The following is a 114,443-nucleotide window of genomic DNA, read 5'->3' as shown; positions in this document are numbered from 1 at the left end:
TATAAAACTAAGTAAAAAAGAGTACAAAGATGGACAAAATTAGTGACCGCCCGGGCGGACGTCCGATGACAGAGTGGCACAGTTCTAACTCATCACGTATATTCCCCCTCAGTCCCCCTCCCTCCTCCCCCCAGGAGATAAAGAGGACAGAGTGGAGGTGAAAGAAGAGGGTGAAAAGAGACAGTTTCTTCTTTAGGTCAAAACAACCAGTTCTCTGGTATCTCCTGATTGTCGTGAGTGTTGGAGGTGTGTGCGTGTATGGTGTTTGTGTGTATGCATGGATGTGTATTGGGTGTGTATGTGTGAGTATGTGAGTGTGTGTAGGCATGTGAGTGTGTGACGCCTCTGTGTCTGAGGGATAAGATGTGTTTTGGGAAGCTGACCTCGAGAAGAGAGCAGAAAACATGAGACAGCAGAAATGAAAAGTCTCAACTTAAAGCTTTAAAAAGAATAAGGTCTATGAGTAAATATGTTAATAAACATAACTAACAATTTTGCCCTGACATTCCGTAACCAGCAGTTGAATAGAGCAGGTTTTACACAAACACAATGTAACTTCCTCTTCCTCCCGATATGCAGAGATGACCTGTTTGGCCTGGTTAGTTGATGGTTTTATCTCACGATCGTGACATCATCAATAATCTACTCAGGTCCACACATGTTCTGTTAGTATGTGGTGGTGCTATGAGCTGCTGGATACTTCACAATATCACTTCATAGTGCCATAACCTCCATCGTCCTTGCTTCTTCCTCCTTAGCTAATGGTAGCATCAGTGGCTAATCTGTCATCCAAAGGTGTGCTGCTGACACCTTCAGGGCACCAGTTGGTCACTACATCAACAGAGAAGCCTTATATTCACAGTACAACTTCCTCACAGTGTATCCTAGCAACTTCCATGAAAAAACGCAAGTTACGTAATATTACGTCATGGGCACTGAGCATTCGAATTTGAAAATGAAGTAATAATACATCAATGGCAGTGAGTTAACTGCTTCCACATAGCACGAGTGAGTGCATCTGATATTTTGGACTTATTTGGTCATTTAAAAATGTTTACTTTTTATTTTGCCCCAACATTCATGTTCACCCAGAAGTGAAACCTATTCAGCTTTTGACCTCAGTGTGAGGGGGCGCTAGCGCATCATCTATATCTATTTTACTGCATAGCTCCGCTCCGGTGCGTACAAGTGACGAGCTAGAGTCACATGCGCGGTCAGAGCCAATCGGTGCTGCAGAGCCAAGCAGACACACGAGTGAGAGAGAGGGAGATAGTGTAAGGCTCTTTCACAAGTTTTGAGCTTCTGTGGACTTCTCCTTTGTCTGTTCCTTATTTGGTGACTATGTTTCATAACGTTTTTCATTTTATTTTGAGATCACTGCGGAATCAACGCAGGTTACACCTGATGCAGACCGGAGAGGGGGGAGAGTTGTCTGAGCAGCCGCACTCACACTGATATACTACCAAAGCTCTCAAGTCTCACGCATTTCAACCTGATGTGAGTCACTGAGTCCGCGGCTGAAGCGTGTGCGTGTGTGTGAGCCCACAGAGGAGTACGAGATAGTTCATGGTGAAAAGTAAAGCATAAAAAGTAAAGAGTAAGTAAAAAGTGAGCATAAAAAGCTGTAAATTGACTGATATGTAGATGTGGGGCAGTGAGGAGGAGACTTCATGTAGTAAAGGAAACTTATCAGTTGAAACACTGTGCAACCTAACTGTGAACAGCAGTTCGCCATTCTGATTGGCCGAGGTGTCTGAAGGGCACCCTCATTAGCCAATAGAGGGCAACCCTTTTTAGGCTGCGGCATTTGTGTGGTTTTTTCTTCAATGGAAAATGTAAGTCAGACATGCAGACGTAGGGTACGCGTTTGATTAAGCGTTCGTTGGACTGGTGCGCATTCATTTAGATTGGAACCACCCCCCCCATAGTGTGGTGTGTGTGTGTGTGTGTGTGTGTGTGTGTGTGTGTGTGTGTGTGTGTGTGTGTGTGTGTGTGTGTGTGTGTGTGTGTGTGTGTGTGTGTGTGTGTGTGACCATAAGCACTCCTGCACGAAGAAATGTTAAATGCAGACTAAATAGTTTTATTTGTCCGGATATATGTGTGTTTTATCAGATTCTACTTAAACCACAGCTGCAGCCAAAGTCTCACTCTGAACGGGGTTCAAAATTTGAGAGCCCTGGACTCAGGGGTGTTTCTAGACCCCCTGTGGGCCCTAGGCAAGAAGAATGATGATGAATGAAGTCCAGGACGAATGATCAGTAAAGAAATACTTTATTAAATAATTAACAAATAAAATAAATAACATAGTTATCTAAACTAAATGCAAACTTTACGCACAATATATACAGTAAATGCGAGAAAAAAAAACACAACTGAAATGTGCAAAATTTTAAGTATGATAAAAATACAACCAAGCAAAAAAACAACAAAAAAATAAGGAATTGAAGTGGAAAGTAAGAGTACACTAACCATTTCTCATTGTCATTTTGTAATTTTCTTTGGTGAATCTCCGAGATGAGTTTTCTAAACTTTGGGGAAGTCCATGTCTGTTATTTGGAGTGGTTCTTTTCTCACAATTTGACACCGAGCATTGTCATCAATAGCTTTTGGCCACAGCGCAGGATCATCTGATATTATTTGATTTGGTATTATTTGAGGACCTTCTGTTCTGGTGATGTGGTGTCATGGGGTGGTGAGGAGGTGGTGATGGAATGCTGTGGTGCCACGCTGCTGCTGCATGAAGGTGCCATTATCTCCAATTCTCTAAGTTTGTCATACCACAGAAATTTGTTGTTAACCTCACTGTAAAATTTGAATGAATTATATACACATTTAAACAGTTAACTTTTCTGGTGCTGGGTGGATGACTGGGAGTTTGGGACAAAGTATCTGGGACTAAATGGGACAAACTTTTTTATAATGTAACACACATATCTTACACATTACACACTATCACGCTTTTTCTTTTTATCCTCTTCTTGTTTTATTCTTCTTTTCATGAGCCCTGAGGGATATGTCTGCTTCATTTTATCTGTGTGTGTTTGATAAGGGACCGGTAGTAGTGGGGCCCCATTAGGGAGGTTCCTGACATATCACTGTAATGTGTCCGGGGGGTTTCAAGATATGTCACTGATATCTGCGTCTGTCGGGGCCCCCTACTAGCAACTAGCCAGTGACTACTCAGAAAGGGCCCCGTGCAGGGGTTTTTTGATGCTCTGTCGCTGCAGCGTCTCAAAGCAGTTTCATTATTTTGTCATTGAAATTGACTGTCAGCCATCCGTCGGGGGCCCCTTTCAGCTCGGGGTCCTAGGCAATTGCCTGTGTTGCCTACCCTGTTGCAACGCCTCTTCCTGGACTACTATTACTACTACTACTACTACAACTACTATAATGTACAGGGAAAGAATATAAACGCTGATATTTTCACAATGTGTTTATAACCTAATGCGCACCTTATGTAAATAAGGAAAAGCAAAACAAAAGCATGTGAGGCGGTTACATTGTGAGCTTTATTGGCACCACAGGCAGAATATGAGAAGAATGTGTTGACGGACGCCTTTGGTGTAAAACCCACCAGTTTTCTGTGTCTCTTCTATATGGTAGTATGTTGGATATTCATGACATGTTTGTGTGTAATTAATTTTCCCACTGGGTTTTTTTTTAGTTTTTTCTTGCCAAAGGAGGGACATTTATTATCCATTTGCCTGTGTTTGCTCCTGCAAGGCGGACCATGGAGGAGAGCAGAGGATCAAAGCTGGTGTGAGGAAGTGTAAGTGTGTGTGTGTGTTCATTCAAAGTGTCCTCATGAAGCTCTGAGTGAATGAACATGTCAGTGATACAAAGAGAATGAAGCAACACATGATCAACTGTTGTTTCTTTGTGTCTCATCAGATTTCTGTCACATTCACCTCAACACAAACTCCATCAACAGAAACCTCAGACTGTCTGACAACAACAGGACGATGACACGTGTGTGGGAGGAGGAGCTTTATCCTGATCATCAGGACAGATTTGATCACTGTCAGGTTCTGTGTTGTACTGGTCTGACTGGTCTCTGTTACTGGGAGGTGGAGTGGAATAGAAATGTTTTTATAGCAGTGAGTTACAGAGGAATCAGAAGGAAAGACAGGACTGATTTAATAACTAATTTGATAATCAGTCCTGGAGTCTAGAATGCTCCAGAGGTTTTTACATCTTCAGTCACAATGACATATACACATGTACCTCCTGTCCCTGTGGTTCCTCTGGTAGAGTAGGAGTGTATGTGGACTGTCGTGCTGGACGTCTGTCCTTCTATGAAGTCTCCTCTGACTCTATGAGACTCATCCACACCGTCTGTGTGTGCTGAGCACCTGCCCCTTTTGGCCTAATTCCCTTTTTTGACAAGATAGTTTTTTTTTTTTTTTAAGGTAATTAAAACAATAATAGCCCAAATAATGGCCCTGCGATGGACTGGCACCCTGTCCAGGGTGTACCCCCGCCCAGCGCCCAATGAGAGCCAGAGACTGGCACCGGCAGACCCCCACCACCCTAAACAGGATAAAGTGGGTCTGAAAATGAATGAATGAATAATAATAATAATAATAATAATAATAATAATAATAATAATAATAATAATAATAATAATAATAATAATAATAATAATATATCTTTTTTTGCCCCTCACATAAAATAAATTATTTGACAAAAGAAATATTTAGAAATAAATAGCGTAACTTATTTTCTACTGAGGCGTCACATGACTTGTAGACCTGCGCCCCTCGCCTGCTGAGGACACAGTGGAGAGTCCAGGTTGCATTTGAGCTTCTTTGCCCCTAAAAGACAACTTAAATGTCATTGTGGGGAGTTGAAGAGCCAGTAAGTTTGGTTTAGTTTAGGTTTGGTTTTAGTCAGTCATTGTCATATTGTGTGTTTGTTCCATAGGCTCTACTTAGACATTTTCCCTTTTTTTTTTTTTTTTAATTAATTTTACTTTAAATATAATTATTTAATTTTTTAGTTCAAAGATGCAATGCAAAGAGAGATGCATTCAACAAAAAAAGAAGGAGCTGCGTGAGGCAGCGAAGGGAAGTGGATCACTAACCAGCTGGGGTAAAAAGAGCAAAGGTAAGAACAACAATACATAGTTTTTCAAGGTTGTTTTGAGATAAAGATACACTCAGGATTTAACAATTGTTTACATTATATATGCCAATCAACGAAAGTGAAGTCATAGACATATTTAGAAACATGACCAACAAAAAACTGGTTTTGTGAGAAAGAAGAGAGAAGCAAAGAAGATAATAAAACCACAAAGAAAAGGTAGAAGAGTAGAAGGCACTGGGAAAATTCTTAAAAAAAATGTTAAGAACTAAAAAGTATAATTGTAAATAGTTGTAAATATTTTAAGTAAAGAAAAATAAAAAAGCAGGAGAACAAGAGAAGAGGGAAAGAAGGAACTGTATACAGGTGATGAAACACACAGATCATAAAAAGAGGTGATCAATAGAGTGCTGATTAGGAATGTTAATATATCTTTATCAGGGCAAAACATTTAGTTAATCTCCTCTGTTCTTATTTTATGTCTACAGTTCCATGTTCCAGTTTGCTGCTAGTGTTTAGAATGTACTACTGTGCTGCTCTGTAAGTCTGGAAAAGCATTTGGTATTAATGGTTTATTACAGTATACTAAAATACCAACAGTGTGCTCATGTACTTTGGTTTTTTCTTTTCTTGTCATGACCCTCCCCAGTCACCAATCTTTCCTTCATCTCCTCCTCAGCCCAGCAGTGCCAGTAAGATCTTAAGTCATAGATAATCTGTGAATTGAAGGATCTCTCAGTTCATTTTGAATGAAAACATTTTGCTTAAAATATGCGCTACAAGTTGTTTGTTTTAAATATTCTGTTAAAATAAAATCTCTTTCAATTTCCATGCCAGGTTGATTTGATCAGATCATTGATCATATTATTGCACTGTGAGAATTGGCCGCAATCTGTCCGAGTCAAAGTTAAAAATCATCATCATCATCATCATCATCATCATCATCATCATCATCATCATCATCATCATCATCATCATCATCATCATCAGTAATTAATGCTTCACTTGTTATTTACTCTTGTAGTCTGAGTAAACTGTGGCTTTACGTTGTACACAGTGTTAAAATAGTTTAATCAGCCTGACATCTGTCAGAGTTTGTAATGAGCTGCAGCAGCAGTAATAATAATAATAATAATAATAATAATAATAATAATAATAATAATAATAATAATAATAATAATAATAATAAACTATCCTAAAATACACACAACGATGATAGAAATTAACAAAATAACTCAAAAAATAAACAAATTGTCAATACAAACACACAAAATGACAACAAAAAGGTAAAACAACTCACCAAGTAAGAATAAACATCCACAAAATAGCAAAATCACGTAAAAGGACTGAAAAATACACAAAATGTCATTTAAAATACACAAAAAAACTACAAATACAAAATACAGTACTAAAATACACACAATCACAATAGAAATGAACAAAATAACTCCAAAAATGAACAATTTTACAATAAAAACACAACAAAATGCACCAAATAACAATAGACATCCAAAAAAATAGCAAAAAAAATGCAAAACGACTGAAAAAAAACCACAAAATGACAATGCACAAATATTCCTAAAAAATACACTCAACAATAAAAATGCACAAAAAGCTCCAAAAATACACAAAATAACTCAAAATATTTATATTATTATTATTATAATTGTATTTATACATTTAAAAAGGCGACAATAGCTGTTGACTCAGAGCTATTCTTCAAAACATGAATATGAGACAAAAGTTCCGAATTTCAGCTTTTATTTCACGGTAACAAGGACAGAGCACCTGTTTGAACCCACTCACTTTTCAAGTGCTGCTTGAAAGAGCTGCTGAAACCACTTCTGGTGAGTAGACTCTTCTTTAGGAAGATTGAACAAACTCCCAGAACTTAACCAGCCAAACACGCATTTTCGCTTATCGTGACTCGAAAAAATTTGTGACGACTGCGGCTTCTCGGCGGTAAAAAAGAAGAGTGCTACGTCAACTGCGTAAACCTCTTTGTAGCTATTACGGAGCTATTTACTCCCCCTTAAACATGACGCTCTGGTGGATGAAGTAAATGCAGACTGGAGAAGAATTACAAACGTGTTTAAGGGGGAATGAATGTCCACTGAGAAGCCACAGGGGTTGGAACTGTCACCACTTGTGGTCACAGATTTTTTCGGGTTCTGGATTTTGGCACAACACCAGCACTCGGCTGCCACTCGGCTCGGCTTTGGCTCTTGGTAACATCATCGACTAGTTGACGTCGACTCAACTCGTATGCACATAAAGTTGACCTTTAAAATTATGAAGTTGTTCAACCCCTAGCACACACACACAAACATATGCACGCACACACAAATAAAGCTAACACTAGTGGGTGCATACAAACACACGCAAACACAAACATAGGCATGCACACACAAACATTTGTCTGTGCATGCCCATGTTTGTGTTTGTGTGTGTGTGCGCTAGCATCAGGCTAGCTACCTGAGAGACTAACAATATGTTTCGTCTCTTCCAAACAGAACAAAGGTAGAATGTTGTAATGACTTACCTGCTGTTGAGCTCCTTTACTCACAAACGAGCACGTCTCTGCAATGGCTTCGCGTCACAGTCAGCGACACATAATCGCACGACACAACTAATCCATGATGAATTTTCCTTAAATCATCGATTTGTGTTGCAGCCTTAGAGGTTTGTAACATTCATAGCCATAAATGCAATGGTACTAATGAATAAATAATAATAATTTCTTTCAGTGTTTCAACCTTGGTTTTCTTTTATTTTTATAATTTCATTTGGGTGCCTCTCAGTACAAATATCAACTATGTGGGCAAACAAGTCCAGAAGTGTGAACAACTCAAACTTATGTTATATTAACCTGTGTCTATAGAAATGTAGCAGGAAACTCAACATACACATAAACGTGTTGAGCTGCTGCTGCCGCCGGTTGGCCTAATTTATTTATTTATCCTTATCATTAGTTTATTAAAACATGTTTTTTTTAATTTAAGTATACTTTATTTATTTTGTTATTTAAATGTATTTAGTCTAACTCCTTGTTTTTCTTTCTCTTTCATTCTTTATTTTTGTCTAATCATTATGGTCTGGAATTATGTCATCAGATAAACTAGGTTAATTTAAACTAAGTTGATCAAAACTTAATCAATAAATCTGATAAGATTCAGTAAACCATTGATCACTCAGGGGAAATATGGTAACATTAATGCTACTCTCATACATCTTTATATGACATATTATAAATAATCAAAAATAGGGATGTAACAATTAATCGTAAGGCAGTTAAAAATCGATTCATAGGTATCACGATTGACATCAATACTTTGAAAATTGAATCCCAGTACTTTTTTTAAACAGCAGAGGGCGCTATATATTTATCCCTTCTCTTGTCCAGCAGTGTACCGGCGGGCAGAATCTGCTACTACTTTCTTTCTGGCCGCCTTCTACTCTTACATGTTAATGTTACATGTTAATAAATGATTCCTTGCCCCTTTAGCACCGAAAGAATATCTGTAATATTACGTGAATATCTGTAAAAGTCACGTTTTTCTATTAGCTCTGTCTGCTAGCATAGCATCTCTTCTTCACTGCTAGATTACCTGCATGCCAACCGACCACTGGGTTACCAGCGCCCTCTGCTGGTCCAAACAAATATCTGACGTAAATCAGTGCAATGATGGTTTTTAGTCCAATTGTTAAGGCACAAAATACATTATCAGTTGCACTTTTAAAAAGAAAAAGAACTATTATGGAGTTTTGTATTGTTTACTATAGAACCAGAATTTAAATTAATAAGCTTCTTCTTCATTTGTATTATTCCTTTATTTATATCAAGATTTATTTTTAGTTAAATTGCATTGCTTTGAATAGTTTATCAAGGGATTCTTTTGACAATGAAAAATAAAAGGAAAATAGTACAGTATTTTCTAGTTTTTTTCCCAAAAAAAATAAAGGAATATTTTTCAGTCATCATTTGTCTACAGTCCCATTTTGTAAAATATATCGTGAGAGAATCGTATCGTGAACCCAGTATCGTGAATGGAATTGTATCGGGAGTTGAGTGAATCGTTACATCCCTAATCAAAAAGGTTAGTCAGAATAATCCATGTCAGTACAACATATATCTACCTTTTAATTGCAGCTTACTCATTATTTTAATTTACATTTTTATTTTTGGCATACTTTTTTGTTTAATTATAGTTTTCTTTTTTATTACTATTTGATGTGTTTCCTCATAGGAGTTAAAAACTAATGTTTCCTGAAAAAAAAAATTGAATATTTGTAAAAAACAAAACAAAAAAAAACAAACAGAATTTGCTGAAAACTCAAACCAGTCCCATTTTCTTCTGCTACTTTGATGTTGCTCTATGCAGGGTCACATAAACTTCATAAATATAAATTGTCTGCAGTATTTTAAAAAAAAAAAAAAAAATATATATATATATATATATATATATATATATATATATATATATATATATATTTTTTTTTTTTTTTTTTTTTTTTTTTCAGAATTATTTAAACACATGAAATGTACAAATTTTAGCAATAACTTCTTAATGCATTTCAAAAAATATTATTATGTATCTGTAACTTCATCAAGTTCCCTTGGTTTGAGACATTTTAATATGACACCGATATTATAATCAGGCATTTAAAAAAAGACAATTCCAAACAAAGGAAATAACAATAATACTGAATGGGATGAAGGAAGTTGTAAAATGGCCAAAGAAAAATCTATAAAGGGGTTAAAAATATTCCCCTTTTTAAGGTTTTCTGGGGAAATACTAATTAAAATGAAGACATAAAGAACCACATGTTGAGAATCCGTGACTTAACACACTCAGTGCCATTGATGAGATATTTTGTCATTTCAAATCCAAACGCTCAATGCCACTGACGAGAAAACTCGTCATTTGCGTTTTATCATGGAGATTACTACACTACACCCTACCTGAGGTCCCTCATCAATAAATGTGATTTAGTGACCAAATGTGCCCTAAAGGTGCCAGCAGCGCACCTTTAGATGTGAGATCAGCCACTGATGCTACCATTAGCTAAGGAGGAAGAAGCAGGGACGAGGGAGATTATGGTGCTATGAAGTGATATTGTGAAGTATCCAGCAGCTCACAGCACCACATACTAATGGTACGTTCACACCAAATGCGTTTCGGATGTCAAAATCATGCCTCACACGCATCGTTCGACGCATGTGGTCATTGAATACAGACGCTTGTCACCACTGTCAAAGATGCTCTGGACGCGCATCCAGTCAAGGGGAGGGGCTTCTCTGTTGCTGGTGGTGTTCATACAATGGATGATATTGTGGTGAAGAGTCACGTTCATAATTTAATCAGTGACTGTGAAGTGGTGGGGAAAATTGTGTTGAGAAGGCTGTGTTTTTGGTCAGATGTATTTTGGTGTGACTCAGTGTGTGCACTCTGATGTTAAAGGGCTATAGAGAAGTGTGGGTGAATGGAGAAGTTTGGATCTCCTTGCTGAACAGGCCACCACCGACCCCCGTTTATCAGCTCTACATTACCGAGAGAGTGGCTGGGCTTTATTTGAGCCTCTGCGCGGTTTCTGGATTCACCAGAGCTGCCCTCAGACAAGAGTCACTTTCAGAGCTACTTTCGTCTCTACCGTGCCCAGTTTGACGACCTGCTGACCGGCATCGGCGCTAGCATCTCCTACCAGGACCCCAACTACAGGCGCTCTATTGCAGCAGAAGAGCCTGTCCATCTGCCTCCGCCTCCGGTTAGTGTTTTTTTTTTCTTCTTCTCATTCTTCTGATACGTCACGGTTGGGGAACGCTCCTGATTGGTCGACGTGCCCCAAAAGTTCAACAACACCAACTCCAGCGTCGGCAGTGTTGAAAAGCCTTTGCCAAGCAAAAAGCTTCAAAACGCATCACACAGGAGGCGCGGAAGCACAGTAGGATTTAGAAGCGCGTCCACCATGTATTGTGAATGTTAACATGCCGCTTTCTAAGCTTTCAATGCGTTTGGTGTGAACGCGCCATAACACAGAACTTGTGTGGACCTGAGTGGATTATTGATAATGTTGCAATCAAGAGATAAAACCATCAACTAACCGGGCCAAATGGGTAATCTCTTTGTGTCGGGGGAAATAGGAAGTTACGTCTGTGCGATTGACAGACGGACGGGGGAAGATACAAAATACAATAAGCCTGTGTGCCAGATAGCAAAATAATAGGTGACATGTAGGTGGTAGCATCGTACCTTTGGATGAGAGATCACTGTGACGAGACAGAAAATGGCACTACGAGAGTTGATGCTGAACTTCCCACACAGCAGCGCACACCCGACCAGAGCATGTGTGGAACAAAGTGGATGGTGCGAGAAAACAATCAAAAAACGGGGCAAGCGGTGACACCCGGCATGTCCGGGATGAGGATGAAGTTGCATGTGTGCAGACTGATGGGGGGAGAAACTTACAGTAAGAAATCCATTCAACCCAGATTACAAATATAATAATAATGTTGCCATCAAAAGCCCGGTCTCAGTGTTGTTTTTTGTAGTTTTATAGAACGAAAACAATGTTGAGGTGTCCCTAAGACAAAAAAGAAATTGCTTCAAAGTCACAAATAGATTTTTTCAGAAAAAAAGGTTTTTCTCAGCTTTTTGTCACAAACTGGCGATTTGTGTGAAACTTGCCTCTATTCAACTGCTGATTACGGAAGAACAAAACAAGCTAGAAACGAAATTATGCAAGTAGAGACTTTAATCTTTCAGAATCTGGTGTCAGAATTCAGATTGTCATAGTACAAAATATTCTGTCTTTGAAAATGCTCAAAAACGTCTGGCACTCGGGGGTAGAAATTCTGAAAATGGCTGGCACTCAATGGGTTAATAACAGCTTCATCATGGTTTTAGTAAATTATTTTTTAATAAACTTTATAAATGGCTGCTCCACCCCTGGTCTTCATGATGATGATGATGTAAAAAAATGTTTGTAGAGGTTTGTGCAGGGTCTCCTCAGTCCAGATGTTGATGAGCTCTAGGGGGCGCTGCTGCTCCTGACGTTGAGCTCAGCAGCCAATCCTCTGGCTCTCTGGTAAAAGAAGAGGGAGAGTTGTGGATCCAGCAGAAAGTTGTGGTAGATGGTAGCCAGACGCGTGCACAGCTGCAGCTGGGATCTCTTGTTGCCCAGATCCATGGCTGCAGCCAAAGCCAGGTGGTAGTATCCGGCAGCGTCCAACGGCTCCTGGACAGGTGAGTATGGACTCAGATTAGGCTCACAAACATTGTGTGTGCACAAAAAAACTGTGTGTGTGTGTGTGTGTGTTACGGCTAGGGCTGTCACTTTCATGCCCTTAAAAATAAAATAATGCTGTTAATCGCTTTTTTTTTCACTCCAAACAGCATGGAACCTTTCTCATTTCAAGAGTTCTCGGTATACCAATAATACTGATGCACAGACTGCTTTAACAATATGGGAGAATGCTGAGCTGCTCAGCTTTGTTTGCGTAAATTTTAGTTTAAATAAAAACACCGGATGGAAAACTAAATCCTAGTTGTGTGCAAAATGTGCAAGAAAAGCCTTACCCACCGGAGCTTTGCTGCATTTGCTACCACCTCAATGTAGCAGCTAGCATGGATAGCTAGCGTGGACACAGGGACAGTGCTACTGCAATATGCTGCATGCTTTTTCACAATGTTAAACAAGAAAAACACAAACAAAACAAAACAAATACCCCCTCTCCCCCAACCCCTGCTATACCGGATCAGAAAATGAAGTTACATATCTTTGTTGCACTGATTTGTATACAAAGTACAAAGCTTATGTAAATTAAGAAAGTTTATCAGCAGACACATTTTCAAAATAAGACAAAAATGGCAGCCACTGGTCATAAAATGTATTAATAGATCCTTTCAGTGTATATCTGATTTTTTCCAAATGCATATGAGCCATAACTTCTTTCACCCAATGACCATATGTTGAAGGACGTGGATCTTTCCATTTATACAATATAAGCCTTCGAGCCAACAATGAGCAAAAAGTAATCATACCGATTTGATGCCTACTTAAAGGAGCGTCAACAGGGATCACCCTGAATAAAGCAGTCAAAGGACAGGGACAAACCGCTTTCCCACAGATGCTGGAAAAAGCCTCAAACATAGATTGCCAATATCCAGAAAGTTTCGGACAGGCCCAAAATGTGTGCAGAAGTGTAGCAGGAATTTGCTTGCAGCGGTCACATGAAGGATCCAGGTCCAGATTGAACTTAGACAGCTTGCCCTTGGACCAGTGCAGACGCTGTACCACTTTAAACTGAACCACAGCATGTCTAAGTGAGATCGAAGAGGAATTAATGTTCTGTATGACCTTTTGCCAAACGGAGTCCGTTATGGTTTCATTCAGATCGGTTTCCCATTTCTGCTTAAGTACATCCAGGCTGGTCTCATGGTATGAAGTAAGCAGAGCATAAATCCTACTTAAAACCTTTGTAGTGTTCGACCGACAGGCCAGGATTTCATCCACCAGTGACCAAGAGGGACATACAGGGAAACACTCGGAGTTAGACCTCACAAAGTTTCTCAGTTGTAAATGTCTACAAAAATGTGACTTAGGAATATTGAATTTTTCCACCAACTGTTCAAAGGAACTGAACATAATATCTACATATAAATTGTACAAAGAGTGTATTCCGTTCCCATCCCAGATGTTAAAGCCCTCATCAGTCACCGATGGAGTAAACATATGGTTCTTTGAAATGGGTGCTGTGAGCAATAACTTCAAAGAGCGCCTACACTGATTCCAAATTTTAACTGTGTGAACTACAACTGGATTGGAAGAATATGATGACATGAGCAGTGAGGCAGAAGAGCCAGATATGATTGAGCTTCTCTCCAAAATTACCCAGCTAGGTACTGCAACATCGCTTCTTAACCAGTGGAACACCGCTCCAATGTTTGCTGCCCAGTAATAGTACATAAAAATAGGGAGTGCCATACCACCCAAAATGCAAGGTAGCTGTAGTATTTCCTGGCCCATTCTTGGATGCTTTTTATTCCATATAAAAGAAGAAATCTGTCCATTTAGGTTAGAAAAAAACGATTTTGAAAGAAAAATGGGTAAACTTTGAAACAAGTAAATGAATTTAGGCAAAATATTCATTTTAACCAAATTAATTCTTCCCCCCATGGAGAGAGGCAACAAATCCCAACGTGCTATGTCCTGTTTAATATTTGATAACAGCGGTGGATAATTAGCCTTATATAAATCTTTATAATTCCTTGTTACCCAGATACCAAGGTATTTAAGTCTTTTAGAGTTTCCGAAACATTTCCTTCTAGTGATGTTATGGGCATCATTTCACTTTTCTGGAGATTGACTTTATAGCCAGATATTTTCCGGAATTTACTAAGCAAATCTAGGAAAGCAGGGACGCTAGACAAAGGATTGGAAATAAAAAAAAGAGTATCATCAGCATAAAGCGAAACTTTATGCACTGAACCCATACGTATTATTCCTTTAACACTAGCATGACCAGAGTGGTGTCATTTGACACCTATACCTTTAATGTCCAAGCTGGTGTCAGATGGCGGGTGTGAACAACTCAGCTTGTGACCATTGTTATGTTACTGATGCCACTACTCCCCCCTCAGCTAGGGTGGGGGGGTGGCTAGGTAGGTTCCAGGACACAAAGACCTTTTGTAATCTCCTTTGTGTTTCCCATACAGCAGCTACATAGAGGTTGCAACTTATATTTCAACTTTTGCAACAGAAAGTAGTAAGTAGTAATAGTGAGACGGCAACAGTTTGTTTGCATTCTTGGTGAAATTTATTTAATAGAGATTTTGTGAACATTTCTGGCACTGCCACACCTCCTTTATGCATTTGCCACATGCAAACTTGTCACAATACATACAACGCTTGGTGGCACGGTTTTTCCTGCAGCAACACTTCACCTGGCACAATGCCCTTTTCCCCACATCAGGTGTGGGTGGTTGTTGCTGAAGGTTTTGCTCATTCACCTCCTTGGCTGCCATATGAGACTGGGCAAGCTCATTTGCAAGCTCCAGCAAGAAGTCCACCCTCCTCTCCTTGACCCCAGTGCATGCCTGATAAAGCACATGTGCGTTCAGCGCTGCAATGTCAATCATGTTGTAAAACACAGCGACTGGCCAACGCCGTGTTCCTGAACGCACAGTGTACTTTCGAACCATCTGGTCCATGACGTCCACACCGCATTTCATGCTGTTGTAGTCGGTGACTGTGTTCGGCTTTTTTTTCCGAGTAGCCTCAGTCTCCACCACGCTGTGCACGCTACTGAGGAGGCAGACAGTCTTCTTTCGTTTGGGCACATAAACAGTCAGTGTGGCACCAGAGGTTGAAAACACTTGTGTGCTGAATTCCTCACGGGCCAAATTCTTTTTAGCTGAATCTGGAAGCTCCCGGCGAATCTTATTGACTGTGCCAAGGAGGGTGCTCTTCCGGCTGTGCAGTCGACGTGCTAGTGACAATGAAGTGAAAAAATTGTCGATTGTAACAATTCTTCCTTTGTCCATAAACGGTTCCATAAGCTTCATCACCACATTTTCAGACAATCTCTCCCCAGGTGGACGACTGGGATCTTTGCCAAGATATGGGATGATTTTGCACACATACTTGGATTTAAGGTCACATGCCACCCAGAACTTGATACCAAACTTGTCCGGCTTCGTTGCAATGTATTGCAAGAAACAGCAGTGAGTCTTAGTTGGAAAAAGTTGCTCATCTATGGTGATGTGCCTGCCTGGGTTGTACGAAGTGATGCGGTTGGCAACAAAAGACCCCCAAACGTCAGAGATTGCAGCAAACCGGTCAGTCGCAACTCGTTCACCACGTGTGTCCTTGTCGTCGAAGCGTAGATGCTGAATGATGTCCTTGAAACGGTTTCGAGCCATAATCCTGTTGATCAGGGGCGGTCCCAGTTTTGCTGACCATGCGTCATGCAGCGATGGAAGGCGGACAATCCCCCACAGAAGCAGGATGGCAATGAACGCCATTAGTTCAGGTATGGCCATGAACCAGTTCTCATGTTGTGTCTGGAGTGCATGCTGGACAGTCCACTCCTGAATGGTCCGAAGCATTTCCAGAGTTATGAAGCAGAAGAAACTCTGTAAGCGACTCGTCACCTTTCTTCTGGCCAAAGCAGTTGGCTCTCCATCTGTGACGTGACCTTCAATTGGGCTGTGATGGAGAGGCCTTCCGACCTGTTCTTCACGCCACACTGTGCCGTCTTTTGCCGTCTCTGTCAGCCGCTCGTGTGTCTCCAGGCGACCTCTCTTTTCTGAAGGTGGCGAATCCTCCTCATGTATAGGGTGATCATATTTTTGAGATGTGATTAATGAAACATTAAAAACACAACTGCCATAATCAGCAAACAAAAAAAAGGATGTTTAGAAAATCTTACTGGAAGAAATTTCAGAGTCAGAACTCAGCTGAAGGGATATTTCTTCTCCATCGGAGTCACAGGGGTTGGCGTCATTTAGGATCATCTCCAAAGCCTGCTGAGAGCTGTAAACTTTTGACATCCTTGCTTCTCAGTCGCCAGAGTCAGTGAAATATCTGCCCTGAGTTGGCTATTTTTTCACCTTGAGGTGATAAGCCTTTTCAAACTTTCACTATGGTTCAGTACTTCCGCATTGGGTCAAAGGTCAAGAGGGATAATGTCAGCATAACTGATGGTGTAAACAGAGATTGAGATTGTTTTTACCTGTTGAAGCATTGATTCTTTGTGCATCTTGTGCACTTTCTTCAAATTTGTAAAATAATAGCTTAATAAAATAATTCATGGACCTGGTTAGTGAATGGTGGACCTCGTGAATTTACCTTTTTAAAGTGAGAACTCAAACAGTCCTTTTCACACTCGGAAATCTTTCTTTACCATAAATAGCAACAATACATTTGATTTATAAGCACAAAAACAATAAAGGTAAATAGTGAAAATACAGGAGTAGGAAACAGGAGCTTGGTTGCTTTATTACTGTTTTTATTTTTCTAATTTTATTTATTGTGGTTTATTAATTGATCACAACACACATGGCTCATATTAATTTGGCCATTCTTATCCAATAATTCCATATAATGTTATTTGGATTAACAAACATCTACCTGGGAGAAACTGGTTTCTCAACACTGGCCATCATTTACACCAACCCCCAAAGTTTGTCACTGCCCAGCTGCACATTCCGATCGAATGGCTTTATTTACATAAGAGAGGTGGCCCACTGAGTTGCAAATGAGTGTCATTTGGCGGCCTCTGGGCAGGGCAGCAGGAGTAAGAAAACCTTGGGCATGCTAGTGTTAATGTCTAAACTTTGCCTTATGGCTATAGTCAATGGTTCAATCACAATCACAAATAGAAGTGGTGAGAGAGGGCACCCCTGTCTTGTGCCTCGTTGTAACTGAAAATAGGATGATATATTGTTGTTGGTACGGACAGCCGCCAATGGAGATGCATAAAGCAGCCTCATCCCTGACAGAAATTTAGAACCAAATTTAAACCTTTCCAAGGTTTTGAAAAGGTAGTCCCACTCCACCCGGTCAAAAGCTTTTTCGGCATCTAGGGAAATTATCACGCACCTCTTTATCTTTATGACCAGGTGGAGTGGGAGAATACAAAATATTCAACAGTCGCCTTATGTTAAAAAAGGATGGTCGATTTTTCACAAACCCTGTCTAGTCAGGTAAAACAATAGTGGGAATCACCCTCTCAAGGCGTTTTGCCAGTACCTTTGCTAACACTTTAGCATCTGTGTTTAACAGTGACACTGGTCGGTAAGAGCTGCGATTTAGGGGATTTTTATCCTTTTTAAGTAGAAGAGTAATACCCGCCTGACGCATAGACAATGGAAGTAGTGACATATTCAAAGATTCCGTGAAGACTGACAGCAATATTGGACAAAGCAAATCAGAAAATTTCCTAAAAAAATCAGCCGGAAAGCCATCAGGCCCCGGAGACTTGCCACTCTGCATGTCACTTATTGCCAAGCCTATCTCAGTTGCCGAAATGTCCCTCTCCAAGTCAGTGACCAGATTAGAGTTTACTACAGGGAGATTAAGATCTTTGAAAAAGTTTTCAAATCTGAATCCATTGCCGCAGAATCAGAGGAATACAGTAACTGGTAAAATGTACTAAAACATGTATTAATTTCTCCATTATCTGAATATTTAAGGCCTTGGTCATTATTAATCGCTGAAATGGTTTGAAAAGCAGATCTCTGACGCAGCTGGTGCGCAAGCAGACATGTTCATGGTACCCACATTTTGACTTGGAAATTAAAAATTCAGCTTGTTGAGTACATATAATATTATATTCAGTTTGCAATGAAACGCGTTTCTTAGCTAATTCTGGCAACGGAGTATGACAAAATTTCCTATCGAGTGAAAAAATTGCTTCATTCAGCTTTTGTAATCGTTCAAAGTTTTTTTTCTTTTGATGAGCACAATAAGAAATTATTTGGCCCCTTAGGTATGCTTTTAGAGATTCCCAGATAGTACAGGATGACATACCTGGGGTTTGGTTAGTCTCAAGAAAAAATGTAATTTCTGTATTGATAAATTTAACAAAATTCTCCTCTGAAAGAAGCAATGTGTTAAATCGCCAAGGGCGAAATACCGATTGTGTATCAGCGATTAATAATTTCATGCATAGAGGAGCATGATCTGAAATAACAATGGCTCTATAGTCGCACTCCTTTACAAGATGCAAAATTCTATTGTCCATGAAAAAATAATCAATTCGGGAATATGTCAGGAATAAAACAAATATGCTCTTGCAGCAGGGTTACGACAGCGCCACACATCTGCTACCACGTACGTCCCCACAAATGATTTTATTGATTGGGCAGACTCAGTGAGGGACACTCTGCCAGATGCACTTCGGTCCAAAGATGAAAGCACACAGTTGACATCTCCGCCAATTATAATACTGTGCGTTGAGATATTTGGAATCATTGAGAAAAAATTATTAAAAAAGTCACAATCATCCCAGTTTGGTGCATAGGCCGAGGCTAAAATGACAGGGAGTGTGAATAGTTTCCCCACCACTATTACAAAGCACCCTGCGGAATCTGCACGCACCTCTGATGCAGTAAACTGCACATTTCTACCAATCATAATGGCTACCCCTCTTGATCTTGTTTGGAAATTGGATTGGAAAACCTGACCAGACCACTTTTTTCTCAGACTCTCACTATCCGCAGAACACACGTGTGTCTCCTGCAGAAAGGCAATGTCTGTGTTAAAATGTTTTAGATGTGATAGTATTTTCCAATATTTTAAGGCTGATGATTCAGAGATTCCACATTCCAATTTACACAGAATTGTAACCGGTGCATCCATGAAGCGCACGGGTATGAGCGCGACGAAACACCTCCACACAATCTTGATGATAATGGAGCTTTGCCACTATCACTCTGGGCCTTCCACCCGGATTCTTTAGTCCGGGTGAGCGATGAGCACGATCTACCAGCGGTTCCTTCTCGAACTGTAAAACCTCTTTCAGCATTTTGGCCACTTTTACTTGGTTCAAGTCTGAACGAAGCGCAGCAGTGTTGTTAATTAATGCCGTCTTCACTGACTGTATTTCAACCTCAAGAGTGTTGAAATCCTCCGCAAGGGCCTCTTTCATCTCTTTCTTATCGCAGCCGAAATATCAGCTTTAAGGTCAAGAAGAACTTGTGCCTTCAGGTCCGCCATCGTATCGGCTTTGTTGGGCAAGGGAGGGGCTACGTCACCCGTGGTCTTGGGTGAACTCTGGTCTGAGGCTTCTTAACAATTTTTAGGTGAAATAAAAAAGAGATTAATTAGGTTAATTAACTCACTCAGTTCCATTGACGAGATAACTCATCATTTCAAATCCAAACGCTCAGTGCCATTGACGAAATAACTCGTCATTTGCGTTTTTTTCACGGGTATTACTAGAAAACACCATGGCGGAGGTATCTAATCAATCAACATCAATATCTAAGCTGTGGGGTGTTGTAGTGACCAACTGTGCTCTGAAGATGGCAGCAGTACACCTTTAGATGAGAGATTAGCCAATGATGCTACCGAGCAAAGGAGGAAGAAGTGTTAGTGTTTTGTAACTTTTTGTAGTTTAGAGGGTAGACGCTGGGTGGAGGGTCCTGTATAAGGTCGGCCCAGTGTCCTCCCTACTTTGGTTCAGTTTAGCCAGGGTCTCTAGTCCCTTTGGCTTGATTATGTTGATACTTTTAATGACTTTATATAAATAACTACTTCTGTTGTGGCGTCTTTTATATTGTGGCCCCTCAAGCCTGTGGGTTCCCATCCTGGAGGGGCTGTAACAGTGTGTGAAAAAATAATTTGTGTTTATAAAAGACATTTTGCGTCTGCAAAATTGCTTTATGTGTGTGTGAGAACTTTTCTCGTACAAGAACAAAATCAAATACACAGACAAATGTGACCCTGTTTTGACTGTGTTTGGGGGCCAGCCAATCAGCATTCAGCATATAACACACCATCAGAAGGCTTCCAGATGGAAACGCCCCCTTCATTTTTCATTACGTGATAAAAGATGGCAGAGCTCAGGGTTCTCACCAGGAATGTTTCACAGCGTAGGAGGATCGTGTCCTGCGTGAAAGAGCAACATTTTGAAATGTGTAATTCTTTGAGGGCTAATTTTAGTGAAAGAAAGCATTTATTTTCACTTCACTTTATTAGATTTTTTTTTTCTTAATTGTTATTATTATTATTATTATTATTATTATTATTATTAGTAGTAGTAGTAGTAGTAGTAGTAGTAGTAGTAGTAGTAGTAGTAGTAGTAGTGTATAGCATTATCCGTCTTTTCCTTAATCCGCTTCCCACTTCTTAACATACCCACAGTCAAGCAGCGGACTGCGTGTGTCTATATTCATGTTTATAATAATTCCAGTATCACTGTTGAATCATCTCCATCTTACATGTTACTGTCGGTCAAATAATGTTTAAAAATGATCTCTTCTTTCGTGTGTTGCTGGTGGTGACAGCACAGCCTTTTCTTGTCAAGCTGAGGGGAATCCTCAGTGACGATCTCATTTAACTATGATTTGCACATGTAAATGTGGGCGTGGACATATGTGCGCTCACATTCGCGCTGATTCAGATGTCAGTGTAAGTATAGGGTGCGTGGATCCAGTCCTACGCACAGATTTAAACATCAGAATTTTTACGAGCGTACGCCTGTCTCTAGATTGAGACGTACGCTTTTTTCACACCATTTTTCACGCAAGTCTTTGTACACGAGGCCCCTGGTCCAGGACCTGGGGAAGGAAACCAGGTGTAGTGGACTATTGAACTGAGTGCTGATTGGTCCCAAACGCAGTCAAAACAGAGTCACAATTTGTCTGCGTATTTGGTTTAGTACTTGGAAGAGAAAAGTTCTCACACACACAAAATGTCTTTTATAAATACAAATACTTTTTCACACACAATTTTTGTGAGGCAAATTGTAATTGTAGTTTTTATTATTTTTCTTCAGCAACTCCTTTGTCCAAGAACTCCTCCTATACTTTTAATGCAGCACTAATGACACATATGTCATCTCATAGGGGCAATGTCAAAGATGATTTGTTGACCTTTTTGGAGCCAAAATGTCAAGGTCAAGGTCACGTCAAGTGTCAAAAACCAAAATCTCTATGAATATTTAATATTTAACTAGTTTGATGCTTACATTGATGAAAAGCGGAGTGGAGTATTTTATTTAATTACACCAAAGTTGTGACCTACCAGTAAAAAGATTGGTAGGGGTCAAAGTTCATGACGTCACAAATAAAAATAAAAAAAAATCCTATAACCTGGCCAGAAATTGAGATACAGTGCTCAGACTGGTACCATTGAACAGCATTTCCTTTCAATATGTGACCTTGACTTTTGCTCAAGGTCATATATAAGGTCAAGACCAGTCTTCTGTTTTTCCTGCATTATATAACTTTTGCCAATTTTCAATTGCCAAATATTGCCTTGCGAATACAGGTCTTGCCTAGTTTGATCCCTTAGTCGTGTTGATGTTGAAGGCTTTAAACATGGTGAGGAAAGCCAACCTTGACGTGATAGAACATGATGTCTCCCAGCGTGTGGTACACCCTGACGTAGTACACAGTCTCTTCATCAAAGTGCAGCGGTGTGGGACACAGACTGAGGGTGTACAGGTAATAGTGCTCAGCCAGCTCGTACTGCTCCATGCTGTGGAAGATGGAGGCCAGGCGATGGGAGGCCACTCGCTGGTTCAGACGCTCACCTGCACGTCCAGGAGAGGTCTTCATTACCAAAAGCTCAATTACAATTCATCACAATTACTCAGTAGGGTGGTTCACAAAATTAATTTTCACCAATTTTTGCCAGATTATTTTTTTCCTTGTTCACATTCACATTGTAAACATCTGCGGCCTCATTTATAAATGCTGCATATGTACAAAACAAAGCGTACGTCGCACATAAGCAAAGTTTGAAATTTATAAAAAGAAAAAAAAACCTGGTAAGATAATGTGCGCACCTCTGCAACAACTCTAACCCTGCCGTACGCACAAAATCATGAGAAACGGTAAACTCCGTCACCAACAGGAGAAGAATGACATTAATGACATAATCTAACACATTGAACATTTCACAACACATATTATTTAAAGGATGCATTTGCAAAAATGGAGGAGGAAAAAATTAGACTGACGCCCGCAGGGAGTGAGTGACGTGCGCGCGCCTACAAATACAGTTTTATATTATTAATAATAATAATAATTGTAATGAAAATCACATGCACAAAACTGCCGATCAATTGACTGCAACACCTGTAGCTGTTGAAAAGGAACACACTCTAATGCGTAAAGACGCATAGTGGTTTATTTGGCATTGCTGGAGGACGAGGTGCACGTGAGACTCTGGAGGGAGAGGATCTACAGAGACCAGCAAGACCTATAGACAGGACCCCCGTGAGGACGAGGCGCTGCGGGAGGGAAGAAGAGGCTGCAGTGGGAGGAAGACGAGCTGTTGCTGAGTTTAATCCCATGTTTTTGGCGCATATATAGTGCCTCTGTGTGTGTCCCCCACCTCCGTTACTAATCATCCAGCTTTTTGTGAGGCTGAGCTCCGCCCCTTTCCTCCACCTTTTGAACAGACGTTCTTCTTATGGAGAGTGATCCACATTTTCTCCTCCACTTTTATGTGTGATTGTTTATTCTTCACCTGTCACAGTCTGATGAGGCAACGCAACGCGATCTGCCTTCCTATCATTCCTAACGTTCACTGTGTCACCAAATTACGCTCTCCTGCGTATGTCCACCTGAACAATTAATACCTCCACCTCACATTGAATGAAATGTGTTTTATTTGCTCGTTTTCCCCCTCGGTCCACCGTGAAATTCGTATTAGTGAATATGAATTTAGGGCGTTCACTGGACCTTTTATGGGCACCAAATGGGAGGAGCAAGGTGTTTCTTCACGTACGCCAACTTTCAAATTGATTGTGATTTATAAACGGAAACAGGCGTGGGACGTACATGCGCCCTCGATTATAAATTGTAAAAAAAAAATGATTTGCTCACACTCCCTGGTTTTTGGCGTACACCAGCTGAAGTGTGCTTACCTAGGCACACTTTTCTAAATGAGGCCCCTGGTCCTAAACATGGAGTCAATCGCTACATTTAGTGGAGGTCACTTTTTCACAATGTTGAAGTTTTTTTATATGTTCAGGAAAAGTGTTTGAACTGTTCTAATGTTCTTACTCATTTATTATAAATGCAGGGAAAAACATTTAACCCTCAGAGCATCTTTGTGACCAAAAGTGACATTTTAGGTGTTCTTATTTATTCATTTTTAAGGATAGTTATATAAAATTTTGCCATTATTGTTTTTTTCATTTTTATTTGCTTAATTCCAAAGTTCTGTGTATTGGAAGTGTAAAGAAAATTATGCATCATACTGACATTAACCTTGTGACCAAATTTGCCCCATCGAGTCCCATTGTAACTAGTTTATCTTCTTGGTCCGAGCCCGACCTGCTGGGGCGCAGGGAACAAATATGATTGCATGCTTAAGTCAGGTCTGTGCTCCACGCATGGGCCGCCCGGTCTGGTCTACATACTGTAACAGACTGGGTTCTATGTTCTGGTTATGTTCCACTTGTGTGTATTCAGTGGTTACCTGATGCTGAGATTTCCCATGGCCGAGAAGGCGTCATGGTTACGTGCAGCTTTCTCTGCCAATGTGTGTCTTTATTTACATGTGTTCTAAGTGTTGATTGGCTGGAAGGCTGGGGAAAGGGCGGGCGTAAACCCCCCCCCCTTCCCTTGCTGCGCGAGGCGCCGCGCTACCAATCTACTTGCTGCAGTACGTTCAATAAAATAATAATTTACGTCGGGTTTGCTTCAGGCTCGAGCCTACAATTTAAGCTAATGGGTCGGATCGGGCTTTATGCCCATGGGCCTGAGTCGGGTCGGGCTGGATTTTTTGAGCCCGATTTAAACTCTAATTGTAACCACATATTTTTGATATACTGTAATCATGACATATCATGATGTTTTGGGGGTTTTTTTCAATTAAAGCCTCTACCTTCAAAATCTGTGTCTGTGTGCAAATATCTCCCCGATGCGGTGCCCGTTCGAGCTGAAACTTTGTCGACGGCTTCCAAGTCTGAGTGTGTGTGAGAGAGAACCAACAGAGGAGATTAGAGTCTCAGGTAGAGAGTCTCACACACACACACACACACGCCGATCAGGTGCGCTTCACTATCGATCACCGTCTACGTGACATGCGTGCAGGTATGTAAGTGTTGAGTGTATAACAGACCACCATTTAGTCCGGTTACAGTCTGTGTCACGACACCTGTTCATAGACTGGTAGTGACTGTAGTGTTACGCTGAGTCAGATCTAAGCGTTTACATAGTGAAGGTCACCTGATTACTCACGCCACACCTGCCACTACATCTAACAACTGAAAATAAATAAGTTTAGTGAAAGTGAGGCAGGTACACGTGGATGGACACGCCCCCCCCCACACACACACACACTAAACGACAACAAATATCTGAAAATGACTCAAAATACACAACACTAAATATTTATACAAAGATTACGCAAAAGACAACAGAAATGCAAAAAACTACACTAAAAAAAGATACAAAATGACTCCAGAATCACACTACTTAAGGCAACAAACAACAAAAATTATACAAAAAATGCAGAAATGATGTAAAACAAAAAACGAAAAAATATCTATACAGGAAGTACACAAAATGACAACAGAAATGCACAAAAATATACACAAAGGCTCCAAAAACCCACAAAATGATTCCAAAAAACATGTATTACAGAAAAATACGCCAAACCGCAACAAAAACATGAAAATGCCCCAAAATGAACTAAACTATATACTTATACAAAAAATACACTAAAATGAAATGCACGAAAACTAAACCAAATAAAAACCAAAAACAAACTCAAATACACAAAATGACTCCAGAATCACACTACAATGGCAACAAAAAACAATAATTATACGAACAATGCACAAAAATACAACAAAAAGATACAAAAACACACGACTCCAAAAAACATACATTACCCAAAAAAAAATTAAATAAAAAAAAAAAAAAAACAGCAAACATTTATGCGCAAAAAGACAACAGAAAGATACACAAATACACATGACTCCAAAAAACATACATTACAGAAAAAACACCAAACAAAAAGTGATGATGAAGTCATGCACATGTCCCATAGAATTAAACCAGGAAAATTGCACCCACGTTTTGCACCAGCAAATATACCCCTTATGCTCCCACATGAATACATACTTCCGACGGGCACTGTACAAGGTAAAATATGTTTTAGGTGTAATTACCCCCTACCAACCAGAGACCATTGCATAAAGTTTTCAGTGAAGGCCTGGATTTATTATCTTGCAAAATATACCTTAATACAAGCTGTACAACTTTAAAAATGTCCTTGAGAAAAAAATACACATTCTTTGGTTGAACAATATAAATTGTGAAAAAGTGTGCCAAGCTTTAAGGACCTTCCTTTGGCTCAATATTCAATATATTGACAGGAATAAAGCAAAAATGTGATCTGGCAAAATGTGGAAAAGTTTTTTTATACCATTATATTGTGAACCACCCTATTACTGAGCCTTTAATAAATAACCCTTATTAAACGTAACCTTTGTAATAATAGAATTATATGCACATTATAATTCTGAACTTATAAAATGTCAATATAGATACCTATATATATATTTCTCCCTTCCTTCATGTCAGAGCTCTGTTTCTCCAGTGTTTTGTCTCTCTCTCAGACAAGTTCACAAAACATGTCTTGTTCCTACAGAGATTCCCTCTTAGTGTCAGCACACAGATCATCTCATGACAAAGTGTGTCCTGAGCTGGGAAAAACGTATTTCCTTCCCTTCTTCAGTGTGATTAGGCAATAGCAGCCTTTCTGACCATTTTGTCTTTTCCAGCCTATAAGAAATATTTGCTGTTACTGTGTGTTGCCACTTTTTCATTCCCTCCCACAAGACCTTTTCATCTGTAGCCATTTTCCATGGCAGAGCTCTGGAATGAAATCCACAAAATATAGTTTGGTCTATTTTGATTTTATTTCATCAGACATATAGTATATGCTTGAAGATTTCCACATCACCTTCCTCTTGTGTTAGCTTTCTGTTAGCATCTCTAGTGTTGTGTTCAAGACCACACTATCCGAGACCAAGACTTGCCCGAGACCAGAATGCACCGAGACCAAGACAAGACCAAGACTTTCGAGACCCGAGACCGAGTCAAGTTCAAGACCGAGACCAAGACCATAAACATAATTTTTTTAAATTTAAAAAAAAAATAAATAAATAAAATTATGACAAGGTTTGACAGTTAAATAACATTCTCTCTGTAATTTTAGTTTATTTTAAATACATTTGACGGAGAAAAAAGGTGCCTGCAAAAAATTAACTAAAATATTAAAACTACTACTGCTACTGATAAATTCACAATTATTCTACATATTTGAAAACAAGATTTTTATGTCTGCTGAATGTACAGCAAGTGTTTAAAAGCATTTCTGCCACGAAATAACATGGTGAAACTAAATAAAACAAATTCAAACCCTGGAACAGTCATGTGACAAATCAATCAACAGTTCTTGTTGAGAAAGATTATTATTATTCTGGATACAGTGGAAACAGAAACTATAAAAAATAATTATATTGTGAACCTGTTTATATTGTGGGGAACATATTATATACATACATGTAATTGGAGTCTAAAGCCACAAAAAAAACACCACTTAAAAAAGTAAATAGACTAATATAAGACCTCTTTACAGTTATTTGACTCATTCTGCACATGTGCAACTTGCATCGATGACGCGCTGGTGACGACATGGAAGGAGGCATAAACATGCAGACTTTCACACGGACACACACAGACTTATTAAACACACACGAACCTCGGTAAACGGAACAGGCTTCACCGGAGGGCAGGCACTAGGACCCAGAGGAGGAGTAAGTGCGTCCCTCTACTGCATGTACTATCTGTAATATCACCAATTTATCATTTTACCAGTTGTTAGAGATACTGTCTTTACCAGGGAGTTAATATTTATTACTGGTGATTGTTTTCTGGAGTTTTACTGGGATTTTTTCTGGTGATTAGTTCATATCTCTCTTCCGCTCCGCGGTCCAAACTGAAACCGTAGACACACACACACACACACACACACACACACGTCACTCAGTCACATTAAGGAAGGTTGCGGTCATTATACGGGGTGGATTAAAGAATGAATAAAGGATTGTTTTATCCGGTTCTTCTCCTTGTTATTATCACATTATAAATTACAATTACAATTACAAATATACAGTGGGGCAAAAAAGTATTTAGTCAGCCACCAATTGTGCAAGTTCTCCCACTTAAAATGATGACAGAGGTCTGTAATTTTCATCATAGGTACACCTCAATTGTGAGAGACAGAATGTGAAAAAAAAAAATCCAGGAATTCACATTGTAGGATTTTTAAAGAATTTTTTTGTAAATTATGGTGGAAAATAAGTATTTGGTCAATAACAAAAATTCAGCTCAATACTTTGTAATATAACCTTTGTTGGCAATAAGAGGTCAAACGATTACTATAGGTCTTTACCAGGTTTGCACACAAAGTAGCTGGTATTTTGGCCCATTCCGCCATGCAGATCTTCTCGAGAGCAGTGATGTTTTGGGGCTGTCGCCGAGCAACACGGACTTTCAACTCCCTCCACAGATTTTCTATGGGGTTGAGGTCTGGAGACTGGCTAGGCCACTCCAGGACTTTCAAATGCTTCTTACGGAGCCACTCCTTCGTTGCCCGGGCGGTGTGTTTGGGATCATTGTCATGCTGGAAGACCCAGCCACGTTTCATCTTCAAAGCTCTCACTGATGGAAGGAGGTTTTGGCTCAAAATCTCACGATACATGGCCCCATTCATTCTTTCCTTAACACGGATCAGTCGTCCTGTCCCCTTAGCAGAAAAACAGCCCCAAAGCATGATGTTTCCACCTCCATGCTTCACAGTAGGTATGGTGTTCTTGGGATGCAACTCAGTATTCTTCTTCCTCCAAACACGACGAGTTGAGTTTATACCAAAAAGTTCTATTTTGGTTTCATCTGACATTCTCCCAATCCTCTGCTGTATCATCCATGTGCCCCCTTGGCAAACTTCAGACGGGCCTGGACATGCACTGGCTTAAGCAGGGGGACACGTCTGGCACTGCAGGATTTGATTCCCTGTCGGCGTAGTGTGTTACTGATGGTAACCTTTGTTACTTTGGTCCCAGCTCTCTGCAGGTCATTCACCAGGTCCCCCCGTGTGGTTCTGGGATTTTTGCTCACCGTTCTCATGATCATTTTGACCCCACGGGATGAGATCTTGCGTGGAGCCCCAGATTGAGGGAGATTATCAGTGGTCTTGTATGTCTTCCATTTTCTGATAATTGCTCCCACAGTTGATTTTTTCACACCAAGCTGCTTGACTATTGTAGATTCACTCTTCCCAGTCTGGTGCAGGTCTACAATTCTTTTCCTGGTGTCCTTCGACAGCTCTTTGGTCTTGGCCATAGTGGAGTTTGGAGTCTGACTGTTTGAGGTTGTGGACAGGTGTCTTTTATACAGATAACCAGTTCAAACAGGTGCCATTAATACAGGTAACGAGTGGAGGACAGAAGAGCTTCTTAAAGAAGAAGTTACAGGTCTGTGAGAGCCAGAGATCTTTCTTGTTTGAAGTGACCAAATACTTATTTTCCACCATAATTTACAAATAAATTCTTTAAAATTCCTACAATGTGAATTCCTGGATTTTTTTTCACATTCTGTCTCTCACAGTTGAAGTGTACCTATGATGAAAATTACAGACCTCTGTCATCATTTTAAGTGGGAGAACTTGCACAATTGGTGGCTGACTAAATACTTTTTTGCCCCACTGTAATTACGTGAAATCGTTCTATCACCACTAGAGGGCAGTATTATATCAGCTAATGTGTAATATGTGGCAATGCATTTGGGAACGAGTGTGTTTGTGTGTGCTCCACATACCAATAGTGATGCTGATTTCCAGGGCAGTCTGAGTGAACTCCAGAGCTTCTCCATACAGGCCGAGGCCCAGCAGAACTTCTGACACTTTCTGACACAACCTGAGGCGTGTGCGGGCACAGCCGTTTGTCACTGCTATGGGCAGAGCTCGGTCCTGCAGGGAGACAATGAGGAGGACACGTGTGTTTTTACGAATGCACCACGGGGTATTTGACCATCACAGACAGAAACCTATTGTTATCCTACATCATCTTCTTCTGAGGAAATCTGACTTCCCATGTGCTAACAATAAACCACATTTCCTCAGCTCAGTGCTTAATTTGTAAATCATCAGGTCCCAGAACACCGGCAGTGTTCTGTCAGTAAGAGAGAGACAAAAATGTAACGGAATAAAACATTTTTCAAATTGCCTTTTGCTAACTAAATGGGCCGATAATATCACAGGAACACAAACAACCAATTAACCTAAATGTTTAACTCATTCACTACCAGCCCTTTTCAGAATGGCTCCCCACCTCACTGCCAGCCATTTTAGAGCATTTTGACTGATTTTTTTAAAGACTCAGAATATTGTGTACTATGACAATCTAAAATCTGAAAGAAAAGACTTTCTACTTTCATCAAAATTTTTTGTTGTTGTTTCTAGCTTGTTTTTTTCTTCCGTAATCAGCAGTTGAATAGAGGTAAGGTTCACACAAAATGCCAGTTTGTGACAAAAAGCTGAGAAAAAAAGTGGCTTTAATTTAAGCTATTTTATTTTTTTTGCTTGAGTGACACCTCAACATTGGTTTCCTTCTATAAAACAACAAAAACAACACTGAGACCGGGCTTTTGATGGCAAAATGACCATTGCTTTGCAGCAACTATAATTTACACCATTTCATTCATTTTCAAGAATAATTTCCTTGTCTTCAAACATGTAAACATGTATTTCTGGTGTATAACATTGTCTTTTTTTGTCACTTCAGCTTTTGTTTGAAACAAAAAAAAATGTTTAAAAAGAAAAAAAAAAAGAATATTTGCATTTCCTGAAGAAAATGCACGTAAGGATGCAGGTGCTGGCCCTGGCACTGCATTAGCTTAGCATTAGCACTAACATAGGATTAGCATTACCTAGCATTAGCATTAACCTAACTATAGCAGTAACCTAGCTTTAGCCTAATGTGAGCATTTGCCTAGCAAAAGCATTAGCACTAACCTAGCATTAGCACCAGAGATGACAAGTAACGAAGTACAAATACTTTGTTACTTACTTAAGTAGATTTTTCAGGTACTTTGTAATTTTAGAAGTATTTGCTTCTCTGTCGACTTTTTACTTTTACTCCGTTACAATTTCAATGAGAAAAAATGGATAACAATAGTGAGAATGTCTCCTGCATCCTCACTAATAATGTTCTCAAAGTGAATGAGTGAAGTATAATATATATTGTATTGTTTGATGTATAATATATAATAAATAATGTATAATATATAACATATAATAATGTATAATGTATGATATATAATATATAATAAATAATGCATAATGTATAATATATCATGTATATTGTACCCTGTAGAAGATGAGAGCTTTGTCCTGCTCTCGTCTGCTGTTCAGGAAAATGTCTCCAGCTGCTTCTAGAAACTTCAGGATGAAGTGTGTGTCTCCTGTGATCAGAGCAACGTTCTGAGCCGCCTGAAACGTGAAAAGAGGAAGGTTAACTTTTATTAGGTTATTTATTTCAGGCTCAGTAATTGTGATTAACTGTAATTGAGAACGTAATTGCAATTTACTTTTGAGGATAAACTATTATTTGTAATTCAATTGTAATTGGAAAAAATGCTTGTCACTGTAATCATAAATGAATATGAGTATTTAAAGATGTAATCATAACTGAAAAATGTAAATGACCCCAACCCTGGCTACTAGTACACTTACTATTATCTCACTAGTAGTACTAGTATTAGTAGACCCAATGCTAATGAAGTAGGAGGGATTAGAACTACATCCAGCTCCCTGATTGGTTGGAATACTTTAGAAAGTCAATGGAAAGCCTGAATTTACTTTCCTCACCCCCATATTACCATATTGTGCTAACTAGTGACACTTTATACTTCACTAGTAAACCGAAACTGAGTACATGTACTCTATAACTGAGTACTAGTGGAAATTACTATTGGTTGATATCACTGTATCACATTTATGCTCAAACACTTTCCATAGTCATCACATTCTAATCCTTTACATTCTATTTGTAATTGTTGTCAATACAAGTGAAAAACTATCATTAAAAAAAGATAATTGTAAATGAGTTTGGACTGGTTAACATGTGATCACTACATATTATAGTTAAAGTTGTTACACTGAACGAACTGAAACAAACAAACAAAAAAAATGAAATGAAAATGTTAAAGAAAATGTTAAAAGCAATAACTAAGTAAAACTGTATTGTGTGTTTTGCTGTGAGTTTGAAAAGTACGAACTAAAAGTATCTAAAAGTACACCCATTGTGTTAGAAGAAGAAGATAAAAAAAGGCCTCAAACCTGAATATAAATGTCTACCAGCTCGGTCTGAAACAGAAGATGGTAAATGTTCCCGGCCTGTAACCAACCGTGTGCTTCCCTCTTCTTGCAGCCCATGTCGATGAAGATCCCTAGACTTGTTTTGGTGTAGAACAGAGCAGCGCGGTACGCCCTGTGAACAAGGAGCGACCACAAACCAAGTCTGATTCATTTCCAACAAGCATGAAAACACTGGACAGCACAAGTTGGACTTTAAACAACATGTCACAAGGAGGCTGGATGGATTAGAAAGAAGTTAGGACTGATGTGCAGAGAGAAGTGTGCAAACAATGTCAAATAAAGAAAACAGTGCAATGAAAACACACAGTGGGAATAATAATGATAAGGAAACTGTATAAATACATAGAAACATCATATCAGCATAAAAGAGTTGTTCCATACATGAAACACACACTTCGGATTAGGCACTGCATTCACTTTCCATCACAGGATAACACCATCACAGGTCCAACAATAACATGTAGTGCCAGATCCTGAAGGGGATTCTGGGAAATCTTGGACACGTTTGTCAAACTTTCTATAAAGGGATTATCGGTCTACGTCACTCTGTCACTTCCTGCAACACTGTGCATGTCGCCTGCAGAAAGAGCCGCTGTAATCATTACTTGCTGTGCTGTTAGCTGCACAAATTGCTTGGATAAAACAATAAAATGCTAAAATAAAAGTTTTACAGACTTCCGTCAACTCGCACCCCTTTAAAGGCAAACATGAGACGTCTTTAGTTGCAGGCCATTAGAAGAAGCGATTGGAACGAGCAGATGATTAAAAATGCAACAATCTGCAGCAATCATTTCATGTCAGGTGAGCCTTATCTAATGTAACAAGCTAATAAACATCACCGTTGCTGGTTTTATAAACACAATTATTGAGTCTTTCATGTCTAAAAATGTGAGTAACTAATTCCTCAAATTGGAGTACTTTGGTTCAGTTTTGCTAAGATACGTTGCTAAAGATGTAGCATATGTAACTGGTTGAGACTCTTTGTTGTGTTATAGATGTTTTATTCTTACAGCAGCAGGAACACACACAAAAACTAACTTGGACAGCAAAACCCCTTACTTTTCACACAGAGATCATTAACAAAAAGGGGAGAGGTAAAGGAGTGGGAAAACAAGACATAGGCAAAAGTTCTACATTAAAAAGTATGTCAGGTATGAACGAATAAAATAAAATAAACTTAATTTGACAGATTTTGTGTAATTATAACAAAATATTTTACATGCACACATAATTGACCCTGTTACACTCACCCCACCTAGAATTATACAAAGATCTGGGTTATAACACAATCACATATACATATGTAACCCAGGTTAAGTGTTTATCAAAGTGAAAGTATGTTATAAATAGTAATAAAAAAAAAAAGAAATAAATAAATTTGAAAAAGAGTTATTAAATAGGTAAATATGATAAAATGTTTTAAAACGTTTTTCATATTTTATTTATTTATAAGAATTTGTTAAAAGTTTAAAACTGTTAATTCGTGGGTTATTCGTTCAATCTACTTTAATAATAATAATAATTTAAAAAAAGTGTATTTTTCTATTAAGCACGCAGCTGCGTGACCCATGTGACTAGCATCAGCCAACCGGATTGTTTCCCGGAAATGTACCTGCTAGGCGAGGGAGACATGCACGGAGCTGCTGCTGCTGCATAAAAAAGAGAAAAGGAGAACAGGCAGAAACATACACGGAGCTTCTGCAGAATAGAGAGCAGTGAGAACGCATACAGGCGGTGCTGCTGCGGGGAAGGAAGAAAGGAGAGCAGAAAACAAGTCTAAAAGTTGTTGGATAAGTATTTTTGCTTTCCAACCTGTTCCAGTGCGGAGATTGGTACCGTGATAAACGGGACTTGGTGAGTGAGAGAAATGTTTTTTTTGTTATTTCATGTAAATGTAAAGCTATGGTAGCGTTTTTATGTTGTTTTTGGTAAAATGTGAAGGTGTAAAGTGCATTTAAAAGCTAAATGAAGGCACAAACTCTGTTGCTGTTCCGTCTTTCTGCTCGTGTCCGCCATTACGTGATGGCGGTGCTGCTTCAAAAAGCAACATTTATGGACAGAAATGCACATTATCGTTGTTTTAGAGCTACCCAGTGTTTTTATTTTATGTATTCATACCCATTTTATGTTGTGTATGATAGGCCATTTAGTGTGGGTTGAAAAATATCCAGCTAAAGTGAACTTTGAAGAAGACGTGCTTGAAACAAGATGGCGAGCCGCTCTTGAACCAGCCTTCGAACCACGTGGACCTTCTGAGCTGTGCATCTGCCTCGAGTGCTACGCCCTCTGCTGATAGGTGCATGGTTTTCATCTGAACTGGTAGGATTCACCCATACTTCTGCAACACTGCAGAGGATAAAGACTGAACTGAACTGCTAAGTCAGAGTGAAGGGAGAAAAGGACTTTTATCTGTGAAATACAGATTTGATTCAGCCTTTTGCTGAATTCTTTTTATTTCTATTTTTTTGTATTTTTATTTTCTAATGATTGTAAGAGGGTATTTTACAATTGTGTTTGTTGTAAACAAACTGTCCAACTTAAAAGATACCTAAATGTGATTTAAACTAATTAGTTAGCTTTTACCTTGAACCACTTGAATAAAAGTAACTTGAATATAAAATTAACTAAAAGGTTGCAACCAGTAAAACTAAAAATAGATCTGAAACTGAATTAAACACAAAAAGGGTTTAACAAAAAGGGATTCACACACAATTGTAATTTTTCTATTGTATGTTTTATGTTGTCATTGTTGTATGTCCTTCTTATTTTATTTTTCTAATACAAGCCGGCTATTTAAACTTATCCTCTGGTCTGTGGTCTTTTACTTACATTTCTGTAGTGTTAAGCTGTGAATTTCTCCAGTAGTCGTACCTTACCAAATTCTTCTGGTCCATTCTTGTGTGATACACTATTAGATGATATTACCCTGTAATTACCCCACTAGGGCGTTACACATACAGACTATTTTATTTTATTTTATTTTTTTTATTTAACCTTTATTTAACCAGGAAAAAAATCCCATTGAGATTAAAAACCTCTTTTTCAAGGGAGTCCTGGCCAAGAGGCAGCAAAGTTACAACACTGAACAGAAATACATTTACATTACATTAAAATGACAGGATAACATAAGAATCAAATAAAACAATTACAGACAACTGAGGCAGTCTCAAATTCTCTCAGTTTCATTTTAAAAGCATTCAAGGATAACAATTCAGTCAACTTCCAGTCTCTTTGCAGTGTGTTCCAAGCACAAGGAGCTGCATGTGCAAAGGCTTTTTTCCCCAGCTCTGTGCGGGCAAAAGGAACTGTGAGCAACAGCTGATCATTGGATCTCAGTGCATAAGTGTTCGTGCTTCTCTTAGTAAGTAATGTACAGATGTAAGAGGGCAGTAATCCAAGGAGAGCCTTATAAATAAAAGTAAACCAATGACACTGCCTCCTAGTGTACAGGGATGGCCATCCCACTCGAGAGTACAGCTCACAGTGATGTGTCTTGGCTCTACAGTTTGTGATGAACCTCAGAGCAGAATGATAAACAGAGTCCACCATCAGAAGACATGTACAAGAAGCATTCATATAAAAAAGGTCACCATAATCTAACACAGATAAGAATGTGGCAGAGACAAGGCGCTTCTTTACACCAAAAGAAAAACATGTCTTGTTGCGGAAGAAGAACCCTAGTTTAAGTTTTAATTTCCTCACAAGTTTGTCAATGAAAAGTTTAAAAGTGAGGGAATCATCAATTACGACACCAAGGTATTTATATTCATGTACCACTTCTGACATTTCCTTCAAGAGTGGACACGACCGGGGGAGCTTGAGGCACCTTCTTATGATTAGAGAACAACATTAACTTTGTCTTCTCAGCATTGAGAACCAGTTTTAGATTAATCAGCGAATGCTGGACAGAAACGAAGGCTTTCTGCAGGGAATTAACAGCCTGTTCAAGAGATGATCCGAAGCAATAAATAATTGTATCATCGGCATAAAAATGCATATTAGCATCAGAAACATTTTCTTCGACATTATTAATGTACAAGATAAATAAGAGGGGCCCCAAAACAGATCCCTGCGGCACCCCCTTGTGAACAGTAACAAATTCAGAACAAAGGCCCTCGTATTTAATACACTGGGTCCTGTTTTCTAAATAATTTGAAAACCAAGCGACAGTGTGCTCCGACAGTCCAATGAGATGTAGCCTGCGTTTTAAAATAGCATGGTCTACAGTGTCAAAAGCTTTAGAGAGATCAATAAAGAGTGAAGCACAGAACTGTTTTTTATCAAGTGCTGCAATAATGTCATTTATCACCTTCATAGTAGCAGTGATAGTGCTGTGCTTTTTTCTGAAGCCTGATTGCAATTTAGAGAGGATTTCATTAGAATAAAGAAACTCTTTCAACTGATCACAAACAAGCGACTCCAGGATTTTTGATAAAACACATAAATTTGAAATTGGCCGATAATTGGTAAGAACTGCTGGGTCTCCTCCTTTTAATAAAGGGAGCACAAAAGCTGATTTCCAAACAGATGGAATATCTTTGTTTCTAATTGAAAGATTAAAAAGAATTGAAAGTGGCTCTGCTATAAAATCAGCTGCCAGCTTTAAAAAGTAAGGCTCAATCAAGTCAGGTCCAGGGGGCTTTCTGTGGTCTAATGTTTTTAGAGCTTTGTGCACTTCGTGACAAGTAAAAGGATTAAAATTAAAAGGATCACCAGAAAACATGGAAGATTCTGTGCAAGATTTCCCAGTCGTTATGCCTTTTGAATCAAATAGAGAACCAGATGATAAAAAATGCTGGTTAAAGCAATTCAAGACTTCAGTTCTATCATAAACTGGGACTGAGTCTTTAAGTACAAATGACGGAATAGTCTCTGTGTTTTTGTTCAAAGACAGGGACTTGATCACTTTCCAGAATTTCTGTGGATTGTTGAGGTTCTCAGTGGTGACCGACAAAAAGTATCCTGATTTGGCCTTTTTGATAAGCGAAGTGCATTTGTTTCGAAGCTGTCTGAAGAAGGACCAATCAGTGGCAGAATTACTTTGTCTTGCCTTGTCCCAGGCCTTATTACGCTCATGAATGCTGTTGGCCAGTTCTGGAGAAAACCAAGGATTTTCTCGCCCCTTCACCCTGTATTTCTTCAGAGGTGCATGCTTATTTATAATTTGCATGAAAGTGTCTTTGAAAAAAGTCCACGCTAGCTCTACATCAGGGATTAGATTTATATATTTCCAGTTCACCATCGACAAATCGTGATGAAAGGCTTGTTCATTCAAATGTTTAAGATTCCTTCTACAAACAATACGGGGTTTGCACTTTGGAATCCTAGTGTTTCTACAAGCAGCAACAACACAATGATCACTTAAATCATTACAGAAGACACCCAAGGAAGAGAACTTATGAGGCACATTAGTTAAAAACAAATCAATCAAAGTAGATTTATCAGGACTTTTGGGATTAGGCCTTGTGGGAAAGTTGACTAACTGGGTGAGATTAACAGAATCACAAAACCTTTTAAATTCATCAGAAGTTGCATTGAACCAGTCCCAGTTGAAATCACCTGCCATAAGTAATTCAGTGTAATTTATCTGATTCAAAAGCAGTTTTAATGAATCTAACGCCTCCTTTGGAGCAGATGGAGGTCTGTAACACCCAACCACAGTAATATGTAGCGATTTAACTATTTCTAAATCTAAGGCCAAGAATTCCATTTGTTTACTGATTGACTGGGAAAGAACAATTGAAGCATTAAATCTGGATTTAACATAAATAGCCACACCCCCACCTTTTTTGGGCCTATCGGTGCGGAAAACATTGAACCCAAGAATGTTAATGTCTTCATTTGTAATTGACCTAGTAAGCCAAGTTTCCGATATCATAACAACATCTGCACCTGTTGATTTCACCCAAATTCTGACCATGTCCATCTTTGGTAGTAAGCTCCGTACATTAAGATGAACATATTTAAGACCAGGTAATGATTTAAAATCAGCGGGTGTCTGGGAGCAGAGAAGCTCAGGTCCAGGATTTGGTTGCACATTTCCAGACAAAAGTAGAAGCAAAGCAATCAACAACCTCTGCTTAGCAATAGATTTACTTTCAGTTCTTTGATATGTTGAAGCCCCTCCAGTTAATGGATTGATAAGATAGTTATACAAAGAAAATATACACTTGAGTTTAGGTAGGTCTCTGGGCAGGGCTGGAGACACGTTTATATCACTTTCCAAATGTACAGGTGGTTGCCCTGGATAAAGAGAAGCTACAGGGCATGTGCTTTTGAATAAAACACTTTCCACATTGAGGTGATTGTCAGTGTCTTTCCAGTGTGCGCAGGGACAACAGTTTGTAGTTAGATCCCATAAGGCCAATAAGCAAATAAAAGCAAGAACTTTCGCCATCATCCACAACAGGTAATGATGAAGTAATGAGGATTACAGACCTGAGTGGGAATGGCACTGTCATGAATCTTAGCTGCAGCAGTAGAATGGGACTCACAGTAGCAGGCTCAGGCCTGTAGCTCCAGCAGAAGGCTCACTGTAGCAGGCTCAAGCCTGTAGCTCCAGCAGAAGGCTCACTGTAGCAGGCTCAGGCCTGTAGCTCCAGCAGAAGGCTCACTGTAGCAGGCTCAGGCCTGTAGCTCCAGCAGAAGGCTCACTGTAGCAGGCTCAGGCTATTAGCTCAGCAGCAGAAAAAAGGCTCACTGTAGCAGACTCAGAGTATTAGCTCCAGCAGCAGAGGCAGACTCACTGTAGCAGGCTCAGACTATTAGCTCCAGCAGCAGAAGCAGGCTCACTGTAGCAGACTCAGGCATGTAGCTCCAGAGGAAGGCTCACTGTAGCAGGCTCAGGCTATTAGCTCCAGAGGAAGGCTCACTGTAGCAGGCTCAGGCTATTAGCTCCAGAGGAAGGCTCACTGTAGCAGGCTCAGGCTATTAGCTCCAGCAGCAGTGGAAGGCTCACAGTAGCAGGCTCCGGCCTGTAGCTCCATTGCAGACCTCAAAATCCAATATGCACTGTCCACAGATTAAATATAACCGACTGCCATGTTTAAATAGGATAAAAGACAATAAAATCCTGTCAAAGAACTATGGAATATTTTAAAAAATAATAAAACATAGACAAACACTTAAGAGACATGAGACATGCTGCCATCTTGGACATGAGACATGCTGCCATCTTAAGAAAGAAACCAAATGACATGAAACAGCAATATCAGAGAGAGAACAAGAGATTCACTTGGTGCCTAGCAAAAACTCACAGTTCCCCACAGACAAGAAGAGGTGCCTTATACACCACACTTACACAGGCCAACAATGTGGGCGAGTAAAGAAAAGAAAGGAAAAAAAAATAAAAAATATGTGGCATCATGTAACTGTAACAACATAAAGAGCAGCTTAACAGAACATCCCACCCAAAAACACACACTTCACACATGGAGAACAGAACAGACACCTGACTGATCTCCTAGAATGGGCCCAAGTTGTGCCATGAACTCAATCAAGCAGCACACTTATTTAATGACTCTGCCAAACCGTGAGGTAAGTTGGTCATCTGCATCAGTTGCTTGAGGCGGAGTGGCAGGCGTTGGTTGCGGTAAGAGAGCTGTGGAAGCTGTTGGGTGGTTCAGAGCGGCGGCAGGGCCACCAGCAGCAGGTGATGCTGCTAACAAGGGAGGTGGTGGACAGATTAAATGAGGGGGCTCATCAATAGAGGACTGCTCACAAACCCACGAGGCAGCGTGGCCATCATCCCAGCCATCACCACTTGAGGGCGAATCAGCAAAGGATGGCTCAGCTGTTGCAGCTGCAGTGTCCAAACTAGACACATCCTGTTAATTCCAATCAGATATAGGGGGGGCATCAGTCATGCTAGGGGCAGGCATGAACATGGGAGCATCACCACCCAAGACTTCCTCCAGCAGAAGGAAGTTGACCTGAAGCAGCAAGTTACGGTGAACAACACGTTAATTTCCCTCTGGATTCCTGATCCGGTAGATATGTAGAGCAGGTTTGGAGGCCACCACAGTATGAACAAGCTCTCTGCCATTTGTCAGATAGCTTACGTTTCCCCTTGACGCCTTTGTTTCCCAGCAGCACCTGATCACCAAGAGACAGGGGCTGACCCTTGACCCATTTGTTGAACTGGTCACACTGATGTTTCTGCTCAGCTGTACAGTTCTTCTGAGCCAGTGCCATAGTACTGTGCAGGTCTTCCAAAAGGGATTTTACATAGGCATCATAGTCCCACAAAGTCACATCACTGAGCACATTCTTGAAGAGGAGGTCAACTGGCAACCTAGGAATTCTCCTGAACATCAAGTAGAAGGGCGGGAAGCCGGTGGTCTCATGAACAGTGCAATTGTATACAAAGGTCATGGTCTGGATCATTTGTGGCCACTTCTGTTTGGAGCGAAGGGGTAGAGATCTCAACATGTTGCCTAAGTTGTGATTAAAAGTCTCTGTGCCACCATTCCCCATAGGATGGTTAGATGAGGTGTGCGACTAGTCAACTCCTTACAACTTTAGGAGCTCAGCAATCAGCTCACTCTCAAAATTTGCTTTCTGGTCGGAATGAAGGCACTGAGGAAAACCGTTGATGCAGAAGAAGTTGTCCCACAGCTTTTGTTGTCCCACCCTCTTGGCAGTCTGGTCCTGGCAGGGAAAAGCATGTGCCAACTTTGTCAAGTGATCAGTGATTACAAGAACATTCAAAGACTTGTGATTGTTCTCAGCTGACCAAAAGTCAAAACACAAGTTCAAGAGGGGCAGAGGTTTTAATGCTCTCCAGTGGGGCTCTTGCGGTCAGCTCGGGAGCCTTGCTGAGAACGCATCTGTGACAGTGCTTCACATCGTCACATCCTTTTCAATGTTATCCCAGAAGAAATGCTGGCGGACCAGAGAAAGGGTGCGGGACAGACCTTGATGACCAGCATGGTTGTGAACACCTGACAAAGCGTCTATCATCGGGGTCTCAGGCACAACAAACTGGAATATCTTTTGTTTGGTGAAAGGGATCCTTTGTGACTCAATACAGGATTCCATTCAGAAGTGTTCATTTATCCCAAGACTCTCAGATGACTGGGCCTTGCTGCTGGTGTGACTGAAGCTCAGCGAGAGACAAGGTAGGCACCACATCCTGGCCAGGAGGTTCCAAGGTGGTGAGGTGGTCAGCAATGGAGGCTGCACGCTGCCCGAGAGCTGAGTCCCACTCGTCCAAGGAGGACAGAAGAGAGGAGACATCATCTTCAGAAAATGAACCTCTAATAGCAGCAGAGTGAGAAGGACCCCCCAAAGACTATGGCTGGCACGTGAGTCAGAAGACATCCTGCACACATCCATCACTGACGTCGCATAGCTGGTCCAACAGCTCAGAGTAAGGTTCGTACAGCAGCTGCTGCCTCAAAGGCTTCAAAAATGGGTATCTGCTGAGGGCATCTGCCACCACATTTAGCCTGCTGGGAATGTGTTTGATCTCAAAGGAAGATGGGGCCAGCTAAGAGACTCACCGCTGCTCACACGCATCAAGTTTTGATTTGGTCAATATGTATGTGAGGGGGTTGTTGTTGGACCAGATAGGGAATCAGTTCTTGGAAGGTGTTGGCCCGTCTTCGATTAAAGAAGCCTTTAGTCCTCCTCTTCTGTCCTTCAGTCAAGGTGTAGAGTGGCTTTGCAATGGAGTGCTACATTAAAAAGTGAACATTAGGATACACACATAAATAAAGGTTCCACATACTGACTTGGAGGCCCAATTTGGCGGGTATGAACTAATAAAATAAAATTAACTAAAGATGACAGATTTTGTGCTATTATAACAAAATATTTCATATGCATACATAATTAACCCTGTTACACATAACCATGTCATGCTAGCTATGGCTATGCTAGCATAGCATGCTAGAGCCATGCTATGGCCAACCGAAAGGTTTTATTAATAACGTATGTCTTTGTTTGTACACTTTGTCCCAACTATTTTCCCCTATTCAATCCAGTCTGGCAAAGACCGCGATGCAAAATTGGAGAAGTAATGCTGTTAACTTCCTTGTACTTTGTTGTTGTCTGTCCAACCACCATGACTTCACATTGTATGACAGGAAGTGCATGTTGAGTGTGTTAATGTAGCTATATTTGTTATCGACGTTAATGGAATCTATCAGGCTATATAGTTTCTGTCATATCTGCACTATCATGAAGCTCGTTGAGACATGGTATGCAGATATCTCAGATGGGATGGGCCAAGTATATGATTTGAGTCTGGTTATTTGACTTGACTATGTAATAAATCTGTGGTTTGCCAAGTGTCTTTCTTTATGTGTACTAAAAGATTGCTCTCTTCTGTGTGTTTCAGATATAAGACAAAAAGACGAAGAAACCTCCAGCAGATGTCAGGGCAATGGGCACCAGTCCACACCATGATTGTGAAATAGACCCTGGTGCTGATATTTTTACTGGTAAGAACGCATAACACTATCCTGACCAAGACTGTCTGTGAACCTGTTAGTATTTTCTTAAAGAAAAGTACCTCTATTTAAATCAAAACTACAAGGCTCTCGGCCCTAGGACAGTTACTAATAGGATTAATCATGTTTTCATATTTGTCCATATGTGGTGATTAAGTTTTTGTCCATGATTATGTTTGGCGCAGTCTGAAGAATCACTCAAAATGTTATCATTTACAACATTTTAATATGGGATGATACATTTTTAGTTTCAACGTTTTCTTCAGAAGCTACGGTCCGAGGGCTGTTCACGATGACCTCAAAAATAAGTACAGCCAACTTCATACCGAGTGTGACAACCTCCGTGTGGACATCAACAAACTGAAAGCCGAGATTGAACAATTAAAAGCAATGGTCAGGAGTAAACAGTTCTGCTTTGCTTCTATCGAGTGTAAAGCAGCACAGGTGCTGGTTTACCCACAAATTTAAAAGCCGGAGCCAAAACGTATTCAAATTACAAGAGCCACAACACAGTTAAGTATTTGGTTGGCATGTCTCTTGCAGGAGAAATTATATTTCTGTCAATAGCAATCTGAGACGAGCTTGCGTTGTGTGGTGCTACCTTAAGGATCCCTCACTTTACGAAAGGGGAAAAGCAGTTGTCTGCTCAAGAAGCAAAAACATCAAGGTGTTTGTCCAGTGTTAGAATACACATTGAAAGAATAATAGGGAGATGGAAAACGTTCAAAATTCTTACTACTATTATTCCACTCTCGCAGGTTGTCCTGTTGGATGACATTATAACCGTGTGTGCAGCATTAACAAACATTTGCAAATGTATTGTTCCAAGAAAATAAACTGTCAATACTTTGATAATGTATTCAAGAGCCAAAAAGCTTTTTATTAGTCTTGTTTATGTAACTTTAATATTGATGAACTAATCATAGCATGATTCAAAAAGAAAAATCCTTTTCTTTTTTATAAGATGCACTCTGTAATGCGAAGAACTCTGATTGTTTATCAGGAACAAGTACAATATTTTTTTTTAAAGTGCATTGTTTTTAGCGTTTTATGTGCACTGTTCACTGTTCACAATACCATTCTTTAAAGCTAGGGCAGGCAATTTTCTCCAGAAACACTTTTTAAGTATTTGGTTGAAATTGTCATTATGTCCTGACAGAAATTAAGATCTCATGTGCTCCGAAAAAGGAAGTGAGAAAATGTGTCAACTGTTGCAGCTGTAAATCTGTAATAACTTCGACCAATAGAAATAAAATAATAATTTTTTTTAACCAGTCACGTCTCCTTGTCTCCAAAACAACGTCTAAACCATCAGAAACACAGTCTACACCATCTGAAACACCATCTAAAACACCTGCAACACCGTCTAAATCACCCAAAACACACGTCTAAAACACCGTCTAAATCACCCGAAACTCACGTGTAAAAACCCCCGAAACACCGTTTAAATCACCCTAAACATCGTCTAAACCATCAGAACACTGTCTAAACCATCTGAAACACCGTCTCAGCCATCTAAAACACTATCTGAAAAACCATCTAAAACACCTGAAACGCCGTCTAAATCACCCGAAACTCACGTCTAAAAACACCCGAAACCGGTTAAATCACCCGAAACATTGTCTAAACCATCTGAAACACCATCTAAACCATCTGAAACACCTGAAACACCGTCTAAACTACCCAAAACACAGTCTAAAACACCGTCTAAATCACCCGAAACTCATGTCAGGTCTAAATACGTTAAGACCACTGAGATTGCTCGACTGAATATAGTTTAACAAAACACTCAGGTTAGCCACCCTAAGGTTTCTATGAGAGTCCCCAAGGAGGAGTGGAGTAAGACTAGCTGCAGCTAGGAGAGATTCAAAACAAGAGACACAGACACTGGACTCAGTTTGTAAGCTCTGAAGAGATGCTTCAGTGCTGGGTGTTTTTATTAGTTACAAAGATAAGAGTCAAGGACAGATGTGAACCGTACCCAGATCATCTTACACCAGACTGGGTGGGGTGAAACAGACATGTTTTGCAAACACACATTCTTATAAGGCTGTGCTAGTGTGCATCTAAACTGATAATAACGTGACAGTTAGTTAAAACAGGTGTGTATCAGATAATAACGTGACAGTTAGTTAAAACAAGTGACACAAGCTGAAGCATATCTTACAACTCACGTCGAACAACACCCGATATACCGTTAAATCAGCCGAAACCTTATCTAAAGCATCAGAACACTGTCTAAACCATCTGAAACACCGTCTCAGCCATCTAAAACACTATCTGAAAAACCATCTAAAACACCTGAAACGCCGTCTAAATCACCCGAAACTCACGTCTAAAAACACCCGAAACCGGTTAAATCACCCGAAACATTGTCTAAACCATCTGAAACACCGTCTAAACCATCTGAAACACCATCTAAACCATCTGAAACACCTGAAACACCGTCTAAACCACCCAAAACACAGTCTAAACCACCAAAAACATGCGTCTAAATCAACCAAAACACACGTCTAAATCCCCCGAAACTCACGTCTAAAAACACCCGAAACCGGTTAAATCACCCGAAACATTGTCTAAACCATCTGAAACACCGTCTAAACCATCTGAAACACCATCTAAACCATCTGAAACACCATCTAAACCATCTGAAACACCTGAAACACCGTCTAAACCACCCAAAACACAGTCTAAACCACCAAAAACATGCATCTAAATCAACCAAAACACACGTCTAAATCACCCGAAACTCACGTCTAAAAACACCTGAAACACCATCTAAATCACCCGAAACATCGTCTAAACCATCTGAAATGTCGTCTTAACGTCTAAACACCATCTAAATCACCCAAAACATCGTCTAAAGCATCTGAAACACCTGAAAAACCATCTAAATCACCCAAAACACACGTCTAAAACACCGTCTAAATCACCCGAAACTCACGTCGAACAACACCCGATACACCGTTAAATCACCCGAAACCTTGTCTAAACCATCTGAAACACCTGAAACACTGTCTAAATCACCCGAAACACAGTCTAAACCACCAAAAACCTGCGTCTAAATCACCCAAAACACACGTCTAAAACACCGTCTAAATCACTCGAAACTCACGTCTAAAAACACCCAAAACACCATCTAAATCACCCGAAACATCGTCTAAACCATCTGAAACACCGTCTAAATCACCCGAAACACCATCTAAACCAGGGGTTCTCAACTGGTCTCAACCCGGGATCTTACCATAGTCATTAAATCGTGACCCACTTTTTCTTAGAATTCAACCAACCAAATGTATTTTTTCAAAAATAGCTGATGAAAACACATATATTTACTATCTTTTTTAAAACTTAAATCTATATATTTTCCTGTACAACATGCATTTCACTGCATGCCTGTCAAGAGAAAAGTTTATTTCAAAATAAAAGACAAGTCCAACATGAGAGTATTTATTCATTTTATTTTTTTACCAGCTGTCCACGACCCACCCAGTACAAGTCGGGCGACCCACTTTTGGGTCCCGATCCACCAGTTGAGAATCACTGATCTAAACTACCCGAAACACCATCTAAACTACCCAAAACTCCGTCTAAACCACCCCAAACACACGTCTAAAACACCCGAAAGACCGTCTAAATCACCTGAAACATTGTCTGGCAAAGAGCACTGTTTAAATGGTCACTTTATACTTCATCCTTTGCTTTTAAAGCTTTTCAGTTACAAAATCATAATCTTTCATTGATGTAACTCTGAATATAATCAATGACTGATAACATAGGATTTTAGTTTTTTTAGGTGAAAAAATCTGCATAGAAACATCTGAAATGCATGTATTTGATAACTAATTGTCATAACTTTTCCATTTAGGACGCTTATCTTTCATGTAATTGTGATGTTTCTGTATATCATGAAATGTGTGTGGATTTTAACTTATCAGGCTTAGTGTGAGTTAATTTACATCCATATTTAAAACTCTATTTTTAATACCATATATACTTTTTATCCCTGCTATGCTATGCAAGCCCCCACACCCATGAATCAAGCTGAGTTATAAAAATCCAGAGACTTTTCCTGAATGAATTTCAATGTGTTTCAAAAGTTTCCATCTGAAAGTGTGCCTTGAAAGGTTATGTCTAGTTTAATTTAAAAAAAAAAAAAACATTTCCCATGGAGCTAGTGAATCTAAGCTTCCAAAGACACTTAGCAGATACCAAGTACCAAGGGAGGCTTCATGTAAAGTGACGTGACTATCTGACTATGGTCAACACTGTTGTACTGGATGGGCAAGGCGTGAAGCAACGGTGGGGAGTGGATTCCTTAATTATATAATCTTAATCAGTCCAATAGAACGTCATAGGGTAATACCCTAGCACCGGACTCATAATCCCCACCTAACACCCACCTCTCTGTACCCAGGCTGAGGTACAGCTGGCTGAGGGCTTCCAGTGCATCTCCTTCCTGTTCCCTGTCGCCTGTCTGTCTCAGCAGCTGGACCTGATGATGGCTGTAGATGATGCTCATGGTGGTATCAGGACTCTGGCTCCCGTACAGACGGCACAGGTGTCTGGTTGCTGCGAGCTGCTCTGAAAAAGAAGGAGAGTCCCGTGTTTAGAGGCTATGATGTTAGGTTTGAGCGAGGTAAGGAGCCACACCCACTCTCCAACAGGTTGGTCCTCAAAGCCAGCAGCAGTGCCCACTCATAGCATCCTTTCCCACAGTCCAGCTGCTGCAGTGTCACATAGTGCTGCCCCAGCTCCAACAGCACTGTGATGAAGTCAGCCTCCTCCTCTTCTTCACTGAGCTCAGAGAAGAGCCGGACAGCCTCGTTCAGGTGCCTCAGAGCCAGAGGCCGAGCCCCGGCCTTCGCACAAAGCAGCCCTTCATGAAGATGAAAACGATGAAGTAGAAGAAGAAGAAGCTCATCCTCCAAGAACATCAGTGCTGAACATCACTCACCCAGGTTAGCCTGAGCAACGGCCCAGTTGGAGATGTCCTCATATTCCTGACAGATGTCCATGGCAGCCTGATAGCTCTCTGCTGCCCTCTGCAGGTCACCTACACACCTCAGCGCTATGCCACGCATGTTGAGAACCACCCCTTTGAGTTGCACCAAATCACAAAAAACAACAACAGGTAGATGATGAAATACATCAGGCAATGAAAAGTGTTCTATGCTAATCATAATGACAACATTGTTATCATCGACCAGAAACACATGTTGTAATTTATGACGTTCAGATTTCATCAACAATAGCATGAGATGATACTGATTGGTTAGGGCTGCAGAGAGCTGCATCCTGACCTGAATGTTGTTGCTCACCTTCCTGAGGACTCGTGCAGTGCTCGGGCATACACGCCAGAACAGAGTCCAGGACGTCCAATGCAGTGCGAGGCTGATGCTGGTCCAGGTGCAGCCACGCCAACCAGATGAGGGTGCTATTCCGTTCCAGTGCAGAGACGGGCGTGCGTGGCGCTGCTGAGGCGTTGTGGATGAAAGCGTGCAAATGGAGGATAGCCTCTGGGACCATGTTGTGCTTCTCAAACAGCTGACAGAGACACAGAGTGAGCTGATGGATCAAAAGCTGGCCTTGGACACTGGGACCAGCAGGGGGAGCTGCTGAGGAGAGAGTTTGGTGTAAATATGGAGCGAGTTGATGCGGCGGTGCTGTGGTGTTGTTGAAAAGCAGCAGCATGCTGTTCAGGCGCTCACACAGAGAAGCAGAGGGATGCTGGGAAGCCTTTCTGCCTGAGCTCAGGCTGAGGTGGGGATGCTGCAGTCTCCTGTAAAGCTTTCCTATCTCCAAGAATCCAACACTGGGAGCATGGCCCCAAAGGACCAGAAGTCTCTCCAGGAAAGGAAGAGCCTGATGGTCCTGTCCCCATATGGAGTGATGCTTCATCAGCAGAAAACAAGCCCAGGCCTCAGCCTTGGTGTTGTGAGAGAGGATGGCTTTTTTCAGGATGTATTCCAGAACGCAGGGATGCGCCACACTTTGGATACACGGTGGAAACCCCAGCAGCAAAGCCGCCACACGCTGGGCTGCAGAGAAGAAGCTCTCCCTCTTCTTCTGCACACTGTACACAGCAGCCAGGCTGGAGAAGATGGCAGCCAGCAGACGGAGGTCTGTGAATGCCTCACAGGGAACACACAGAGACTCCTCAAAGTAAACCCGTGCCTGGCTGAACTTTGACCTCCCCATACAGAGCTTTCCCAACAGGAAGCACAGTCGTGTGTGTGGCCAGAAGAGGCGTCTTTTCCTCGCGGTTTCCCTGGCAACACTAAAGAATGAAATCAGCTCTTCTTCATCAGCGTGACCTTTAAAGGTGGACAGCAGCTCAGAGCTCTGCCTGTACATAACTCCAAAGTCCTCTTTGTAGTCTCGTCCTTCCAGAAAGCAGAAGAGTGGAACCAAAGTCTCTGTGCTGTTGTCTTCCTCCATCACTGGACGCACGGCCACACACATGGGGCTGAGCTTTGCTTCTGCAGGCCACTCTGCTGTCTCATTCAGAGGTGAACTGATGTCTGTTTGCTGACCAACAATCCTTTCAATATTCCTCTGAAGCTCATTGTGCTCAGTCTCCTCTTTGTTTGAAGGGTGGCCTGCAAGAGAACGACAGCATGAAATGATGTTCAGCCATTCATTTACAGAAGAGTGGACGAGGCACTCACAGGGTTCCTTCTTTCCCCAGCAGCTGTAAGTGATCTCATCTGGTATTTAAAGGAAAAACAACATGCCATCACCTCAGTGAGGAAGACACCAAAGCTTTGGAACTTCAAAATGCAGACAGTCAAAGATCAATGTGCTGATGGAATGGGCCTCATGCAAAAAGCCAGAGAAGAAGAAAAATATTTATCTGGATTTTACCAATGCTTTCTTATTTATTTTAATTATTCTATCAGCTAAGAGAGAATTATATGAGTAGTGGAGAAAACCAATGAAATGTTGGGCATTTTCTAAATTTAACAAACATAAATAACATGACTCAGATTATTTTATATTTATATTAAAGCAATTTTAACCATTTAAAAAAAATTGTGCTTAAAAAGCCTCCACTGTGTCAAGAAGAGATCAGTACGCCACTTGTCCACTAGATGGGCATGATAAGCTGAGATGCCCATCACTCTTTAGATGGCAAAGAGAATTGTTTAATAAACATATTTTTTATACTTTATCCTTTGTTTTTTAAGCTTTGTTGTTAAGAAAATACGTAAGTATGAATTGAATTATTTTAATCAATGTAACTTAGAGTATGCTAACATGTAAAAGTAACATTTTAAAGTGTAAAAGCCCGCATAAAAACATCAAAGATTCATGCACGTGATATCAATGTTTCTCATAACCGTGTCTTGTAAGACATGTAACTATTGAGTTAATGTGATGTTTCCATATATCACAAAAATGTATTTTCCTTAAGGTCATGACCAATAAGTGAAAATCTGGGACAAAGGTTGAGAGCAGGCCAAGGCCGGAGGGAGTTTTTTCTAAATCTTATGAGCTGCAGCTAGAGGCTAAATTAGAGTGGCCAAAAACAGAAAGAAAAAGTGTCAAAAAGGGAAAAAGTGTCAATATTGGAACAATTACTTTAAACTGGTCAATAATGGGCATAAAAATTGGTGAATGTGAGAAATTGTAAAAAAAAAATGGCAATAATAGCAATAATAGCTCAACATAATTATGTGACTGGTAGAAAAGTGGTGGAAAGGGTTTTGCAGAAAAAAAGGCATTGAAATGTGATGTAGAAGTGTCAGAAATGGGAGTAATGTAGCAAAAATGCATTAAAAGGAGCAAAAATATGGCAAGAAAAAGTGATGAAAATAGGTTCAAATTGTTCAAAAAATATTCCTAGTTTCTTGAAGTCATCTGGTAACCCCCTCCCAGTGTCTCGCGACCCCAAGGTTGAGATCCCCTGGTCTAAAGGACAGACGATGGTCTAAATACCCATAGAGGACTTCTTCTTCTTCTTCTTCTTACCCAGTTTGAAGTGTCTGCCTATTTCATTTTTAGATATTCTCTTCAGTACGTCGATGGACTGGCTGATGGTTTTGTCTTCTTGCTCTTTGGAACTTCTCCATTCCTCATCCTCCCAACATGAATCTGCTGATCTTATTTTTCATCAGAGAGAAACAAAGAAGACACAGTTAGAGGAGAGTCCGTGTGTCCCATCTCACAATGACTGAGAGTTTGTCACACACTCACTGAAACGTGTCAGAGCAAGGCTTCACCAACAGCGTCTGGACCAGTCCCTCCTCACCGCTACCTTCTTTTCTTCCTGTGAACCAACTCAAACAAGACAGCAACAGTCCCACGATGATGATTCGATCACCTGCTGCCAAAGTCAGCTCATGTGGACCCTCAGCGTTGTATTCCTGGATCACCTCACAGATTCCCTGGGCTGGAAGCACCAAGTTAGTTCAACTTACAGGAGACTCTGTCATCCTTCAGGAAATGGACTGCTGGCATTCTTCTACTTATGTTGTCACCAGGGTTTAAAATTAGCACCTGCCACTTGCCAATTACGGGTAAAATTAAAATTACACTTTGGCAAGTAAAAAATATTGATATATCGCATTTGGCTGGCTCCTACAGTAAGCCGACTTTGATATATATCAGGGTTCTCACCAGGAATTTTTATTTTTCACAGCATAGGGGGAGCGCGTGGCTCGCAAGTGAGCGCCACCGGTGCAGAACATTTTGAAATGTATAACGCTCAGAGGGCCACATTTAGTGAAGTAAAGCTAAAGTTAGTTTTTTTTTGCTGTTGATTTTTTATCTTTGTTCCAGCCGTACCTTAAAGCTAAAACTTATATGTTGAATTGGTGAAGGTGATAATGAATGTAGTTATAGAGTTACTAATGCTTTGTATATATATATATACATATATACACTAAGGATGTAACGATTAATTGTAAGGCAGTTAAAAATCAATTCATAGGTATTACGATTCACACCGATGCTGTGAAAATTGAATCGCAGTACTTTTTTTAAACCAGCAGAGAGCGCTACCCAGAAGTGTTGGCGGCGAGCGAAATCTGCTAATACTTTCTTTCTGGCCATCTTCTACTCTTAAACATATTCATAAATGATTCATTACCCCTTTAGCACCGAAAGAATATCTGTAATATTACGTGAATATCTGTAAAAGTCACTTTTTTCTATTAGCTCTGTCTACTAGCATAGCATCTCTTCTTCACTGCAAAATATCTGCATGCCAACCGACCACTGGGGTATCAGCGCCCTCTGCTGGTTCAAACAAATATCAGACCTAAATACAGTAAAATGACTGGTTTTTTTTTTAAGTCCAATTGTTAAGGCACAAAATACATTTTCAGTTGCACTTTTAAAAAGAAAAAGAACTATTATGCAGTTTTGTATTGTTTACTATAGAACCAGAATTTAAATAAGCTTCTTCTTCATTTGTATTATTCCTTTATTTATGTCATTCAAGATTTATTTTTAGTTAAATTGCATTGTTTTGAATAGTTTATCAAGGGATTCTTTTGACAATGAAAAATAGTATAGTATTTTCCCAAAAACATAAAGGAATATTTTTCAGTCATTTATATACAGTCCCATTTTGTAAAATAAATCGTGAGAGAATCGTATCGTGAACCCAGTATCGTGAATCGAATCGTATCGGGAGTTGAGTGAATCGTTACATCCCTACTATACACACACACATATATATATATAAATATAAATAGGTCCTCCACTAATAAATACTCACACACACTTTAGAGATAAGAAATAACATTTTATTCAAAAGACTGATTCCAAGACAAGCTTTTCATATTTCAATGAGGTTTTATGTGGGACCTGTAGTAATATTGGAACACACACACACACGGAGGACGCGCGCGTGCACACACACGCGCACGTTAGAGCTTTAATCAGGCCGAAAATAGAAGACCCAGCCTGAATCTGTTTGACCAGAATGAAGCTGATGTCTCTTTAAGCCTGAACGCATTTCAACCAGACAGTATTCACATTCGTGCACACGCATGGAGAATGATCCGTTGTGAGTTATAAACATGAAGAACAGCTTCATGTGATGCTACATACTACATATGGTTGAAGCACACTGTTTATATTGGACGGTGCACACACAGCTAAGCGGTGGCAGGGGTCCTCGGGTAAAGACTGGAGCATTTGACCAGATCGCCTGTATTAAATAGACAGTGAGGTTGATGTATGTGTTTCTGCATTATTCAGATTAAAGAGAGTTTAAACAACCCGTGCACGCCTGGGAGTCCCTTTGTGTCCAAGTGTGAAACAATTCTTATGACGGTACTGAAAAGGAAGGAAAAAAATCACAGAAAATCCCCCCTACGTTGCTGAAAAGTTAATGTAGGAGGCTCCATTGCTCCGTAGGGGTGCAAAATTACATGCACAACAGCGCTGGAGAGAACCCTGCATACATTTTTATTTTTTTATATTTTAATATTTTAATATAAGAATAGTGACAAAAACAAAATAAATGAACAAGGGGCACAAACATACTTTGCTATATAAATATTTGCCGTCATTCATCATAAGTCAGACACAAGAAGAAGAAGAAAAATGTAGAGGTAATGTTAGGAAACGAAAGAAGAAAAACAAGAAGCAGAAAAAGGAAAGGAGATTAAGAAGTGGCAACGCTTTGTCGGAGCGAAACCACCGGAGAAAAAAAGAACAGGAGGAGACTGGAGGAATGCAATCGAAGAGGAAATTTAACCAAGTGAAGGTTTAGTGATATGGGAGAGACTGGTTATTGCACAACAGCTATGCTAACAGCTACGCTAACAGCATTGTCAGTGCCCAATCCTTTTACAGGCCTGATCCTTTCAACGAATGCGTGAAATGCGTCTACATCCAGTTGGCATATTTTACAGTAGTGTGCGTATTATTTAAAAGGTTGAAACCCTGCTATTTATTATTATTATTATTATTATTATTATTATTATTAATAATTCAGATTTATTTTGGTTTTTATTTTATTTATTTTGATGTTAAAATAATGTTGTGTATTGTATTTTTATCCATTTTAGAATATGCCATAATGCGGTGATTTTTCCATTTTGTTTTTTTGTTCCTGTTTTTCTGGGTCGTGGGGGTCTGCCGGTGCCTTTCTCCGGCTCACATTGGGTATTAGGCAGGGGTACACCTGAGCTTCTACATGACCTACATAGCAAAATTTTGGTCAGATTGAAGTTGGACCCTTAGTGGTTACAGATGAGGTGAAATTTTGAAAATATGTGATACTGACTGACAATAAATATAGTTTTAAATACAGAAATATGTGGGCCGCCAAAAAAAAAAAAAATTATCGAAGGCTATAACAGCAAAAATAACTGAACTGATGAATGGACATCAACTGCAGCAAGTTTGGTGCTAATAATAAACATTAGGCCAAAGATACACATGTTTTTAAACAAAAAAGTTCAGGGGGAACTTTGGAAACAAGTGTGTAACTGTAATATGTCAGTCAAATTGATTCCAATCATTGTTAGTCTTTTATTTGACCATTATATGTTGCAATTTGGCTTGAAATAAACATGTATCCATTTTTATTCAGGTTTCTGCTGTGCCACGCGTTATGCTATTTTTGGTTTAACTCTTTGCTTGCGTTACGCATGTGTCTAGTTCAGCAATGCTTTGACCAATCACAAAAATTGACACAGCGTTGTAAAGCTCATTGCCTGTAGAAATTTGTGATATCAAACGCTATAGGAGTGGCTTTAGCCCTGGCCAATCAGAGCTGGGTAAAAAAGGGACTGGCAGTGACGTGCCGTCAGGGTAGGCAACGTAGGCAGTGCCTACCCAAGGATGAATTAATATTTTGATTCATTGTTGTATGCTAAATGCTGTACGTAAGTTCACAGTGCATTAGTGAATTGATTCCATGTGACCGCTGCTGCTACGTTCTCTCTCTCTAGCTAGTGGGGGGATAACGCTACAGGCAGGGTGACAGCACTAGAGACGATAGAGAAACTTTTTTTTGAGGAAAAACGACAGCTTTTAAAAGATGGGAGAACATCTTTACCATCAGCAAAGGTAAGGTCACAAAATGTTTCATAATTTTCACAGTGAATGGAACAAAAGGAAGGATTGACTTTGTGGATGCTCCTCACTGAGGCTGTTCTGAGTTGTTTTCTCCATGTTTCTGTGTTTCCAACACAAACAACAGATGTGCTGCCGTGTCATGAGATATATCTTGTTGGGAGAGTATGGAGGCTATATTAAATAATTGTTTATGTTTCTTTAATTGTGTTTTTTCTTTACTATGAATTTTATATTTGATAAGCGCATTGAGATTACTTTGTTGTAAATTGCTTTATATAAATAAAGTTGATTTGAATTGAATTAACACTTGCCAGCAAAAACATATGAAATTGTCATTGGTGGTCTCGATTTGCAACGTGCCTACCCAACCCTAGTGGTCACAGCACATCACTGGGGACTGGCCATGCGCCATGCACCTTATTGGATGGATTTCTCGACTGAGAAGTGTTTAGATGTGTGTAATGGTGTTATCTGTGACGACACGATTTGGATTTATCAAAATATGGAGTTTTATGCACATTGGAGCAACTTTTGATAAGAAACAACAAAGGTAAAACAACATTTGTCATCATTGCTGACTTTAGCAGCTGTGTATTTTCTGATTTTGTGGCATTGTTGTTTAAAGAAGTTATTCCCCTAGTCTGCCCATCTTTGTTGGAGACAATAAATATATCCCTATCAATAGGCTACGTGCCACAGTCCTTTAAAGTAGCTGTAATCAAACCCCTTCTCAAAAAACCTACTCTTGATTCCAGCCCTTTAGCAAACTACAGGCCTATATCTAATCTTCCTTTTATTTCAAAGATTCTTGAGAAAGTTGTGGCGGCTCAGCTCTGTGAATTTCTTCAAAACAACAGCCTGTTCGATGACTTCCAGTCAGGTTTTAGAGCTCAACACAGCACAGAGACTGCTTTAGTTAAAGTAACTAATGATCTACTCTGGGCTTCAGATGAAGGACGACTCTCAGTGCTGGTTTTATTAGATCTTAGTGCAGCTTTTGACACTATAGATCACTATATTCTACTAGAGAGATTAGAGAAATTACTTGGAATCACAGGGACTGCCCTAAACTGGTTTAAGTCCTACCTATCTGATAGGTACCAGTTTGTACACGTGAATAATAGGTCTTCTGTGTACACTAAAGTAAGCTACGGGGTTCCTCAGGGCTCTGTGCTAGGTCCAATCCTCTTCTGTATCTATATGATCCCCCTTGGTAATGTTATGAGAAAATACTCTGTTAACTTTCACTGCTATGCTGATGATACCCAACTGTATGTATCAATGAAGCCAGGTGAGACAAATCAGCTATCTAAACTTGAGGTCTGTCTAAAGGACATTAGGGCCTGGATGGACCAAATTTTTCTTCTTCTCAACTCAGACAAGACTGAGGTCATTGTACTGGGCCCAGAGAAACCTATGCTAGCCTAACTGCCCTAGATGGCATTACTCTGGCACGAAGCACAACTGTTAGAAACCTTGGGGTTCTATTTGATCAGGACTTATCCTTCAACTCTCACATAAAACAAACTTCAAGAACTGCCTTCTTTCATCTCCGTAACATTGCTAAAATCAGACCTATCCTGTCTCAGGGCGACGCCGAAAAACTAGTCCATGCTTTTGTTACCTCTAGACTGGATTATTGTAATTCTCTTTTAGCAGGCTGCCCGAGCAAGTCGCTTAAGACACTTCAGGTGGTTCAAAATGCTGCAGCACGTGTACTGACTAAAACTAGGAGAAGAGATCACATTACTCCTGTATTAGCCTCTCTGCATTGGCTTCCCATAAAATATAGAATAGAATTCAAGATTCTTCTTCTCACTTATAAAGCCCTAAATGGACAGGCACCAGTCTATCTCAAGGAGCTTGTAGTGCCATACAATCCCCCCAGAACACTACGCTCTCAAAATGCTGGACTACTCGTTGTTCCATTCATCTCTAAAAGTAGTATAGGAGGAAGAGCTTTCAGTTATCAGGCTCCACTTCTCTGGAACCATCTACCAACCACAGTTCGGGGGGCAGACACCCTCTCTACCTTTAAGGTTAGGCTCAAAACATTCCTCTTTGGTAAAGCTTTTAGTTAGGAACCAGCTCATAGCTCATAATTAAGATGCAATAGGCATAGACTGCCGGGGGGGGGGGTTCTGGCATGCTCGGTTGGAGAGAGGTTGGAGAGGGCGTTAAGAGAGAGGTCATTTAGGTTAGAGAGGGACCGGAGAGGGTCCCATTCCTCTCTCAAACACTCCCTCTATGTCTGCTTCTTCCCTTGTGTGTTTGCTCCTGTACTCCTTCTGGCTTTTGTCTTGCAGGTCCGTGGGATCCTCAGTGTGGAGTTACAGAGTCTCAGCGGCTCTGTCTCCACCCTTTCCTCTGCACACACCCAACACAGCATAACGTGGATGGCTGTTCATCATAGGAATGGGATCCACACAAGGTTCCTGCTGCTTAACAGAAGGTTTTCCTTGCCGCCATGATGAATTCATGTTGGGTGTGGGATACATATGTATGTGTATATACGTATATATGCATATGTGTGTATCCATAAAATGAAGAGTCCATCCTTAAGACTGCTCTACTGTAAAGTGCCTTGAGATACCATTGGTTATGATTTGGCGCTATACAAATAAAGATTGATTGATTGATTGATTGTTTTGATACGTAACATACCCGACCGGTATATCAGTGGATTCAGCTCGGACTGTAGTTTCACGTAGGCTCTTGTTATAGAGCTCTGTGTTTATTTTGTGAGTCACAGCAGTGGAAAAATGGCCCAGTTTGCCGAGTTGTCGTCTTTTCCCTCTTTGAACATAATAGCCTGGTGTGTGTGCCGTGGTCTTTTGTTCTGATTGTGGGTTGGCTACAGTTTTAGCTTCTATAGTTTCTGAGGATTACAGAGAGGTTTAGAATGTGTGATTTCATTCATTCTTTACAATATTTAATTATTATTATTATTATTATTATTATTATTATTATTATTATTATAATAATAATACTAATAATCAGGTGTGAGTGAAGGTGACACAACTCTAGAGCCAGAAGCAGCTTAGAAACAGAAGCAAACAGAGGTTCTCACCACAGGGCAAAGGGAAGGCACAGCGAGGCTTTCCATCACCCACTAAAACATCCTCAGCACACGTGTGAAGAAACCACCTGTGGAGAGAGAAGTGGAACCCATGTTACTTCATCTGCTTTTATTTTGAAAACCTTACGGCCGCACCGCTTTTTTGCCTCCAAGATGGGGGTCATTGTTATTTTAGGTTCCATCCAGCCGCACTTGTCTTAGCACCTAACTTGAACTGGGAAAAAAGTCCCAAACTAAATCAGTATTGAAACTGATTCAAAGGTGAGTGTATTGGTCCGTTTGGTTTTTATAGATTTGAGCTTTAAAGAGAGATATTTTTACATTTTCAATTTGTTTGTAGCAGAGGTGCTAAGTGCCATTTTGAAAAACCCGACTGCGACTCTACATTATTGTGGGAATGTGAAACATGTTTAAACTTACTATTACTACCAATTTTAACCAATTTAGATGTCAAAATGTTAGGCTCCTTAGTGGCAATGCTACTGTGTATTTTTTTAATTGCTAAAACTTTTACTTTCAATGTAATATTAGGTTTTATGTAAATTAGGCTGCTTTTGCAATCCTGAGAGTGCTTGATTAGGCCTTCTAGAGTGTGACAGTGGTTGCTCATGACCTTTGAGGAAAACTGCTGTTAAAGCTTTAATTCTGCAGCGACAGCCACAATGTATAGCTTAAAATGTTGCTGCAATCTTCCTCTTGTTTTATAATTGTAAGATATATAGATCCATGTGCAGCTGTTGATCAATGTGATCACTGCCTGCTTCTACCTTTCTCCAAGCAATCATCATGAGGAACCTGGTTCAAATCTTGCCCTGCACAATGTCTGTAACTCTAAATAAATGTGTTAAATCCTCAATGACTAAAGGTAATGCTGTTCATTCTGTCTGAGTACTGCCTACAAATACATAAGCGTTTGGTAATGTGTACAAACTTGGATTCATTGACAATAAACATATACAGCCGAAGGAGTTGGCAATTATTTTTTGCATTCCCACTTGTATTATCGCGGCAATTTTGTATCTGCGAGATATTTTGCCTGTTTTCGTCAATTCTTTTTCAAATTATAACAGCACATACAAAATGTTAAACAACTGTATTCTATACTTTCACATTCTCAAATATAAATCTAGTCCAAATAGAATAGTGAAGTGTAAACGGTATAAAGATATCTGAGTTGGCACATCTTATCAAAAACTAATTCTTGAAAAAAAAAGTTTCTGGAGAAATGTGTAATATTAAAATGGAGTCACAACACATACAAAGTTGGGAACTACTGATGTAATGTCATATACAATGTAGCTCTACGGTGGAATTTGTCTCTGAATCTGACCTATTCTGTTAAGGAATAATGTATAATAATATAAGAAGAATAACTACAATATTCGCATTTCCTGAAGAAAATGCAAGTGAGGATGTATTAGCTTAGCATTAGCATTGGCTAGCATTAAGCTAGCATTAGCATTGGATAGCATTAACTTAACATTACCATTATCCTAGCAATAGCCTTAAGGTTGAAAAAAGTTCAAATGGGTTGAAATAGTTGAACATGTTAAAGGACAAAATCAGTTGAAGAATGGCTGGGAATGAAGGAGTTAAAAGTTGAAAAAGCTGAAATTTCCAATAGAAATGAATGGGAAAGAAAAAAACTTACTAATTATAAAAGCGATAGCATAAATCTCTGGAACTTTCTGAATTTTTTGATAGCTTAATTGTCAAAATCGGACAAATGGTGTAGGAGGAATTAACGCAGAGGAAATAAAAAACAGACAACAATAGGGGGATGTCTCTAATAATGTGTATGGAATGTAATGAGTAAAGTAATTTAGCTCTCACCATATTTGTGCTTTTGTAGTGAGATCCTTCTGTCACCACTAGAGGGCAGTATTACGTCAGTTTGTGTGTGTGTGTGTGTGTGTGTGTGTGTGTGTGTGTGTGTGTGTGTGTGTGTGTGCGCGTGCGTGCGTGCGTGCTTGTGTGTGTGTGTGCGTGTGTGTGTGTGTGTGCGTGTGTGCGTGTGTGTACTCACTGGTGGAAAGGAACCACGGGCTCCAGAGACGGAGTGGGTGCCGTGCCCCGGGCCCCGTCTGCCAGGCACAGGACGGTCCACCCTGATCCCAGGAAGGGAGGCTCAAACTGGGCTATGTCACCCTGCTCCAAATACAGGTCCCCTCCAGATGTGGAGCTGTCAAACATCTGGTTGGAAGTGCAGCTGGCAAAAAGCGATCCTGAAATATATACATATATATTATATATATTAATATCTGCTTTTCTTAAATGCCTTACACTGTATATGGGTGGAGTTTTCATTAGGGACACCTTTGGGCTATTGAAAATGGTGTAATGTAAAGGTTGTAGTAGCTTATTTAACCCTCCTATTATCCCTGGTGTTAATTTGACCCCATTCAATGTTTACTTTTTTTTTTTTTTTTTTTTTTTTTTTGCTTCATATTTCATGACTTTAGGTACTATCAATCAAGCATAAAAGTATCATGATGATATTCTTTCAATATGCTGAACACATATAAAAGCTTGTATGGCCGCTTTTTATCCAAATTTTGTGTCAAACTCATGGCTCGAGAGCCCAAATTTGGCCCTTAAGAGCATCCAATTTGGCCCGCAGGAGAAAATAAAATGAAACTCAACAATATTTGCAGGGGCTCACTGTTTTCCAGCTTTCCCAAAATTCTTACAAAATCCTTCAATTTTTTTTAAAATGATGACGTAATATTTCCCTTATTTAAATAGAAGGGAAAAAAAAGTATACATGGGGACTGATATCTGTCACTTATTGCTTGGATATTGTCGGTTTCTTTCATATTTAGTATTTTATGAATACGTAGAAGTGTAAACTATGACACAATAATGTTTAAATTACTGGTTTTCCTGCATAAAATCTGTGGCTCACTTGAGATCAAACTGGTCCGTTAATGGCCCCTAAACTAAAATGAGTTGAACACCCCTGAAATCATTCCTAATTGTGCTCTGTGTATTTCTCTGCACTCTCTCTCTCTCTCTCTCTCCCTTCTCCTCTATACCAGTGGTTCCCAAACTTTTTGTGCCCAAGGTACACCAAAGGACAAGTAAAAATCTGAAGACACACTTATTGTGTAAAATAGCCTTTATAACACGTGTTATCACTCATATCATGTACAATATCACGGACGACCGTACAAGAAAGCGCTCTATTTTCCCTCTAGCTGTTTCTCTGTTTTAATGTTGTCCTACAGCCTTTGTCACAGTCTTATAATTCCTGCCTGCGCAACCATGGGAACAGCGTTCTCTTTTTTTTTTAGCAATAGTGTTTGCCTCTGTATTATGAAATTAGTGCATACAAAGTAGTAAATTAAAACATAATTATTTTAGTGTAGATGTATATTGCAGTGATAATGTATGTGTCAAGTGTGTTTATAACGTCATGGCTTCCCACACTTGAAAAAGGAAAAACTTTACCAGACTCAGGATTTCACTTTTATTCTTTCCAGTGACAAGAAAACACAATGTAAATAAGTTCATCATTTTTCATCAAACAAGGTACAAATAAACACAATTTCAGGTAAGTACATTTAATTTGGTAAAAGTATATTTCAGGATTTTTTTTTTTTTATTATTGAATCAATGCAGGTAAGTAATCTGTAAAATGAGGCATAAACCAAAGAAAACTAGGTCTACTTTTTTATATCAAATATAGATATTACAATTTCAATTTTAGTTGAACAATTTCTTTTATATTATACTATTTTTTATACATGTATTAAATATTTTCCCTTTGAATTTTACTAAAGAGAAATTTACTATTTTTTTATACTAACTTATTTTAACCCTTAAATATATAAACAAGGTTTTAAGCAAATTTTAAACGATTTTCCTCTTTTCATATAAACAACTTCATTAACCCAGCAAATTAACTGAGCAAATAAAATATACAATGATAAGTTCACATTTTAACAGTCCAGTCATTATGAGCTCACCAGTAGACCTTTGGTTTCAGTCCTTTTCCCATGCGTAATGTGCAGTGGACGTTTCAGGTGTTCTTAGCTCTATTGTGCACAGCCAAAAGCCGTTCATAGAGGGACATCAGTGCGATTGCACTCACTTGTTGAGGTGCGCCGCGGAGAATCGTGCTTGCACACGGAGCAGTATGAGCGTACACTGGCATGCGCTTGGAGCGGCACATGCACCCAGCATTAAGCCTGGTTTATGCTTGACGGGCACAGGACGTCGTGAGGTGTGCACGCCAAAAATGACGTCACCGCGCACCTTGCGCTCGGAGCACTCAGGCAGATCGCCGCAACAGTATGGTTGTCACAAAATCCCACAGCACACCTGGACTTGCCTCATGGCACACCGTTTGGGAACCACTGCTCTAGGAAAAGATTTACTGTCAATGAGGTTTTGGAACAGCTCTTTCACAGTAAAAGTGATGTCGAGGCAAGGATTGTGTTGAGGAGGACCCTGATTTTGAGGCATATGTCAGAATGACCCCAATGCTAAAATATATTTGTAATATTTAAGAATAATAGGAAGGTTAATGTTCCATGTTAGCTGTGCTGTATGAGCAGCATTAGCAGCTAATCCTCTTATTAACATGGGGTTGAAAGATGACAGTCCTTTTGTGGTAACTGAGTGGACAACATGAACGTTGGTCACAGCCATCACACACTGAGCTACAACTCAATGGTTCCTGTTCTAATACCTAATGTACTTCGTTGGCTTTTGAAAAACTGACATCAAAAAGTTGTTCTGGGGTTTCCATGGATACGGTTGATGGTAACAGAGTGGAAAGGAAATGGAAAAGTGCTGAAAATTGTCAATCGAACTTGCATTACAAAAAAAAAAAGGTAACTAGAAAAAGTAACACACACTTGATATTTCAGTGCTTCACATTTTTCCTGGAAACAATGTTAAAAAATATCGGGCCAGGACATATTTTTTTCCCCAATGTGGCCCTAATGAACATTCCATTGCACAGATCTTGACAGTATTTCGTCTCTTACCTTCTTGCATAAGGATGCTTCTGTAGAACAAGTTGAGTTTTTCCTCCTGGATGGAAACCTGAATGGAGACATCTTCTTTAAGGTTCCTCAGCCAAAATGATTCATCTAACAGCAGGTTCTCCAAACAGTGGCCCAGCACGCCTAAAGCACACATGGAACGTTTTTGCAGGATTGGAAACACACCATGCATGAATGAAACATACAGTCAGCAGCTGGAGCTCTTACCCATAGAGTAGTATGTAGTGAACTTCCATATTTCTTCAAAGCATTTGAACGTCAAGTAGATTAATTTGTCTTCACTGCTTACTGAGACGAGATGAGCGGACAGCTCCTGTCGAGCGAGACAGAAAAAAAACGTAAAGCTTTGAGCTATCTGAATGTAATGTTATGATGTCAAATATAAAGTAATAAGTGCATGTTAGTAACTTTAACTAGCGCAAACTCAGGCTTGATCACCCTGTAGCTGGCCACCTTTGATGAGGATGTCTATTGTTTAAAAGCCCCCTGATTCAAAGGAACACTGCTGAAATGGAAAACCTCATGTTGACTACCATCTTTTGGCAAAAAAAAACAGTTTAACATCACGTCCTATGTTTAATGATTCTTTAAAAAAGACAAACATAAAGAGGAAGCTCATCAGCGCTGCTTGTTTCCACCGTCTTATACTCCAACTGCTCACATCAACTGTAGGAAAGGACCTAAAGTCACATAGAGCAGGCTTTATCAACCTAGGGATCTTCACCCCATTTGGGGTAGCATTTTTGCTAATTTTTACACTTTTTCTACCTCTGCCTGCAAGATGGATTCTCCTGGTGTTCACAAACACCAGAATCCATCTTGTACTGTTTTCCTCTTTGCCTTTCTAATCCGAACCGAAACGGTTTGAATCAATCATGAGGCAGTGTCGTGGTTTAGGGCGGGATATCCGGGTGTGACGAAGGCAGAAGCGCCGGGGCGAAACTGGCGCATGAGCAGTTGCGGGGAGAGGAACTAGCTGGGCTACCGCTATTAGCATAACTCCGAATCAAAATTGAAAGATGTCGATGCAGGAGGATGAACGTGTGGTGTTATAACCTCAGTTTTAGAAGAATCCAGCATTTCCTTTTTGAAAGAGCAACAGCGAGAGGCGCTTTTTGCATTTTTGGACGGTAAAGACGGCAAAGCAGCGCATGCCGATAACGACATCATAATTTGTGATTGGCTATAACAAATAACGGTGGACAGGCGCTTCGCCCAATCAGCTTCAAGCATTCTGTTCATGCCCTTCCCTGGTTCCAAAAGGATTCGTCAGACACAGACCCAGATCGATGTGGAGAACTCGAGTTAGAGGGAGGGCTACACATCAATCTGGCTCTTGCCAGGTTACCCTTTTTCTGAAATTGCACCAAACTTTCCATATTTTAACCTATGTTCATCACTTTTTCTTGCCATATTTTTGCTCCTTTTAAGCATTTTTGCTACATTACTCTATAATTTCTGACACTTCTCCATCACATTTCAATACCTTTTCTACACATTTTTTCCACTTTCTAAACATGATTTGCACTTATAAACCCTTTCCACTTTGGTCACTTTGAACCCATTTTATTTCTGATTAAACAAAGATTCCCATCTTTAAAATGACTATAATAATAATAAACTTCATGGATAACAGTGAATGTTATTCAGATGAATAAATTAATGTGGTTATCACAGATTCATAGAACAATGGACCATCATTTTGCTGACTTTATGGATGGACCCCAAACATCTCTCCCCTCTATTCCTCCTTATAGATGGCCCTGTCTCCACATGATTGTTCTTCAATGTTCATGTCTGTGTTCAACCACCTTCAGCTACAGTGAAGATTCCAATTCTCTAAAAGCTGAGGAAAGGAGGCTCAATGTGATGTTCTACTATAACCAGGGTCAGCCTCAGAAACACCAGTTACCGAGTTTGTTGTTGAAACTCTGTGTTCTGCCTCTTTCTCTTCTCACATCCACTTTGAGAACGTTTGATGATGATGGTTCTCTGACTCCGTGATGGGAACTGAATCCCAATCATTTGATTTGGCACCAATGCATCACGCAAAGGTAACAGGAATGTCAGGGGGGAACAGTCCATTAAATGTGAGGTGTAGGTGATAGTAAATGTTGACAAATAAAAGTATTTTAATTGATAGACCAACATTTTGATGTAGACAAATTTATTTTGATCTTTTACAAAGAACAATTAATCTGGATTTACAAGAAAGGAAAAAACACTAATCAAGGAAAAAAATTCACAAGGTCCCAGACAATTGGCTACCTATGCCCTAAAGCCACCTACTGTATATGGATATCAACCCTAACCCAGCAATGTTTTTGTACAAAAAAAGTTCAGGCGGAAGCCCACTTTGCCACAACTGTGCCAAAGTTTTCCACAAATTTGGAAACAAGTGTGTAACTGTAATATGTCAAATTGATTCCAATCATTGTTAGTCTTATGTTTGACCACTAGATGTTGCAATTTGGCTTGAATAAGCATATCCATTTCTATTCAGGTTTCTGTTGTGCTATGTGTAATGCTATTTTTGGTTCCACTTTTTGGTGGTGTTACGCATGGGTGTTTTTCAGTAATGCTTTGACCAATCAGAATGATTGACACAGCATTGATTGACAAAGGTCATAACCTGTAGATAATTGGTGATATCAAACACTATGGTGGTGGGCTATAGCCCTGGCCAATCAGAGCTGGATGAAGGAGGGACAAATTTCTCAACTGTGAAATGGCTGGATATGTGTAATGGCGGTGTATATCTGACGACACGATTTGGATTTATCAAAATATGAAGTTTTATGCACACTGGAGCAACTTTTCAAAAGAAACAACAAAGGTAAGACACCATTTGTCATCATTGCTGACTATAGCAGCTGTGTATTTTCTGATTTTGTGGCGTTGTTTTGGTACGTTACATACCCGACCGGTATATCAGTGGATTCAGCTCAGCCTGTAATTTCACGTAGGCTCTTGTTATAGAGCTCTGTGTTTATTTTGTGAAGTAGAGGACTGAAAAGTCCAAGTTTGCCGAGTTGTTGACTTTTCCCTCTTTGAACATAATAGCCTGGTGTGTGTGCGGTGGTCTTTTGTTCTGATTGTGGGTTGGCTACAGTTGTAGCTTCTATAGTTTCTGAGGATTACAGAGAGGTATAGAATGTGTGATTTCATTCATTCTTTACAACATTTAGACCCGTGAGAGTCACAGAAGCTGGAGCTGCCCCCGCCGACGGGTCTGATGGGGTTCAAGAGGTTAAAGAGATGGAAAACATCAACAAATGTATGTAGCTGGCATGTGTGTGTGTGTGTGTGTGTGTGTGTGTGTTTCTGTGTGTACCGTGAACAGAGCGTCCACCTCAGCGCTGCTGGCCTGCAGAAGGCGCAGTTTCCCTCTCAGCACTTCCTGTGTCGGCTCGTCTGCAGGAAGACGATGGGGACCCCTAACCACATCCAGCAGCACAGGCACAGCTGAACACACGCATGCGCGCACACACACGCACAAAAATTTTAGCTAAACCCAACACAATTTTTCATTAGACAAACCATTTTTTAACAACTCAGAGGTCCGTTTATTATAGTCGGTGAAGCCATAAGCCATAATAATGTTAGATTTAGAAGGAAATATAATTTTAATTTAGAACAAACATATTAAAATTAAAGTGTAATTTGAATTTGATATTTAAATAAAACGAAATAATATCTCTGCAAAAGAAGTATCTATATAAAAACATTGCTGCTCTCATGAATTTAAAAATTAACATGATGTAATAATACCAAATACCCTCTCAGTTTAACCAAAAATACTGCCATTCAGAGAATCTTTTGGTAAATTAATATTGCAAGATTTCAAGAAGTGAACTTGCGTGCCTACAGATGCAGCAGGGGGTGGTGGCCCACACTTGAGCGGTGCCCTGTCTGTCTGCCCGATATGGTGGGGCTCTGTGGGGGGGCTGATTTTGTTAGCTAGGTGTCATCGTGTTGGCGACGTGTGTGGAAAGTGATCTGGGCGACTCTGGGGGGCTCCAGGGTGCCGGTGGGGCGGAATGCAGCGTCCCCTTGGTGTCTTGGGATGCAGCCGTCGTCCTCGGGTGGACTGCTGCCAGTGTTGCTTCTGAACCAGTTTCCTCTGGGCTGGGATCCAGTCTCTGATGATTCTGGGCCTGGCCCCTTTAAATTTGCCACAGGTTTGTATCCAGGGATTTACTACAGACATCAGTAGGCATTTTAATGCAGATCAACCGCTCAGTGACTTTCCCTAAATGATCTGCATACACAATGTTGTAAAGAAAACTACAGTTTGCAAAAAAAAATAAAAGCAACGCAACATTAGTAACGAAGTGAACACGTCTGTGGTGTGTGATGTTACTAATGAGTGTCAAGGTTCAATAAAATGTTCCTTGAGAAGCGATGTTCAGGTGGGCGGAGCCAGGTAGAAACCCAGGGTTTGTTAGACAAAACCTGCCTGCGAGCAGGTTTAGTTCACGTAGAATGTTACCATGGTGACAGACTCAGAGAAGAACATAACTCGCCTTCAGGAATGGGATACTCAGAGTTTCCCTCGTTTAGTCCCCAATATACTCAAAGTTTGAACATAACCCGCATTCTGGAATACCCCTCTGAAGAATTTAGCACTCATTATAAATAACATTTGTAAATACAATGTTTAAAGAAAAAAGTGCAAATGCTTAAATAAACCCAGAGCAGCTTTGAGTTTAACATTTTTAAAAACTTGAAAATATTAAAGGTGCAGTCTGCAACTATTATAAAAGTGACTTTTTGTCATATTTGCTAAAGCTGTCACTATGTAAGGACAGCTTTACAGCAAACTAGAAGTTTGTGTAAAAAAAACAGGCTCATTGAGCCCCGCCCCCTGCTGCTCCTGCAGCCTTTATCAGATCGCCAGAATGCACCATGACCGAGCAAAAAGAACCAATCAGAGCCAGGATTGTGTTTGATGGACTGTCTGACAGCTGTTGCTCACAGTCCCCGCCCCTTTCCTGGTGCTGTAGCGCCGTCTTTTTTACAGTGTATGGTCTGGAGAAGTAGAACATGGAATTGGTGACTTTTCTGCTTGAAAGGTACTTACTCTGCTTGATTTACATTATGTTTGATTTGTAATTGTTACACTAGAACTCTGTGATGCATGTGTTCATGTGCGCGCAGCAGCCTCCGTGTGAGCTGCTGCAAGTGACACTGTGTTGTTGCTGCTGCTGCTGAGATGTGTGCACAAGAGAGAAGTGCTGCAGTAATATGCTTTTAACAGAGCATGTTATATTACTGTGACGTCGCTGTCGGACTAACATTAGCTTGTTAGCTCCTCTGAGGGAGGGACTTTGGAATGTTTGGAGGCAGGGCAAGAGAAAAGTGGGGAGGGAGGGGGAGAGAGGGATCTCAGAGTTGCGGACTGGACCTCTAAACATAAAACTAGGGGACCTGCCTAACAGAAAAAAGCTCAAACTGCCAACATTTTGTGTCTTTTCACGTTGTGGCGTCATCAAGTCGCCCAAAAAAACAAATACTCAAGTAAAGTTCAGATAACAGAAAAAACTACTTAAGTACAGTAACAAAGTATTTGTGCTTAGTTACTTGTCACCTCTGAAACTGTCTGATTAAGATGTACCGTATATTATAGATACATGTATATGTTCACTTATATTAGGTGATAATATATATTGTGTAAAAAAAAAAAAAAAGTTGGAATAGTGCAGAATCCATGTGTGGATGGTCAGTTATTGATAATGTCTAGAGACTTTGTGATTTTCCAGAGCTTTGCTTCTTGAATTAGAGTTGAACACCCCTGCTCTAGATCAACGTGGTTTGATCTACTTTATAAGCACATGGTCACATGATGGTGGTGTTTTACATGAGAATAAAACACTTGTTGTGTAATTAAAACAGGAGGACGGTGAATCATTAAACTCAGGTTATGGACGAGAGGTTTTGTGTGACGAACGGTCACCAAAATAAAAACTAAAGAGTTTCTTATGTAAATGTGTTTGATAAAGACCAAATTTCCACATGTGATGGTTCTCCACCAACACTGAGTGTTGACAGAGAGTGAAGCTTCTGTAACTGAGTGTGATTCATGTTCTAACCCAGAGAAAGTCTCGGTTTAATCAGTGACTTTGGATGTTTTCATGAGTTCCAGGTATAACACACTTTACCTTTCCTCACATGACTCTCACACCTTTGTCCCTGTGACCAATAGAAAGCTACCAGTGCTTTTTAGATTACACGTACACATGACTAGTGTGTATGTGTTGCTCACCAGTGGGGCCACGACCCTCACACTGCCTCCGGCTGTCAAAGGGTGTGTGTGTGTGTGTGTGTGTGTGTTTTTTCCTAACCTTTTTGTGTGTTTATGGAGTCACTTTGCATATTATTATTATTATTATTATTATTATTATTATTATCATTATTATTATTATTATTATTATCACTTTGTGTATTTTTCGATCATTTTGTGAATTTTTAACATGGTTTCTTTAATTCTATGCATTTTGTGGCAATTTTGTAACTCATTCTCCCATTTTGTGTGTTTTTCTTGTTGTTTTGCATATTTTTGTTGTCACTTTTTCTATTTTTATTGTCATGTTGTGTTTTTTCTATCGTTCCATGTGATTCTACTGTGGATTTATGTATTTTTTTCTTTGTGAGCATGTTTTTTGTTGTTGCTTTTTTTAATTCATTTTGTGAATTTTTACAATTGTTTTCTTTATTTTGTACATTTTTGTGGTGATTTTGTGAATTGTTCTCTCAAGTTGTGTGTTTTTCTTGTTTGTATATTTTTCTAACTTTTTGTGGTGTTAACATCTACTATGTCAGTCATATTTTAAATTACAGTAACTCTGTTTCTGACAGCTAAGATGTTGCTCTTTACAGCCAATAATGTGTCATGATATTAACTTTAGTCACGCATGACTCAGCTGATTTTTATGAGTGTCAGTCACGGGGCAGGAACTAAAAGAGAGCAAATAAAGGCAGCTTTTAATCAAAATGGAGCCATTATATTATTACATTATATATATATATATAGTACATTGATTCTCTTATTTTGTCAGGTTTGGAACGTGTATGTACTGTGTGACTTCAGCCTTTATTTAATGATTTGAGTTTTTTGTTACAGTTTTAATTCCTTTTCTATCATTTTTTTTAGTATTTTTGCTGTTTCGTGTATTTTTGGTTTTTTTTTTTTATTCATTTTGTGAACTTTTAATGTGGTTTCTTTTATTTTATGCATTTTGTGGTGATTTTGCTAAATGTTCCCATCATTTTGTGTGTTTTTTTTTTTTTTTTTTTTTTCCATACTTTTCTAACTTTTTCTGGTCAATTTTTTGTATTTTTGTTGTCATTTTGTGTATTTTTCTATAATTGTGTGTTTTGGAGCTGAATAAAATTGGACACAGTTCCATTAACAACTTCATCTGAGCTTTTCCTGTCATTTTAAAGCAGACATAGGCAACTGGCGGTCCAGGGTCAAATTTGATGTGGCCTCTGAAGTAAATGTACAAAATGACAGAAAAATACACAAAAAAAGAGAAAGAGTACATAAAAAAAATATTTAAAAAAATTACAACCTTGCAGGAAAATACAGTAAAATACAAGATAAACACAAAGAAACTACTCCACAAACACACAAATTACTACAACAGTGAACAAAACGACAACCATATAGAAAATCACTCAAGAAAATTACACAAAAAAACAAAAAATTACTTTACAAACCCATAGTACTAAAAACAAGCAAAACAGAAATACACAAAAATTACTCAAAGAAAAAAATGCAAAATGACAGCAAAAATACACAATGTACAAATATTTTACAGAAAAAATACATAAAAGACTATAGAAATGCACAAAATGCTTTACTTTGAGCAAGACAACAACAAACATACACAGAATGACAGAAAAACACACATAAGTACAACAGAAACTCTTTATTCTTTCCTGTATTAATGCTCAGGTCGCTCATTATTATAATGCTGACATGAATGTTGATCATGTGACCCTCTGATCAAACTTTTTTTTTCAGCCCCGCTGGGATAAAAGTTGCCTTTGTCTTTTTAGTATGTGTTTGTCCTAATAATAAAGTTTGATCACTGGTTAAACTGGTGTAGATGTGATCGAGTGTTGCTCACCAGTGGGTCCGCGACCCTCACACTGCCTCCAGCCGTCAGAGGGACTCTCTGTGCCGGACCTCACGGTCCAAGACATCCCGGTACACGGTATCCTTCTACTGGTGGTGGTGGTGGTGGTGTGTGTGTGTGTGTGTGTGTGTGTGTGTGTGTGTGTGTGTGTGTGTGTGTGTGTGTGTGTGTGTGTGTGTGTGTGTGTGTGTGTGTGTGTGCGCGCGCGCGCGTGTATAGTGTCCCAACTGTTCCTGTCAAAGTAAAAGCCTCAACACAAGCCTTTACTATCATCCATGCAGAAAATATTATTATTATTATTATTATTATTATTATTATTATTATTATTATTATTATTATTATTATTATTATTATTATTATTATTATTATGTGCATTACAGGGAAAAAAGAGTTTTGTGTGTTTATGGAGTCATTTTGCATATTTTTTCTAACTTTGTTGTTGTTTTTGTATTTTTGTTGTCATTTTGTTTATTTTCTATTGTTTTGGGATTTTTTTTTATAATTTTGTGTGTTTTTGTTGTGGTTTTGCACATTTCTCTGACTTTTTGTGGTCATTTTTTGTATTTGTGTTGTCGTTTATTTTTCCATCATTATGTGTGTTTTTGCTGCTGTTTTATGTATTTTTCTCTCATTTCTTAGTGAGCATGTTTTTGTTTTGTGCTTGTTTCATTAATTTTGTGAATTTATTGTGGTTGTCTTTATTTCATGCATTTTTGTGGTGATTTTGTAACTTTTTCTCTCATTTTGTGTGTTTACGAAGGCATTTTGCAAATTGTTATTGTCACTTTGTGTACCTTTCTCTAATTCAGTGTGTTTTTGTTGTTTTGCAAATTTTTCTAACTTTTTTATTTTTTTTGTGATTTTGTGTATTTTTATATAATTTTGTGCATTTTTGCTGTTGTTTTATGTATTTTTCTCTCATTTCTTTGTGAGCATGTTTTTGTTTTGTGTTTGTTTCATTAATTTTATGAATTTTATTGTGTTTTTTGCGCATTTTTATGGTGATTTTGTATGTTTTTTTTTTTCATTTTGTGTCCTCTTTTATTGAGACATTGCGTATGATTTTTTCTTGCCATTTTGTGTGTTTATGGAGTCATTTTGCATATTGTTATTGTCACTTTGTGTACTTTTTCTCTCATTTCTTTGTGAGCATGTTTTTGTTTTGTTTTTGTTTTTTTTCATTATTTTATTTTGTTGTGGTTTTCTTTATTTTATAAATTTTTGTAATGATTTTGTAAGTTGTTCTCTCATTTTGTGTGTTTTTTTCTGATGTTTAATTTCAAAATAAAAGCCCCTCAAATTAGCACATCAGAGGTGTTCTTTTGGATAGAAAAAAATAATAATAATTCCCTGTTCTTACAGCACCATTCCACTTTAGTATGACAGGAGCCCATAACGTTTTTGGAACAATCTGATGAGTCATTTATAAAAGCCCCCCAAAGTAGCACACCAGTGTAATTTCTATAACTTCACCCATTCATCTCATCTGTAGGTGTACAATAACACTAACAGCCCCGGTCCCCAAACTCTCCAGGAACACACTCAGCACTTCCTGTCCTCCACTCAGTTCCTGTACCAGCAGTTGAAAAACATCCAGTACTGCTGTGGAATGTGGGAAACATTCAGGCTTTTTGGGGTCCATCCATAAAGTCAGCAAAATGATGGTCCATTGGTCTGAATCATTATTGATTCATCTGATCAATATATACAGTTATTCAGGAAGTTTACTATTATTATAGTCATCTTAAAGATGGAAATCCTTGTTTTAATACAAATGAAATGGGTTCAAAGTGACCAAAAATGGGGCAAAATTGGTTAAAAGTTGCAAATTGGGCAAATACAGACAGAAAAAGCATCAAAAAGGGTTCAAAGTGTCAATATTGGAACAATTAGTTTAAACTAGTAAATATAGGTACAAATCATGAATGTGGTTAAATTGTCAAAAACAATCGTGAACTATGGTGAAAAGAAGTTAAAAGTGACAATAATGGGTCAACATATGTGACATTACGCGGAAAGGAGGTGGCAAGGGTTTATAAGTGCGAAACATATCTGGGAAGTGGAAACAATGTGCAGAAGTTATAATTAATTTATCTCCTAATATTATTATTATTATTATTATTATTATTATTATTATTATTATTATTATTAATTTATTAATATTTTTTCTCAGATTTGTGACTAAAATTTTTAAATGATTTACATGGGTTTTAAAATGTTGTATTCTTCCAAATTGTGAAATTGTAATCATTTTTACTGTATAATTATAGAGTTTGTTTGTTCCCTGTTAACAGTAATCTATATGTGATTTCTATGATAACTTATCATCTATCATAATAACACCCAACAACATCATCTCATCAATATCTGATGCTTTTGCACCAAAAACCATAAATTTATAAATTTACTTAGCATCTCATCATTATTAGATACTATATCATAATTATAAGATAGTATCTAATAAGTATGACTTAGTCTTTCATAATTATGACTTAGCATTTCAGTAATTATCAGAATCAGAAGTACTTTATAATATATATATATATATATATATATATATATATATATATATATATATATATATATATATATATATATATATATATATATATATATATATATATATATATATATATATATATATATATATACATTATAATTATGACTTAGTGTCTCATTCTTATGACTTAAATTTTCATTATTATTTTAGAGTTCCTATTGTATTTATTTATTCCATACTTCTGTAATAACATGAACCCAGTACTAATGGATGTTTGACACTAACCAGACCTCCGACCACAGGGGGCGCTCATGGCTTTATGTTCAAACAAGAGGAGAACTCTCCTTTGTTTTCAATCACTTCCGGTTCCTCAGCAGCAGCCTCGGTAGTGCCGCTAGTGTATCGGTACTGGCGTCCAGGACGTGTGTAGACCAGGGCCTGTAGGACTTAGACCCATGAGCCGTAGAAGGAGCCTGGGGCCGGGCCTGGGCCTGGCAGAGACCGGCCTCCCTGCGGAGCCTCAGGCGGACCTCCTGCTGGACCCGGAGCCCGACGAGGAGCTGCTGTGTGCGGTCACTGACATCACGGAGCACCTGGGTAGGAACATCACGGTGGTCCTGGAAACCGCGCTCTCCGAGATCCGCAAAGCCGTCAGCACCAGGATCCGGGTCCTGAAGACCGAGCTGCGGGAGAAGTCCGCAGAGATCCACATCCTCAAAGTGAGGCTGGATGCGGTTCAGAGGGACGGGAAGGAGGGCTGTCCGGGCACGGCCGAGCTGTGTTCTGAGGTGGCCTTTAAGACGAAGCAGGCCGGCACCGAGCCCCGGAGAACCAAGGGTTGTGGTTCTGTCCTGCCCGCCGTGAAGAAGGAGAAGATCGACGCCATCTGCGACTACCTCATGAAGGACAAGAACTCCAGGAGCAGTGCAGACACGGACGGAGACCAGGGTCCGGGCCTATGGGGAGACGGAGCCATGTCTGGACCCGGGCCGGTACCAGGAGACCCGGAGTCCGCCACAGACGACCTGTTCGGAATGCTACCCTCCAGCAGCAAGAGGATCTACGACTACGACTGGATCACACCGATGGACTACACGACCGAGCTCAAAGGTACACAGGCACCACTGGACTACTGGTCCACCAACTGGTCCAGTTCCTGGACCACCAACTGGTCCAAGAACTGGAATTTTCCTTTCAGAAAAGGAAATCCAAAAACAAAAGAGTGGTTATTTAATTTTCGTTTTCAAATTGAAAAACTAAAATTAAAGGCATATTCTTCATCAGGGTCAATAAGGGGATCAAAATAGAACTGCAACTAACCATTATAATCATAATCGATTAATACAGTAATTGATTAATCAATTAATCATATGTAAAGATAAAAAAATAGGTTATATAAAACACATTTAAACCCTGTTTAAGCTGATTAAACTGAAATAAAAGTGTCTCTGAGTCACGGTCAGTGACATTAATCACATGACGTAGCGAATCGATAATGAAATTTGTTGCAAATATTTTGAATAGTCAGTTTTTATTGATTTAATCGATTCGTTGTTGTAGCCTTCATAAACAAAAATGAAATGAATTGTTGCTACATCCGCTGTGCTGAGATTGTGCATTCAATTTTGAAGTTAATGTTAAAGTAAAATAAAGTTGATTTTTTGGCATAAAGTGCACTTCATTGACACATAACTTGGTGAGATATTCAAAATACATTACACTTCTTAATACACAATATTAATGTGAATTACAACCAAGATATCATCGTAATCTCAGTATGACAATGTGCTCATGGCAATTCCAGCATGTCTACCGTCCCAGTAGGTGACACTGGAACTTGTTCTTTTCAAAATAAGAGCGCATATATGAGGATGCTGTTGTTTTTTTAGTGCCAAAATATATGAATGAACTCTCTATTTGCTCTGCTGTTTAAAATGTTTTTAAACAAAATGACATACAGTACAGAATAGCTACAAAAACACGCAAACTGTGAAACAAAATGACAGAAAAATACACAAAATTACAGAAAGTGACCCCAAAAAGGCACAAATTGACAACAAAAATGACGCTTTTCATTATGGTGGGACCAGAAGTTATTTTTTATTTTTATTTTATTTTTTTCAAAATAAGAGCACATATATGATGACGCTGTTGTTTTCCTGGTGCCGTGTGGAGCTGTTAAGCCTCTTCCATCCACTCCCACTATGGTGAGATTAGATATATTAGCAGTGATTTCTGCAGATGACAAGCCTTGTTTTTCTATATCAAAAATGATTTCAGAGTATGGTTTCATTTATTTTTTCATTTATTTATTTGGCACACATTAAAACAACATTTAAGGTGAAAGGAGGGAACGAAGCCAAAACAGGCTAACAAACAAATTAAAAGCAGGCTAACAAACAAACACTTACAAAAATAAGAGACAAAATGCACAATTCATCTTTGATATATGAGGAAAACTAATATAATGGAAAAACTGGTGTTTTTGTTGTTTTTGTCCTGTTTTTAGTTTTAGAAACAAACAATGAAAATCAACCCATTTTGTGTGTTTTAGTGTCATTTTGTGTGTGTATGTGGTTTTTGTGTCTGCCTTTGTTGTCATTTTGTGTATTTTTGGAGTCGTTTGTGTACTTTTTTACATTTATCTAATATCTGCTGATTTGTGTGTTTTTTGTTTAATGTGTTCTTGTTGTCATTTTGTGTATTTTTCTGTAATTTTGTTTCAGTTTGTGTGTTTTTGGAGCTATTCCGTAATTTGTTAGTTTTAAACAGCACGGAAAATATAGAGAGAATTCATATATTTTGGCACTAGAAAAACAGCAGCATCCTCATATATACGCTCTTATTTTGATGTTGTTTTTTGTCCTCTGATATTTCTGTTTTTTGTTTTCAAAAACAAAAATTGAAAATCAATTGATTTTTAGATGTGTTGTTGTTTTTGTGTCATTTTGTTTTAGTGGTTTTTGTGTCTCTTTGTTGTCATTTTATGTTTTATGAGTCGTTTTGTGTATTTTTGGAATTTTGCTGCTGATTTGTGAGTTTTTGGGAGTTATTTTGTGTTCTTGTAATTTTGTGTATTTTTCTGTCACTTTTTGTATTTTTGTTGTTTTCTGTGTTTTTCTGTTATTTTGTGTAATTTTGAAGTATTTTGTGTTGTTTGTTGTTTTTTGTGTTCTTGTAATTTTGTGTATTTTTCTGTCATTTTCTACATTTTTGTTGTTGATTTGTGCGTGTTTTGTGGTCACTTTCTGTATTTTTGTTGTTGTTTTCTGTATTTTCCTGTCATTTTGTATATTTTTGTTCCACATTGTGTGTTTTGGAGCTATTCTGTGACGTGTTGTTGTTTTGTGTGTTATTGTGTCTTTTTGTCTGTTTATCATTTATTTGCTGATTTGTGTGTTTTTTGGGAGTTTTTGTGTGTTTTTGTTATTCAGTGTGTTTTTGTTGTTGTTTTCTGTATTTTCCTGTCATTTTGCGTAATTTTGTTTCACAGTTTGTGTGTTCTGGAGCTAGTGATGTGTTGTCATTTTTAAACAGCAGGGAAAATATACAGATAATTCATATATTTTGACACTAGAAAACAGCAGTTTCCTCATATGTGCTTTTATTTTGAAAAGAACAACTTGCATATATGCGCAAATACAATCTCAGTACGAAAACACCTGTTTTCCTTTAATGAAAAACAGGTGTTTTTTTTTTTTTGTTTTTGTCCTCTGGTATTTCTGTTTTTTAGTCTTAGAAAAAAACATTGATAAAGACATATTATTATATATTATTACTATATATATATATTATAAATTTTTGTTTTTTAATTTGAAAACAAAAATCCCAGGGATCTCCAAATCATTTTAGTTCAGGGGCCAAATACAGACCAGTTTGACCTCAAGTGGGCCACAGATTTTATGTTAATAATAATAAATAATGCATTGGATTTTATATAGCGCTTTATCATAGACACTCAAAGCACTTTACAGAATGAAGGCATGATTCTTTCACTCCACACTTGGTGGTGGTAAACTGTTGGAAAAACTTTAATGTAGCTTTGTTCTGGGGGTCTCCACCTGGGACCCACATTTTATCCCAGTCATTAAATCACAACGTGTTTTCTTTTTTTTTTTTTTTTTTTTTTTTTTTTTTAGAATTCAACAAAATGTAGTTTTTCAAAATGATGTTGAAAACACATGTATTATGTTTTTTTTAAAACATAAATCTATGTTTTCCTGTTCAACATGCATTTAATAGCATGTCTGTCAAAATAAAAGTTTCTTTCAAAATAAAAACCAGTATTTATTTATTTTTGACCAGCTGTCCGCGACCCACCAGTTGAAAATCGCTGCCCTAATTTACACCTTCACGTATAAATTATTTATAAAGTATAAACGAGACTGAAAATATCAATGATTTAAGTGACCTTAAATTTAAATTCACTTCCATTTTCTTCATATTATGAACAATTATTTAATTTGGTCGAATACTCTGAGGAAATTTGGTGAAATTTGAATGTGTTTTAATGTGTATTTGGATGGACTGATACTGTAGCTCTACATCTGAATTATTCTGTAATTTACACAATGATACATGTGTTTTTCTGTCATTTTTGCTTTCTCCTACTGGCCAAATTAGATGTTCTAAAGCAGCATAAGCAACTGGAGGCCCGGGGGCCACCTGCGGCCCTCAGTATAAATTTTTAGGGCCTCCGAAGCAAATCCCCCGAAATTGTGATTATATATAGTTATATATAAAGCCCACAAAAACACAAAATAACTCCCAGAACACACAAATTGTCGGCAAAATGCAAAGAAGTACACAAAAAATGCAACAACCACCACTTAAACAAACCAAATGACCACAAAAAACACACAAAAACAACAACACTTTACAGAATAGCTCCAAAGACACACAAACTGTCAATAAAATTACAAAAAACGACAGGAAAATATAGAAAACAACAAGACAAATAAAGAAAGTGACAACCAAAAACACACAAATCGACAACAAAAATGCAGAAAATGACAGAACAATACACAAAATTAGAACAAGAACACATTAAATAACAAAAAGCACACAATAACTGTCAAAAACACACAAATCCACAGCAAAATGCAAAAAAGTACACAAAAAATTCCAAAAATACACAAAATGACTCATAAAACATGAAATGACAGACACAAAAAACATTTAAACACATCACAGAATAGCTGCAAAAACACACTGTGTAACGAAAATACACAAAATGACAATAAAATACTGAAAAGAAAAACACAGAAAGTGATAGAAAAATAAAAACAATTATGACAAGGTTTGCATGAATATTTCAATGGAAATAAAAAATAGAAATATTTCTAAATCTTATAGAGGGCTATAATAGAAGTAAAACAGAGCAGAAAATACATAGGTATAGATTTAGTCATTTTAAAGGACTTTTCAACTGTCGCCACCACATAATATTTAGATATTTTATTAATGTTTCTTAGTAAATTAAAGTTTATTAAGAAACAGTTTATATTTAATGAATAAAAATCTATATTTTATAATGTATAGGAAAATATGCAGGACAACAACACGTTTACACAAGAACAAGAGAAAAAATATACAAAATAATCATAAAATAACTTCAGAAAACACATGAAACAACAACACAATAAATGAAAAAAAACTTTTAAAAAATGAATCAAAACAACAAAGGGACTGTCCTCTGAAGCTGGATCAGTATATCCTGGATCAGTATACCTTGAGATTAATCAATATTGTTTGATGGAGAATAAACAGTTTATTACAGCACATGTGTTTCTATTTATGTATCCTTCTCATTCTGGGTGCAGTCTATGTCTCTGATCCTGTGTTCATACAGATCAGCCTACATCATAATATTTATATATTATATTATCTACAGGACTGAGGCTCTCAGCATCATCACAGAATACATGAATTAATTAGCTAATAAATTAATCCACACACATAGGCTTCATCAGCTGACTAATGTAGAACAGTCTTTATACAAAAGGACTCCAAAAACACACAAAACAACAACAAAAAAGACAATGAATTAAAAAAAATATATATACAAAAAATCACTCCAAACTCACCTAAAAACAACAGCAAAAATATTCAAAAAGACTCCAAACCACACAAATAATAACCAAAACACATTAAATGAAAAACTAATTACAAAAAGGATCCAAGCAAACAAGCAACAAAAACACAATGAGACAATATTACAAAAAATGACTTCAAACACACCCAAAACAAAAGCAACTAATATATGACTTAAGAAACAGCTAATCTGTAAATGTGTACACCTTCATGAGAACATTATGTATGAAATATATTTTATTGGCATATGTTACACTCAAAACATTGGCTTTAACATGCCATGTGCCAACAACTTGAAATAAAAAAATAAATAAAAAACATACAATCTGCCTGTGGCTTTTAAACTAACTTTGACTTTAGTGCAACTTAACTGAGGTATACGCCTAGCACAACAAATAAATGCAGAAAGTTACTACTTTCTTTTTAGATTTTATTGAAAAAACACAAGCTAGTCAACATTCGGCACTTTTTTGTTACAATGTCTCCTGCAGTGGAAAGACTTTCCTAGTTAGAAAAAGGTAAAAAAAAAAAATCAATATGGATGCATTTTGAATCAATCCGGGAATATCGCAATATATCGCTGAATCGATTTTTTTCAACACCCCTAGTAGTACAGCTTCTCTTTGACACGGAATGTTTGGTTAGGTGAAGCCCGCTAACAGAGATTAATCCAGGATATAATTATCGAGCTTTGTTGTTCCCCCCAAAAGGCTTTAAACACACTAAACAACCACAAAAACACATTAAATTAAAAAAGCAATTACAAAAATTACTCCAAACTCACCTAAAAAACAGTAAACATTTAGAAAAACTCCAAAACACACAAATAATAACAAAAACACATTAAATGAAAAAACAATACAAAAAATGAATCCAAACGCATCTTAAAACAGCAAAAATAAAAAATAAAAAACGACTCCAAACACACCTGAAACAACAGCAAAACTCCTAAAATACACTAAACAACATAAACACAATAAATAAATTACAAAAACAATACATGAAATGACTACAAATGCACCCGAAATTAACAAAACATGAATTATTGAGTAAATGAAACTCAACACTTTTGGTGCTGATATTGCATGATTGCAGTCATTTTTAATGTTAAATTATTGAAAAAAATAAAAAAAAATTCAGAAAATCCTTACATTTTCCTCAAATTATGATGTAATATTTCCCTTAATTAAATTGAAATTGGTCACAAATTCTAGTAAATGTAAAGTGTAGATCCTGTTGGGACTGATATCTGTCACATTGATTAGATATTGTGAGATTCTTACATATTTAGTATTTTATGTATACATAGGATTGCAAACTGTGGCAAAATAATGCTTAAATTACTGGTTTTCCTGCATAAAATCTGTGGCCCACTTAAGGTCAAACTGCTCCATATTCGGCCCCTGAACTAAAATGAGTTTGGGACCCCTGGTGTAAAGGATTTAAACAGGTAAAAGATGAGGAAATGGTAGAAAAGTGTAAATGGAAAGGGAGGCGCGCGGTTAGCTAGCTTAAATTGGTTAACTCGGTTAGTTATGTTAGCTGTGTTAACTCGGTTTACTAGGTTAGGTCGGTTTGCTATGTTAGCTAGGTTAACTATGTTAGCAACGTTAGCTAGGTTAGTTAGGATAGCTAGATCAGCTGTGTTAGCTAGGTTAGCCCAATTAACTATAATTGGGCCTAGGTTTACTAGGTTAGCTCGGTTTGCTAAGTTTGATTTGTTAGCTGGGTTAGCTCGGTTTGCTAGGTTAGCTTGGTTTGCCATGTTAGCTATGTTAGCTAGGTGAGCTATGTTAGCTTGATGTTTGATTGGCATGTGATGGAATGTTGATAGTTGTATTGTGTCAGTCATCAGGGATCCAGAGTGCGACAGCGACAGCGCCCCCTCTGGAGAGGAGGACCAGGCCCAGGAGAAGCTGGACCACATCCAGCAACCCCACTTCTCCATGGAGACCCAGAACTCTCCTGGGGAGGGGGGCAGCTCCCTGAAGTGTGATGACGGTGTGTGACTCTCAACCATATACACTCAAACATTTATACCCATGGTTTCTGATATTTGTCACAGTTGCCAGAAATAAACACCAATTCAGCCTCATCTTTGTTATAGAATAAAATACACAGTAGCTTCTGCCAACGCAAATATATAATAATAATTGAAAAGCTTTCTTTTTCAGAGAGAAGTTTGTAAGTTGTAAGGTAGCCAAGGTGCAGGAGGCACCCTCCATATCGTTTTTTCTTTTGTCGTCGTTATTTCCTTTTACACCGTTTGTCTGATTTTGACAAATAATCTATCAAAAAAATTCAGAAAGTTCCCAAGATTTATGCTATCGCTTTATAATTTGTAAATACGTCAATTTTTTGGACGTATTACATTTTTTCTTTCACATTCATTTCCCAACCTTTTCAACCCATTTCCACTTTTTTTCAACCTTATTGCTAATGTTCAGCTATTGCTAGGCTAATTCTTAGCTAATGTTAAAGCTAGGCTAATGCTAACTAGGTTAATGCTAACATTAAGTTAATGATAGGTTAGTGCTAATGCTAGGTTATTGCTATTGCTAGATTAAGGCTAATTTTAGGTTAATGCTAACTAGTCTAATGTTAATGCTATGCTAATTCTAGGTTAGTGTTAATGCTAGGTCAATACTATTGATAGGGTAATGCTTAGCTAATGCTAGGTTAGTGCTAATGCTAGGCTAATACAATTGCTAGGCTAATGCTAGCTACGTTAATGCTAGTGCTAGGTTAGTGCTAATGCTAGATTAATGCTATTGCTAGGCTAATGCTTAGCGTGCGTGCCATGAAATATAAATGTTTTGCACCACCAAAACCAAGGTCGCGTATCCCAATATTGGGTTACCGACCCCGGCCACTTCTTCGTATCCTACGACGCCACTTGCGGCTTTAATTATAATTGTAATTTTAAAAATCTGTTGCGGTTTTAGTTATTATTAAATTGTAATGGAGTTTAGATAATTCACTTTGTAATTGTAATTGAAAAAATTATAAAATTCTATACAAATTGTCAATTATAATTTCATGTCAAACTGGTGAACCATGTTATAGTTCTACACATACTGTATGTAGTTAAGCTTTCCCACATTTTACCATTTAAAAATGTTTTTTAAAATATTTTCATTGATTAGGAAGACTAAACAGGTAATTAATGGATTGGAAATAACTTAGATGATAGATATTTGTTTGTAGTGTATTTTACAGCTGATTTAGGACACGTTATCATTAGATATGATAACACAAAAGGCAGGTCAGCTTTTATTAGGTTATTCAATTCAGGCTCAGTAATTGTTTAATTGTAATTGAACTTTAGTAATTGAGAACGTAATTGTATTTGATTTTCTAAGGAGAAATTGAGAAGTTAGCCTTAGCATTATCACAAGTTATAATTGTCATTAGTTAGCATTAGCGTAAGTTAGCATTAACATTAACCTTGCATTAAGATTAGCCTAGCATTAGCATAAGACACCATTAGCATAAATTAGCATTAGCATGACTTAGCGGTGACGTAAGCATTAACATTAGTAATAAATATAATATTGGCTTTTTTCGCGGAGACTCAAAGCGCATTACAGAAACTATTATTTATTCACATCAGTCACTCATGTCAGTCATACCAGTGGTGGTAAGCTACAATGTTCCCACAGCTGCCCTGGATTGGACTGACAGAAGCGTGGCTGCCATGTCGCGCCTACGGCCCCTCTGACTACCATTAATATTCATGCACATTTCATAATCATCCATACCAGGCAATGTAGCTAGAGCGGGATTCGAACCCCGAATTAATGGTTATTGGACGACCTACTCTACCACTGATCCACTATCGCCCCATTAACCCAGCGTTAGAATTAACGTTAGCATAAATTAGCATTAGCCTAGCATTAACATTAACCTAGAAATAGCATTAATCTAGCTTTAACATGCAGTTAACATTAGCCTAGCGGTAGCATTAGCCTACCAATGGTTGAACATTAGTAATAAGGTTTAGATTCATCCACATTCTGCGTTCAACGATCCCGTGATTTTGTTAAGGTGAATTATAGGGCCCTACCTATGTTACATTGTTACCGGTGGGGTTAGCATTAGCTGATGTTGTGTTTTGTGTTTCCAGGGCAGCAGAAGTTTGGTGCTAACGCGTTCATCTGCTCCCTGTGTGGAATCTTCTGCCCTGACCCTGTGTTCCTGGAGGAGCACCTCAAACTGCTGCACTCGGACTCCGTGGGGCCCTCGCAGTCCAGCGGTGGCGATAGCAGCTGCGACGTCACACAGAACGATGGCGACGCGGGGCCGCGCACCAGCGTGGGTGCGGGCCCCGAAGGTGCTGCCCTCAGGAAGGAGGTGAAAAGCGAGGGCGGCTATGAGTGCGGTGACTGCGGCCGACACTTCAACTACCTGGGCAACTTGCGACAGCACCAGCGCATTCACACAGGGGAGAAGCCCTTCATGTGCCCTGAGTGTGGCGAGAGCTTCCGCCATGCAGCCCGTCTGAAGAGCCACCGGCTGGTGCACAGCGGGGCCCAGAGCCCCTTCCCCTGCCTGCAGTGCGGCAAGGGCTTTTCTGTGCTGTCGGGACTCAAGAGGCACCAGCGCGTGCACACGGGGGAGAGCCCGTACGCATGCCCTCAGTGCGGCCGGCGCTTCAAGGAGCTGGGGAACCTGTACACCCACCAGAGGATCCACAGCGGGGCCACGCCCTACTGCTGCCAACAGTGCGGACGCAGCTTCCGTCACCTGGGGACCTTCAAGAGCCATCGCTGTGTGCTGCCGCCATAACACCCCCCCATGCCCCCCGCTAATGTTACAGACTTCTAAAGATGTCTCTGGTTAAAGCATGTGGCCTGCAGGGGGCAGTGATGAGGACAATGATGATGGTCCCCGCCATAGACATATATAATAAAGGCTAGATGTCACGTCCTCACTCAGGTCGCTTACCCATAACATTGTGTAGTACTGGTGCATGCACTTTTTAAATAACCGTAACTTTATTGTTTACTAAAATAAGGTTATTTAATATCCACCGATAAACGGGTACATTGGACAGACTGCGTACAGTAAACTCATAATAAGACACAAAGCAGACAGAGAAGCTCTGCCGCCGCCAACCACACACACGCTAGCGGTCGCTAATCCCAAAAAGTCTCAACAAGAAAAATGACAACAAATACTACATTCATTACATGTTAGAAGCAAACAGGAAGTCTGATTATTAGCCAAGAGTCTGATAAAATAAAATGTTAAATGAGTGACAATAATCTGTAACCGTGAGATTTACGCTAGTCTACGTAGTGGGCAGAACCTAAACTAACTTAACTCTATGACCCCCAGTTTTCTTATCGGCTTTCTTCTGCTTTTATTTTGGAATAAATTAAAATATTCAAAATCGCATTATTTTAGTAACAACATGATTGGACGAGTCCAACGTCAGTGGGCGGCGCTAACATCTGCATTAAAATGAGAAAACGCCTGTGTTCTTAGGCTCCGCCCGTTGACGCCGTCCTCGACCAATCGGACACATTTCATAATAAAAGTCAATAAATTGTCTTCAGAGACGGACGAAAGGGACGGCAGTCGTCACTTTGGCAACTTTTCTGTACAGAGTAAAATAATAGTACCTTAGTAACGTTAGAGCGGACTCTGGAGACAGGAAGTGACCATAGCCTCAGGACAGGAAACAGGAAGTGACCATGGTCTCAGGACTGGAAACAGAAAGTGACCCTGTTTCCCGCCAAAATCTAGCTTTCACAGACAGCATTGAAGAACGGAAAAGGAGGAGGAGCTCAGCAGCGGTAAATTAGAACCATTGGGGGCGTGGCCTTTAGTCTTTTTAACCCCACCTTAACTTGCTCATTTCTTGCCTCTTTTGTTCCACATTTTTGCCCTTTTTCATGATTGTTTGCCACATTTTGCTCATTTAACTCAACTCAACTTTATTTATATAGCACAAATTACAACAAAGTCATCTCAGTGCGCTTTACAAAATAGAAAGTCCATAGTAAGAAAAAGAACCCAACAAGACCCACATGAACAAGCATTTAGTGACAGTAGGAATAAAAAAAAACTCCTTTTTTATAGGAAAAAAAATCTCCAGTGGAAGCAGGTTCAGAGGTGGCAGCCATCCGCTTTGACTGGTTGGGGTTAGTGAACAGAAGGGTAAACAGGATAGGATAGAAGGATGGTCCTTCCGAGTGTCCCAGACTAACCTGGTTCATTTTTATTTGCTCATTTTTTGGCCACTCTTTAATGCTTTTGGACCATTTTAAGTCACTTTACACTTTTTCCTTGCCACTTTTGGACCATTTCTGGCCACCTGTTACTATGTCAGCCTCCACTAAAGAAATATTAATAATGCAAAAAAATTATTGTAATTATTACATGTTTAGTTAAAACCAGTAATAATTCAAAATATTGTATTATATTAGTAATATGTTATAAATGTGACATTTATTTGCAATAAAAAATAGGTACAAGATTTCCTTTTACACATATACATCTAGAAATGGTGCTTATGTAAATCCCTCTAGAGAACTCGACTAGAAAAGACCCAATAAACAGTGAAATCAATAATAATAAATAACGTTATTACATAATAAGGATACCTTAAATCGGTGTTTCTTGATTGAGGGTACGTGTATCCCGAGAGAGTGGAAAATTAACAAATAAAGTGATATAAACTAGAAATAAATCTATTCGAACACCCAATAAATCATTGTTTTTCAACCTTGGGGTCGGCATCCCAGGTGGAGTTTCAGAAAAATTAAAATAGATTTTTGAATTTTTAAAATTATTAATGTAATTTATTTTTTTTTTTTGTAAAACACAATGTTGTATTTGCGGGAGTGGATTAAGGGCACTGAAAGAAAAGAAAAACAGGACTGGGAAAAAAGGCCAAGAAAATTATTTTTACAAAAAATCAAGACTAAAAAAGATTGAGGCAATTATTATTTTTAAAATAAAGATTAAAAAAAATGAAAATAAAGTTTACAATTTGGATTTTTTTATCTTCCACTACCACTGCACTAAATACAAATAAATATTTAGTGAGATTCTTTAAAATGTTTGAGAACCACTGCTATACATAATACTTTAAGAATAACCACATTAAAATAGTCATAAAAAGATGTCCAAAAGAAATGATTACGGATTTTGTAAACAAACATATTCTTAAAAGCCTTGTGTCAACAACAATCTATCAGCACTATTATGTGTCTGCCCTTGTGTCTGGCATCTTCACTCAGTAAATTTCTGTAGGAATCATAATGTAAGACGTTTTTAATCTGGTGGTCTCAGCCTTGCACAACTATGCTGCATGATTAACTCATTCAGTGCCAGCCGTTTTTGAGCATTTTGACTGATTTTAAAAACCCACAAAATATTTTCTACAATGACTATCTGAAATCTGACACCAGATTTTGAAAGACTCTACTTTCAACAAAAAAAAAAATAATTTGTTTCTGGCTCGTTTCGTTCTTTTGTAATCAGCCTTTGAATAGAGCAAGTTTTACACAAATCTTCAGTTTCAGAGCAAAAAGCTGATAAAACAGCCTTTCCCTGTCAGTGACTTTAAAGCAATTTTTTTTTTTTTTTTTTTTGCTTTAGTGACAACTCTAACATCTGACCATTGTTACCTTATATAAAACAAAAAAAAAAACACTGAGACCAGCTGAGCGTTTGGATTTGAAATGACGAGTTATCTCGTCAATGGAACTGAGTGAGTTAAGCTGCATTTTTACTATGTTCAGAATTGTAGCCATGTTAACGTTTGCAAGAAACCACACTGTTTTTAAACCTGTTTAGATTTCAGCGAGCTAAGTGTATTTAGGTTTGTGCAGATCACTTACTATCGCTCAGGTACCACAGACTGCACCAGAGAGCTGCCTGTGCTAAGATGGCGTCCGTAACACATCTAGCCTTTATTATGATATCTATGGAAGTCCTGTACTATTTATGTGTTTGAATGTCAGTAAGAACCACTCCTTTGTATGAACCAATAAATAACACCTAATAGTTCATTTTGTCTTTTTTTTAACAGTTTGTTTATAGGGATGTAATGATTAATCGTAAGGCAGTTAAAAATCGATTCATAGGTATCACGATTGACATCGATACTTTGAAAATTGAATCGCAGTACTTTTTTTAAACAGCAGAGGGCGCTATATACAGTATGTATCCCTTCTCTTGTCCAGCAGTGTACACGACGGGCGGACTCTGCTACTACTTCATTTCTGGCTGCATTCTACGCTTAAACATGTTAATAAATGATTCCTTACCCCTATAGCACCGAAAGAATACCTGTAATATTACGTGAATATCTGTAAAAGTCACGTTTTTCTATTAGCTCTGTGTGCTAGCATAGCATCTCTTCTTCACTGCCCGCTGCTGGTCCAAACAACTGACGTAAATCAGTGAAATTACTGTTTTTTTAAAAAAAAAATTATGTCCAATTGTTAAGGCACAAAATACATTTTCAGTTGCACTTTTAAAAAGAAAAAAAAAGCAGTTTTGCATTGTTTACTAGAGAAGCATAATTTAAATTAACAGGCCTCTTCTTCATTTGTATTATTCCTTTATTTATTTCATTCAAGATTTATTTTTAGTTAAATTGCATTGTTTTGAATAGTTTATCAAGGGATTCTTTTGACAATGAAAAATAAAAGGAGAATAAGGAGTATTTTCTAATTTTTTTCCCCCCAAAAAAAGTAATATTTTTCAGTCATCATTTGCCTACAGTCCCATTTTGTAAAATAAATTGTGAGAGAATTGTATCGTGAACCCAGTATCGTGAATCAAATCGTATCGGGAGTTGAGTGAATCGTTACATCTCTATTAAATTGTTTATGTTAAGTTGAGGTTTGGTTTATTCAGACAAGGTTTTTCAGGGACCATAGACTGTAAAAAGCATGGACGGGACAAGCTCCCCGGTGGAGTGCATCTTTTATTTTTAGAGCTCCCCCTGCTGACTGGCTGCAGTATATGTCATAAGGGTTTATGACATATACTGCCCCCTCAATGATAACAGATGGGATGTGGATCAAACTGTAAAGTTAGAATGCATACATATCACATAACTTTTTTTCCAAACCTGAACTCTACTGTGATCATTGGTTTTTATTACCCTACATCAGGGGTGCCAGACTCCAGTCCTCGAGGGCCGTATTCCTGAGGCTTTTAGATGTGTCCCTGCTCCAACACACCTCGTTGAAACCAATGTGTTGTCATCAAGCTCTGCAGAAGCATGAGCCATTCAGTTAATTCAGGTGTGTTGGAGCAGGGACACTACTTAAAGTCTCAGGAATCCAGCCCTCGAGGACTGGAGTTCAGCACCCCTGCCCTACATTGTGTTCAAGTGCTATTTTTTCTGTGAAGTTTGTTTTTTAATAAGTTATATGAAGTTAAAAAATGGGATTTGGGACACCATTTAACTAGATATTTGAGTGTAAATATATGGTGGTTTTGTACAAACCTCTATGATCTGAACAAGACGTTGGTAGAATTTCCAATGGGAAAGATACTGCCTTTCAGATCCGATCCCAACTAAGCTGTTTAAAGAAGTTATTCCCCTAGTCTGCCCATCTTTGTTGGAGACAATAAATATATCCCTATCAATAGGCTACGTGTCACAGTCCTTTAAAGTAGCTGTACTCAAACCCCTTCTCAAAAAACCTACTCTTGATTCCAGCACTTTAGCAAACTACAGGCCTATATCTAATCTTCCTTTTATTTCAAAGATTCTTGAGAAAGTTGTGGCAGCTCAGCTCTGTGAATTTCTTCAAAACAACAGCCTGTTCGAGGACTTCCAGTCAGGTTTTAGAGCTCAACACAGCACAGAGACTGCTTTAGTTAAAGTAACTAATGATCTACTCTGGGCTTCAGATGAAGGACGACTCTCAGTGCTGGTTTTATTAGATCTTAGTGCAGCTTTTGACACTATAGATCACTATATTCTACTAGAGAGATTAGAGGAATTACTTGGAATCACAGGGACTGCCCTAAACTGGTTTAAGTCCTACCTATCTGATAGGTACCAGTTTGTACACGTGAATAAAAAGTCTTCTGTGTACACTAAAGTAAGCTACGGGGTTCCTCAGGGCTCTGTGCTAGGTCCAATCCTCTTCTGTATCTATATGATCCCCCTTGGTAATGTTATGAGAAAATACTCTGTTAACTTCCACTGCTATGCTGATGATACCCAACTGTATGTATCAATGAAGCCAGGTGAGACAAATCAGCTATCTAAACTTGAGGCCTGTCTAAAGGACATTAGGGCCTGGATGGACCAAGATTTTCTTCTTCTCAACTCAGACAAGACTGAGGTCATTGTACTGGGCCCGCGACACCTTAGAGAAACCTATGCTAGCCTAACTGCCCTAGATGGCATTACTCTGGCACAAAGCACAACTGTTAGAAACCTTGGGGTTCTATTTGATCAGGACTTATCCTTCAACTCTCACATAAAACAAACTTCAAGAACTGCCTTCTTTCATCTCCGTAACATTGCTAAAATCAGATCTATCCTGTCTCAGGGCGACAAACTAGTCCATGCTTTTGTTACCTCTAGACTGGATTATTGTAATTCTCTTTTAGCAGGCTGCCCGAGCAAGTCGCTTAAGACACTTCAGCTGGTTCAAAATGCTGCAGCACGTGTACTGACTAAAACTAGGAGAAGAGATCACATTACTCCTGTATTAGCCTCTCTGCATTGGCTTCCCATAAAATATAGAATAGAATTCAAGATTCTTCTTCTCACTTATAAAGCCCTAAATGGACAGGCACCAGTCTATCTCAAGGAGCTTGTAGTGCCATACAATCCCCCCAGAACACTACGCTCTCAAAATGCTGGACTACTCGTTGTTCCATTCATCTCTAAAAGTAGTATAGGAGGAAGAGCTTTCAGTTATCAGGCCCCACTTCTCTGGAACCATCTACCAACCACGGTTTGGGGGGCAGACACCCTCTCTACCTTTAAGGTTAGGCTCAAAACATTCCTCTTTGATAAAGCTTTTAGTTAGGAACCAGCTCATAGCTCATAATTAAGATGCAATAGGCATAGACTGCCGGGGGGGGGGTCTGGCATGCTCGGTTGGAGAGAGGTTGGAGAGGGCGTTAAGAGAGAGGTCATTTAGGTTAGAGAGGGACCGGAGAGGGTCCCATTCCTCTCTCAAACACTCCCTCTATGTCTGCTTCTTCCCTTGTGTGTTTGCTCCTGTACTCCTTCTGGCTTTTGTCTTGCAGGTCAGTGGGATCCTCAGTGTGGAGTTACAGAGACTCAGCGGCTCTGTCTCCACCCTTTTCTCTGCACACACCCAACACAGCATAACGTGGATGGCTGTTCATCATAGGAATGGGATCCACACAAGGTTCCTGCTGCTTAACAGAAGGTTTTCCTTGCCGCCATGATGAATTCATGTTGGGTGTGGGATACATATGTATGTGTATATACGTATATGCATATGTGTGTATCCATAAAATGAAGAGTCCGTCCTTAAGACTGCTCTACTGTAAAGTGCCTTGAGATACCATTGGTTATGATTTGGCGCTATACAAATAAAGATTGATTGATTGATTGATTGATTGATACTTATATTTTTATGTTCTTTTTGTCTAAAAAAACATTTTTTTTTCAATAAGAAAAACACAAATTTTTATTTTATTTTTAATCAAAACTAAGGTGAAAAGTGGAACATTTGGTATGAAGTTATTACAGCCTTGACTAGGACAATAATTGATAGGAACATTGATTCTGAGGCATTATTACTTTTAGAGAATGAAAAAAAAAAAAACTAAATGGGCTTACTGCAGGTAATATCACAAAAACTCATCATTAGAGCAGTTTGCTAAATGGGCGGGGCGTGTTACCAGGGCTCCTCCCACCGGACCCTTCTGTGCAGACTCTGGCTCCAAATGACATCAAAATTTGCAAGATGGCAGCTCCCCTAAGCGCTGTGTATTGGCTTCAAGAACGTTGAGTGGGAACAGCCACAGTGCACGTCCACTGGTTTCGACTGTCAACTGCCAGTCTTCCTCAAAAGAGTTCTACTGATTGCCTTTGAAGTTTCCTTTTAAGTTTCACTTGACTTCCGTGTAACAGTTCCAATGAGACTAATTTTGTCTTCATTTTGAATAGTATGTTTAAATGAAGTTTGGTTTATTCAGCCGAGAGTTTTCAGGAACGTTTTTCATCTCGCTGGAATAAAAAAAAAAATACAAACAGTGCATACTTTTACATTAAAATTAATTTATCTTGAATAGCTTTCATTTCATTCTCAAATTTACTGACAACCTTAATGAGCACTAGAGTATGAACCCCATTGGTTGTGATGATGATATGACATTTGACCTTTACTGCAGCTATCAGGTCAAAGTTTAACTTTTACAGTTAGTGGATCTGAAAAATCTATTTCCTATTTGGGGTTGTTCACTATGAATAACAGTCACTTTTACTGTGAAAGAGCTGTTCCAAAACCTCATTGACATTAAACCTTTTCCTCAAGGACATTTTCAAGAGAAAGAGAGAGCGTACAGCAATACACAGACATGTTTCACACAGCTAAAACAGCTTGGGGTCAAATTGACCCCAGAGGAACACCAATGCGTTTTCCGCACATTGAAAAACAAATCATCATGATCATTTTATGCTTAACCGATTGTACCCATCAAATTAGGAAAAGTTATGAAATATAAATTTTAAAAAGTCAATCATTTTTTGAGTGATGAACATCGAATGGGGTCAAATTGACCCCGTGGATAAAAGGAGGTTTAAAATACTGTAAGTTGTGTTCAGAGCAAGATCCAGGATGGCCATCATCCGTAATGTGAATTTCGATCAAGAAACATGATCTTTGTGGCAAAATGTAGGTTTTTGGGCACAGGGATTGTTATGAAATAACTTAAAATAGAGTAAATTGCATTCAGAGGAAGAAATAAGATGGCCCACCACAATTTATTTGTTTTATACATGGAAAGGGTAACATTTTCATAGCTTTCTTAAAGAAGTGAACATGTTAACCTTACTGTAAATTGCTACATATCAGCTCAATATTTGCACTTTGGATAAAGAAATCATTATAGGTTGACTTACCGTACCTGTAGTAACAAATAGAGCAAGACAAAAACAGAATATTAAACGTACGATATGCTCGGTAAAACGGGCGGGGCAAGTTCTCATCCGGGGATTTACAGCGGACTTGCTTAGAAACGGACTTTGAATTGTAACAGGACTTGGACCACGCGTGATGACATTTCACGAGTCCATGAGCACACAAGTCTGCACAAGTACACAGATTGAGAAACAGTCAGAGTGAGGTATCAGGTACCAGGAAACGGATGAAACATCCTCAGGTTTCAAAATAAAAGCCCAACTCGACATCCTCATTCCGTAAAACACAACTAAGAATAGAATACACCTTATGATCTCCAGAATGGAAATCCACATTTACAGCAACACAGTATAAGAAGAACCAAAATAAACACTAACATAGGATAGTAGTGCAGAATGTAAGACATACAGTAAATTAAAAAAAAAAAAAAAATTGATAAAAAATGTGAAAATGACAATTGAGAAATGGGTGGTTACAGTTATTATGTCAGACAATGGTTGTTAAACAGTCTGATGGCAGTTGGAACAAATTAACATGGCATTTTATTTTGATAAAGCCATAGACATCTTAATGCGTAGACGCCGCATCGACTGCTGCCGCCCACTAGAGCAGTGCGTCAACAGGGCGGCCATCTTAGACCGGTGGCAATCACTCCTACAGTGCATTACATCTATATTGAAATGATGTGTTTATGCTATTAAAGTTGTCATAAATCTCTCAATTCTCAAGCAAAACAAGGTTTGTGTGTAACATAAGTAGACATAAGTTCAACAAAAGGAACCCAGAAAAGGTTCAGATGTGCTCAGGTTTTTACCCCGTGGATAAGGCAAAACAGTGCATTTGACAATTGTTATAATTATTGTATAATTGTACTACTATTACTGTATTATTGTTATTGCTATTCTTATAATTATCATTATATTCTCATATTATTATTATTATTATTATTATTATTATTATTATTATTATTATTATTATTAATAATAATAATAATAATAATAATTATTGTAGCCAAAGAACTGAAATATTCAATAGATCTGATTGCTAAAATCAGATCTATCCTGTCTCAGGGCGACGCCGAAAAACTAGTCCATGCTTTTGTTACCTCTAGACTGGATTATTGTAATTCTCTTTTAGCAGGCTGCCCGAGCAAGTCGCTTAAGACACTTCAGCTGGTTCAAAATGCTGCAGCACGTGTACTGACTAAACCTAGGAGAAGAGATCACATTACTCCTGTATTAGCCTCTCTGCATTGGCTTCCCATAAAATATAGAATAGAATTCAAGATTCTTCTTCTCACTTGTAAAGCCCTAAACGGACAGGCACCAGTCTATCTCAAGGAGCTTGTAGTGCCATACAATCCCCCCAGAACACTACGCTCTCAAAATGCTGGACTACTCATTGTTCCATTTGTCTCTAAAAGTAGTATAGGAGGAAGAGCTTTCAGTTATCAGGCCCCACTTCTCTGGAACCATCTACCAACCACGGTTCGGGGGGCAGACACCCTCTCTACCTTTAAGGTTAGGCTCAAAACAATTCTCTTTGGTAAAGCTTTTAGTTAGGAACCAGCTCATAGCTCATAATTAAGATGCAATAGGCATAGACTGCCGGGGGGGGGGGGGGGGGGGGGGGCCTGGCATGCTCGGTTGGAGAGAGGTTGGAGAGGGCGTTAAGAGAGAGGTCATTTAGGTTAGAGAGGGACCGGAGAGGGTCCCATTCCTCTCTCAAACACTCCCTCTATGTCTGCTTCTTCCCTTGTGTGTTTGCTCCTGTACTCCTTCTGGCTTTTGTCTTGCAGGTCCGTGGGATCCTCAGTGTGGAGTTACAGAGTCTCAACAACTCTGTCTCCACCCTCTCCTCTGCACACACCCAACACAGCATAACGTGGATGGCTGTTCATCATAGGAATGGGATCCACACAAGGTTCCTGCTGCTTACCAGAAGGTTTTCCTTGCCGCCATGATGAATTCATGTTGGGTGTGGGATACATATGTATGTGTATATACGTATATATGCATATGTGTGTATCCATAAAATGAAGAGTCCGTCCTTAAGACTGCTCTACTGTAAAGTGTCTTGAGATACCATTGGTTATGATTTGGCGCTATACAAATAAAAGATTGATTGATTGATTGATTGATTGATGTGGGTGTGGAGTGGTAAAACCAGCATTTTAAATATATCCTAGCACATGTGTGACGTTTTTAAAAAATTAAACAGTTTGGAAATCAGTTAAAAATTCAACGAATAATTCCACTTAGAGATTGAGAAATACCTCTTTCTGTCGTAATGTCCATGCACCGCTGCCTCCACCACCACAGGTCCAAGATGGCGGCGCTGTTCACGTGTCTCTCCACAGTCTACGTATTATGATGTCTATGGTAAAAACTGTACTTTCTCTTTTATTGAATTTCAGTAACAAACAATAAATGGAAATAATTTACAGAAAGATGAATGAAATATAGACAGAAAATGTAAATAAATAAAAAATCCAAATATATGAATATATAATTACATACTTCAAATGAAACAGTTAAATAATTGTAAGTAGTCAATAGTTTTTACATCTTTGGGTTTTAATGACTATATGTAGTTCCATTAAAAAAAAAACATCTTAATGTAAATTTGTATTAATAATTAGTGTAAACAGCTTACCTGCTTTTTTGACATAGTTAAGGCCAACATTAAATTGGTTAAAAAATGGGGGGGGTCAATAAAAAACACCACATCCACATAGGACACATTAAAAAGATATACATTATGTTCATACATATATAAAAATAGACATTAGATTTTTTACTATGCACTTATGTACCAAGATAAAGTCATTAAATAAATGTCTAACAGAGTCAGAAACATTAATAACTTGTTATGCAGTTTGCTGTGCTGTATGGGGATGCTCCAATCGTTATGAAAACGGAGTGAAAATGTCTGGCTTCCCAACCGAACCAGGGAGAAGAAAGAAATGGTTAGCCAATGTCAGCAGGAGCAAGCTAAAAAAAAAACAATAATAAAAATCATGATTGTAACAATAAAAAAAATCTGTGAGGCGATCATATTCAAACACTTCTTACACTTTTTCCCACATTTAACACAATTAAAAAACGTGTTCAATAAAAAAAAGAAGATATGTAGCATATGTAGGTAGATAAAACTGTGTGAAGTAAACGCTATGTGTCTGCTAATGATCCCTTAATTTTCTAAGAAGAATTTAGATGTTATATTTTTTTAACATGAAAACAACAGTGTATCTTACAATGAGAAAACATGATAATGATAATAGTAATAAAAAATGAAAATACGAAAAATACAAATACAAATGTACTAGTTTGTTGGGGGATAATCCACTAACATGCCTTAATGCACACGTTAATGGCTTTAGATATGCTAATAATAATAATAATAATAATAATAATAATAATAATAATAATAATAATAATAATAATAATAACGTCTTACTGTTCAAAAGTGCATCACAAACCATATAATCTGCTCTAGCTCCATTGGCTACAATAGTAAACTGATCACTTGTGAGGCTCCATGAGCCGCCATTGCTGTAAAAAAAAAAAAAAAAAAACATTGGTGTGAACAGAGTTGCTACTTTCTCTCTATACGGCTCTGGTTTGATCCAATATTGTCCATCTGCGACCAAAAATGGGCGTTTTCGTACATAACGGAAACACCCCCTATCTGAAACAAGAACGGCCATCGCTTCGTCGGCTGCCAGATGCGTAAAGAAAACAAGGTGGCGACACCTATTGTCAAACATATGAAGTTGATCTAAGAACAATATATGTCCATGTTAAAGGGAACAATAACTTCCTATGTACTGAATGTCTACTCTAAACAATAAAATACAAATAAACACAATATAATTTGAAGACATAAAACAAAGGTCGTTTTAATGAACAAGTTGACACATTTAAGTCGGATGAAAAAACATTAAAACACTTAAATATTGCACTGAACAGTTTTTAATTTAATATGAGCTACCATGGAACGTTATACATAATTTAAAAACTTATTTTCTCAAGAAAACCACCACATCACTCTGAACATTTGTCCCAACAGTAAGAATAAAAAGAGCATGAAACAAATATAAATGGCTGTAAATATTCTCTCTCTTACACATCTTAAGTTTAAAAAAAAAGTATAATTAAAATTGCCCTAATTGTACGTGCCCTACAATCCACAATTCGGGGTTCCAGAGTAATATTTTCAGTGAAGGCTACAAAAGATATGGACAAAATAAATAGCACATTGTGACTGATGAAGTGAGTGGGCACATTGTGATACCTTATTGCATTCTTACAGTTACTACAGTATTGCACATTATTACAAATGGTTAGTGACAAGTAGTAGATAGATAACGTTAATTCATCCCACAGTGGGGAAACAGCACAGAACAGGAATAAAAAAAGGAGCACTCAAACAGGATGAACAAGAATAATACGATAAAAATAAAAAACGGAAATCTGTAATCTGTTGGGGAGCTACTTAGAAGGGGAAGTGATCGGTACTGGGTAGCTCCTGAGTTACAGGTTGGAGAAAACATGGAATTGAACATCCTCCACTACGTACTTTCCATGTCCCAAAGATTTTAGGAGGATGCCTGCCCTTTCCCATCATTCTCTAGAAGAGAACCACCATTCCAGTTTTCCAACCAGACCACTGCCATGCCCCGCGGCCTCACAAATGGTATGTATATGTATGGCTGAATATCAAGTTTCCTGGCCAAATAATCATCAATGTGGACTTTTGGCAGGAAAGGTTGTACGAGCTCCCTGAATGTGTTTGATACTCTGTTGAATGAGTTCACATGCATTTAGAATTAAAAAGAAAATACCTCCGTAAAATCATGTTTCTTGTCCAACGCCGAATACATGCCATATGGAAGGAAAAAGGACAAAATGGAAAGGAGAAATTTCTACAAACAAATGCTTTATTACTAACCATGAGCATGAACACCCCGCAGTTGTTGCTCAGGTGTTGATATGATTGACTCTAAAAAATAAAAATAAGCTATGCTAAATGATCATATTTTAAGACAACTTCTGAGATTGTAATTTTTTTCATGCTATACGAAGCTTAAACTTACCACTGTTGAACAGCATTGCTTACAACAATTTTTATTACCTCATGATCTGACAAAAAGATGACTGCTCCATTTCCACTCAAAATGTGAGATCACTAGAAAGAAAATAGCAATTAGCTGTTACAAACAAACCCTGTGAAAATTGCTTGAGAATTGAGCGATTTATGACAACTTTAAGTACATCATTACTCTATAGATGTAATGCACTGTAGGAGTGATTGCCACCGGTCCATGATGGCCGCCCTGTTGACGCACCGCTATAGTGGGCAGCAACAGTCAATGCGGTGCCTACGTATTATGATGTCTATGAACAGAACCCCCTTACTTTCCCAAAAACCCAGTCCTAGAAGCAGTAAACTGAATTCCCTGCTGTGACCAGGTGAAAAACTGTGGTGGGGTTCCCTTTATCTAAATGTTGATGTGATGATGTGAAGATTTCTCCACGGACACCTTCTTGATATAAATATAATATTTTATTAATACAAAGTGACGCTGAGTGTCCGAATTAGACCTTCCATGGTAAGATCTGAGAGCAGCAAAGCCAAACGCTACTCTAAGGGAAAACAGGAAAGCAAACACATATATGTTCTGAAGAGAAACTGAAACCAACATGTGGTGTCTAAGGCTTTAGCTTTGGCACAAAGAGAGGAAGCAACAAATGTTTACTGTGGACCTAAAGGTGGTACAAATCCTATTTGTCAAAGAACTGCAGCCAAAATCTGACACTTTTATGACATACAGCTGCGGCTAGTCTGGAACCAAGGAACTTCCTTGGTTTCTGGCTCAATATATCACTGCAACTGTGCTTCTGTGCTGGCTGAGTTTAATTGTGAAAACGTGTTAAAATATGCAAAAGGCCAACACTCATATCTAGGTAAAACGTATATTGTATTAAATTAATATCATATGAAGCAGTCAATACACCTCAAAACAAAATACTGTTTAAATGTCCTTTCATTTACACGTGTGTGTTTTTCAATAATGTATTTTGGACGATTCACCCAAAAGCATCCAGAGGAGCAATCCCTTTCCTCAGCACACTGAAATATTAATACATGGAGGAAAAACAATTACTGCTTCCAGACTTAGGTTTTTGCATGAACATTGGGAACCAGTATTCATATAGAAAACCTGAAGGTATCAATGTAACGCCATCTCTAAGGTAGTGGGGTCTACATTGTCCTCTCTCTACCTGAAAAAGGTTAATTTCATCCAATAACAAAACATGTTGGTTATGAATCCAGTAGTGCTACAGCTATCGATTCTTTTTGTAATTGATTAATCTGGCACTTTATTGATTGATTAATGGGATTTTTTGTTTTGTTTTGCGTTTTTAAACAACCAAAACATATAATGCGTATCAAAAATGTGGCTGTAAAATTTTGCCTTTTAAAAAATTGCTTTATTAAAACAAGAACTTCAAAATATTCCATTTGTTTTGGAATTTAAGGCTACAAAATTGTTTAAATAGGCAACATAAAAAGAAACAAAACATTTTGAAATAATTAAAGTAGAAATAAAATAATTAATGAATGTGCAGAGTTGGCAACACTGTCCATATTTTTTTTTTTTACAGTCTATGGTCAATACAGCAGAGAGCTTTGTTTAAATGGTAAATGGACTTGATTTTATATAGCGCTTTATCACCACACTGAAACAGTCTCAAAGCGCTTTACATATCAGCTCATTCACCCAATCACTCTCACATTCACACACCAGTGGGACAGGACTGTCATGCAAGGCGCTAGTCGACCACTGGGAGCAACTTAGGGTTCAGTGTCTTGCCCAAGGTCACTTTGACACATAGTCAGGTACGGGGATCGAACCCCCAACCTCTCAAGCAGAAGACGACCCACTACCACCTGAGCCACGGTCGCCCTCACGGTCGTTTACTCAGCTGCTCTGCACTCTGTCTCTTTAAGATTCACTTTTATGGCGTCAATTTAGTGCCAAAAACCCAAGCTCATAAATCCTGTAATTGCGCACAGTTAGATCACTTCCTGCGCACGTGCCATGCCTTTCTTTGCGCGTTGTGCCATATGTGCGCACACGGTGCCTTTAAGCGCGCGTGCTTTGCCTTTATGCGCGCTCGCCGTCTCGGTCTGTGCGCTCACGAGGATCTCTCCGCGTGCGGTGATGTTGAGTTTTGGCACTTTGGGGGCGGGCATTGCGTAACGGCACCTCCTGTCTGATTGGTCACTTGAAAAACGGTCAGAGCCAATCAGAGGTACAGTAGCGTGGGCCATCACAGTATAAAGTCCGTGGCTGTTTCCTGGGACAAAAAATAAAAAGGGTGCGCAATGCTGCCCCCTTGATGTCATTTCCACATAACTTCCTTTGATTGGTTGATGAAAAACTAACAGGAACACCCATGGGGGGCGTTCTTGAGCCAAATTGGGAACGCCCAGCTGCAGACAGACCCTTCTCGTTTGATCTGACCAATGACAGAGGTTTATCTGAGACCTGACGATGTAGTAAATGTACATCGTACGTGTGTGGTCAAAAAGCTTATTGGGACACACAGAGAGTTCAACACTATAGAAAAGGAGTTCTCAACCTCAGGGTCAGGATCCGATTTGGGGGTTGGAAGACACTGGGAGGGGGTCCCCACATGCCTTCAAGAAACAATAACTATTAATATATTTTTTTTACATTTTGAGCCCATTTTTGCTTATTTTTACCCTTTTCCTGCAACTCCACCAAACTTTTATAGTTTATCCTATTTTCATAAGAAAATTTTGCCATATTTTTACATTACTCCCATTTCTGACACTAATAAACCCTTTCCACCACTTTTCCACTAATGTCACATATGTTGACCCATTATTGTCATTTTTAACCTCTTTTCACCATTTGTAATGCCCATTATTTGCCAGTGTAAACTAATTGTTCCAATATTGACACTTTGAATCTTTTTCACCAATTTTTCTGTCTGATTTTGCCCACTCTAATTTGCAACTTTTAACCAATTTCTGTGGTTTTTAAAATCCCATTTCACCATCATTTCCATTTTTTTTAGAAATATGTACTAGTTAGCATCATATGCTAATGAGTGGTAAGGAAAACTATGTACTAGTTAGCATCGTATGCCAGATTGGTTTGATTACACAACATAATAAGCACAATATGTTCTACTTCACATCTCACTCACTGTAGAATAATATATTCTTCCCCACCCTTTCTATTTCCTGCCTTGAGTCTCTACCCCCTGCTCCCCTCCCCCTCTCCCTCCCCCTAGGTGTAACACTGCTCTCCTTTTTTATATCCTCCCTATAATAAAATGTTTCTTACCCTTCCTTAGGGAGGGCTGGTGATTGTCACAATTGAGCAATAAAATAAATTAATATATTTCATTGCAATAACAAAACATGCATTGCTGTCTCATAATGATTGCACTTCTTGTAGTGTTGACCTTTGACACCAAAAAAAAAACATTGTATGCTAATGAGTGGTAAGGCAAACTGTGTGCTATTTAGCATCATGTGCTAATGAGTTGTAAGGCAAACTAATCACGAGTTAGCATGATATGCTAATGAATGGTAAGACAAACTGTTCACTAGTTGGCATCATATGTCAACAGTGGCGGCTGTTGGTCTTTCATGCAGGGGAAGCTCATTTTCTGCCTACTTCAGAAAATGTATCTGTTTATTTAAATGTGAATTCTAGTAGAATTCACATTTTGTTGTCAACAACTATTTGTAGATTATCACACACGCACGCGCTGGAGTGTGAGTGTTTGGTCAAAAGTCTCACAACACAAGCAGTAACAGTCTCCACAAACACCAAAAACAGACACTAGGTTTGTCAGAAGTTGATTCGCTATGAGAGGATCAGCAAAATCTCCGCGTTAACACAGAGCAACGGACTGAAATATTTGAAAAGCCTGTGTGCTTACAACGTCATGCTTACAACGTCATACTCTCTGATTGGCTCATTTCGCTGTCAATCAAAATTGAATTAGCCTGAGACAGATCATCCAATCATCATCCATTATTCCAGCGTCCGGAACAGACAGATCCAGCCCACTGCTCCATAGACCTCCTGTGAAGCCCGGCGTCCGATGGGCGGGACTAAGTGCGTCATAACCGAGCATTTATCCAATAAGCGTCTAGTTTGACTGCAGTGGCTCAACCCCTAAATCGTCTCCCATTGAAGTCAATTGAAGCTGAACTTCACCACTGTTTATTAACACTGTGATGCTGCGGTAATGAATGAAGAACGTCACGCTGTCACTGTCAGTTTCCTGTTATAAGAAGCTGATTCTGAACTAAACATACATGTGTTCTGTCATATATTTAGTCAATGAAATGTACACACAACACTACATATTTGACCACTGATTTTAGGGGAAGCTGAGGTTCCCTTGTAGTCTTAAAGCATCCGCCACTGTATGTCAATGAGTGGTAAGGTAAGGCAAACTCTTTGATAGTTAGCATCATATGCTAATGAGTGATAAGGCAAACTATTCACCAGTTGTCATAATATGTCAATGTTTGGTAAGGCAAACAATGTACTAGTTAGCATCATATGCCAATTAGAGGTAAACCACACTGTTCACTAGTTAGCATCATTTGCTATTGAGCGGTAAGGCAAACTATTTACTTGTTAGAATCATGTGCTAATGAGTGGTAAGGCAAATTTTGTACTAGTTAGCATCATATGCTAATGAGTGGTAAGGCAAACTATGTACTAGTTAGCATCATATGCTTATGAGCCGTAAACCACACTGTTCACTAGTTAGCATAATTTGCTATTGAGCGGTAAGGCAAACTATTTACTTGTTAGCATCATGTGCTAATGAGTGGTAAGGCAAACTATGTACTAGTTAGCATCATATGCTTATGAGCCGTAAACCACACTGTTCAATAGTTAGCATCAATTGCTAATAAGCGGCAGTGACATGCCGTGAGCACTAGGGTTGGGTAGGCATTGCGTTGCAAATCGATACCAACAATGTCAACACCATTGACAATTCCATATGTTTCTGCCGGCATGTTAATTAAATTCAATTAAACTTTTTTTTGTATAGCGAATTTCCAACAAAGTCATCTCAATGCGCTTATCAAAATATAAAATGCATAATAAGAAAGAAAAAACCCAACAAGATCCACATGAACATAGTCATCTAACAAAATCAACACCATTAAAGAAATATAAACAATTACTTAATATAGCCTCCATACTCTCCCAACAAGATATATCTCATGACACGGCAGCGCATCTGTTGTTTGTGTTGGAAACACAAAAACACGGTGAAAATGACAACTAGGGATGTAACGGTTACCGATATCACGGTGAATGTTTCCGTTTATGTTTTAATTACCATGGTAACCGCCGCTGTCGATAACCACGGTGTGGAAAACTCATGAGATAGTTTATCAGTCTCCCTACGCATGCGCAGCGTGTATTTCTTATGTTGTGAAGAAGACATGGCAGAGGGAGGACGTGATACTAGCGGCCCTCAATGCATTTTTCCACTTTCAAAGAGGATTGAATGAAAATCCTCACAGCGTTTCTCCCCTACACACACACACGTGCGCACGCACGCGCTGTGCTTACTCACACACAGAACATCTCGTTTGTTGACAAGTCAACAAACATTAACGTTTAGGGTTTCTTCAGCCTCAGGTTTGTTTTTAATTGGGTTTACTTAGTTATTAACCAGAGTTGTGGTATACGTGGGTTTGTTCATACATGGTGCTTGGTAGAGAGCGTTTTGTCTCTGCCTCTCAGAGATGTTTTTTCTTTTTTTTTTTTAATTGTCAGCGACTTCACCGAGACTTCTCCGACACTTTCTTGCTGTGTTTCTTTTAAAAATAAAGGTAGCAGTGGTATAAACTTATTTTTCTACTTTAATCTTTTTTTTTTTTTTTTTTTTTACTGTGGTCATTATTGCATTGTTGCAGCTTTGAGACTTTTTAAATGTATTTTTACAATAATATTCATTTTGAACCGTTTTTATCATTTTTAATTTATTTTTAATTAAATTTTTTTTACGGTGGTTATTGTTAATGTTGCATTTTTGATACATTTTTGCTGTGACTATTGTTGATGTTGCACAGTTTTGACAAGTCTTTTTTTAATTTACTGTATTTGTTTATCTTGCACAGTTTTTTATACTTAGTTAATATTACCTTTGCAGTGTTTTGTTCAGGTTGTTATTGTTAAGACTTTAATATATAACAAATCTATTTAAATATGAATTTTGGTGAAATAATTTCAATTTATCAATGTTTTTTCAACATTTTGAAGACATTTTAAAAATACCGCGGTATACCGATAACCGTGGTGTGAAATATTCATACCGTTACATCCATAATGACAACAACAACAACTCGGAACAGCCTCAGTGATGCGCATCCACAAAGCCAATCCTTCCATTCACTGTGAGTTTTGGTTCATATCACCCAGCCCTAGTAGGAATGTTCACAGCATTTCAATGTTATTTAAGGTCGACCTACCAGATTCTAATCACATCATTGTATTTAATAAGTGGTTGACAAGTGGGTATTTTACATTTCTTGTACACCTATCTTAAAATATAAGGGATACTGGAGCTTGGTTGGGCGGGTGGGACGACTAGTAGTGGGCGCCAGAAAATTTCCCTTATTTTCAAATCCAAAACTTGACAGGTATGACTAGAGCCCTACTTTTTGAAAACAGCAGCTGGTTTTGTAGCACAACCTCTAACAATCCTTCTTCATCTCTCATTCGAAAACAAAGAAATCTCAACCGTTTGGAAGTCAGCTTTTGTTACCTCCTTATTAAAAGGAGATGACTCAGGAGCTTTAACAAATTACAAGTAAATATCAAATTTGTGTGTCTTGTCAAAAAATCTTGAATCTCTTGTGTGTGATCAACCAAGTTTCTAACTTTTTTGACACTGTGGACCATGCTGTTTTTAAGCAGGCTTCTTTGCCTGGGTTTGGCAGATGATGTAGTTTCCTGGTTCACAATTTATTTGAATGACTGGACTCAGTGTATTAAAAATGATGGTCTGTGTTCTGAGTTTGTGAGTGTCCACAAGGGGGTGCCACAGGGTTCAATATTAGGACCCTACCTGTTCATTTTGTACATTAATGATTACATCAAAAATACACCTTTATGCCGATGACACAATTATGTACTGTTTTGGATCAACTCCTGCTAAAGCTGTTGAATCTCTGCAGAAAACTTTTGATGTGGTCCAGCACACAGTCATGCAGCTAAAACTCGACCTCAACACTGACAAGACTAAACCAGTGTCGTTCTCAAACACAAAAAAGGTACCTCAAACTGTCCCCGCAGTGTCCACTCTTGAGGGAAATGCCATACAGGCAGGGGTGGAAAGCAACGAATTACATTTACTCTCGTTACTGTAATTAAGTAGCTTTTTTTGTGTACTTCTATTTTTTTGAGTACTTTCTAAAATCTGTAATTTTACATTTATTTAAGTACATTTTGTTTCAAGTAGCAGTACTTTGCTACATTGTAAATAGATTTTGTTGCAGAATAAAAAATAAAAAAAATCCTTCAAGCTCATCCCACACCTGTTTCCGTTACATAAATGAGAATATTTAATTTAAAGAAAACCCATATTTTTCATCAGTCCCAGGGTGTTTACTGGTGAGTGCCCTCCCTCCCACCGCAGCCTCTTCTGCCCTCCCGCAGCACCACGTCCTGCCTATAGGTCTCTCTGGTCTCTGATTATCAGAGTCTCCCGTGCACCTCGTTCTCCAGCAGTGCCTGATAAGCCACTGTGCGTCTTTATGCATTGTGAGTGTGTTCCTTTTTATAACAGCTACAGGTGTTGTAGCCAATTGATCAGCAGTTTTGTGCAATGATTATGGGATTTTATTTACAGTTATTATTATTAATATAAAACTATTTGTAGGCATGCGCACGTCACCCTGGGGCGTCAGTATATTTTTTTCCTACTTTGTTTTTGACAAATATATCCTTTATATATGATATGTATTGTGAAATGTGCAATGTTCGATTATTTCACACAAATTTATTAATTTCACAGTGCTGTCATTAATTTCATACTTCTCCTGTTGGGGGCGGAGTTTCCCGTTTCCCATGATTTTTTGCGTACGGCAGGGTCAGAGCTGCCGTGGAAACATTATCTCTCCAGGTTTTTTTAATAAAACCCAAACGTTGTTTATAAGTGACGTACGATTTTTTTTTTATTTTTTTTTTTACGTACGCAGTGTTTATAAATGAGGCCTCTGAAGAATGATTCTGTTTGTCTGCACTGACACAAACACTGTTACCTCTCATAATTTCATTAAGCGTGATTTATGTATTGACACAAGCACTTACCTCATCCAATTGACATCCTTGATATTAATTTTGTTTCATTCATCCAGGTTAGTAACACCATGTATTGTTCTCATGCACATTATTTTGAAATGGTGTTCTTTAATAATAATAATTTAAAAAATATATCTACATACATGTTTTTGTACTTTTTTATTGCATGGGAGAGATGACCCCAGCGCTGTTTATCATGCTTCTCTGAGGTTTATTACTCACTGTGGAGCGCGGACCCGTCATTGTGAACCGTATTCTCGAGTGGGATGGCCTTCTTTGTCCACCAGGAGGCTGGGACACTGGTGCACTTTTATTTACAAGGCCATGTTCAGGCTACTCCCCTCCTACATCTGCAACCTAATCACATAGATAAGTTGTTCCTTTCTTTTCCATTTGCCCGCACAGAACTGGGAAAAAGGGCCTTCGACCCGTCTGCACCTTCCACACATGCTGCAAAAGACTTGAAAATAACTGAACAGATTTCTTTAAATGCCTTTAAATCCAGGCTGAGAACACAGGAGACGACATCCTCAACTTGTAACTGTTTTTTATAACTTCAATTGTGTTTTACTGTTTTTTGTATCATTTTAATTGTTGTCTGAATGTTCTGAGTGTAACTTCTGTAGGTCTCCCTTGAAAAAGAAGTTTTTAACCTCATTGAGACTTTTCCTCGATAAATAAAGGTTAAATAAAAAAATAATATTTTACAGTTACATTTACTTAGTCACAGCAACTTAGTAACAGTTACTTAGTTACATAGTTACAACTACTTAGTTACAGTTACAGTTTCTGATTGGTGGATGACGTCAGGTTCTTTTTACCCCAGCAGCCAATAGGCGTGCACTTCAGATAGGCATCCTTACTTACAGTTTCTTCAGGAAATGTAAAATATTCTAGTCTTATGTTTAAATGTAGCTGTGAGATTTTTTCCAACAATGTTTTCGAGATACGTTATTGTGAAACTGCTGAATCGTTTGTGAATAAACTTGTTATAGAACACATCATAAGTCAAGGGTGTAATGTGTTGGTGAGAAAAAAAAAAAAAACAAACAATTGTTCTGGTGTGTTCTCAGTGCTTTGATGGACTGTGAGTGTTCCAGTGTCGCATTATGTATTTACAAGACGTATTGGTCTGTGTTTGAGGTCATTGCTGAGCCTGAGCATTGTTCATATTCATGTAATACAATAGGCTCACCTGCTGATACAGTAAGAAAAGAAAAAAACTGGCCAAAAACTTCTAGCATGTCTTGCTGACAGATGTGTGAGATGAAATATGATGGAAATCTTGAGACACTTAACTGTGTGTCCGTGTTTACAGACCTTTGCTGTATATCACTGCTGCACACAAAACATTGATAAAAACAGAATGTTCAAAATAAATTTACTAGCACTCAACACAGAAATGTCAGGTAGACATTTCCTTCTCCAATAAGAAAAGCTGTAACACATGGTTTATAAAAGTGCCGAAAAGTAAAGCCCAGCTGTGTGAAATTTGTTAGAGAAAGAGTTTGTGGATCTGCTAGCCTCAGCTAGCACCTCAATGCTAAACATGTATCAGCTAGCACATTAATGCTAAACATGTATTAGCTAGCACCTCAATGCTAAACATGTAGCAGCTAGCACCTCAAAGCAAAACATCTAGCATTTTTTTTACATTATTATCATATGTTGGTATTTCTTTATTTTTTGTAATATTATCATATGTTGGCATTTATCTATTTTTTGCACTATTATCATATGTTGGTATCTTTTGCACTATTATCATATTTTGGTAAATATTTATTTTTACACTATTATCATATGTTGGTATTTATCAATTTTTTTGCACTATTATCATAGTAGCTGCTGCATGTAGAATCCGATGTTATGTCCTCCTCTTTCGTCCTAATCGCTGATATGTTTGCTAGATTATCATTTGCCTGTAGTTCATGAGTGAGCAAACGGCTGGGTCGGGCACTGTTCATATAAAGATATTGCCTTGTCTGGCTATTAAGTTAATCAAATAATTTCCGTCGCTTACATATGTTTTAATCAGAAATATTGATTAGCATTTTTTGTTTAAGTGCTGAAATTTCCAGTTCCAGAGATTCAGTGCAATATTTTTGTTGAGATTTGATACAAATAATATGGTGTTATTTCTGATGCAACCTTTAACCGCCTCCCATAGCACACACATCGAATAATGGGTTGATTATTGTGATAAATTCATTCGGTTCAGCCTTAAGCTCTTGTCTGAAAGTGTCATTCTGGAGTAGAGATGTGTTGAAACGCCAACGAACAGCCACTGATTGACTTGCTCTGAGCGAAAATGTGCAAAAAATGGCCCTGTGGTCAGAAAGTGAGGTTGGATTCATTTCAGTTTGGTGAATGTCTCTAAAGTGAGTTTGTAATGCAAAGAATGCTCAATTCTTGAAAATGTTTTACGCCGGGCAGAGAAAAAGGAGAAAAAAAATTGCACTATTATCATATGTTGGTGTTTATTTTTTTGCACTGTTATCATATGGTGGTGACCAGATCACCTGTATTAAATAGGTGCAGCTGATGTATGTGTTCCTGGGTTATCCAGATTAAAACGAGAGTTAAAAGAGTGAAACAATTATTACGACGGTACCGTTGAAAAAGGGAAAAAAAAACCCTGAAAATTCCCCCAACGTTGCTGAAAACTGAACGTCGGGGGCATCATCCTATGTCGTAACGTATGTCAAGCTTACACAATGTTGGCTCCAGTTTCCTCCCCCTGAAACAAGCTGTAGATTGATAACTAGCGTTAACGTTGCTTAGCTAAGCTAGCAGCTGCTGCATGTAGAACAAAGTGCCTTAAAGTGTTTGCTAAGGAGAAAGCATAAATGGTGTGCGTCCCTGTTTCACCCGTTTTTTTGTGCGTCCAGGCCAATGAGCACATTATGCGACTGATACACTTTACGTCACAGTATCTGAATCTGAAGCCAACAAGACGTCCTGTTTGTATAAAAAGGGCTTTCCACAGTTTGAGGAGCCAAATATGATGAGTCACAGCTCAACCACTTCCATCTGGCTTCATGAGTAAATCGAATCATCTTTAGGACATTTCCTCATGACGTTCATGCCTCCTGCCTCTACAATGTGTGTATAATGTATACAAGGTGTTTGCTGTCTGAGTTCTTCAGTTTAACATATTTGTTTATCACGGTCCCTGAATCACAGCAGACTGTGTTTGTTTGAACATTTGGATGATATTTGTAAGTATACAATAAGTATACTTACAAATATCATACCATCAAGCCGTTAACCCCCCTGCGGTGCAGTTCACACCTACGCAGGCCAGACAATGGTCCCCCATGGTTTCACACATGCACAGAGCTGGTTAGGAACGGCCCTGGTTGCCAGTGTGAGAACACCCTATAACTAAGTAACTATAACTATGTAACTAAGTAAATGTAACTATGTAACTATAACTATGCAACTATAACTAAGTAACTGTAACTAAGTAAATGTAACTAACTGTAACTAACTGTAACTAACTGTAACTAATTGTAACTAACTGTAACTAACTGTAACTAACTGTAACTAATTGTAACTACAACTATGTAACTAAGTGACTGTAACTAAGTAAATGTAACTATGTAACTAGGTAACTATAACTAAGTAACTAACTAACTAAGTAACTATAACTATGTAACTAACTGTAGCTGTAACTAAGTAACTGTAACTATGTAACTATGTAACTATAACTAAGTAATTGTAAATAAGTTACTATAACTATATAACTAAGTAACTGTAACTAAGTAACTGTAACTAGGTAACTATGTAACTAGGTAACTAGGTAACTAGGTAACTATGTAACTAGGTAACTAGGGAATTATTACTAAGTAATTGCAAATAAGTAACTATAACTATATAACTAAGTAACTGTAACTAGGTAACTGTAACTAAGTAACTGTAACTAGGTAACTACGTAACTAGGTAACTAGGGAACTATAACTAAGTAATTGCAAATAAGTAACTATAACTGTATAACTAAGTAACTGTAACTAGGTAACTATAACTAAGTAACGATAAATAAGTAACTGATGGTAACAAACATCAGAATCAGAAAACACTTTATGAATCCCTGGAGGGTAATTAGAATGGCTAAAAGCAACATATTAAAAAACAACACTAATGATAATTACACTGAAAAAAAGAGCAAGACTATGTGCAAAAGAAAGATAAGTTGCAACAATAATAATATTGAATACAAATAATTAAAAGTATGTCAGGCCGAGTGGTAAAAAATGACACGTTTCTATTGGTGGTATAGGTGCTTCACGGCTCCGCACTCTTCGCTTTTGGGACCCGATACTATTATGTTATGTAAAGTAAACATGCTATTACATGGTGTAACATGAACAGCCCAAGGATATGATGTGACTGAGACTAGTTTTATGTTATGTGCTCTATTAGAAATAAGCCAGCAGTCGAGCAACGCATGTGTTATGTTTAGCAGGTTGAGCTAATAAAGTTAGCGAGATACAGTCGTTGCCTCCTAATCATTCTACATGATGTCAGAAGATGTCCAGGGATGGCGAAGTTCCCACCTACAGAGTGTTTTGACTCTGTAGGTGTCAAAACACCTACAGAGTGTTTTGACACTCTGTAGGTGGCCACTCCGGCCACTCCAGTGGCCGGAGTGGCGCCAGCGCTTTCAACGCTATAGGATAGCAACGACGCTAAACAAGGAAGACGGTGAGGTGCAGGTTTGCACACTGCTCTACTCGCTCGCGAAAGAAGTTGAGCAGGTATTTAAGGCAAGGAGCCAATGCAAACTGTGCACAAGTGAGTGAAGTGAAGTGAAGTGGCCCATAAGCATCCGCCAAACAGAGAGAAACAGTGGCACAATAATGTCAAAGAGGCAAAGTAAAAACATGTAAACATGTAAACAAAGGATATAAATGTTTCAGATGCGGTCGTATGCACGCAAAAGAGAATAGATGTGCAGCATGTAATGCAGAGTGTCGTAACTGTAAGAAGCTGGGACATTTTGCAGTCGTTTGTCGCTCCCGTGTGGTCAATGAGGTAACTGCACCCATAAAAAAAGAGAAGAATAATACTTTCTGACAAGAAACAACAGTCATAGAGGACACTGGCAATGCATGGACAGTGAAACTACCAATACAAGGTATTGAAAAATACTTTAAGATAGACTCAGGAGCTGATACAAGCGTTATACCTGAAGAGACATTCAATCAGCTTAAAAGCAAGCCAAAACTAACAAAAACAGTAAGCGGACTGGAAAGCCTGAGTGGTAAAGTGAATTGTATTGGACATTTTGTAGCTACCACAGTGAGAAAAGGGAGGAGATATAGGTTCAAAATAAATGTGACAAGAAGAACACATAGCAGCCACCTACTCAGCCACAATGTAGCTGTTGCAATGGGTTTAATTAAGCGCATAGATGAGATCAAAACAGCTGAACTGCTGAAAGACTCATGCCCAACAGATGATGGTAAGCTGAAGATAAAACCCATTAAGATCACTCTTAAGGAAAATGCTGTTCCCTACAGTGTGTCAACTTTGACCATATGGTAGACACTGGTGTGATACAACCTATAAAGAAGCCAACAGACTGTTGGGCTCCAATCGTTGCTGTTCCAAAGAAAAACACAGAACAGACAAGAATTTGTGTGGATCTAAAAATGCTAAACAAAGCAGTGAAGAGAGGAAGGTACGTTTTACCAACTAACGACGACATCCTACCTAAACTTGCCGGAGCTAAGATGTTTTTTCTCAAATAAAGTTGAATTAAATTCAACTTTATTTGTACAGCACAATTTACAACAAAACCATCTCAATGCGCTGATCAAAATATAAAATTCATAATAAGAAAGAAAAAACCCAACAAGATCCACATGAACAAGCATTTAGCGACATTGGGAAGAAACAACTCCCTTTTAACAGGAAGAAATCTCTCACAGAACCAGGTTCAGAGGTGGCAGCCATCTGCCTCGACTGGTTGGTTTTAGTGGACAGAACAGGATAGAGAGATAGAACATCAGAGTGTCCCAGACTAGTTGAGCCGTAAACCACAGATCAGAAACTGTCATCATCAGCTTCACGACACTTGAAACAGAGCAGAGAGAGAAGGACGAGGAGAAGGCACTGACTGCAGAAAAACATGATACAGTATTATCAAGTCAGCCTGTCTTGGCCTTGGACCTCACTCCCAGTGGCCTCGTCAATACTTATCATAAAGGTATTTGATATTTTCACGTTTATTGGTAAGCTAACAGCGACTCCACGGTCTGTACATGTGACCGTTCACAGACGAGCCTATGTCCGCTCTAGCGGTTAGATTATGTTATGATTGAGTCCTGTTTTAATATTCTCATCTACTCTGACACGCAAGAGGAACATGAAGTGAGGCTTCAGAAAGCCCTACAAACCCTCAAGAAAGCAGGTTTAAATCCAAACCATGAGAAATGTTTACTATGTCAAAGTCAACTAAACTATCTTGGACATTGCATTGATGAGCATGGCATTCGTCCTGATGAAACAAAGGTGAAGGCTATCACAGAGCTTGTGCCATCCAACAATGTCACAGACTTGAGGAGAATCCTGGGAAAGATTCACTACCTAGGCAGATATCAAAAATGATGTATTATGGACTCGGACTGTAGCACAAGAGGAAACCTTTAAGAAAGTAAAGCAGCTTGTCACAAAGTCCCCTATACTAGCATATTATGATGTAAACAAGCCAACCATTGTTAGCGCAGATGCTAGTAGTTATGGCTTGGGAGGAGTACTGCTCCAAAATTACAATGGACAGCTGAAACCTATAAGTTTTTGTTCCAGAACACTAACAGATGCTAAACAAAATTATGCCCAAATCAAGAATGAATGTCTTACAGCAGTCTGAGCTTGTGAGAAGTTTTCCAGATATCTATATAATTTGGATTCCTTCATCCTGCAGAGCAATCACAAACCTCTGATTCCCCTGATAAACAGTAAAGATCTCCACTCAGTGCCTGTACTACCCAGTCGTCCTTGGGAGAGAGGAGCCGCAGATTTATGTGAAATGAATAAGCAAAATGACTTGGTAGTTGTGGACTATTTTTCACGTTTCATAGAAATCGCTTACCTTAAAGACCTGCCAGGGCAGATGACAAAAGCCAAGCTAAACAAAATCTTCTCCAGATGGGGTTGCCCAAATGAACTGGTAACAGATAATGGCCCCCAATTCTTTGAGAGAGCTTTTGAACAATTTTCACAGGAGTATGACTTCAGACATATAACGACCAATCCCCATTATGCTCAAGCCAATGGAGAGGCTGAGAGGGCTGTGCAGACGACAAAACGAATCCTGAGACAGACTGATCCCTTTTTGGCCCTCATGATTTACAGAGTTACTCCGTTAAAAGCTAGAGGCATGAGCCCAGCACAGCTTATGCTTGGAGGGCAGATCCACACAACCATCCCTACGTTGGAGGCCAAACTGCAGCCTGTGTGGCTGGATCTCAGGCAGGTGAGACAAGCTGACAAGAAAGCAAAACAAGGCTACAGGCGTTCCTACAACGACAGACATAATGTCAGACCATTACTAGAACTCCAGCCGAGATTCAACGTTGCTGTGAAACTCGACGGTGAGAGAGGATGGATAAAGAAAGCAACTGTCTTAAAAAAGTGTGACTCACCCAGATCATACTTGGACCAAACCAACAATGGAGTCCTACAAAGAAACAAGCATCATCTTAGACCTATCATCAGTACCCCAGATGCTTTAGGAACAAGCGGAGAGGATTGCATTGGGCAGGATTGAGAACCACTTGTGAAGCCACCTTACAGATACAAGGAATATGTGATGTCATAAATAATCCCTGGGAGTTGGAGGAACTGTTCTGATGTTGCAGTATGTGATTTTTATATTGAACCCAGCAGTTACGTTAAGTAAGAAAACAAAAGAGGTTGTTAAGATGTTAAGGTGAATGCTTATTTGTTAAAATAAGGTATCCAAAAGTGCTATTTTGAGTTAAATGTCTGAGGTTGATTTCTGCTCATAATTACAGTACAGAAGAGAAGATATCTCTTATAGTATCTGCCCTCTGTGTTGCCTTTCAATACCTTTGGATCAGTCTATTAATATTCGACCTTCTAAATATTTACAGATTTATACATATTTTTAAGCGTTTTATGTGCTGTATTTACAATACTCACAAGAAGAAAAAATATTGAAAACATTTTAAAAAACAAAACCATTGTTTTCATGTTCTGCAGTCTGCTTATCACGTCGTAGAGTTGGGAGAGAGCCATGCTAGCATTAGCACTGGGGCTGATGTAAATAGCTGTGGCTAGCACAACTGTTACCTCTCTCTGTAAATGGAAGGACCTGCACATAACAGTCATAGCCTCAAGCTCAGTGATGATGTGTTTTTGCAATAGTAATCCTGC

At 38.7% G+C, this 114,443-nt stretch overlaps 2 protein-coding genes across 4 annotated transcripts; one reads left to right on the top strand and one right to left on the bottom strand.

Annotated features, from left to right (window-relative positions):
• Window positions 1-11,898: 11,898 nt before the first annotated feature.
• On the bottom strand, window positions 11,899-71,096 carry sh3tc1 (SH3 domain and tetratricopeptide repeats 1). Of its 3 annotated transcripts, XM_028474510.1 has the most exons (19): window positions 70,940-71,096; window positions 66,139-66,269; window positions 63,012-63,117; window positions 62,787-62,927; window positions 59,819-60,017; window positions 57,784-57,860; window positions 50,871-51,066; window positions 50,646-50,776; window positions 49,343-49,381; window positions 48,383-49,273; window positions 47,993-48,286; window positions 47,629-47,769; window positions 47,329-47,550; window positions 47,075-47,255; window positions 32,179-32,329; window positions 31,207-31,329; window positions 29,658-29,808; window positions 22,149-22,345; window positions 11,899-12,318 (listed from the first exon to the last, which is right to left on the bottom strand). In XM_028474510.1, the coding sequence occupies exons 1-19, from the start codon at window positions 71,013-71,015 to the stop codon at window positions 12,112-12,114; spliced, it is 3,654 nt and encodes a 1,217-aa protein (XP_028330311.1). In that variant the 5' UTR covers window positions 71,016-71,096; the 3' UTR covers window positions 11,899-12,111. The 3 variants fall into 3 exon arrangements, with proteins under 3 accessions (XP_028330311.1, XP_028330310.1, XP_028330312.1); XM_028474509.1 differs by having other exon boundaries at window positions 47,993-49,273; XM_028474511.1 differs by lacking the exon at window positions 22,149-22,345 and having other exon boundaries at window positions 47,993-49,273.
• A 2,697-nt stretch (window positions 71,097-73,793) lies between these two features.
• Window positions 73,794-85,517, top strand: znf16l (zinc finger protein 16 like). The gene is made up of 3 exons (XM_028474527.1): window positions 73,794-74,558; window positions 81,390-81,542; window positions 83,668-85,517. The coding sequence occupies exons 1-3, from the start codon at window positions 73,904-73,906 to the stop codon at window positions 84,327-84,329; spliced, it is 1,470 nt and encodes a 489-aa protein (XP_028330328.1). The 5' UTR covers window positions 73,794-73,903; the 3' UTR covers window positions 84,330-85,517.
• Window positions 85,518-114,443: the final 28,926 nt, after the last annotated feature.

The sequence above is a fragment of the Gouania willdenowi genome, chromosome 18, assembly GCF_900634775.1.
Source record: "Gouania willdenowi chromosome 18, fGouWil2.1, whole genome shotgun sequence".
Taxonomy (NCBI): Eukaryota; Metazoa; Chordata; class Actinopteri; order Blenniiformes; family Gobiesocidae; genus Gouania; species Gouania willdenowi.
Note: the sequence above shows the minus strand (reverse complement) of the source record. Positions and strands in the feature narration are given on the sequence as shown.

What these genes read in the sequence shown, in the direction of transcription:
- sh3tc1 (XM_028474509.1), bottom strand. Translation starts at nt 71,015, where the DNA reads ATGTCTTGGACCGTGAGGTCCGGCACAGAGAGTCCCTCTGACGGCTGG. An exon ending in TGAGGGTCGCGGACCCACTG is followed by an intron (nt 66,270 to 70,939) that starts GTGAGCAACACT and finishes GCGTGTGTTCAG; the next exon opens with CTGTGCCTGTGCTGCTGGAT. An exon ending in CCTTGCTCTGACACGTTTCA is followed by an intron (nt 50,777 to 50,870) that starts GTGAGTGTGTGA and finishes ATGAAAAATAAG; the next exon opens with ATCAGCAGATTCATGTTGGG.
- znf16l (XM_028474527.1), top strand. Translation starts at nt 73,904, where the DNA reads ATGAGCCGTAGAAGGAGCCTGGGGCCGGGCCTGGGCCTGGCAGAGACC. An exon ending in CTACACGACCGAGCTCAAAG is followed by an intron (nt 74,559 to 81,389) that starts GTACACAGGCAC and finishes GTATTGTGTCAG; the next exon opens with TCATCAGGGATCCAGAGTGC. An exon ending in CTCCCTGAAGTGTGATGACG is followed by an intron (nt 81,543 to 83,667) that starts GTGTGTGACTCT and finishes TTGTGTTTCCAG; the next exon opens with GGCAGCAGAAGTTTGGTGCT.